The sequence below is a fragment of the Adiantum capillus-veneris genome, chromosome 14 (genome assembly GCF_014529385.1).
Source record: "Adiantum capillus-veneris isolate H3 chromosome 14, ASM1452938v2, whole genome shotgun sequence".
Taxonomy (NCBI): Eukaryota; Viridiplantae; Streptophyta; class Polypodiopsida; order Polypodiales; family Pteridaceae; genus Adiantum; species Adiantum capillus-veneris.
Window position 1 is genome coordinate 115,635,684 of NC_140944.1, and position 144,179 is coordinate 115,779,862.

General features: G+C 44.3%; 1 protein-coding gene and 1 pseudogene across 2 annotated transcripts; one reads left to right on the forward strand and one right to left on the reverse strand.

Annotated features, from left to right (window-relative positions):
- Positions 1-33,558: 33,558 nt before the first annotated feature.
- On the reverse strand, positions 33,559-34,292 carry LOC147442986 (uncharacterized; annotated as a pseudogene).
- Positions 34,293-47,375: 13,083 nt separating this feature from the next.
- LOC147442987 (OVARIAN TUMOR DOMAIN-containing deubiquitinating enzyme 12-like) lies at positions 47,376-116,291 on the forward strand. Of its 2 annotated transcripts, XM_086528946.1 has the most exons (11): positions 47,376-47,508; positions 47,678-48,050; positions 48,244-48,401; positions 48,496-48,569; positions 79,011-79,065; positions 114,777-114,851; positions 114,946-115,019; positions 115,108-115,156; positions 115,778-115,862; positions 115,943-115,999; positions 116,084-116,291. In XM_086528946.1, the coding sequence occupies exons 2-11, from the start codon at positions 47,777-47,779 to the stop codon at positions 116,158-116,160; spliced, it is 978 nt and encodes a 325-aa protein (XP_086385072.1). In that variant the 5' UTR covers positions 47,376-47,508; positions 47,678-47,776; the 3' UTR covers positions 116,161-116,291. The 2 variants fall into 2 exon arrangements, with proteins under 2 accessions (XP_086385072.1, XP_086385073.1); XM_086528947.1 differs by lacking the exon at positions 114,777-114,851.
- Positions 116,292-144,179: the final 27,888 nt, after the last annotated feature.

A 144,179-nucleotide genomic window follows, 5' to 3' on the forward strand; every position in this document is an offset into this window, starting at 1 on the left:
GATTCAACATGTGAATTGGGTTTAACATCTAATTGGAAGCTGGTTTCTGAAGCAGTTAACATGATTATAAAGCCGCATATGAGGGTGGATAAGTTGATTGTGGTTGATCCCATCATGGAGACAACAAATGAAGAAATTAAGGAAAAGTCAACCTCTGGGAAACAAAAATGAGAGGAGCATGTTCTTGACGAGCCGATCAAAGGTATACAAGAATTAAATCTAAATTTGAAAGCAATTAAGCTTGAAGGGGTATGCAAGGGTTCAAATTCAGATCCCAGGCAATGACCTCCACGCAAGGATTGGGATGACCAATTTTTTGTGGTGTGATAATAAAGATCATGAACGCAAGGACTGTGAAGATTTTGATGAAGCTTACAAGAAAAATGTGGTCTTTTGGAAAGACAGGAAGATTCATCTCAAAGCAACAGGTGAGCCGCTCTGCTTGAATTTTGGGAGGGGTGGTTTGAAGAAGTTTGTGGAGGAGATACAACATAATGTTGCTATGGTAGAAGCAACTACATATGGGTTGCAAGTATACAACATGTAGATGATAAAGATGCAAGAACTAAAGGTGATTTGTGGCCCTATGCTTTGGAGACTTCAGAAGCAGGCAAGGTGACTCATGGAAAATTATGTCACGTTGGGAATTGCATTAGGGAAACTACAGGATGGGCATATCCGGTAGATTCAATTTCAGTGTATGAATTTTTTTGTCAGGTCTCAAGCTAATGAAGCCATAGTAGAAGAGAAGTGCAAAAGAGATGAAGATATTGCAGGAACATCAAAAAGAGCAACAAGATCTAGCGATAAGCAAGATGAAGGGCCTGTTCCCAAACCTACTCCAGAAGTGATAATGGAAGAGGCATTGAAAGATAAGAAGTAGGGTAAGCCCAAGGGACCTTCCTATAAGCTGAAATCGAACATTGAGTTGGCTACAATCTAAAGAAGGTTTTTGAAGAGCGCATTCTCAATAGCAAAGTGGAGCTAATGTTGGGTGACATCTTGGGAATTGCCAAGCGTGAGTTTCATGAGGAGATTATTGACATTATCAAGAGGAAACATCAAATACCAAGCGAGCAGGAACGTGATGCAGTTAAAAGCCAAATGATCCATCACATTGAGTCAATTTTGGATGCTTATGAAGAGGCATTTGAAGATGAAAAGTCAAAGGCTGTGGTGGTTGCAAATCCAATCATATCTGAGGTAAGGCATGTTCACTTTAATGACGATGGAGATGAGGAATTTGTGCCCAAGAGTCACTTTTCTAGGACTCATTGGGCTAGAGCAACGTCAGAAACCATTGTGAAGCTTGGGAACATTGAAGAGCCAGTTTTAGCACTTGTGGACCATGGGTCAGAAATCAATCTTATGGCAAAGAGCTTGCACAAGAAAGGAAAATGGCCTATTGATGTTGATCATGGTTGGCAGATTTGAGCTGCCAATATGCTTCCAAGGGATCTTTATGGTGCATGTGCAAATGTTAAGCTAACAATTGGGGATGTTTGTGATGCACAAAACTTTTTTATACATGAGCATTTGTCCTATCCACTCATACTGGGACAACCCTACATTACGGCCGTACGCATGGAAACAAAGGTGTTAGATGATGGCTTAGCCGATGCAAGGATCCGAAACAAGGATAGTAAAAGGGTTGTTCAGTTTTTGACTGTGTGTGTAGAACATGCCAGAAACAAAGATAGCCTACGTGATCATCTATTGTCAAAGATATGCAAAGAGTTCAAAGAACAAAGGTTTTCACAGGATTTGTTTGGGGTGCCACTATAAGGCGGGACTATGGTGGTACGGAGATGGGAAAGCTCTCGCAAAGAGAGACTTTCTCTTCGGGGTTTGTGGGATTAACATCTGACGGTTCGGTGTCATACAGGAAGTTTAATGAGCTATCTAAATGGGAAAAAAAACATGTGCAAGGTATTCAAAGTGAATTGCAGGGATGCAATGTGCTTGAACCAGATGATGTGATTTCAGGAATCTTTGAAGAGGTCAAGTTACAAAGTGGAACTGACATAGTTGAAGTACATTCAATGGACATGTATGAAGAATTGGATTTATATGAAGCACTTACACATATAAAGGAGGATTTGGGTGAAGCAGTTGAAGTCCAGGGAGAGACAAAATATAAATATGTTGCAAAGAAGGTGAGGCCATTGGCTACACCTTTGCCAGAAGGAAGTGATGGAGTAATGGAGAAAGCTTCTCGCCAACCTATATTGAGGGATCCAAAAAACATTGGGCATAAGTTCACTGAAAAGACATTGAAGCAGCTGAAAATTGGAGAGGAGGATTTCCTTACTGAAGAGGAGATCAAATGCTTTCGAGAGATGCTTGGGAATCATGGTAAAGCCTTTGCTTTTGAGCTAGGTGAGATTTGTTGTGTAGACCCAAATGGTTTTTCTCCTATGGTTATATTATTGTTCCTCATATGCCATGGAGTTTACGCCCTATTTCGGTACCCAAATCTTACTTGCCAAAGCTCATTGATTTGTTAAATGAGAAGACAAGGATGGGTATTTTGGAACCATCATGCACACCATACTCTAATTGGTGGTTTACTGTTCCAAAGAAGAATGGTACCCTAAGGTTCATTCAGGATATGGAACCAGTCAACAAAGTAACAATCCGCAATGTGGGCACAAGTCCGATAGTGGACGAGTTTGTTGAAGCCTTTGCAGGAAGATCCATCTATTCTATGGGTGATCTTTACGTAGGATATGATAAGTTTTAGCTTGCTTTAGAGAGCAGGAATCTTACTACAATGCGTACACCTCTTGATTTAGTAAGGATGTGCACTCTACCACAGGGTGTTACTAACTCTGTAGCTCATATGATGAATGGTATGAATAAGGTGCTAAGGGATTTTATTCCTTATGTTACTATGTCTTTCATCAATGATTTGCCGATCAAGGGATGTGAAGAAGGGTTCAAAGATGAGGTAAAAGACCAGAGGGGGTGCTGACAGTTTGTTGCCCATCATATTGCTGACTGCGATGCCATTTTATCTAGGCTTGAAGAAGTTAACTTGACGCTTTCAGGGCCAAAATCAATTTTTGATGCTAAAGAGGGTTTAATTGTGGGGCATATGTGTGGCCCAGATGGAAGACGACCAAGTCCGGCTAAGGGTGAAGCTATACAGAAGATGAAAGAAACATGCACATCGGTCACAGAGGTTCAGAGATTTTTGGGTGCATGTGTAGTTTATCATATTTAGTTGCCGCACTTTGCTCATGTTGGAGAGGCTCTTTACCAATTGCTAAGGAAGGGTAAAAGGTTTGTATGGGAAGAAGCTCATACAATGGTCATCAAAAAATTGAAAGCAATGCTTCTTAAGGCTCCTACCTTGAGAAAGGTTGACTATAAGTGTGGAAGGCCAGTGATGCTCGATAGGTATTGGCTGGGCTATAGGTAAAAATGATGAGGATGGTCACAGGTATGTAGTCCGGTTTGGAGCAAAAGTGCTTAATGCTCGTCAAAGAGGTTACCCACAAGTTAAGAGAGAACTTTGGGGTGTTGTTGTTATAGAATTGACATTTTATTATTTATTGCAGCTGACACGTGGAAAAGACTAGACCAAGCTTGGCCTATGCGAATGGATTTGTATATCATGTACATTTTATTATTCAAGTGCTCTTTTATGAGCTTTGGACATTTATGACCGGCCGGCCAGTTTGTAACCAATTTGACCATTCAAGAAATCTATATAACAAATACGTGCAAGAGGGAAATGGTCACTCTTGCACGGGGGGAGATTGCACCCAGTGTCTGTGTACTTCTTCTCCTCTCTCCCCTCTTCTCTCTCGCCGTGCCGACGTAGCACTCCGCTCTAGGAGGTGCGCCTGCACGTGCTCTCTCGTTCTATCACGCTCTCTTTCTCTCTCTGCTCGTGTACAACGTGGATTAGGCGTCGTGTGATTCGAGGTATGTAGATTCAGTCGTTTATGTCTCGCGATGTGCTATTTTCGAGTATTTTGCAGGGCAGCCAGGCTTCCCGCTTGTAGCAGTGGTATCAGAGCTGTGGCAACGCTCCAATCAATCCGACATGGAGAAGATTACTTACCCAAAGATAAGTGTTTTATGCATCGCGATCATTTATAATTAGCATCTTTAATAGTGGTTAATTAACATGTAATTGTGGTTAAATGACCCTTAATTATGATTATGATAACTGAAAATCAGGAATGTTGTGATCGGCATGGACACAAGAAGCCCATTGTGCATGACGAGAAGGAGATATGCAGCATGTAGAATACACTCATGCACCAGTCAATCATAATCGTAGACCGCATGCCTCATGCATGAGACGCCAAATGTAACACACACACTACACGCAAAGGAGAGAATCAGATACATGCGAGAGAGGACGCGCTTCAACATGAGGGATAATGCGCATGGGAAGCTAAGTGACGATTTGGAATCTTAATTAACAAGTTTCTTGTTTAATTTTTGTCTAATTATGGTTAACTAGGTAGAGAATTGCTTAACCACCTTACATTATCATGTGCTTCTATGTATATATATATATAAAAGACTACTAAATTTGTACCTCCAATGGGATTCGAACCCATGTCCCCCTGTATGAGACAGGTGCACTACCAGCTGTGCTATGGAAGTCTTTGCATATATTCAAGTGAAACAGGAGCACGCACGCGATGACAATGTAGGCAAGAGAACAAACCCTATGACCATAGTACCAATAATCACAGAGACAAACCCACGCTTGAGGAAAACTTTAGGTGGCCGCCTGAGTTCGCTTTTGGAGGTGCGTAGAGGAGGGATTGTTCAAGGCACACCCATCAGACTGTGAGCATACCATCTAAGAGGGGACCTACTTAGGGCATAAGGACCACTTAAGGTGAATGAATAGCTTCAAGCTCATGGCGTGCTACAGGACATGTAGCACAATCGTAAGAAGAAGGGGACGCTGCACTGCACGTGAATAGAGCTTGCAATTCAAACCCAGAAAGCGTGAAGGAGATCCATACTATTGAGGGGGTGGGTATGGCTACCCTCGCATACCCTACAGCTAATCAACACAGACAGCAAATTGCTCATGCATTCAGCCCTGCGAGCCGCCAACCAACCTCAGTTGCAGCTTATACTACTGCATGGGCACTCTATTTCTCTTTCTCTCTCGTCATCACTGCCATAGGGTTCTCCTTCTCTCTCTTGCATGGGGTGGTCGATCCGCATGTAGCAGCCTATCCATTGGTTACCACGCACTACTCTGAGGTGCTAATCTATTTCCTTCTCTCTCTCTCTCAGTGCTAGCACCCCAGCACGCCACAGACCTTAGGCGTCTCAGGTCCGGATCATGAGCTCGGGACTGCAGCCGTAGTACTCTCTCTCTCTCTCACACACACACACAATCACTTTTGCATGGCGTCGGCCAACCTCAACCAAACAGATAGTCTCTCCCTCTCGTTCACCTACCACTAAGCTAGATGCACGCATTCTCCGCTCTACCACTGCTTTGCAACGGCCCAACTGGTGCCAACCAATTTCTCTTTATCTCTCAGGTGCCCACTAATTAGTACCTCTCTCTCCTTCTTGCATGGCGGCACCAGCTCGTAACCATACACCGTTCTCTCTCTTTGTCAACTGTTGGCACAGCTGTGTGCCTTGCCATGCACACCACCAGCCCGGCTACACCGCATGCGATTCTCTCTCTCTCTCTCTCTCTCTCTCTCTCTCTCTCTCTCTCTCTCTCTCTCTCTCAAAAGCATGCAACTCGCTCGCTCAATCTCTCTCTCTCAGTTGCCGCCAGCCTTTGGGCCTGCATGGCATCAACCACCGAGCAATCAATGGTGGCTGTAGTCCTGAGGACCTCGTAGTGCCCACAACCTCTATCTCCAGCTCACTTCGACTTCGCACACCCGCCTTCACTTCTACCACACCCCACTCCCAGTACTGAACGCTAACCATTGCCCACCACTTTTGTGTTATGCATGGTGCCAAACAATGGACCCAGCCTCTGAGGATAGGCAGCTCTCCTCTTTGAAGGGGATCGGGGAGCACCACAGACGGAGAGTGAGAGAGAGAGAAGGAGACACACGACACACAGATATGGGTGGGGAGACTCCAAGAGTGAGCAGCCCCCTATACACTTATGCTATGTATAAGGTATACAAGTCAGTGGGCGCCCAGACTCTGGGCGATCGGGCAAGGTACAAACGCCTATAGCCCAACAACCTCCCACTTAAAGGCGACTATGCCTTTAAGCAAGAGAATCTAGTCTAAAGACTACAAAAGGCGAGAGAAAACCACTCTCAACCGATGCCCACTGGCTGGCTATAATCGTGTGCATCCGGCTGTCCTGCTCCCGTGTAAGTCCATACACCACCAGACGTACCGCACACGTACTGCAAGTATGTACGCAATACCTGCATATCTTCCTCATGCACTATGCCATCATCAGTCAACAGACGACTGATAACCCCAATTGCAAATGCTCCCACTGCAGCTGTGATATCTGGTCTCAAGATCAGCATCTCATACATGAGACCACCGAATGCCGATGCAATGCTAGCGGGCCCTGCTAGCTCTACGGAGCATGCATCAACATATATATCCCTGGCAATAGGCATCTCTGACTGACAAGGCATGTCAGCCACATGCATCTCCTAACTGTCCGCAAAAGACGCATCAACCTATCGTGCAACCTCAGAGCAAACCAGCTGCTCTAGGTGCCTGCTGGAAGACATATCCTGCACAACTATATCCCCATGCTCACTGTCGAGCATAGAAAGGAATGACTGCATAATCGCTGACATCTCAGCCTCCTCTGCAATCATCCACTGTAAACATGACCACTCAATCTGCTGTGACTCACTAGAGCTCTCATGCTCTAACTCCGTATGCATAGACTCTTGCACAACGTCCTCCTATCGTGACTCACTAGAGCAAGACCGCTCTACCTGTCTATCCTGCATAGAAGTATCTTGCACAACCGACTCTCTGCTTTGCTCAGTCACTAGCAAAGCATGCATGTCCGACTCTATCACCTCTCTGTGTGACTGCTCAAGTCGTGCCCCAACTGTGTGCACAACGAGCTCACTACTCTGCACTCCATGCAAAGCATCCTGCAACCCACAAGCAAAAGAGACTCGCCTGCTCTCTAGCTCTCTACCTGGCTGCATGATCACAGAGACAACACCGTCTCTCCCGTGATCCACATGCAATGGGTAACCTGTACCACTCCTGGCACCTCCCGCAATCACTAGCGAATCCAAACGCATCACAAAATCTCGCTCTCGTAGCGAAATCTGACATCCACAATCTCTAAGCTGACCAATCTAGATCAAACTCACTGTCAAATCTGGTACATAGCGCACATGTCGTAACAAGTAAGATGCACCACTCGGTAATGACAATCTCACATCTCCTGCACCTGCTATCGCATGCACCGATCCATCGGTCAAACGTACACTGCGAAGCATCCCGCTAGAATAGCTACAAAATTATTCACGATGCGGCGTGACATGAAACATAGCATCTGCGTCTAGCAACCACTGCGAAGGGAGTGCACTATCCACATGTATAGCATCTCGTGCATAGCTCGAGGTAAAAGTGATATCCCCGTCACTAGTATACTCCGACACTACATCTGCCTCAACTGTCAAAGCAACTGAGTCCATGGCATCACTACATACATCTCTGAGACTACCATGTCTCCTACGATGTTGCATACGACGAAAACAGCGCCGTCTAACGTGTCCAGAATGACCACAATACCAACATATCACCTGTCGGCGTACTCGTGAATGTACATGTCTCACACGAGTCCTTGATGACTCAGATCTATCATACATATCATGTAATCTGCGCCAAAGTGCTCTCGAAGTAGTCTCATACATAACAAGAGCATATACAGATTCCGCAAGGTGCAAAGAGAGTGTAGATAGTGCCATCTCCTCTAGCTCCTACCACTGATCGTCAGACATGTTTGAAGGTCTACCTACATCACCACTCAATGGTCGATGCAACCCTCGTTGTGTCAATGCATCAAGCATACACTCTCTCCATGCCGCAAAGTCTGACCCATCAAACACCCGCATCTGTGAGAGATCACAATCTGATCGATCACCTGTCTCTACCATGAGCACAAGTAGCAAGCTAGAAGCAAAACCACCTCACCAACAACACCTGGAAACTGTCTACAAATATGGCCAGAAACACAATGTAAAACATGTGAGACACACTCCAAAATAGAGCTCCCGCAATGTCAATACAAGCCTCGCATGCTCTAGTATCACACTGCAATCTGTGAGCTAATCACCAAGCCCACACTGTGCGGTATCGATGCATACATACGCACAAATCTCCCACCTGCAGAGAACACCGCACACAAATGCTGAGTGCAACCCGCAATCTCTACCTAGATCGCATAAATGATACACATAAAACTCCTGGGAAAATTTCGCCAGAGTTTCGACGCACAATGGCTATCAACACAAAATAACCATTGTCCTGCAAGCTCAATACAATGAGCAATCAATGCGCATCAAACTACACTCAACATACATGCATAAGCTCTGCAAAACTATGGCAAATAATGCTCGAGATCACAAGACTCTCCCACCTGAGAGCAAACCATTGTCTCAAGCAAAGAAACATACACAACTCCTCACTCTTGCGAGAGTGGATACAAAAACACAAAACTGTGTCCAAACTGACAAAACCTGTCAAAGTGAGAGTAAACACTCGATCACAAACTATGGCGAGAATCTGGGAAAAATCCGACAGAATTTCCCCTGAAAACTGAGCAAAAAACTCAAGTACAATCTCTACCATAAACCATAACACTACTCAATGCCAATGAGTAGAAATGCTAAAATGGCTCCACATTTTCACATACAATGGCAATCCGCACTCAACGTACATCAACGGAGTGACCGCGCATAAGCAAGCGCCAAAAGATTTGCAATCCGGAAACTTGATCAATGCGAAAACAATGCTCTCAAGAGAGCTCACTGGCACTTGAAAGTGCTCGCCAAAATGCATGTATAATGGGCATCAACCGTGCGCCATAACCATATGCAAACCATTCGCAAAGACCATGAATCCAAGCACAAAATCACTGCCAAAGTATCCTGTGAAAACCAGTGAAAGAAGCTCCACCTGTGTGCTCCAAAAAACTACGTCTCTCAAGAGACCGCTTCGGTGGTGTGTAAACGCCTCCGTACTTCGTTGCCCAAGTCTACCAAAAAACCCTCAAACCACAAGCTTAACACAAGCTGCAATTGCATCTTCAGCTCAGTATTTATGCACTCAACTTCAAGCATCTCCCGTGCTTTAAAAAGTGCATCAAACTCCTACACAATGCGACAATAGAAAATCTGAAATTTCTGTATACAGTTAGTCTGAGCTGAATATCAGCAAAACGGTGAGGAATTTGCAAAAAGTTTCTTCTGCAAAGTTGTAGACCACGTCAAAACAGATGGGTGCACCGGACAGAATTCTCAGATCTACATTCTACAATGAGAAAAACGAATCTGAAAACTGTGCTGCTGCGCACACAGTTTTAGGGCAGCACCTTCACTTACACACAATCTTCCACACTCCTTTCAGAGCTTCCACAAGAGCATACATCACTCTCAACTGAGCTCACAATCTCCCATTGCATTCTCACAGCAAGTCTTCTGTTTTCTTAATCTCTCTACCGTCGAGAGAGAGCGAGCTATCGCCTCGAATCTCTCAAAGCCGTCGTGCTCTCCGCGGTCACCATAGCTCTGATACCAATTGAAGGGGATCGGGGAGCACCACAGACGGAGAGTGAGAGAGTGCGAAGGAGACACACAACACACAGATATGGGTGGGGAGACTCCAAGAGTGAGCAGCCCCCTCTACACTTATGCTATGTATAAGGTATACAAGTCACTGGGCGCCCAGACTCTGTGCGACCGGGCAAGGCATAGACGCCTATACCCCAACACTCTTGCGGCCTCTGTAGCCAGTCCTTTGAATGTCATCCTCCTAAGCTGCTGACCACCTCGTCCTCCTGATCAAGCTCCCTCGCTCACTTGCAGTTGCCCTCCTTTGCAGCGCTGCGTCCTCCAATTTCTCTTGCGCTCGTGAGCCCTTCATGGAACACTATGTTGGAATTAGGGTTGCAAAGAAACACACACAGCTTGGAGAAGACGAAGGAAGCTCAAGGCACACGATAGAGAGTATGTTATTTAGTGTGCAATGGAAAGATAGATAGCCCTAGAGTGATGGGCGTATATACAATGCACGGGGGAAAAAACCTCCTAAAGAGGGAAATTAGGGTTGCAGAGAAACACACACAGCTTGGAGAAGACGAAGGAAGCTCAAGGCACACGATAGAGAGTATGTTACTTAGTGTGCAATGGAAAGATAGATAGCCCTAGAGTGATGGGCGTATATACAATGCACGGGAAAGAGGGAAAAAATGCCCCGGCGGTCCTAGTGTGTTCACACACATCACTACCACATGTATATGGTAACAAATCCCCCCTGGAGTGATGCGGTGAACGAGAGCTGGCACATGAGTAAAGGGAAGTGCCATGCCCTGAGGACAAGATCAGTCCACAAAGGGGAGTAAGCCCAAAGCTTTGCGGAAAGCTTCAAGCTTCTCACGAGACAATGCCTTTGTGAAAAGATCTGCAAGGTTGTCCTGTGTTGGCACATAAGCCAAGCTGATCTCTCCTGCTGAGAGCCTCTCCCTGACATAGTGGTAATGCACCTCAATGTGCTTTGTGCGAGCATGAAAAACTAGGTTCCTCGCAACTGCCAATGCGCTCTGACTGTCAGTGTAGATAGTGTTGGCAGTGTCCTGTCCAACACCCAAGTCAGCCATAAGGCGTCTGAGCCATACACACTCAACCGTACCTGTGAAGACTGCCTTGTACTCAGCCTCACAACTCGAAGTGGCCACAGTAGGTTGCTTCTTGCTCAACCATGATATACATGAACTGCCAAGCATGAAACAAAAACCACTTGTGGACACTCGCGTGTCAAAACAACCAGCCCAATCTGACTCCGAAAAAAGCATGTAAGTCTGGCGGCAATGATCCCCCCTTGGGATGAAACAAGCCAAGATGTAAAGTGCCACTAAGGTAGAGGAAAATCCTCTTGAGAGCCTGCCAATGCTTAGACCCTGGGCTATGCATAAATCTGCTGACCTGCGAGACTGCAAACTGAATATCTGGCCTCGTGTTGCATACATAAATGAGGCAGCCAACAGCAGTTTGGTAAAGAGTGACATCAGCAGGATCGCCAGCATCATGTAGACTCAACTTCAAACCTGTTTCCATGGGAGTGGCAATAGGTTTGCAATCCTCAAGTCCAAACTTACATAGCAATGTCTCTATGTAACTTTTCTGACACAAGGCAATACCACCATCACACTGCTTAAACTGTATACCCAAGTAATGATGCAACAGCCCCAAATCTTTCATCTTGAAAGTAGCATTCAAATCAGCCTTAAATTCAGCAATATGTCTCTCATTTGGTCCAGTGATCAGCAAATCATCAACATAAAGAACCACAATGAGAAATACATCATCCTCACGCTTTACATACAATGTGCTTTCTGTTGGACTGTTACGAAAGCCTCGTTTAACCAAATGAGTGTCAGCTTTCTCATACCAACCACGAGGAGACTGCTTCAACCCATACAAAGCCTTCTTACATTTGCACACTTTGTCCTCTTGTCCTTTTATGACAAAACCGCGAGGCTGCGTTACATAAACTTCCTCAAATATGTCACCATTCAAGAAAGCAGTAACAATGTCTGATTGATGTACATCCCAACCAAAATGAGCTGCCAATGCACATAGAAAACGCACAGTAGTCATACGACAAGTGGGAGCAAAAGTCTCTTCATAATCTATGCCTTTTTGTTGTGCATAACCCTTTGCAACAAGTCGAGCCTTATGGCGATCGATCTCACCATCCGGCTTGCGTTTCAACTTGTAAACCCACTTGGTACCAATGGCCTTTTTGCCAGGAGGCAAATCACATAAAGTCCATGTGTCATTCTCTATAAGTGCATCATATTCTGATTTCATGGCAGCAATCCAATTTTCTGAATTCTGTGCTTCATCAAAAGACAGAGGCTCCTCAACATCATGTAAACTAGACACAGCCAAGGCATAACAATCTGATGCATAAGATGCATGGCGAGAGCCTGAACGAGTACGACCAGATAAAGGTGCATCCAATTTACTGTCACGCAAAGTGTGCACCAGCCATTTTGGCATACCTCTAGCCTGCTCATTTTCAGCCCTTTCCTCATCAAGTACATCATGTACATCTGCATCAGTAGTAGGCTGTTCTAAAACATTTTCAGAAACCCCCATAGGCTGTACATTTGCCTCATTGGAACTTACATTCGTATTTCCACCACTGAAAAGAGGCAACAAAGTGTCATAAATGTCCTGTGAGCTTACATTACTGTCTCTAGTACATGACAGCAAGGGTTGAACAGAGTCTTCCACAAACACTACATCCCGTGAAACCAGAATACGTTTTGTTTGCGGATGATACAACCTGTAACCTTTGCTTTTAGCAGTATAACCAACAAAAATACATTTGACAGCCTTATCATCCAATTTTCTGCGCTGCACTTGTGGCACCAAAGCATATGCCAAACAGCCAAAAACACGCATGTGCTCAATAGAAGGTTTTCTATCATGCCATGCTTCATATGGAGTAATAGACTGCAAAGCTTTCGTAGGACACCTGTTAAGTACATAAGTGGCACACATGATGGCCTCAAGCCAAAAAGAATGCGGCAAAGCTTGACTTTTGACCATACATCGTGCCATTTCCGTTAGTGACCTGTTTTTCCTCTTAGCAACACCATTTTGCTAAGGTGTATACGGCACTGTACATTGGTGTTTTATCCCACGACTAGCCAGAAATGCATTAAATTCATGAGACATATACTCCCCCCCTCGATCGGAACGGAGGGTGCCCATAGTACATTTTGAGACATTTTCAGCCATAGCCAAAAATTGTTTGAAGCACATAAAAACTTCGGACTTCGCTTTAAGCGGAAATACCCATCCATGCCTGGAGTAATCATCAATGAAAGTCACGAAGTACAGGTAATTGCCCAAGGACGGATTTTGCATGGGCCCACAAACATCACTATGCACAAGCTGCAACCTCCATGTGGCCCTAACTGAACCATCCTTTGGAAACTTAGAACGCTGCATTTTACCCAGAATACAGCCTTCACAAACATGTTTGACAGGTGCTTCAAGAGGCGGCAAAGAAGCAACCATATCAGATTTCTGCAAACGCAGCAAACTGGCAAAATTCAGATGACCAAAACGTGCATGCCAAAGTTTTGCATCTGAAATAGCCCTTGAATCTGCAACAGCATTTGCAAAATTTTGTCCACACTTGTCATACAAAGTGAGCTTATAGAGCCCACGGCACAAAAGCCCAGATGCAACAATTTCATCACCAAAACTGAGATCATGAACTGTACATCTGTCATCCACAAATTTGACTACAAGTCCAAGTCTAGCAAGTGCGGATACAGACAAGAGATTCTTCTTGATCCCAGGTACATAAAGTGCATCAACAAGTGTGAAGGAACTTTCATTAGCAGCAGCGAGCACAATCTTTCCAACTCCCTGAACTGGATAAGAGGCGTTGTTGGCACAAGTGACTGAATTCCCATGAGGGACAGACTCGAGAGAGGTAAACAATTCACGATGTGAGGTAATGTGCTTTGTAGCACCACTGTCGAAATACCACACATGTGAATCTGCAGCAACTGACAAGCATGCATCATGGACAGCAGGATTGTAAGTGCACTCTGCGCTAAAAGCCCATTCTGCATCAACATCAGCATCACAATCTCCTTTCACAGAAGACTCAACAATGGCTGCATTTGTAGTGGAACCAGCATTTGCAGTGGAACCACCCTCTTTCTTCTTAGCCTCTTTGGCCTTCAACTTAGGACACGACTTGATCAAGTGATCATTGGCTTTACAATAATGGCAACGCATCTTCTTTTTGCCCTTATCACCAGAATTGCCAGACGAAGTGCTGCCAATAGAAGCATTAGGAACAGAATTTTTGCCACTCGCAGCAGAACCATAAGAAGTGGCTGCATTACTGTTACCACCCTTTCTTTGAGAAGCAATAAAAGCCTGTTCAACTGCACGCTGCCTAGTCCTGTTTTTTCTAGAAAGTGACTCTTGCAACAGCAATGTGCATAATGCATCAAACTTGACAACTTCAGGATTTCCTTGGGTCATCAGTCTCCAAGTACTAGCAAAAGTCTGGTAGGAATCTGGTAAGGCATCAAGAACAGTCTGCACAAGGGAACTGTCAGAAATGACTTCACCTGCAGAAATGAGTTGCTCATTGATATCCTTGACACTAGCAAGGAAAGTGTCCATATCATCTTCCTCATGCATAATCTTCGACTCTAGCTCTTTACGCAGCAAAGCAATTTTAGCCTCATTGCGGCTTGCATAAAGACCTGCTAGAATATCCCAAGCCTGTTTTGCAGATTTTGCTGAACGGATGTGAGGAATAATGGTGCGCTTCACAGACAACGCAATCAATGCATGAGCCTGCGCATCCTTAACATCCCAACGAGCTTGTTCTGCCGTAGGCAAAACAACTCTAACAGCTGCAATCCTTGCAGCAAGACGTGCAACATCCTCAATATCGCCTACATCTTCAGAACCAGGACGTACATCAATGCCCTGCAGAATGTTCCAGACACCTTTTGACACAAGAACATGTTGCATCATATAAGCCCACATAGGGTAGTTGTCCCCATCCAACCTGTCCTCAGCAACAAACATCTTGAACACATCTGTCTTGTTGTTGTCAGCCATGGTAAATGCTGCACCTGATGTGAAAACTGCCCGAAAATAGGAGAAATGGAGCGGGAACAACTTGTGCTATATAGCACAAACCGTAGAAGACTATAAGGCACCTGTTATGCAGAAAACGGCACTGATAGAAAATCTGCACAAAATGACGAAATAGCTTGTGCAGTACTGCCCGTAGTGGAAACGGAGGCCGAAATGAGCCCAAATCAAAATTCTGAGCATACCAAGCTCTTCGAGCTTACCCAAAATATTTGTCGACCTGTGAACGCTCGCCAAAGCTCACTGAAATCGGAGAAAGTGAGCAGGCGTGTGCTGGAGCAGTTGGCGACGAAGCCCTGGAGGACGTGACCTGCTCTGATACCAATTGTTGGAATTAGGGTTGCAGAGAAACACACACAGCTTGGAGAAGATGAAGGAAGCTCAAGGCACACGATAGAGAGTATGTTACTTAGTGTGCAATGGAAAGATAGATAGCCCTAGAGTGATGGGCGTATATACAATGCACGGGGGAAAAAACCTCCTAAAGAGGGAAAAAATGCCCCGGCGGTCCTAGTGTGTTCACACACATCACTACCACATGTATATGGTAACACACTACAACACCACACGAACCCCAACAATTCAAGCAGGTGAGCTGAGAAGGATGCAAGCTAGTAAAGTTGAGAAGAGATGCAAGCGTTACCTCGGTTACGCGCCTCTGCCTTCACACGTAACGTAGAGCTTCGCCCACATGTGGAGCCTGACAGTGAAGCCTGACAGACTTTGCAATCGTCTTTAGGTTTTTGTGAAGCCATATTTAAAACTGCAGCATTCACAACTGAATATACGGTTTAAGAACCAGGGAAACTCTGGAAAAATCACACAGCCCAACAAAAGGTGATGTGTAGAATGAAGATGAGAAGAAGAAGGTCAAGGCTGAGAGAAGCCAGCTGGTTGTGCATAAATTTTTTACCTGGTAGCAGATGGTATAATCATTAGATTTTTGGACTACTCGAATTTTGCACTTCAAGGAAAAAAACGAAGTCACCTGATTCAGAATGTTTAACACTTTGCATAATTGGAAGCTCAAGTTGTAGGAGGTAGAGGAAGCAATTACTGTTCAAAGATCAAACCTCACTCATGGGGCAAAGCTACACGTGATATTAAGGTTCACTTCAGCTTATTATCGCTTAATTGAATTGTTGAAGTTGCAACATGAACTCTTTCAAAGTGCAAGACGAAAGGGACCTGCTGGTCAATGATGACATCATGTGTGAGGTTTTCCAAGAATGTGACGATGTTCTATCAGTTCAAACACCTGATGTTCCATTGGCAGTGGTCAAGCTAGACTGCATACACAATCAACCAATGGTTACCAACCCATTACACTACGTAGCCCGCCATGCAGCCTCCAAATACCACCAAACTTTGGGGCTCCACGCAGCAAATTGACTGCTTCTTCCAACCACCAGACCCTTTGGAGCAGTTACCGCGCCCGCTATCTTTTTCTCACCTGGAAGCATGGACACATGCAGACCCTACAGGCGCTGCATCTTCCTCGATTCTCGACCGCCAATAACCATCCACAACCGAAACCTTCTCCACTTGCTCTGCGCAGAGTGCAGGGAACCCCTGGAGCACCGCCTTTTGCCCGGCCGCCTATGGCATCGCGATGTCGTCCAGTAACTTAATTTTGCGACATATAAATCGCAATACTTGGCTGCATTGAATTTGAGTATAATGGAACTGATTGGTTGATAAAATAGCCATGATGATTTTCGCGTCGCTGCATGATCAGAACAGCAACCGGATGGTACATGGAAGGTTGAAGGACGTTGTGTGCAACCCACGTTAAGCAAAAAAAAAACGAAAAACAAAACAAAACAAAAACAAAAACAAAAACAAAACAAAACAAAACAAAACACACACACACACACACACACACACAAGAGCGATGGTGAAATTATGACAGAGCTGGCGTCGCAGCAATGGGTGCACAATGCACTCAAATATTAAAAGCTGCCTAGTTTATTATAATGACTTTCTTGCATGCATTGTGCGTTGTGCATGAGACTAGTTCAAGGAGTTTTTAGCGAGGTGCATGCCGTCGACGGGTCACGGCTTGGAAACTTGACAGAAGGGACATACGGGAGGATAGGCTACAAGAACTGCAAAAGAAACAAATTATAGGATTTTCATTTCAGTCTTTCATTGTACTTCATTTTATTTTATTTGTACCTAGGCATTGGAATAGATACACAAGGATGGTATCAGTTTGTTCTCATACGTAATTTACATTTTTAAGACGGTTAATATAACATTTCATTTCCTTTTCTCTCTCTTTTCCCCCCTCAACCAAACTGCGCACCATACCTTTATATTTGATTACCCCAACCTCGCAAGTTGATGGCCTCTTATCCCCCACACACAATCACTCGTCAATTTCGATGATATACGTATACACACTCACACCAATACACACACACACACACACACACACATACTGTAAGACTTATTCTATATGGTCTTTCATAACTTGTAGTTATTGCTCGTGGCTACGTAATCTGCGATTTGTGTGTCTATATTTAACGTGGCGATAAGTGCTGCTAGGTCTCTTGGTACTATAGTGTTTGTTGTACCCATTCAAAGATGACCATCGAAAGTAGTTCCTATGAAATTTTTCACGAGAAATTCTCTTTGGGTCAGAGTATTCATAGCAATGTTTGTCAATCGAGTTTTAAGGGCTTACCAAAAACAATTCCACACCTAAAGCTCTTTTGTTTTTAGGTCAAAATTCAAAGATTTTCAGGTATTCACACTAAAGCTTGTCAAACTTTGCTGATTTACTTGAAGGAAACAATGGAATCTAGCCACTGCTTTGCTATTTTAGCTAGTTTCAATAACACGGGTGAAATTTTACTAGCTTCTAATTTTCTTGTGACAACAATGGTTTAAAAGTCACATATACAATCCACCTCACCGATATGTGACACCCATCTGCGCGACTTGAACTTTATGGCATCTGTACTTTATTTTGTTCTAACTTGCATAACATTACTCAAATGATGAATTTTGCTGTTGACCTTTGTTTTCAAAACATTGTTTAGCATTTGACCATTTGGATACTAGTCCATTCTTCACACCACCCCCAGGTACGTAACTTACCATTGTTTTCCAGGTATTTTAATTCTCCTTAATGAATCCAATCCTATATGTATCTATGGCTATCATATTTCTTCAGATATCATCAATTATGCAACATATATTGTCTGCCTATACTGCATGACATCCCTCATCATACTCTGACAATAATAATCACTTTCTCTACTTGCTTGGAAGTTCATTTTGTTTGTGCATATATTTATGGACACAAAGATAAGCAGTTTGTAATCGAGATAATACCATTGGACAATTTGAACGGGAATAGATCTTTTACTTCTTTGCATTTTCTTATGGCATATGAAATTAAGAATCCCTACAGTTCTTGCTTGTGCTTGCACTGCATGTAAATTCTATTGAGAGGATTTGGCATTAAGCTATGCAACTACTCATATGAATGGCGGTGTTTTGAGTTAGTGAACAAAAATTTGTAAGTACTCTGCTACTCAACTATACTCCAATGTGGTGTGACACAGGTAGAAATTGTTTTATCTTTTTTTATGTCTAGCCTAGTCCATTGGTCACCAACACACAGATTCGCCAATTTAGGCAGTGTGTAAATACTCATCTTGGTGCAGATCCGCCGATTTAGGCAGCACATTGATAAACTTCAGATTTATTATTTTTACACAATATCCAATGCAGATCCGCCGATTTAGGCAGCATTAGTGCAGATTTTCCGATTTAGGCAACACACTTTATTGGTGTAGACTCGCCGGATGAGGCAACACCAATCACAAAATCATGCTGCAGTGGCTGGCCACCACTGTAACTAGTATGATTTTGTTACCCGGGTACATAATGAAAGTAATTTGGATTTGGACTTATATTGTGGAATTGGAATTGGATTGGGATTTGGTATCTGGTGATTATTACGACAATGTTTATGTGATGAGACTTGACATTATGAGGTTGATGATGAGTGTGACCAATGATATCCTGATTCATCAGGGTATGACATATACCGGTTATTCTAGTGGTATGGGACACTAGAATAGGTAGTATGTGGATGACAGCAGGCATAAGCAATATTGTCTAATTTAATGTATTTTTTTATTTTTATTATTTGATACAGATTTCTGATCATTGTTTTTGACAAGTATTGTTTGCAGATTTTTATCTTCGCAACTGAGGACAGTTGCTTTCCAACGGAGAGGTATGTTATAGAATTGACGTTTTATTATTTATTGCAGCTCACAGGTGGAAAAGACTAGACCAAGCTTGGCCTATGCGAATGGATTTGTATATCATGTACATTTTATTATTCAAGTGCTCTTTTATGAGCTTTGGCCATTTATGACCGGCCGGCCAGTTTGTAACCAATTTGACCATTCAAGAAATCTATATAACAAATACGTGCAAGAGGGAAATGGTCACTCTTGCACGGGGGGAGATTGCACCCAGTGTCTGTGTACTTCTTCTCCTCTCTCCCCTCTTCTCTCTCGCCGTGCCGGCGTAGCACTCCGCTCTAGGAGGTGCGTCTGCACGTGCTCTTCCGTTCTATCACGCTCTCTTTCTCTCTCTGCTCGTGTACAACGTGGATTAGGCGTCGTGTGATTCGAGGTATGTAGATTCAGTCGTTTATGTCTTGCGATGTGCTATTTTCGAGTATTTTGCAGGGCAGCTAGGCTTCCCGCTTGTAGCAGTTGCTACTGCATTGAGGTTTGACAAAGAATATTTTATAGGTGCTTCAATTGTGGTAGAGACATATTGTTTACCATTGATAGGGATGATTGCAAACTGTACTACTCCGGACATTGCAATGTTGCAATGGATAGCCTTTATTAAGTCTCTTAACCCATAGTTTTGTCACATTGCAGGCAGAGATAACCCTGTAGCAGATATGTTGTCAAGGGCCAGATATGAAGATGAAGAGGAGATGCTCACCTCTAGTGATGATGTGTGCTTAAAGTTCTACACCTCTTCTTATTTACTTGCAAACTGTGATACTCATGCTCGTGTTTTTGAAGTCTTTTTTGAAGAGATGTATGTTGGAGAATGGCTTTTGATCGGTCCTTACCTACGCACTCTTACCAGGCAAGAGGGATGGAGTGATCAAGATTACAAGAGGATCAGAAAGAAGGCTTATGGCTCCTTTTTAAAGGATGGTCATCTGTGGAAGCAGCCAAAGCGTTCAAGAGGGGTACCGCAATGGGTTGTTTGTGATAAAGGAACTCAACAGAATGTGATTAAAGAGTTTCATGAAATCTTATGGGCCAGACACAGAGGGGTATGGGCAACTTTTGTCAAAATTAAGGACCGCTACTGGTGGAAGGGAATGTACAAAGATGTTGCTCAATTTGTGGAGACATGCTTAGTATGCCAGCAATATTCTAATGTATGACATCGAGATGGATTACATCCTACTTATCCACTAGCTATGCATTACAAGTGGGTAGTAGATTTGATTACAATGCCAGTGGGTGTTTGGCATATGAGGTATATTGTTCTTGCTAGAGAAGATTTCACTAATAAGTGCTGTATGCAAATTTTTGCTAGAAGATGTAATTTCGAGGTGTATGGCTGTGTTGGCAAAATCACTGCTGACAGAGGAGAGCTGGATGGAGATGAAGCTCGTGAGTTCTTTGCTCGTTTAAGCAACAAATTGGCTCTTACTACAGCATATAATCGAGAGGATAATGGGAAAAGTGAAAGAGGGCATCTGCCTATTGTTAATGCTTTAGCATGGTTTGTATGCATGCTATGCAGCTTGAGAAGTCTATAGGAATTTATAGCTTTCAAATCGGAGTCCGGAGGTGAAAGATATTAACGTTGGAAGTTAGTGACAACGACCAATGATGAGGTGCCAGATGACTTTTGGCAGATTTGGTAGCCTCAGTTAGTGGGCCCACAAAGTTCTGGACGGTAACTTCCAAAAGAAGTTGATGACTCAGTCATCAAATTCGTGGGCCATAGATGGTAGTGGCAAGAAGAATTTAAAAGGGTGCCTCTCGGGGCACATTGGGTGTGGGGAATGCCCAACACAGCTGCGGCAAGGAGCTCTGGGCTATTTTCATTGAGTGCGAAGGGAATACCTTCTGGTAAATGCAGTCATCTATACGTGTGTCTTAAAGGCATGTGGCATTATCTGAGATGTTGGACAACAAAATTCACGATGATATTGTCTGTCGAGGTCTGCTGTGAAAAGATGCCATGCTAGGTGATGCCTTGGTCGATGAGCATGCCAAGTGTGGTGCCGATTGTGTGGTTAGTTGGCCACAAAGAGCCATTGAGGGCATGGCCGCCCATTGGGGCCAATGGCCACCCGCCCAAATGGGATGGCCGCCCACTCAATTAAATAGAAGCTTAAGTGTGGAAAGGGGCAAAAATTAGGGAGGAGAGGATGGCAGAGAGCGCGAGCAGGAAAATGATGTACAGGGAGGGGAAGAAGCAGTCATAGGGGGAGTTGTGAAGCTCGTATGAGCATGACCATGAAGCAGGATTTCACCGGCTTGCCATGGTGCTCAGATTCGGAACTACTCCCGCGCAATATGACACTGGACAAATTCCAGACATGCCACATCTCTTCTTGCCTTCCCACCCAGCAACGACAGCGCCGTTGTTGCTTAGGGGAAAGAGGAGGGTTTAATTTTAAAAAGAGGGCATAAGGGTAGTAGAAGAGAAAAGATAAGGTAACAAAGGAGAGATAAGGAAAGGAGCGAAGGTGAAGGTGGAGCTCGGTAAGGCAACATGAGAAAGGAGCTCAAGGAGTCGTAGCTCTGCAAGTGAAGGGAAAGAAGAAGGGAGAAGGCTTTCTCTCTCTCTCTCTCTCTCTCTCTCTCTCTCTCTCTCTCTCTCTCTCTCTCTCTCTCTCTCTCTCTCTCTCTCTCTCTCTCTCTCTTGCTTCCTTGCTCGAAGAACTCGAGCTCCCGCCTTGTCACAAGGGCATATGAGAGAGAGAAAGAGCTAAGGGAATCTCTCTCTCTCTCTCTCTCTCTCTCTCTCTCTCTCTCTCTCTCTCTCTCTCTCTCTCTCTCTCTCTCTCTCTCTCTCTCTCTCTGTGGTAAGCAGAAGGATGCAAGCAAAAGGGAGAAGGCTTTGAATCTCTCTCTCTCTCTCTCTCTCTCTCTCTCTCTCTCTCTCTCTCTCTCTCTCTCTCTCTCTCTCTCTCTCTCTCTCTCTCTCTCTGCTTATTGGAGTTCTCAAGAACAGCATGAAGGAGGTGATAAGGACGATGAAGGTATAAAGCAAGGAGTGTGACGGCTTGGCCTTGCATTGAATAGATACCAACAGGGATGTGAAGTGGGAGATGCGAAGCATGACAAAAAGCTCAACATCGAGATATCTCTTACTCTCTACCAAGTGGACTTTGGGCAACGAAGTCTCGCCTTCTCCGCACTTGACCTAAGAAGAGGAGAACCGATTTCTAAGTGCTAATAATAGCCATTCTAAGCAAATAAGCTTCAAAGTGTAGCTAGGGAAGAATTTTACCTTCTTGGGTGGATTTTATGAGGATTGAGACCTCATCAACTCGAGAATTGTCAAGCAGTGCCGTTAACGACAACTTTTGTAATCAATTTTCAGTGTGCCAATTTTAAGTCATTTAAGTGTTATTCAATCTATTTTCTTGGTGTAGTGCATCTGGTCTGTTATTTTCCCACAGCGAGCAGCCCGCCAACTCACCTCACGAACCCATTATCCCTGACATCTTTGGTGAACCCGACATGAAACTGAGCCGGGTGGGAAAATTTTGCAGAGAAAGATGACTACACCATAAGAGGCGGCGATGCAGTAGATGATGCAACAATTTGTTGTCTACATGCAACAGCAACAGACTGCACAACATCAATTTAATTTCATGAGCGGATACAAAAAGCTCGACAAGCAGTAACATAAAAACTGCAGCAGTTCGAAGGTCGACATGTTTCACAATATTGCAAAGTTTATGAGCAATCCATGAAGGATAATGGGATTGATGATCATTAGGCTATTGAAGGTTGCCACTTGATTTTTGTGCCAGAGCTTAGGGTTCGAATTGGGGAGATACATACTATACAAGGACCAAACTAGCAGAATTTTAAAAAGGCATTACAAGAGGAGTATTTCCTTGAAGATTCTCAAAGGGTAACTAAGCAGAGTTTTATGAAGTGGATCCAGCAAAAAACCAAGGATTTATTTGCAAGAGAGCTGCTACAAGAATTTGAAAAGAAATTTGAGCAGCTATCTACTGGAGAGCAACGGTCATTAAAACCATAATGAGTAGAGTTATTTGTCCAAGTTGCTGACCACCGCTTCAAAAGAGCTTGGTGCAGCTACTTGAGGATTCAATAGGTGAATTGGGTTTAACATCTGATTGGAAGCTAGTTTCTGAAGCAGTTAACGTAATTGTAAAGTGGCAGATGAGGGTGGATAAGTTGATTGTGGTTGATCCCATGGAGTCAACAAATGAAGAAATTAAGGAAAAATCAACCTCTAGGAAACAAAATTAAAGGAGCATGTTATTGACGAGTTGATCAAAGGTATACAAGAATTAAATCAAAATTTGAAAGAAATTAAGCTTGAAGGGATAGGCAAGGATTCCACTTCAGAGCCCACGCAACGATTAGGATGACTGTTGCATGTGGTGTGATAGTAAAGATCATGAATGCAAGGATTGTGAAGATTTTGATGAAGCTTTTACAAGAAAAATGTGGTCTTTTGGAAAGACAAGAAGATTCATCTCAAAGCAACAGGTGAGCCGCTCCGCTTGAATTTTTGAAGGGGTGGTATGAAGAAGTTAGCGGAGGAGATACATCATAATGTTGCTATGGTAGAAGCAGCTACATATGGGTTGCAGGTAGACAATAATGCAGATGATGAAGGTGCAAGAACTAAAGGTGATTTGTGGCGTTATTATTTGAAGACTGCAGAAGCAGGCAAGGTGACTCATGGAAAATTATGTCAGGTTGGGAATTGCATTAGGGAAACTATAGGATGGGCATAGTCGGTAGATTCACTTTCACTATATGCATTTATTGCCATGTCTCAAGCTAATGAAGCCATAGTAGAAGAGAAGCGCAAAAGAGATGAAGATATTGCAGGAACGTCAAAAAGAGCAACAAGACCTAGCGGTAAGCAAGATGAAGGGCATGTTCCCAAACCTACTCCAGAAGTGATAATGGAAGAGGCATTGAAAGATAAGAAGCAGAGTAAGCCCAAGGGACCTTCCTATAAGCTGAAATCGGACATTGAGTTGGCTACAGGTCTAAAGAAGGTTTTTGAAGAGCGCATTCTCAATAACAAAGTGCAGCCACGTTCTGTGACATCTAGGGAGTTGCCAAGCGTGAGTTTCACGAGGAGATTACTCACATTACCAAGAGAAAACGTCAGATACCAAGTGAGCAGGAACCTGATGCGGTTAAAAGCCAAATGATCCATCACATTGAGTCAATTTTGGATGCTTATGAAGAGGCATTTGAAGATGAAAAGTCAAAGGTTGTGGTGGTTTCAAATCCTTTAGTGCTCTTATGAAGGGGTTTCCCACTTTTATCGTTAAGGACAAAACCTTCTCCACAGGGGAGGTAGATACAAGGGACACCCCAAGAGGAGCTAACAACAAATAGGCTATATAGAGGAGAAACGTATGTAAAGGACAATTGGGTGGTGATTCACCAATCTCTAGCTTCGTAGGTTAAGAAAAGGGCTCAAGGGAGCCTCTCCACAAAGACCTTACAATGGAGATTCCTAGTTACAAATCACATGATAACTTCAAAAATTGAGAGAATAATGAGAATTGATCCAAGTCCACATTTTGAGAGATTTCTCTATGTTTATTTGTGCTAATGTGACCATAGAATGGAACTCATTTTCCGCCATTGCTGTTTTAATTGGAAGGGCTCTAAGAGTAGATAAAGGTTGTCTTTGAAGCATGCTAATAATGTAATTATGCAAGGTTGAGGACACCAAAAACTGGGACTTCACTCACAAGGTGTACTTTGTGGTTGTGAGCGTGAATTACTTCATGAGAGAGTTAGGGAGGTCAACAACCCGTAAAATAAGTGCACAAGCTTTTGATGCAAGATTTGTCTTTGGCACGACAAAAATACATTTATAAGTTGGAGAAAAAGAGGTCCTAGTAGCGAGACACACCCCTGGCCAAACAAGTGATGATTTGTTGATGATGCTCGAGCTCATTGATCTGAGATGTCAACTTACCCATGTAGCTACTCGCAAGCTCGCTCCAAAAAGTACACTACATTGGGGTATAGACAAGCCTTTAAATGGAGCCCATCCTGGTATCGGCACCTTTACCCAATGCAATGTTGTCCGTGTAGCATGTAGGTATGCTTTGTATCTTTTAGAGGCTTTTAATTTTTTGAAAGCATACTATGGACTCAACAAACAAAACTTTCACATAACTCCTCGTTTTACGTAGGTCATTATGAATTTTCATGTAGATTTTCTACTCGCTCGATGCTCACTATATTACGCAAAATCTCCACTCATATGCTACTCAAGATCCCACCCTTTGTGCGATGGTTGCCAAAACTATAAGGGGAGGCCTTGAACTTGAGGGATTCAATGCTTATCTCTATTTCTCAGCTATCCACTAGGGTGACAACTACTGTTGCATTGAAGAAAAATTGGGCTTCCTCTCGACATCCCCTCCATAGCCCACACGACCCTATCATTGCTATCACACATCCTCCTCACCCTTTAGTTCAACATCTCCCCCCGTTTCCTTTTCCTTCCTTAACGGGATGACATCTTTGTTAGATACCCCTCAAAAAATGATTTCCAACACCTTGTGTTTTACAGATTTAACTTTGATTGACCAACCATGAACATTAGCGCTGCAAAAATGCATAAAGACTAATTGTGTTAAGTCTTTGAGATATGATGTGAATAAGGGGCATTTTTTATTCCATACTCAAAGGTATTCCTAATATAATACAAGGCATTCCTAATTGTGCAAAGTTATTTCTAATATATTGTAAGGTATTCATAATATCTTAAAGAAGGTGAAGAGTCACTAAGGTCTACTAAAGATAAGATCCATCATTTGTTTTTTGGTTTTTTTTTGTGGTTGGGTTTGGGTTTTTGGGGGGGGGGGGGGGGGGGGGATGATAGTTGTGGGGAGCCGGTATGAATGAATACTTACAATCACATGTCATTTGTTTGTATTTCAATATAAAATTTTATTGTTCATTATACACACATAATCACAAATGGCTTATATGTTATGGAGGGCCCCACTTAAACAACAAATTGAAAGGCTCACATTGACATTTTTAAAACAAAAAGAAGTGAAATAAATAAAGTGAACCATCGTCAGATTAAATATATATATATATATATATGTTTTCATAAGAAAAGGTAGGTCTTATAGACATAAGATCTAATAAATTCGAATTTTTTGATTCTCACATTTTATGAAAAATTTATATACAATAAAAACATTAAAAAAACTCATTGTCAAATTAAAACAAAAAAGTTTTTTAATGTTGTCATAGGAAAAGGTAGATCTAATAGACATAGGATATAATAAAATTTAAAAAATGGTCATTTTTACATTTTGTGAAAAATTATATGTAAGAAAAATAATAAAATTAAAAGATACATAAAAATTTAAACAAAAGAATATTTTAGCGCTTTTTTATAAGAAAAGATAGATTTAATAAAGCATAGAAAACAATAAAACAATTCACTGAGATGAAATTTTTTGAAGTCCTTATTAGATCAAATCTTCGTAGATCCCGCTTCAACTTAGCAATTCAAGCTCGACACGTCTCAAGTAAGCACCACACAGCGAGCGGCCTTGACCTCACGACCTCACCAAGCGAGAGAAAAATCTTCAAGCTGAGCCACTCCACTTGCGAGCTATTCATTGTGCACAACACAAGGCCAAAAAAAAAAAGAAAAAGGGGGCAATCTTCTTCTCCTAGCTCTGTGACGTAGCCTCTCTTGCCAACCCTCAAGTCATTCTCCCGTCTCCAATTGGGTAGTTGCCTATCTTTTTATATCTCCCTCTGACTTTGCTTGTTATTTCCTCCCTTTGACAAAGCGACGTCTCACTTAGATTTTTACTAAAAGAATCAACCCAAAATTATATCTACATATTCCTATCCTTCATTCTCTAAAGTCTTTTTCAAACATGTTCAAATAGTGAATGTAAGCTTAAGAAAATCTATACTATATATAATGCAGCTTAAAATTTTCAAAGAAATAGAGGGCCTCCATGTGTCACTCATTGGTTCATTTCATAAAAAACCTTACAAAACACATAATCTAAAATGCAAAAGATAGAGTAAGATTGTAAGAAATAAGAAACAACTTTCAGCTTTTGTCAAAACTAAAGTCAACCATTTTTTTAAGTTGTAAAAAGTATTTTAGTAATAGAAAGACTTTCTACTCTACTTAGATTAAATGTATTGGTTTAAATGCAGATACCAATAAAGAGATAAATTTAGTGAAGATTTCATTAATTTTTGAAGATATAGTTGGTTTTATCTTTTCAAAAGGTTTTTTCAAGACCAATATTGATATTTTATAATAAAAAATAAAGATTTATATATCTTTAGAGTTATTGAAAAAAAAAAGCTCGTGTGGTGTCGACTTGGAGATGTTTTGATTTGAGGAAATGCATGCAAACGAAAAAGTCCCTATCCATGTCATTGATCATGAGAGAGAGAGAGAGAGAGAGAGAGAGAGAGAGAGAGAGATTTATCAAGCTCATAAGGCTCCGTCTCACCAAGGACACCCTTCAAGCCCTTCAAATTTCCAAGAAATTATGGTTTCCTTGGAGTTACACTGTATTTTCAAGGGAAGCTAACGTTTTTCACCCATAGAGAATAAGTAAGATTCCCAACAAAAATCAACCCTCACATTGATACCCCAAATAGGGAGAGAGATTGCCCACTTGACAAACCTTTTACCAATTCTTGAATACTTTGTCCTTTTTATAAAAAAAGAGTAACTCTCTCTCTCTCTCTCTCTCTCTCTCTCTCTCTCTCTCACACACACACACACACACACACACACAAGCACACGCGCATGCGTCTTGAAAAAATATGAATTTAAAATGTTATAGGAGCATTGCAATGAGATCTCAAAGATCTATCCGATGGTCTCAAGTCCAAGATCTTAGAGAGAGAGAGAGAGAGAGACCAATCATAGCCATCTATACTTTTCTTTAAAGAGATTAAGAAAAAATAGTTTGCTCCTTTTTTTACACATTGACTTGGGGTTATCACTTCAACCACAACGCCAATTTGTCTACTATACTATGATGACAAGCAGTATGTGTATGCACACATGACCTCCATGCAAATTGCTATTCACCTAACATGTGTGTGTGTGTGTGTGTGTGTGTGTGTGTGTGTGTGTGTGAGTGAGAGAGAGAGAGAGAGGGAGGTTGGTGGGGGGACCCGCGGGGGGGTGGGGGGAACTAGGGGAGCATAAAATTTTTGAATGTCATAGTTACTATAGTAGAACAACATGTGTGTGTGTGTGTGTGTGTGTGTGTGTGTGTGTGTGTGTGTGTGTACATACACAGACACAACAAACAAAGTATATATGTACATATATATAATATGTATGTTTGTATGTGTGTGTGTGTATATTTTATATATTTATATATGTATATATGTGTGTTTGTATATACATACATATATATATATGTGTGTGTGTGTGTGTGTGTGTGTGTATACTCAAGTAGGGTATGATACTCATACTCTCAATTTTCAAGGAACCTAATGTGTACACAAAAAGAAGTTGTCCTACACTGCCTCAATGTCCAATCTCATATTTAACAGAGCAACAACTAAGCCAAAGGGTTGGTATGGTATAGATTGTGCGTAAGGAAATAGACTCAAACATGTAAATGGTTGAATACAATCTGCTCTCTCAAAGAGGAACATGCTTTTATAATTAGAGGATAGAGGGAAGTAGAGATCAATGACATGGATGATTTTAGGTCACAACCTCCATTTTACACCACGTTCTTCAGTTTAGCAGAATGGCCAAAACTCCTACAAAAATAAATAACCGAGCAACCTTATTTTGCTTTCATTTCTATCACATTTTAAGATGCAAATGATGTGAAAGTGTACATGAACAAATAGCACCTTATCATACTAAGCTACTTATGTATTGTTGTGATTAGGTGATGATGCAAACCATTACCATGCTTGTGAACATAGATACAGATGCAAGCGAAGCATCTAGAGAGCATCATAGATATAAGGGTCAATCACTATAAAAAAAGTTAGCTCATCTCTTTGAAGCTTGAAGATTTCCTAGCACATTGGAAACTATGAGCCCTTATCTTTTCATAACTCTACTCTTAGACATGAAAAGTTTTATAACTACACAATGTAGCAATTATGGGTCTTCATCTTTAAAAACTTGCTTACCCACTTTGTACTTCTCGACTTGGTAGCGTCTTTGTGAACCCTAGGTAGACCAAGAGAAATATTTTCTTCTTGCTATATAGGAGGTTATGATGTATATATCTACCATGTCTTGCTTATAAGAAAGACACAAGGATAAAAGAAAATAAGAGAGTGGAGTAGAGACATTGAATCAATTGTGTTCCTGTTGTTGAAACCAATTCTAGAACCCACTCCCTTTTTAAAAAAGCTTTACTATTACATTGATTTTAGTCGGCTTTCATCTCTCCACACCATGCTAACCTACCTAATATGTATAATCAACGTTGATAGCATTGCTAGACCAAGATACACCAAAAGAAGGACTCTCTCTCTCTCTCTCTCTCTACCACAATAGAAGTAGAGCACTCCTAAGTTTGATGAACAAGGGCTAGCATCTCATGAAAAACAATGTATATGAGAAGATCGCAAGCTTGGTATGAAAGAATGCTTTGCAACATCTTACATATATTTATGTTTATTAGAGGTTGTGTAATGCATCACTTTTGGAAATGCAATAGAATATACAAGTAGGAAGAGAGTATTGATAGTGTTTCATTTGGAAGAGAAGATAGCCCTACAAGAATAGAAGCGACGTTTCTTTGGCCGCAGCAACGTGCGGTCACATACTAGTATCATTTGAAAGGCAAAGAGTTTTAAAGCTCTTAGGGACACTTGTCTAGCAAAGAGATTTGAACTACCTTCACCCTTGGGGTGTTATGAGCCTTTAGAAGGCCAAGTTTTTGGCTTTCTAAAAGAAGCCTTAGAGGAGAGTTGGGTTTGGCATACTTTTAATGTTTTCAAGACTTACCTTAAATATTATTTCAGTTTTAAAATAGTAAATGGATCTTTTTATCTCACCTTATTTATTTATTTATATATCTTTTGCAGAGTTTTTTTTTTCAAATTTCATTTCACAGCCTCACTTGGCTTCACTATTCTTGCATTCTATAAAGTAATTCTAGTCACTATTTGAGAACGTCCCTTTTTTTAAATGAACGTCGGCTAAGTTTCCTCCTCATAAAGAAGCGAACCAAAAATACTAGCATAAATTTAAAATTTGCAAGATTTTGAACTATTCTCTCACATATTTCACTATTTTTCTTGCCTTTATCATGGTTTACAACCGGCTAGTCTCGATTTTCAACCGACTCAAGGCTAAGCTGAGGCAATCTTTTTTCAAACATTGAATCCAGTTTAACTCAACCCAATGACTTGATCACTTTCTTATTTTTTAGAAAGCCATCGTGGCCCTTTCACTTGTTTTTTCCACTCCCTACATAGTGCAAAGACACTCTGAGGACACTCTAAAGAAAAGAAAACACTCAAGGGAAAACAAAGGAGAAGAGAAACATAAAACTAATGTACACTCGATCGCCTCTCTTTATATGGACATAAAATGTAACATTTAATGGCCTAGTAACTTGTGTGTAGCGCAAAATAGCATGAACATAATGAGCATTTCATTAGAATATATTCCTAATGAGAATAACAAGAGTGCTTGGGTGGAGAGAGCAACAAAAAGTATAACACCCAGTTAGATAGCATGAACAATACTTCAAAAGAGAGAGAAATTAAGCTATTGACAACAGTTGAGGACCGGATTTACATGGAGCCGGTCCCCCCTCCAAAAGGCTTTGTATTATGGTTTCTCCCATCAAGAGAGACATTTTACAATACAATTCTTTGTGTTCAATACTAGCTAGTGCAATGAAGATGGAAACTTCAAGCACTAAGAAAAACACTTATTAAACACAACATCAATTCCCTCACGGTCTCAGACCCAAGACCTCACACACCTTCGAAGATGGTGAGAGCTAGCAGGGTATGAGAGTAGATTGAGAGGAAGAAGGAGTAGTCTTACGAGAAAGATGTACATCTCCTCACATAATCACTCATATTAGCATAGCTTAGCTTAGTGCTTAGCATGGTAGAGGAGATGAGCATGCATTGAAGCTTGGCTCTTGGTTGGATTTGCATCACAAAGCCAAGAGTTGTTGGTGTAGGCCTCCCTTCTCACAAGCTTGGAGTAGGTGATAAGCTTTCCATTAAAGCTTGAGAAGGAGAGAGAGAGAGAGAGAGAGAGAGAGAGAGAGTCTTCTTGCTTCACACACGAGTTTGTGTGAGTGTGTGTGGATAATGCCTTGAGAAAATCAGCCCCCTCTCTCTTGGTCGACCCCTCTTGCTATTTGCTCATGCTACCACCTCATTGGACCTCTCCAGGCTTAGCCAATAGGATTTCAAGAGCATAAGTGATAGCCTTCTGACATGTGTCTCCCTTTCCCCTTTTGTGAGAGCTTTAGGTATTTAATTAATGCAACTAAACTCTCATTGGACCCCTTTGTCTTCTGGCCAATAGGAATCACGCAAGCCATTGGGCTGTTGAATGTTCATTGGACCCCTCGGGAGACTGTCCAATAGTCTTCTAGAGAGCTTAATTCTTATTGGTTCTTTTATTAAGTGTTTTTAAATTAATTAAACTAGATTTACTATAGCCTAATTCTCATTGGTCCACCTCCATGGCCATCCAATAGGATTTGAGTACACCTTGTGGGCATCTGGGCTAGGGAGCTGACATGTGTCCCTCTTTCCCCTTGTGTAAAGGAAGCTTCTGAGTGTGTGTGTGTGTGTTTCTCTCTCATCCCCTACTTCCAGGGCTCGCCCCCTCCTATGTAGGACTTGTGAAGACTTTTTGGGACACACACAAAGCATCCAATTTCCCTAGTGTTTCACCTTTGGACACAACCTTTGAATTTGGAACCTTAGCATTTTGGAAGTCTTAATGGGCTGAACCTTAGAGTCTTTTAAGCCCATTGTTGCACATTGCTCTTTTGCAGATGCCCCCCCCTTTAGACCTCTATTTTCCCTCCTTTGGATCGCTATTGTGGCTAGTCTGCAAGCTTAACCAATATTCTAGCTTTTTCTCCCCTGGTACTTCCCCATATTAAATGATCAGTTTAACATGAGAAAATCAATTAGGAGAATAAGATATTAGTTATTATGACATAAAAAGTATTTTGACTTTCCACTTTCATGTGTCTTTTCATTGATTTGACTCATCCATAGGCACATACCCATAGGCACATCCTGGGAGAGGTGAAAAGAAATTCATTTCTTTCAAGATTCCTTAGCATCTTAAGAAGGTTGCAAGAAAGTATGGCACAACCATGAGAACATGGAAACGGGGACATCACGATCTTCATAAATTTTGCCATTCATAGACATGCACATCACACAATTTCCACAAAGGCCGCAATGATCAAAAGGCAAGTAACGAGCAGAAGGTATTCATGGTTGGAGGAACGTGCTCACATTCACATACATTGCACAATGTCTGAAAAGTAATTGAAATACTAATATTATTTAATCGGGTGACAATTGCATTCATGCTATTGAGTTGCCCCTTAAGCAACACGACCTCGTTGCACAAACATTGAATTTGCTCTTGTAGCTGGGAGATTTGGACATCTATTACATTGATTTCATATTCGATAATCATGGTTTTAAAACTATCTACAAAGTTAATAATAAAAGTTCAGAGGGTTGTTACGTCCTTAAGAGTGTCTCTACGCAGCTGGCGCCACATCTGAATGAGTATGTCATGAAGTCTGTCCAGAGTTGCATCCTCCTCCAATGCCTAGGCTTCTAGAGGCTACCTCTCTTCACTTTCTCGGGGACTGGACTCCTCCATTGAATCTGCAAAACATCATAGATGTTATCATAGGAGTAGGCGAGGACGCTATATGTCAAGGAGTTCATAACATATTATATACATCGTTCTAACTAGCAACATTGGTGACCCCTCTCCTAGTAAGAAGAGGAATGAAGTTTGCACCTAGGGCTGCACCGTCTTCATCATCACTATCCAATACGACAATGGCTTCTTTGCCCTTTGAGCTTGAAGGATTGCCGATCGACCAAGCTCTTACAAGCATCTACTGGGGGGGCGAATGCATGCGTATTTGCAGATGCGATGCAAAGACGAGTGAGTTGCTGAGGAGATGGCCGGTTAATGTTCTCACCGTGAACAAGTTGGTGACAACAAAGTCAGTTAGCACTGAAAGGGTGAATTGTAGCACAAGTAACGAGAGAAAGGAATGAATATACTTTGTGGGTTTCCTGTCACCTTCTGAGGAACCAATCGATTCGAGGTTGTGCATATGTGTAGGCCTCGTCAAGGACAAGATATTGATGGCATCTTGGTATGTAGTAAAGGAAGGAAAAATCATGCTCTACCACAACGTTTTGATCTTCTTGAGCGGAACCCCACGCCCTTGAAAAGGTGTTATCCATGAGGAGGACGAGTAGTCCTTGCCAGACTTCAACATATGGTGCAATGTCGATAAGAAGTTGTTGCCAATTGGGTACTGCAAGTGGAACTTTGAGTACTTAAGTGCACGGTCAAAAATATTTGCATGTGTCAACCAAACCTTGTTCTTCAACTCATCGGCCCTGTATTGTGGGTACAATTCAATTCCCTTGTTGATATCGTCCACTGTCACGCTGTGGGAGAAGTTCTCATAATGTGGTTGATCCATGTCCTTCATGCAGTACCCCAACATGCCATGAAAGGTATGCATGTTCTTTTGCTTAAGGGCACGACATAGAATGTTTGCTCCGATAGACTTTCAACACCCCACCCTAGGTATTGTTTTATTTTCTTGTTCAATACAACAATGGACGTCGCCATGATTCGAATGACCATCTGGAAGTGGAGGCGGAAGACAATGCCACCATGCTCGATCGAGCACATGCCAACGACCGCTTCCTCCTCCACAAAGACTTTCAACCTTGAAAACAAAGCAATGTCCACATCGCTGCGGCTTGTAGATATTGTTACCCTCAGCTCGAGCATTTTTTTGGGCTTGTTGTCTTCTGTACGAGCGATTCTCTCATGTTTGAAGATCCTTGGCCTACCTCGGCCTCTCCTTGAACTAGAGGGAGCGAGATGCTTCATCCTCTCCATTACAGAAGAACCCTAAAAACGCTAGGCAGCTGACAAGCACAATACGGACATGCATAAACAATATCACTTTGTTTGCGGCAACCCTTTCGAACAAACACACGCAAGCAACAAAAGGCACATGCATTTACCTGCTCACATGAATGCGATGCGAGAAAGAAAAGGGGCGGTCTCTGTTACCTCCCATCTTTGAATCAGAATTGATTCCCTCCGCTGCCCTTATTCTCCATCTGCTACGACAAATGCCTCCGCTGCTGCTTCAAACAAGTAGTGTAAGTCACTTAGCGGTTGAACGTGCAGTGCAAGATGGCGTTTTTACATGAGTAATGCATTCAACAATCGAAAGCAGGCTCTATCGTTCAGCAATCGAGAGCAGGCTCTATAATGGGCTGCCTGTTGAAAGGGCGCTGCCTCAAAGACTGTGTTGCACAATACAACCCAATCATGCAGAGCAGCTTGTGTTGCACAATCTAGCCCTTATCATGCGCAGGCGTTCATGCATACATAGCCTTTAATAAAAAATTCGCCTACGCCCATTCCATGCAAACTCCAACATGAGCACACCATCGGATGGCTTTTCCAAAAAAGACTCCACTCAACCCTCTTCTTTCACCCTTCGACGTTCATCTCTTTCGGCTTTTGAACACTAATCAACATGTTTTCCCATGCCAATAGAAATTATCGTTTCCCTGCTTTGTGGATAATCTCTTTGAAATTGGCCGTTGGGCGGTCTTTTTCAAAGATGCACCTGTTCTCAGACTTCCAAACTTGTCGGAGATATTGCAGACTCTCTCTCTCTCTCTCTCTCTCTCTCTCTCTCTCTCTCTTCTGAGGCAGCGCTAGTGAGGGCTTTCTTCATCTCTCTCTAGAAGCCTAAGAGAGGCAACATGAGCGAGGATTCTCTCTCTCTCTCTCTCTCTCTCTCTCTCTCTCTCTCTCTCTCTCTCTCTCTCTCTCTCTCTCTCTCTCTCTCTCTCTCTCTCTCCCCCCGCCCTTTGCACCTTTCTCCAATAGCGCCTGAATAGCAATCTCCTGGTGAAAATTTCTCAAGAATGTCAGTGTCTTGCCGGCCTTCAAGGTAAAAGAATAGATGATTGCACTCTAAACAAAGGTATTCCCCATGCACCCATGAAGCCCCATAAACAAGAGCAGTTCCTGCCTCTTTTCTCCACCCTTGCAACCCGCCCTCTTTCCCCCCCTCCTGTATCAAGGTCCCTCCCCTCCCTCACAACGGTCAAGAATAGCCCTTGTTCTTCTCTGTCACCCCCACCATTTGAACCCCCCATGCCGACCTCCAATGCTCCCACCAACGAGAGAGAGAGAGAGAGAGAGAGAGAGAGAGAGAGAGAGAGAGAGAGAGAGAGAGAGAGAGAGAGAGAGAGTATTCCTTAGGTTCAAATCTAAACCCCGGTGGGGATAGCCCCCCATAGCACTTTCCACTTGAAGATTTTCATACACGGGGGCCATTGAGGGTTCCATATGTTGTTTGCTCTATCGATGCCCATCTCGATACTGGCCACTGTTCCTTCCATTACTTATTGAGTGGGGCAAACCAATTTGTTTTGAGCAGAAGCTTGCAGTAAGCAGATTGCCTTTGTTCGTGTTTGTTGAAGTTTTTGTGCTTAGGCCAGTGCCAAGCTTTCGAATCATATTTAACCTCACAAAATGGTAAAAGCATATTGCTAAGACCTTCGACTACTCTATTGATTAGTAGTCATTGAGTTTTGTTGAGATTATACTAGGCAGCCAACTAATCTACTTCTTTCCACCTTGTGCTGCCTTCGTCCCATAATGGAGTCAAGTGTATGAGTCCTTTGTCATTGACTTTTCTAGAAACTTCTCCCTAGAGCGGATTTAATAAGTTACGTCCCACTTTTGAGAGCCAAGGCGACTAATATGTTACGAATTTTTCAAAGTATCTTGCTGCCTCACCCCATTCAAGTTCCTCTGATGCTTTGGTGTATTTATGTATCAACTTTATTGATTTATTTTTTTGACAACTTCTCTCCATAACGGACTTAATACGTTACTTCCAACTTTTGAGAGCCGAGGGGGTTAATGTGTGAGAGAGTTTTTGAACCATACGGTTGTCCCATCCATTCGAGTTTTTGTGATACTTTTGTACCCATGGCTTTTAAAAAGGAATGCATTCATTGCACAAGCAACTATAATTTTCATAAACCAATGGTACATTCAATGGTATACATAATGGCTTAAAGATAAATATATTTACTAGTTTTAGATAGTGCAAGGACACTAAAAAGAAGAAAATGCTAAAGAGAAATTAAACAAAGAAAAACACAAATGTAGTAATGTACACTGCATCATCTCTATCTATATTATAATATAAGGGGGAGGGATTTCGGCTTTCTTCCCTTGCACGTGGCAACAACAGCATGAACCGGTTGGTTGGGAGTCGTGGTTGGGAGTAGAGAGAGAGAGAGAGAGAGAGAGACTCTTAATGCCTATTGAAGACATCCAATCATTAGGTGAGGTCCAATCAGCCCGTTGACTTTAGTTCACGCGAGCTCGCTTCAAATCGTGAGTCCTTTGTGTGTGTGTGTGTGTGTGTGTGTGTGTGTGTGTGAGTGAGAGAGAGAGAGAGAGAGAGAGAGAGAGAGAGAGAGAGAGAGAGCTCTTCTGAGAGTTACCGCACGATTCCCTTCTGCAAGTCGTGAGTGAGAGTTTGAGAGAGACAAAAACTTTTGGAAGTTGAACTGCATCTCCACCTCCAAAGAGTTGGGAGGGCCTGCGAATTGTGTGTGTGTGTGAGAGAGAGAAAGGGGGCGAGGTAAACAACCTACATGATCTCCGTAGTGACAAAAACAACCTGCATCGTCTCTGTAGTTCCCCGGGTCGACGTCCTCACACTTGACAGGTACCTACGTTTTTTTGATGTTCTTTTTTACGTTTTTGGAGATCCCGCTGCATCGTGTTGTAGCACTGTAGGGCGGGTGTGCATGCTCCATTTAATGAGACGTAGGTAGATGTTGTCACCCTCTACCCTCTATAGTCGACTGTTCGTGCAACAGTGCTGAGCTACCAAGCTTATGCCAGCTTTCACCCGTCGATGCTCCCTGACTCCCGGCATGCACGGATGTTGCAACTCCATCTCAGTGCATACGTTACCTTGGACCAGGCTCTCGCGCCTCTTTGGTCGTGCGATAGTGCTGAGCTACCAAGCCTAACATGCACGGATGTTGCAATAGGCTATTGACATGCATGAATGTTGCAACGCCATGCACCCCTGACCTTGATACCCTCCAACAAGATGGCATCGACCTTGCTCCCTGCACGTTGCCTCTATCTCGCGCTGTAGTCATAGCATGACTTCATACGTTTTCGCCATCGTCATTTTTTTTATTTTACAATTTTCATTATTATGTACATTAAACCGCCCATTGCTCAATTTTTTAATGTTTAAATAAACCTTGGACTTAGTCATGAAAAGTTTGAAGAACTCTATTTTCTTTAAATTATCAAAGACCCAACTGGTGCTCAGAAGATGGCGCTTTATAAAGTTTCAAAAAATGACTTCAATATTTATCCAAAATTATCGATAGTTGGCAACATGGAGTTAGCTATTAGCTATTAGCGTTTTGCATACTAGCATACTTGGTGACTTTTAGATTTTATTATGGAGAATCTTCTCGGATTCTCACATCAATCATCTCAAACCAACTATTAAAAGTTAAAAGGGAAGCATGTTTCGAACTATGGCAGCCTGAGCAGGAGTACAAAGCCGTACGAGATAACCATCAAACCAAGCAGGCGTAGGTGATACAAAGTGCCCAATCTTTATATGAAAAAATAAACCATCGGCCAATCTGCTCTCAGGTCGTCGCTTTCCTCAGCCTGCTCGTGCGTCCCCTCCTTCACTCCAGCAGCGACGACACCGATGCGTGGTGGCGATGCCCAACACTTGATGGCCACGGCCCACCCTTGCACGCTCAGCCACCAACTGATCGTGACCTTTTGCCTTTCCTCTTTAGAAAACAGTGAGTATCCCCTCAAGATTCCCGCTATTTCGACATTTTTCAAAATCAAGGGCACATACTGGAAAAGGTTGATTTCGGTCGAGCAGTTTACCTTTTTTGGGTATTTAGGTAAAGACATAAGCTAGGTTTTTTAAATAGCCGCCCAATGCTCGATTTTCTCTTTGCACACTACACTAAACCTAGGTTTTTTCCGAACACTACCGTTCACTCTCTAGGTCAATGCGCATGCAAGTGCGAGGAGAGAGGCGCATGCAAGGCAGAGGCAGAGAGAGAGAGAGAGAGAGAGAGAGAGAGAGAGAGAGAGAGAGAGAGAGAGAGAGAGAGAGAGAGAGAGAATACTTCTCTTGATTTACTTTATGAAATTTGCGAGAGAAGCAAGGGGTTTGAGGGTAAGAGGGGCCATGCCGCCGTCGAAGGCGGCGCCGTTTTACTAGTAATAAAAGAGGGAGGGATTCTGGCCTCCCCCCCTTGCACGTGGCAAAAGCAACATGAACCGGCTGTTAGGAACCGGTGGTGTATGCAGAGAGCTTAAGGTGGTTTGAAGCTTGGGAAAACCATGGCTATACACAGTAGAGAGAGAGAGAGAGAGAGAGAGAGAGAGAAGAGAGAGAGACTCACACTCAATAGACCATAGTGTACATACAATATATTTACAGCATATGTTATATTATGCATATACAAAAGGAAGTGTTTATGTACAAAAAGTCTCACAGCCAGTATCCGGCAGCTCATATCTCCAGGTGCCTTTTCAAAAGACTACACACATATATGTCATATGTGTCACATCAAAAATAAACTAGGTGTCGAAGGAGTTCCCATGCCCACCTTTCAATCCTCCCCTTGGGCATGTAATACATACTGAAGACCCAATTATCCACACAGGATGACATGATCTATCCACACAGGATGAAAAATACCTCCCCTTGAACTAGAGAGAGTAGAAACGGATCTTCAAAGTACATCTGTAACGAAAGAAATTTCTCCTTCATCCTCAGTTTCTTCTTCTTGGACTATATGTGCTGCTCCTCTCATTGCTTTTTTGCCTTTGTTGTTATTGTTGACGCTGTTATCTTGAACTTTTGAATAGCACCTAGAAGTAGGGTGCCCCTTCTTTCCACAAGTGCTACAAAATTTATTGATATAGCAGTCTTTAGCTATATGACCCATTTTACCACAGTCATAGCATTTTCGGACGTTGGAATATGACATGAAATCTATGGATAATCGATTCACCTTCTCTTGCTATAAAAGCCCCATTGGTCGGTGTGGGTGGATTTTTCTGCTTCCTTTCTTCTGCATGAAGTGAGCTTACCACATCTTGAAGTGCTGGAGTTGGCTCCTTTTCTTCAAGAATTGTGACTATATGGTCATAGTTGGAAGGCAGTGCACTAAGAAGGACTGCAACTTTGTCGTCTTCTTCTACTTCGCATTGGATGTAGGTCAGTTGTGTAATCATGCTTTTAAGCCTATTGACCAAACTGGCTATGTCTTCCCCCTCGAGCATAGTGAGTTTGTAAAGTTGCCGTTTCAAGCTAACTTTACTTCGTTTTGCTTTAGCTCCAAAATTCTCTTCTAGAACTCGCCAGGCTTCGTATGCATGTGTGCACTCATCTATAAAATGTACATAATTGTCATGGAGTGCAGTAATTATAATGCCAAGTGCCTGCTCATCTTTTTCTTGATTAAGTGCAGTAGAAGCCTTGGTTTGTGTGCCTTCATGATCATTGAGAGATGTTTTTACTACGGCCCATAATGTTTTCTTCATTAAGTATCCTCTTAGCTTAGTTTGCCAGGTATGGAAACCCTCCCCGTTAAATTTTATGATTCCTTTCTCTTCCATGATGCACGTGCTTGTGAGAAAAACAATGCCTAGGACTTGGTCTTACCGATAGAGAGACTCTCTCTATGGCAGTGTCTTGTCCATTTTCACAAAAATAGTGCAGGTGCAAGCTTAGTAAAATTGATTGTGAAGTTACTCTTCATGAATGAGAATCATGAAGCACCTCTTCACACGAAAGCAATGCCGCTTAAAATTTGTCTTAGCTTCGAGAGAGCGTCTATCTCGGGAGAAGCCTCTATGGAGGAGGAAAAACACCTTTTTCTCTTTGGTTCTCAGCTTCAGTGAGGGTGGGGAAGTGATTCTAGATAGAAGTTGCTTGAGAGACTTCAACAAGTGGCCACCTCTCGGTAGAATCTCTTGAAATAGTGCTTGAAGGAAGACCTTTTTAGCGTGGGATCATGTGCCCTTCCTTGGAAACTTATAGAAACACCTTAATGTTTTGGTGTGGGAAGTGCCGATGCAGTAGAGTAGAAGTGCAGTGGGAACAAGGTTTTATTTTAACACATAATAAGCATAATATATGAAGGCTACAAAGCAAACCAAAAAGAAAATAAAGTCTGCGAAATTTTCCTGTCGATTATCGAAGGCAAGCAGAAGCCGTCCATTGCCAATTTCCAGCTTTGTCACGCTCTGAGGGTGCTATGCAGGTCGCCTCATTCTCGGACTCACATCCCTGATGCCCGATTCGGATAGGAGACGCCAGGAGAGCCATGCCGCATGTGTGTGTGTGTCTTTCGCCAGCGCTGGTTCTGCAGCTCTCTACACACAAAATGTGTGTGTGTGTGTGTGTGTTATATGCGCACCAATCTCTTGCCCTGCTACCCAATTGCGGCCTCTAAGCTCCTTCTCAACTCTCTGCCAGATGGTCTTTTGCCGCCTCTGAATCCTCCTTGGTCCGGACTTGCTCAATGCACACTCCACTGCCCGGCTTCCGCTCTTCAAATTACTGCCGATTTTTAGCTCGTGCTGCTACCCAATTCCAATTGTGTGTGATGTGATGCTTTGTTTCCCGATTTCTCCTTTGGATTTCCCTGCTCTTCTGCATGCTATGTGTGCTCCCCCGCCTTGGAATGGCGTTGCCCGACTCTGGCCTTGCTCAAGGAAATTGCCCTTCGATTGGATTGGGCTCGTGGTTCTCTGGACCACTTCTCTGCTTCTATTTTTTATTTGCTCTTGCTTGACGAGCTGCTCGGTTTCTCCTACAGCTTCAAACTCAAAAGCTTCAAAGGTTTGGTTCAAGGTAGGGATACACACTTGGGATGGAAGCCGGAAGCCGACTAAGCTTTGATACCAGTTGTTAGGAACCGGTGGGGTATGCAGAGAGCTTAAGGTGGTTTGAAGCTTGGGAAAACCATGGCTATACACAGTAGAGAGAGAGAGAGAGAGAGAGAGAGAGAGAGAGAGAGAGAGAGAGAGAAAAAAAAAAGAGAGAGAGACTCACACTCAATAGACCATAGTGTACATACAATATATTTACAGCATATGTTATATTATGCATATACAAAAGGAAGTGTTTATGTACAAAAAGTCTCACAGCCAGTATCCGGCAGCTCATATCTCCAGGTGCCTTTTCAAAAGACTACACACATATATGTCATATGTGTCACATCAAAAATAAACTAGGTGTCAAAGGAGTTCCCATGCCCACCTTTCACCGGCTTGTCGAGAGCCCACACACACACACACACACACACACACACACACACACACACACACACACACACACACACACACACACAGAGAGAGAGATCTTCTTAGAGTTACCGCATGATTCCCTTCTGCAAGTCGTGAGTGAGTGTTTGAGAGAGACAAAAACTCTTGGAAGTTGAACTGTGTCTCCATCTCCAAAGAGCTGGGAGGGCTTGCGAATTGTGTGTGTGTGTGTGTGTGTGAGAGAGAGAGAGAGAGAGAGAGAGAGAGAGAGAGAGAGGGCGAGGTAAACAGCCTGCAAGATCTCCGTAGCGACAAAAACAGCCTGCATCGTCTCTGTAGTTCCCCGTGTCGACATCCTCACACTTGACAGGTACCTACGTTTTTTTGATGTTTTTTTTAACGTTTTTGGAGATCCTGCTGCATCATGTTGTAGCACTGCAGGGCAGGTGTGCATGCTCCATTTGATGAGACGTAGGTAGATGTTGTCACCCTCTATAGCCGATTGTTCGTGCAACAGTGCTGAGCTACCAAGCTTATGCCAGCTTTCACCCCGTCGATGCTCCCTGACTCCTGGCATGCACGGATGTTGCAACTCCATCTCAATGCATACATTACCTTGGACCAGGCTCTCGTGCCCCTTGGTCGTGCGACAATGCTGAGCTACCAAGCCTGGCATGCACGGATGTTGCAACAGGCTATTGGCATGCATGAATGTTGCAACGCCATGCACCCCTGACCTCGGTACCCTCTAGCAAGATGGCATCTGCCCTGCTCCCTGCACGTTGCCTCTGTCTCGCGCTACAATCATAGCATCACTTCATAGGTTTCCGTCGTCGTCATTTTTTTAATTTTTTAATTTTCATTATTATGTACACTAAACCGCCCACTGCTCAATCTTTTAATGTTTAACTAAACCTTGGACTTAGTCATGAAAAGTTTCAAGAACTCTGTTTTTTTTAATTATCAAAGACCCAACTAGTGCTCAGAAGATGGCACTTTATAAAGTTTCAAAAAATGACTTCAATATTAATATTTATCCAAATTATCGATAGTTGGCAACATGGAGTTAGCTATTAGCTAATTTGGAAAAGGTTGATTTTGGTCGAGCAGTTTACCTTTTTTGAGAGAGAGAGAGAGAGAGAGAGAGAGAGAGAGAGAGAGTACTTCTCTTGATTTGTTTTATTGAATTTGTGAGAGAAGCAAGGGTTTGAGGGTAAGAGGGGCCATGCCGCCACCGAAGGAGACGTCGTTTTACTAATTTATATAAACACAAAAAGTCTTTTCACTTTCCACTTGCGGGGGTCTTTACATTTCCTAAACCCACCTTTTACTTTTCTCTTTTGAAAAACCCCTCCACCCACACACACACACACACACACAAAAACCACCACGAATGACTAAATCACATGGCGTGGTTATTTCTTGTAGCAGAGTTGGTTTTTGCCACAAAGTGGTGGTGTGCAGATAGTGCCAAACAAGATTAGAAAGAGCAAAGAAAAGACTTTAGCATGAAAAAAAGCATTCACCAAAATGGAGAAAGGTAAAATTCCCTAAATTTATCAAAGGAGAAAGTAAAAATGGGTAAGCAAAACAAAGGCTCCGAAAAAGGTCGTCGTATGCAAAGGGCCACTTTTTCAATGAAAGCATGCAATGAGTAGGTGTCCCCAATTTTGAATGATTATGAATGTTCTCACGGACCTTTTGCTATTTGAATGTATCTACTTTTTATGCTATCCAGTATTCACTTCACAATCACCGCTTTTGTTAGGAGATGGTCTATAGGGATAGGATAAGTGTCCAATCAAGACAGGATATCCTTGGTCGAGAGGCATAGAAAAATTGTCCTAGCCTAGAATATCCTTGCCCCTTTGCATTGGAATCTATACAACCAACAACCCACCCCCCCACCCCTGCCCCGGCGATGTAAAGTATCAAGGCAAGCTTCGAGCTTGCGTAAATCTCCTTTGACTCCTCTATGCACTGAGTACCCAACTCACCCTCCTTGCGAGAGATGCCTCTTTCTCATTAAAAAATATTTGCTTCTCGTACCCATCCCCAGCTAGGCCTTGGCGTTGGTGCCACATGTGTTGTTGTGCCATGGTCTACGTATTTCCTCTACTAGCCACCCCACCACAATCATCAAGAGATCAGGGTGATGATGGAGCCACCCTACCAAAAGGACGTAGCAACTGATGAAGACTAAGAAGAAAGTGCCATTGCAATACAGGGGGAGCCTAGAAGCTCCATCACTAATCGAAGGGGCTCTGACAGTCGCACACCATCTCCCACCCATATGGAGCAAATTTTGGTAGTCATTAGCTGAACACACAAATCAGCTTTCAAGGTAGAGCCTTGCACCTTCAAAAGTATCCCAACAATGCCACCAAGAAGAGGAGACCTGCCATAGATTCCCTTCGTATCACCGTGCCAATCAAGACACCACAAATGAGCAGATTGTATGTTGAGGATCCGAAACCAGGGAAGAATAGGGGTGCCACCACGGGTCCTTTGCCGCCACGAGGTGCCCCAATCCCTCCTACTCCACAAGCTTAAAAGATGAACATGAGCAACCAAGGCGAGCACCACCAGGCCCAAAAACCTTCGATGTCGAAGGCACAACCCGCAGTCGACCCAGTAGGGCCCCCCACCCTTGAGGCACCCTACCGAAGAGTGGTAGATTCGCCATCATCCACATCTCTCGAGTGCTGTGTGCACTCCAGTCCCCTGGATGACATGCACGGAGTCCTCTTGACTTATGCAACATCGTTAGAGCTGGTGATAGACGGAGCAGGGTTAGGGTTCGACATACATGCTCCATCTATTCTTCCTGTTTTAATGAAATCTTATTTGAGTTTAGTACTCAAAATAACATTGGATTTACGTAACCCCACCTACTAAATTTTGAATTTGGAGGAATTGGTGTAAGAACCTAGAAACATAGTCATTACCTCAACAAGCTTGCACATGGAGGTTTAGAAAGGATTTTGTGGAGTTTTTATATTTCTTTGAGAGGAAATGGAAGTAGATGGATTCTAGTATTCAGTGGGGTTAGAGACAAGAAGCTATTCCCAAATGTAGACAAAGTTGGTCACATATGGTTCAATGTTAGAAAAAAACCGGGGTACAATGTATTTTAACCGGCTAAAATCATAAAATCCCAGTTAGATTTAGAGCTTGCCTTGAAGAAAAACGACAAATTTACACAATTTTTAGTGTAAACACTGGCAAAAGCTTCAAATTTTGACCTAAAAACAGGTAGAATTTCAAGTTTGCCCTTATTTTCTTCGGTTAGGAAAAATGTATTTTTCTAGCCCTGACATGGTTCGAAGAGGCTTCCTCAATATTTTTATGGTATAAGCCATAGTATTTAGCATCTTAGGGCTTTTTGTTACCCATTCACATCTAGGACTAGCCAAAGTAACAAAGTCTTTAATCTTTTTACTCAACTATGGGCATCGTTGTCCATACCAAAGAATTGTCAAACATAGCAACCTCCTTGAAAGTATGATTCTACTACCAAAGAAGCTAGGCTAACCGTAATTGTAGTCGCTTGATGCCTAAGCTTTTACAAACAAGATGTGTAATGGCAAGGGCAATTACATGATATCAAATGGCACATGGAGGGGGTGAGGGATGAGCACCAAGCATGCAAGGCACATGCCACACGACACAAGTAGTAGACGAGGAGTTGCATGAACCTATATAATTCTTTTTAGGAACCTGGTTCATTATTCCGCTCACTTGTCTCTCATGGTAGTGTTTCTATATGAGATGTTCATGACACATACATTTTTTTAATAATTTATTTCCAACCTCCACTATTAGGTCTCCTCAATCTTGAAAAAATAGGAATTCTTTCAAAACATCTTAAGTGCGTAGGAGAAGGGCGAGTTTAGGAAATAAAAAGACAGATGAAGGTGGAAAGTCAAAAGGCATACTAAGGTGGACACCGAAACTTAAAAAACTTTTTGTGCCATATAAAGAGGTAGTCCATTTTACTTTGATATATTTGTGTTTTTCTTCTTCTTCATTTTTCCTTTATCGTTTTCTTCTCTTTAAAGTGTCCTCTCTCTCTCTCTCTCTCTCTCTCTCTCTTAATGTTGTATCCGTCCTCTTCACATTTAGTCGATATTGTTGTAAATCTACGTGCTTCATCATTGCACCCGTTTTGCTGCATGCTATAGACTAGCACATTGTTTTTGTTGTTGTCGAGGGAATTTTTGAATTAGGAATACCTTTTAAATTTTTTGAAGCCATTAGGAATATGCCAAAAAAGAAGAAGAAGAAGAACCTCTGCACCTACACAAAATAGCTTATGAGTCATTCAATTCCATTGGCTTTATATAGAATTGTGCATAGCTTTTTTCTTTGCTCGTGAGGATACACACATACACACAAAAAATACGCAATCTCTTCCTTTGAGTGACTTAGAGGCGTGCGCGCATAGAGTCTCTCTCTCTCTCTTACTTTTTCCACTCAGGCTAAGACTAGTTTGTTTCCATTTTTGGAAGTGCTAAAGAAAAACCCGGTGAAGAGAGTAAACTTTGACATGGTGAGGACCTGCAAGTGGGTCCATGCAATCCAATGAGTATTGTTTTTATGAGTAGGTTTGCTTGCTACATAGATATGTATTTTAAGATGTCATAATCCATCCATTTGTTTTTGTATGTGGAAAGAGTTGCCTTGGAAAGAGGCCTGCTTATTTAGATATTGCACGTTTCCATTCTCCATTATCCAATTTTAGGTTCCACCATTCTTTTGATGATATATAATAGGAACACGTTGATGTCCAAGAATGCCTAAATTATCCTTGATCTTGCCATAAACATTCTATACCTTATATGCCATGAGGAATTTATGAGGGAGACATGGAGTGACAACTCACCTTCCATGCACACTTCTCAAGAGCAGTTAAAACTGGATGCTTGCGTTGAGCACCACGTCTCACACCTAAGCTTGTGTATCCAAGAGCAGTTAAAACTAAATGCTTGCGTTGAACACCACGTCTCACACCTAAGCTTGTGTATCTTGTGGTCTGCTAAACTTGGATTGCTGACGTGTCAATGTTTTGCTATTGATAAGTAGAAAGCCTTGGAGGGTTCAAGGATGCTGCACATTTTGTGGTATGAGCCCTAGTTTCGTGCACTCAATGCCTTCATCCCCGTCTTGAGGCACAAAGATGGACGATTGGGGACCCTCAATGTGCCACAAAATGGGAAGCATGATTGGCCATATATTTTTACATCATGTCCTTTTCTTTCTCTGTATTTCTCAACTCTTATTTTGCTCTTTGCCTCCCTACTTTAGAAGTGTGGTAGTTTGAGTTCAAATCCACTCGTCCGCGACCAGTGGAGCGGTGCCACCACTATTGCGCAAGCCACTTTTGAGTCGGTTTTGTTAGGGTGACTCATACCTCGCCAAATATAGATACACCTCTAGGTATGACACTCTCGACCAAATGGAGTCGGAGATCCCAATTTCTTTCGTGTCACATGGGTGTGTGAACCTTCCGTACTTCATTATTCGAAACGTTTGTATCGTTAAGGAAGCCAAAAATATTACACAGAGACACGTCATCGGCAATTCCGTAGAAGGCAAAAGCAATCTCCGGGGCGTCGTCTCTCCTCTCTCTCTCTCTCTCTCTCTCACACACACACACACACACACACACACACACACCCACGCCAAGCAGGCGTCATTGCGTGCTGCGCCTCTTTCAGCTTATCAGGTGCGCGTACGCTCACTCTGTTTTCCCGAATTTGCGTTTGTGTGTGTGTGTGTGTGTGTGTGTGTGTGTGTGTTTTCGCCACTCAGAGAGAGAGAGAGAGAGAGAGAGAGAGAGAGCTCGTCTGTGAGATTTTCTTATTGTCCCTTTCTTGGTCTGGAATCAACCACAGATTTTTTGGTACCAAGCACACAAATTTTCTGGTGAAGAAGCTTTTGAATTAAAGACTAGCAGAAAGAATCACGCTGTGAATTCTTTTGTGAGAAGAGCGATGGTAACTGATGACCCACTTTTAGTACGATGGGGCCTTCACGACTTGCTTGAGGGTTACTCCGGGTATTCTAGTGCAGGAGTGGGCAGAACAAGTGTTCAGACAAATGACCATGCGCGTACAGAGTTCGTACAGCCTGGAGAATCTTACACCGTCCGGGGCTACAGTTCTGTTGAAAATGATGAGCTGATTGCACATGCCTTACAAGAGGAGCTAGCAGCTGAGGGCTCTGAGAAAGCACAAGACTGGTGCGAGTGGGCTGGACCCTTCGCAGGTTTTACACATATTTCTAGCTGAATATCAACATCATAGGAATTTTTTTGGTTCCTCTAGCTCCAAATGGGTAGTGTCGAGCATTACTTGTTACTGTAGGATGGACACATTCTGTGCAGTATGTTTTGTTCTAGTCTTGTACAGTCAAGGGAATTTGTTTTTTTGAACAAGGAACTGCTGGATTTTTGTATCAGATACCTGGTCAGCTCAGAATGATTATGACTCAACATCAGCTTGTGAATATGATTCTGGACAAGAGAGTGAAGATGATGGGGTACCTGAATTTTCAGAGGATTTTGCTACTTATGATGGTGAAGTCGGAAGGAGATTGACTCATATGGACTCTGTTCCTGTAAGCCATTGGTTATACCTTCAACATGCTTGACGCAACCTTTGCTGTGCTAAAGTTATTGAATTGATAAGTTATTTTTGTTGTTGTAATACAGCATGTACCAAGAATCAATGGAGAAATTCCAACCATTGATGACGCGTCTGCGGCTCACCAACGCTTATTTGACAGGTACAAGTTTGAGAAGGCATTAAAGTTTCTTTAGAGGATAGAGAAAATGATGTTTTGCAACAAGTTGTTTTCGTGTTAGTAGAAAGCCTTTGAGAGCTGTAACGAGTGTAAGCTTAGCAACAGGTTAGCCATGGTGTCCCAATCACTTTGGCAAAATGGATTATATATGCTGGCCAGTTGCTAGCCCACTTGTCTTACTTTGAGAGGGCATTGAAGTTTCTTGAGGGGATGGACTTTCATAGAGAAGATGATGTTTTGCAACAGGTTGCTTTCTTGTTAGAAGAAAGCCTTTGAGAGCTGTAAGGACTGTAAACTTAGGGACAAGGTCAACCATGGTGTCCCCAAATCACTCCTATTGTTTTTGAGAGGTAGGTTTATTGGTCGTCTATTGTAGAGGAGAGGCATACTTGCACCTGCGCTATTCTTGTCAGGCTTCTCCCATCCACTTTCCAATGCCACTTCTGATAGGGTCCACAGAAAGCATATAGATCACCCCAAAGTTGATAAGCCGTAGCTGTAATAGAGAGTAATTGAAAGCAATAGATGGAAACATACCATGTGTTTGTGCGCGTGTCTAGGGGATAGAGAGAGAGAGAGAGAGAGAGAGAGAGAGAGAGAGAGAGAGAGAGAGAGAGAGAGAGAGAGAGAGAGAGAGAGAGAGAGAGAGAGAGAGAGAGAGAGAGAGAACCACTAAACTTTGCAACTCAAAAGCACAAATGAGAGCAACACTTGAAAACCCCATAAAAATGGGCAAAAATGGGAAACCCCAACTCGAGTCCAAAAACGACTAGTCAGAACTGCCGAGAAGGTCTGATCATGCGATCTACATGCAATGTAGCGGGTGGCTAGCTTGGGAAGATCACCAGCCATGCAAGAATGCCGAAATCCATGAAGGAGCGGGGATGAAACTTTAACAGCCCCCTCCGCTGAAATAACACATAGAAGGTGAAGGTGATATGAGAAAGTCCTTTGAGGAACAACCTTTGTGAAGATGTATGTTGCAAATTCCACTATAGGACAATACTTTGATGAAAGACCTCTTTCCAAAACCCTCTCCCAAACATAGTGGTACTCAACTTCTATATGCTTGGTTCGAGCATGAAACACTAGGCTCTTTGTAGTAGCAATGCAGTTCTAGTCGTTACACAAAGAAGTGTGGCAGTAATTTGTGGAAATCCCAACTCCTTATGTAATCTCTGAAGCCATATGCCTTAGGAAACAAGCTGCTATGTTCTGCGCTTCTATTGATGAAAGCGGAAGTCTAGGTTGCTGCTTGAAATAGGTCCCGAGCCAAGTGTGAAACTACGAGTGTTGTAGAGTGTTGAGAATTTGGGTTACCAGCCCAATTTGAGTCACACAACTATTGCAATGTGCAACCTTTGGAGCGACCGTAGAATATGCCATACTTGAAGGTGCTAGAGATGTACCGCAAAGTATGAAGAGCACACTGATGATGTCGCTGGCGAGGCTTGGTAGAAAAGGAAAATGTCACAGAAATGACAGTGTGTAGTTAATACTTTTGAGACTATTCAATTAAAATAGTGTAAGAAGCTTCATGGAACAATACTTAGCTTCATGGGTGCCCTTGGCTATGTATGTGGGGCTATTATCCAGATGCTTGCTGCTCTCGAGTATGCCCGTAGTGTAAGGTGTAGCGGGAATGAATGTTGTTCTTTCTCAAGATGAGTGATCCATATTTTCTCAAGGTTCCTTTTAGTTTTTATGGAAGGGAGAGCCTTCCGTTCTTAATGGAGAGTGCTATGATCACGAACAAAGTGAGTGGACACTATGCGTGCAAGTGTATGAGACAGAGATAGAGAGAAGAGAGATACGACACCAGAGACGACGTAAAACCCTCCTCCGAAGGCCCCACTCTCATTGGCGAGAGTGGTCTACGATTGATTGCACAAACGGGTACAATGATGATGCATAAAACTGATGCAGATCTAGGCTATGTCGATGGTGGTGACAGGAATGGCAAGACCGACAACGGGGCTGAAACTGGAAGCTTCTGACTGCTGTCCAAAAACGCTAACTGCTGAAATCTGCTGCGATGGAAAACACTGATTTCGAGGCTGATCTTGTGTTGCTGAAAAACGCAGGTTTGGGGCTGAAAAAATGCTGAGTTTTGCTGCGTTTTTGGATGCTGAATTTGCTTGACAAAAACGTTGAGGGCTGCTGTTTTTAGGGCTGAAAACGCTGGCTTATCTGCTGCGGGTCAAGGCTGAAAACGTCAGGGCAATGGAGATGCTAGCGATGATGCAAAACGCTAGGGCTGATGGGTGATGGGGTCGCCAAGGGGATCTTGGAGAGTCTGCTGGGAGAGGGGGGAACGTGTCGCCAATGGCCTGCTGTTCTCCTTGCTCATATGCTGTTTAGGGCTAACCTTGGTTTGCTTATATATTTTCTTACCCAAGTTGCCCTACCTACTTTTGTTGGAAAGTCACTTAAATTAATAAGTGAAAAATGTCAAAAATAGGTAAAATAGGCTAAATGCACTGGAAAAATCCCCTAACTGATTCTAATGGATTCTGATGGGAATACTGATGATCATGCTGTGTGCAACCAAAAATAGGTAAAATAGGCTAAATGCATTGGAAAAATCCCCTAACTGATTCTAATGGATTCTGATGGGAATACTGATGATCATGCTGTGTGCAACTAGAGGATATGCATCTATACTAAGTGACTGGGCATGCACGGTCTACGAATAGACTCACAAAAGTGCCAGATCACTTCTACTCTAGACCGACTGGACGTGATAGAAACCCTGTTATGGTGTAGTTTGTCCACGGACACATAGGGCTGGATGTGTCACGTGACACGCAGACACATGAGCCTTGGGAAAGTGCTGTGTTTTCTTGAGGCCAAAAGCCTGGGACGTTGACTGTAAGGTGTAGCGGAAGTGATTGTTGAACTTTGCTCAAGATGAGTGCTCCGAACTGTGCTCAAGGGTTCCTTTTACTTACAAAAGGGAGAGCCTTCCGTTCCTTTAGTGAGAGAGTGCAAGTGATCACAAACAAAGTGGATAAACACTGTGAATGAAGGTACTGAGAGTGAGAGATAGAGAGAGAAGAATACGACTCCAGAATGTTGTCAAACCCTCCTCTGAAGGCCCCACTCTCTATGGCGAGAGCGGTCTACTATTGATTGCACAAATCTCTACAATGTTGTGGACTTGCCGACGATGTCGACGACGATGAGGACGAAGATGAGATGGGCTGAAATCTGAAAACGCTAAGGGCTGAAATCTGCAAATCTTGTATCTGCTGAATTCTGACTCTATGTCGATGGCGACGATGCGACGACGACACGCTGAAAACGTAGATTCTGAAATTTCTGCGTTTTCCGGGCTGAATTTGCAAACGCTGGCTGATCAGATCGTGCGGCGAGAATCTGCTGCGGGAAGGTGAGATCTTCGAGGTTTGGGACTTCTGTTGCGGTGTCTTGATGCTAAAAATTGAAAACGCTAATGCTTCTGGGTGTTTTTTCGCGAAGGATCTGCAAAACGTTGAGTGGTCCTGCTGATCCAAAACGCTAGGGCTGATTCTGTGCTGATGCATGTCTTGCTGTCGTCGGGGCTGATCTGCAATGCAAAAACGCCAGGGGATGGATTGATGCAAAAACGCTAGGCTGTCTGTAGGCTGAAAACGCTAGGTTTATCGCCGTGGAAGGTCTTGCTGAGAAGGTGCCTATTGGATGTCTGGTCCTGCTGCCTCTTCTACCAAAAAGTGCTAGCGCTAGGGTTTCTTATATATTCACTTGCAAAGTTTGCCCTACCTAGTTTCCAACAAAAGTCACTTAAAAATAAGAAATGAAAATTGGCTAAAATAGGGAAAATAGGTCTATGCACTGTAAAAATGCTCCTAATGGGTTTGATGGTAATCTGATGGTCATGCTGTGTGCAACCAGAGGATATGCATCTACTCTAAGTGCCTGGACATGCACGGTGCGAACACTCACAAAAGTGTCAGAACACTTCCTTATCTAACTGAACTGAACCCATGTCATGAAGTAGCTTGTCCACGTACACATAGGGTTAGATGTGCACGCGATTCCCCTCCTTTTCAAAGTGAGGTACTGGTAACAAATTGTATGGCGTCGAGGAAGATCGCCAACAGCGTCTGGAATCTTGGGAAGGACTCTTCGCCGGCCCACTCTAATGCGAGGGTCATGCGATACTTGAACTTCATAAAGGTCTGCAAAGCTTGCTTCTTTGGGCCGCGCCAAAAGCGACACAAAGTTATCTGTGGCTCCTTCAATGCTTCAACTTCGTCTATAGTCATGCGTTTACCTTCTTCAAGTATATCTCTGAGGATGAAAATTCCTGAAACCACTTTCAACACAAAAACATGAACATACCCATTCCATGTAAAGTGACTGGAAAAATACTATTCCTTCGAAAAAACTATGCATGCAATTCAGATGAACAAAGTGACGGAGTGTCAAACTGTTCATCAAACACACGCAAACAATGGAGTCGAATCTTGACTTTCTGATCTAAATCAAGCAACTGTGGCAAAAGACAATGGAAATGCCAATGCTTGATGTTCAATCCTTCTTGTGCTCTTTTTGATACCGTGTCATGCCAAGGAAGAGACATGGAATGTGAATTGCTTGGCTACAAACATTTCATCTTTTCATGAGTAATCCGTATACATCCGTGCTCATTCATGAGTGAATTGTGTTCATCGTGCAATATAGCATGCCTGTGAAAAGGGATCACATAAGGACAGTGACTAAAATACAGGAAAGCATCACGAATGAAACACTCAAACAATGCGTATTGACGAATCATTTGTACACATAATACGTCCTGTGGAGGTTCTTGGGACCTCGGCTCGAGAGCCGAGACTGGTTCTTCGTGATTGATGGAATCTGCAATGAGGTTAGCTTCACTAGACAAAGTATCAACTCAACCATCATCCTTTTGAACAATCACATCTTTATCCTGCAAATCATCATGCTCGTGAGTAATCACATCTATATCATGCAAATCATCATGCTCGTGAATAATCACATCTTGATCATGCAAATCATCATGCTTATCATTATCAATCAAATCATGTGTGTCGTGCTTTGGAGAAGAAAAGACTGAGAGAGTCTCCTTCTCCTGATTCTTTTCAATCTTCGCCTGCACATTAGAAATGAGAGATGAAGAATGAACAACTTGCTCTCCACGAATGACAATGGGAGAGTCACTTTTGGCATTGAAAGTGAACGTATTTTTCGCCCAATCAATGAGAGGGTTATGCTCACAAAACCATCGAATGGAGTATTGCTTGAAAATTGCTGCATTTACTCATGGCCCGGACTTGGATGGTTATGTACGAGAGAAGTATTAAAAAGTATGAGCAGTGGTTACTCTCAACACCTCCAAGCGACGCAGGCTGTGGTTCGGGGAGCGTTTGGTTGTAAAAGGCCTCTATATCTCATGGCCGGACCTATTTAGGTTATTTGCGGGAGGAGTGATGAGGGAGTCGTTGACAAGCTCATGGAACAAACCGGGATGGTTATTTGCGGCGCGGGGGGGGTATATTCATCGGCGATTGTATGTTTCTATGTCTTGTAACATGCATATGTGAGCATTTGTGTTGCATTGTGATGTGCCAACCATTGAATATTCCTAATTGGGTGAGATTGCGTGGGTATGTAATTATTGGTGCATCGAGACACCCGTTATTGATCAACGCGGTCTGGGTGTGATGGCTAATTTTACTGCGTCGGAATATCAAGAGCTCCGATCTGGAATGGGAAAACTGATTGTGCCTTGGAATATCCCTCAAAGATTTTTGAGCTAACTTGAGTTGTTTTGCAGATATAGAGTAATTGCGAGGTCAATGTCAGATATTGCTAACGTGTCAAGCCATTGAAGAACGGAGCCAACCTGCAGATCGTGGCAAAGGGGCATAAACCCTAAGAAGCAGCAGCAGCAACAAAAGTTTTACCAACTTATGGGACCCTGTCCGATGGGGCCCTAGTGACACAAGACATTTGAATAAAGCAGGACCAATATACACATTGAAATTCTTGCGTGAAGGATGATGATGTGTAGCTGTATGGACGCCCCACAATTTGCACCGATAGTGCCATGTGGCAGCCTGTACGGACTTCTGCGAATTGCGTTGCAGCTTGCTGACGTGACAGACATACAGCTTTCCGTGATTAGCGTGACAGCTTTTAAGCGCCAGTTTTTGGACTAGATGCTTTTAGAGTTTGTAGCTTTTTATGTACATTGCTTTTCAAGCCAAGAGCCTTTAAATATGTGGCAAGGGCTCATTATCTAGCATGCTTCGTGTAACGTACACATCAACCCTATGTGCATGTGGACAAGCTGTAACTCCTATTTCTAGGGTTTAGGTCAGCCTAGGAAGTGTTCTGGCACCTTTGTGAGCCTGTACGCAAGACATGCATGTCCAGGCACTTGTAGCTGCATACCCTCTAATTGCACAACCCATTAGCACTAGCAGCATAAGCATTTTCACCTCACAGAAGCTTTTTTCCCAAACTGCGCGTGAACTACCTCTTGCAAGCATTTTAATTTCAGTTCCCAAATCGTGGGCATCAAGGAGGCTGCTCGACCCAGTCCTTGGCACCTATATAAGGAGGCCTTGGGCGCTATAAAAAGGCAGAAGACAGAAAAGGGAGCAACAGTACCCTCAGCACCCGCCATACCCGTAGTGCTCAGCAGCTTCTGGCGTTATTATCAGCAAGGACCAGCGTTTTGCTCAGCATTTCCAGCAGCAGCAGCGTTTTTGCTTCATCATTGGCTCCCTGCATTAGGACCTCAGCTGACAGCCATAGTCCTATCGCAGTCACCCTTTCCGACTCGGCCATATCAGCATTTCCAGTTTTCAGCCATCGTCGTCACCGACGAGAGCAAATCAGCCCTTAGCCTCGCCGCACTTGCAGTATCCTATTAACATCAGTAGCGTTTTCAGATTTCAGCCCATTAGCCTCGACATCGTCATCGGCCTCGTCATCGTCGTCATCACTGTCATCACCATCGTCATCATCATTGTCGTCGACATCGTCGTCATCAAGCATTACAGCATTTAGAACCATTGTACCAGACTTTGTCCAATCTAAACTAATACCTCTCTACTAGAGAGGGGGCCCTTGGAGGGGGGTTTGGGACCCCATCTGGTGTCATATCTTCTATCTCTCTATCACTCACATCACTTTCTTTCTCAGTTTTCCACTCTCTTGTTTTGGTAATTGCACAATCTCTCATTGAGTCAAGGCTCGCCCTTCCCTTCGGTAAAAGGAATTTTGAGCACACTGATCACTCATCCTGAGCTTACACCATCATTTACTTCCGTTGCACATTACATTGGTATCAGAGCTCTTTGGCAGTGTCCGATATCATCACTCAAGGAAAGAAGCACAAAGAACCACATACTTTTTTTTGCTTGTTGTGATCGCATGTAACCCAAGACTCCTTGTGCGTGTCGATCCCTAATCTGTGTTTTTGAAGAGTGGCAGGTAACCCAAAAAAGAAGGGCTTGTCCAGACTCCCCTCGTTCCTCTTTTCCACTCATGGAGAGCGGACCTTGCACTTAGCGGCAGGATAGTTGACGTGAGGTGGGAAAAAAGAAACCTTGGTGTGAGCGCAAGGCCGCCAATGGGTGCATTTGCAGGAAGAAGTTGAGCTTGGGTAAGAGAAAAGCCTTCTTAAACGTAGATTGCAAGCCGTACCAAGTACCCAGAACCCAAGTACCCCAAGTACCCATGTACTCAGTGCATGGTCATCACCAGAAGCGGAATGGATACTTTGTCACAAGACGGGCACCACGTGCCAATTGAAAAGAACAGACTGAACATACTTTTAGCTCTTCGATAACAACTGAACTGAGAGAGAGAGAGAGAGACGACACGCGACACGGAGTGGCGGAATTCCACCCCAGAGAGTATTGGCCCCAAACCTTGGCGCCCCTTTTTGTATTTCTTTATATTGCATCATCAAAGCACAAGGCGCTACTCCATCCTCTGCACCTTAGTCCAGAAGCATGCCGGCTCATTTCAGAGAATGAGCCCATGGCCTCATATTTAAAGGCCCTAGGCCCCAAAAGCAGTTTACATGAAAAGCCTTCAAACTTAAAAGCTTATGGTCCAAAAGCAATGCCAAAAAGCCGCCAGCATAAATCATGAAATTCCGCACAACTGCCACGCCCACAATCAATGCAAAACGTGGAATCCGTACAATTTGCCACGTCATCATGTCAATGCAATTTTTGGGTTTTCCGTACAGCTGCCACGCCAACAATCAATGCAAAACGTGGAATCCGTACAATTTGCCACGTCATCATGTCAATGCAATTTTTGGGTTTTCCGTACAGCTGCCACGTCATTAGCTGCTACGTAGTCTTTCAGTGTGTGTGTGGATCTTGCTTTATTTTAATCCGTTATGTCACTTCGGCCCCATTGGACGGTGTAACGAACTGCTGACGTGTCAAAGCCCTAAAGAATGGAGCCAATTTGCAGATGTTGGCCGAGGGGCCTAAACCCTAAGAAGAACAAGTAACTGAAGAAGAAGTCCTAGCAACTTATGGGGACCCCGTCCGATGGGGCCCCAAGTGACATAAAGGATTAAAATAACGCAGCACCCGCATACACGCAAAAACTGATGACATGGCAGATTTTCAAAAATTGCGATGGCATGATGATGTGGCAGGCTATACGGATTTATGCGTTTTGCGTTGGCTGATGACGTGGCAGCTATACGGATCTCCGTGATTTGCGCGGGCAGCTTTTTGGCATTGCTTTTGCACCAGATGCTTTTGAGTTAAAAGGCTTTTCATGAAAAATTGCTTTTCAGGCCAAGGGCCTTTAAATATGAGGTTAGGGCTCATTCTTTGGCATGCTTCCTGGAGAAGGTCCAGAGTCTAGAGTACCGGCTTGTACTGTGTTGATGCAATATAAAGAAATACCTAAAGGGGCGCCAAGGTTTGGGGCCAATACTCTCTGGGGTGAAATTCCGCCACTCCGTGTCGCGTGTCGTCTCTCTCTTTCAGTTCAGTTGTTATTGAAGTGCTAAAAGTTTGTTCACTCTGTTCTTTTCTATTGGCACGTGCCTGTGGTATCAGAGCATTAGGCGTGTGCTTTTCTGAAAGCATACCGGTCCTATAAAAGAGCAGATAGAGCTATTGGAATTTTTATTTGAGGTATCTTTGCTGTCACGTGACACATCGAACCCTATGTGTCCGTGGACAAGCTACAGTATGATCAGGGTTCAGTCAGTCCAGTCAGTCTAGATTAGAAGTGATCTAGCACTTTTGTGAGTCTATTCGTAGACCGTGCATGCCCAATCACTTAGTGTAGATGCATATCCTTTGGTTGCACACAGCATGATCATCAGTATTCCCACCAAAATCCATCAGATTCCATCACGGGAATTTTCCAGTGCATTTAGCCTACTTTACCTATTTTTGACATTTTTCACTTATTATTTTTAAGTGACTTTTGTTGGAAAGTAGGTAGGGCAATTTTGCTAAGTTTGTATATAAGCAAACTAGAGCTAGCGCTATTTGGCAGAATAGGCAATAGGAGCCAAGCTCAGCAGGCAACTTCTGAGCAAGACAAAGCCTTGGTGGTTCCCTCCAAGCAAAGATCCCCATCTCTAGCGTTTTCCATCCACAAGCATTCCCAGCGTTTTTGGAAAGCATCGCAGCCTGGCGCTTTGCATCATCACACCATCGCCAGAAAATCCCAGCACATAGCGTTTTTGCATCAGCATCCTCGCCAGCAGAAAACCTCAGCCTAGCGTTTTTTGGAACTTCAGCCTCTAGCGTTTCTGGTCCCAATTTCAGCCCCTTTGCAGATTCAACATGCAGCGTTTTTCATCAGTAAAGACCATCAAGATTCAGCCCTAAAGGAAGTAGCATATTTAGCCCGAAAGACCATTAGTTTTCAGCCCTTAGAAACCTCAGTTTTCAGCCCTAAACCTGCAGATTTCAGCGACAAAGACCCATAGAACACAGCCCCCAAATCAGTGTTTTTGGACTAGCAACAGATTTTAGCTCATAGCGTTTTTGGACAGCAATAGAAAGATTGCAGATTTCAACCTTAGGTCGACTTCGTCATCCTCGTCGTCATCGTCGACATAGCCTAGACTTGCATCAGTCTCATGCATTCCATTTGTACCAGATTGTGCAATCATAAGTAGACCACTCTCGCCGACGAGAGTGGGGCCTTCGGAGGAGGGTTTTACAACGTCTCTAGTGTCGTATCTCTCTTCTCTCTCTATCTCTCAGTCTCATACACTTGCAAGCACAGTGTTCATTCACTTTGTTTGTGATCATAGCACTCTCTCATTAAGAACGGAAGGCTCTGCCTTCCATAAGAACAAAAAGGAACCTTGAGCACAGTTCGGAGCACTCATCTTGAGCAAAGCGCAAACATTCATTCCGCTGCACCTTACAGTGATATCGGAGCTTTGGCAGTGTTCTGTATCACTCAAGGAAAGAACCACAAGAATCACAAGAATTTTGTTTTGCTTGTTGTGGTCGCACGAACCCAAATTCGCTTGGGCGTGTCGATTCCTAATCGTGTTTTTGAAGAGTGACAGGAATCCCAGGAAAGAAGAGCTTGTCCAGCCTCCCCTTGTGTCTCTTTTCACTCATTGAGAGCGGACCGTGCACTTAGCGGCCAGCCAATCGATGTGAGGTGGGAAAAAGCAACCTTGGTGTGAGCGCAAGGCTGCCAAGGGGTGCGCCCGCGGAAAGGAGTAGAACTCGGGTGAAGAGAAGATCCTTCTCAAACATGGTTTGCAAGCGAAAGAAAACCTCAAGAACCTCAAGACCCTCAAGAACCCAAGTTCCTCGTGAACTTAAGAACCCAAGAACACGCAAGAACCCAAGTTCCTCGTGAACTTAAGAACCCAAGACCACACGAACCCACAAGAACCCACGACTTCAGAATGGTCATCACTCGAAGCGGAATGGATACTTCGCTTGGAGGTGATGAGCATGAGAGAGGCGAAGAAGAATTTTCCCCACTAGGAGGTTTTTCTGACCTGACCCTTCCCCTTTCCCATCTACATCAAGGATTGCACTAACTCCTATGGAGGCTTTGGAGCTGATGTTTATGGACAGGAACTTAGAACGCGAGAGCAAGAAGTGCAGAAAGAATAGCAAAAATGAATCGCAGACACGCAAAAATAAAAGCAGAAATGGATCACAGGCACGTAGAAGACAAAGCAGAAAGAGAAGCAGAAAGAAAGGCGAGACAAGAACAACGTGAACGACACATGCAAGAGTTCTTGCAACTCTTTTCTCAAGTGCCGGCACAGATGCAAGAGATTTAGGAGACGGAGACTCTCTCAGTCTCTTCTTCTCCCAAGCATGACACACAGGACTTGCATGATTATGAGAAGCATGATGATTTGAATGACAATGACAAGCATGATGAATTGAATGACAATGGTTTGCATGATGATTTGATTGATTATGATAAGCATGATGATTTGAATGATGATGATAAGCATGATGATTTGAATGATATTGATAAGCATGATGATTTGGATGCCAATGACAAGCATGATGATTTGCATGGTCAAGATGTGATTTCTCACAAGCATGATGATTTGCATGATCATGATGTGATTTTTCACAAGGATGATGCGTTAGTTGATGCTTTTTCTAGCGAAGCTAACCTCGTTGCAGATTCGGTCAATCATGAAGGATCGATCTTGGCTCTCGAGCCGAGGTCCAAAGCACCCCTTCAGGAAGAACCGATCTTGGCTCTCGAGCCTAGGTCCAAAGAAACCTCACAGCAAGTGTTATGTGTTCGCATGATTCATACGCACGCATTGTTCGAGTGTTTCATTTGTGATCGTTTCCTGTATTTTAATCAGCGTCTTTATGTGATCCCTTTTCCTAGGCATGACATATTGTACGTTGAGCACGTTTCACTCACGAATGAGCACGAATGTATGCAGATTGTTCATGAAAAGCTAAAAACTATGCATTCAAGGAAGTCACATTCCATGTCTCTTCCTTGGCACGACACAGTTGTAGAAAGAGCACATGAAAGTATGAGCACCAAGCATGGGCATTTCCGTTGTGAATTGCCACAGTTGATTGATTTAGATCAGCAAGACAAGATTCGATCTCATTGTTTGCGTGTGTGTGGTGAACGGTTTGGTACTCCGTCGAATTGTTCATCTACATTGCATGCACAATCTTTGAGGAAGACAAGATTTTTTCCACTCACTTTACATGGAATGGGTATGTTCATGTTTTTGTGTTGGAAGTGGTTTCAGGAATTTTCAGCCATGGAGATTCTTGAAGAAGGAAGAAGCATGACTATAGACGAAGTGGAAGCATTGAAGATGACTTTGTGTTGCTTTTGGCGCGGCCCAAAAAAGCAAGCGTTGCAGACATTTTATGAAGTTTAAGTACCACACGACCCACATATCAGAGTGGGCCGGCGAAGAGTCCCTTCCAGGATTCCGGATGCTATTGGCGATCTCCCTCGATGCCATACAGTTCGGTACCAGTACCTCACTTTGAAAAGGAGGGGGATGTCATGTGACACATTGATTTATGTATCGGTGGACAAGCTACAACATGATCAGGGTTCAGTCAGTCTAGCCAGTCTAGATTAGAAGTGATCTGGCACTTTTGTGAGTCTATTCGTAGACCTTGCATGCCCAGTCACTTAGTGTAGATGCATATCCTCTGGTTGCACACAACATAATCATCAGTATTCCTACCAGAATCCATCAAATTCCATTAGGGGAATTTTCCAGTGCATTTAGCCTATTTTACCTATTTTGGACATTTTTTACTTATTATTTTTAAGTGACTTTTGTTGGAAAGTAGGCAGGGCAATTTTTCTAAGTTTGTATATAAGCAAACTAGAGCTAGCACTATTTGGCAGAAGAGGCAACAGGAGCCAAGCTCAGCAGACAACTTCTTAGCAAGACCAAGCCTTGGTGGTTCCCTCCAAGCAAAGATCCCCATCTCTAGCATTTTCCATCCACAAGCATTCCCAGCGTTTTTGGAAAGCGTCGCAGCCTCGTGTTTTGCATCATCACACCATCGCGAGAAAATCCCAACAGATAGCGTTTTTGCATCAGCATCCTCGCCAGCAAAAAACCTCAGCCTAGCGTTTTTTGGAACTTCAGCCTCTAGCGTTTTTGGTCCCAATTTCAGCCCCTTTGCAGATTCAGCATGCAGCGTTTTTCATCAATAAAGACCATCAAGATTCAACCTAAAGGAAGTAGCAGATTCAGCCCGAAAGACCATCAGTTTTCAGCCCTCAGAAACCTCAGTGTTCAGCCCTAAACCTGCAAATTTTCAGCGACAAAGATCCATAGAAAACAGCCCCCAAATCAGTGTTTTTGGACCCGCAACAGATTTCAACCCATAGCGTTTTTGGATAGCAGTAGAAAGATTGTAGATTTCAACCCTTAGGTCGACTTCGTCATCCCCGTCATCATCGTCGACATAGCCTAAACTTGCATCAGTCTCATGCATTCCATTTGTACCAGATTGTGCAATCATAAGTAGACCATTCTCGTCGGCGAGAGTAGGGCCTTCGGAGGAGGGTTTTACAACGTCTCTGGTGTTGTATCTCTCTTCTCTCTCTATCTCTCAGTCTCATACACTTGCACGCACAATGTCCATTCACTTTGTTTGTGATCATAGCACTCTCTCATTAAGAACGGAAGGCTCTACCTTCCATAAGAACAAAAAGGAACCTTGAGCACAATTCGGAGCACTCATCTTGAGCAAAGCACAAACATTCATTCCGCTGCACCTTACATTCGCCCTCCAACCCGGACTCATTAGTCACTCCCACCCCTACTTCATCGGGCATCGGGCGCGCCCTTGTCTTCACCGCTGATGTCTTACAGGGTATAAGCCAATTAAGATCACTTGCAAGAGAAGGATCCAGATTTGTTTCAAGTCATTGTTTTTCTCAGAAGGAGTGCCATGCACATGTTGATGTCTACAGCTACAAGCAGCATACTCCAAGTACTTGCAAGCTTTCAAGATTTTTTTTTTTTGTTTTGCCTGAAGTTATATGGTTTTTGACATCTTCCTTCGGAGTGCAACTTCTGGCAGAGTGGGGTATCCTGAAATGCTTGCCATGGAAACCCTAGCAGATTATAACTTGAAATTTCTCGACATCTCTCTGTAGATGTCTCTTCACGAGCAGATGACCTTGGAGGTTCAGTATGATTGCTATCTTGGGACTATCATCGCTGTCAAAGAAACATTGTTTGTCCAAGAGCTGATGGACCATGTTGTGCTCGGCTACGACCTTATGGAATGAACCTAACCCTAATTTTTGGTGTAGGTTCTAGGATGGAAAGTCGGTCGACTTTTTGAGCTCGACTGTTGTGGAGATTGCTTTTTAAGTTTAAAATCTGTCTGAGAACTTGTTTGGTGATCCTATTTGAAATTTGTTTAAAATGGATGCTATCTGTTTTGAACCTGTTTTGGTGTCGATTGGAATTGTTCGACTGTGGTTTGATACTGGTTTCAAGAATTGGTGATTTTACTCCCGGGTGGAGAAATGACAGATACTGTTTTGGTATTGTATGAACCTCGGAACGACGCAGGCCGATGCCTGGGGAGCGTTTCGTTGTATTTTTTAAAACCTCCGATGACACAGACCGTTGCCTGGGGAGCGTTTGGTTGTATGCTTGTAAAATAATTGTTGTTGTGACTCCTAGCCCAGACCTAGATGGTTTTGCGGGAGGAGTATTAAGAAGTCTGAGCAATGGTTACTCTCAGTGGGCGTTTGGTTGTAAAAGGCTTCTATATCTCCCGACCCGGACCTTTTTAGGTTATGTGGGAGGAGTGATGAGGGAGTCGTTTAATATCTCTTGGCCCGGACCTTATTAGGTTATGCCGGAGGAGTGTTCATCGACAACTTTATGTTTCTATGTCTTGTAACATGCATATGTGAGCATTTGTGTTGCATTGTGATGTGCCAACTACTGAGTATTCTTGATTGGATGAGATTGCTTGGGATGTAATTTTAGTGCATCAAGACACTTTTGGAAGTTTAGTACGGTCTGGCTGTGATGGCTAATTTTACTACGCCGGAATATCAAGAGTTCCGATCTGGACAAAAGGAGAAGCTAACTCCTTGATCAAAAGAGCTGAAAGGAGAAGCTAACTCCTTGATCAAAAGAGTAGAAAGGAGAAGCTAACTCCTTAATAAAAAGAGCAAATTGATTGTCCCTCGGAATGTTCCTCCGAATTTTTTGAGCTAACTTGAGTTGTTTTGCAGATATGTTGTAATCGCGGATGATTACTCTCTTTCAAGAAGGGGAGATGTAACAAACTGCTGACGTGTCAAAGCCCCAAAGAATGGAGCCAATTTGCAGATGCTGGCCGAGGGGCCTAAACCCTAAGAAGAAGAAGTAACTGAAGAAGAAGTCCTACCAACTTATGGGGACCCCGTCCGATGGGGCCCCAAGTGACATAAAGGATTAAAATAAAGCAGGACCCGCATACACACAAAAACCGATGACGTGGCAGATTTTTGAAAATTGCGTTGGCATGATGACGTGGTAGCTTGTATGGATTTCCGCGTTTTGCGCTTGTTGATGATGTGGCAGTTGTACGGATTTCCGTGATTTACGCTGGCAGCTTTTTGGCATTGCTTTTGCACCAGATGCTTTTGAGTTAAAAGGCTTTTCATGAAAAACTGCTTTTCAGGCCAAGGGCCTTTAAATATGAGGTTAGGGCTCATTTTCTGGCATGCTTCCTGGAGAAGGTGCAAAGTCTAGAGTACCGGCTCGTACTGTGTTGATGCAATATAAAGAAATACCGAAAGGGGCGCCAAGGTTTGGGGCTAATACTCTCTGGGGTGGAATTTCGCCACTCCGTTTTGCGTGTCGTCTCTCTTTCAGTTCAGTTGTTATTGAAGTGCTAAAAGTCTGTTCAATCTGTTCTTTTCTATTGGCATGTGGTGCCCGCCTTGTGACAGACGGGGTCCTCATAAGTTGGTCTGTTACTTGTTCTTCTTAGGGTTTAGGCCCCTCGGCCGTGATCTGAGGGTTTGCTCTGTTCTTCACTGACTTGATGTAACCGGCCTGTTAACTTCAAAAAGGGCGGTAGACTTTACTTCAAACCTTGATTTAGCTTTCACCCATTATTAGTCGTCTATTCTACCTGTGCTATAATGACACAAGAGAGGGGAATGGGATACAGATGCTAGAATGCATCTGTATGCGAGTCAGACACTAGATTGGCCCCTAAATAGGCGCCCCTTTCAGTATTTCTTTATTCTTCAACAGAGGGAATAAAAGTTGTGGTTCCCTACAAGCTGCCCCGCACAATCTGGGCTGAATTTCTTCTGTTCTTGCTCGATTTCGGCAGCATAACTGTACTAGGACCCTTCACAGTCAGTATCCCCACGCATTAGATGACTTTCCCGACGCATACGGACACTTTGCAAAACCTGGCGAGAATCTGCAGCACGCTGAATTCTCTGTTTTCTGCCATGAAAATGCGCCAGATCACCTGTACAGCGGTCCCCTTGCATCCCCGAACCTCTTGGGGGTATTAGGGTCCATTTAGGGCCAAAACCCTAAACCTGCAAAAATACACAGCAGGCTGTAATTCCCTGTTTTGGGTTCCGTTTCGCGTGCCGGTCGCATCTGTAGCAAGACCTCGAGCTCCCGCACGTGTAGGGCTACTTGCCCTTTGAATCGGACGAGATTTCGTACGTGAAACCTCTCCGAATCACCTGTACCTGCGGAGGATTAGCCGCTAGCTAATCCAGTACCTGTGCAAGAGGCTCTTGCCTCGGCAATCGCGCATGAACCCACACAATTGTACATTGGTCAATTGAAAAGCCCACTAGAGGGGCATAACATACTGCCATAGGGGTGAGAGAGAGCAGTGAGAGGTGTGCAGGTCATGACATCCTGCACTTCACTGTACTTAGAGGGTAAGCCAACACTCCATTGAAGCTCTCCCACTTGTGACAGCACTCAAAAACGAGCTCACAGCTGAAAAATCACGTTTTTGCCTTCTCTTTAAGTAGTAAACTGGCCTCAGAGTGCCAAGTGTCACTCATTTGTGCATTTTCCCGCTTTAGACCCTCGGGTCTAAAAATATCTCACCTGCAGCCTGTGTTGACTTGGCCACAGAGTAACAAAACGATCCCCATGTCAAACTGCACGTAATGACGCGAAGACATTTTGCCGTCCAAAAATAGCAGTCCCTAAAATTTAGGAGTTTCTGCCATTACATTCTTCTAGGTCATCTGACCCTCTTTGTACACTACAGCCACACCCAGAACTGAAATGTAGCCTATGTAGCAAAGGATTCCGCTTTGGTTGGCCAATGACCCCACTTTTGCTAACCATAGTCCTTGTCCGACCTTAGTGCTCTTTAGCCCTCAGGCTTGGACTCTCTCTGAACAGTTCCACACTGGCTATGCAATGCAGGGCAGTTAGATTTCCAGAGGGGTGTTTCCAAAAGATAAAACAAACGAAATTCCCCAAAGAAAGAGAAAATAAACAAAAATGGAATTGACACTGGCTGATGACACTTGACACGTGAGCAGTTTGTGACACTTTGTGTGGAAGTGATGAGAGTGGAATTGGAGACACAGGTGTCTCTACACCAGGAGGATTGTTCCCCGATCCTCCCCCATCCCCGTCTACGCCACGGATTCCACCAAGCCCGATGGACCCTTAAGTCGATGATGGAGATGATGCTACAACAAGAGGCTCAACATGTCGCCATGGATAGAGATCGTGAAGAAAGAAGGGTAGCTATGGAGCTTGAGCGTGAGCAAGCACGCGAAGCTCAATGCATAGTGGTTGAAGAAAGAAGGGTAGCTATGGAGCTCAAGCGTGAGCAAGCACGCAAGGCTCAACGCATAACGGCCGAAGAAAGCGAGCGGCTATGGAGCTGGAGCGTGAGCAAGCATACGAGGTTCAACGCATAGCGGCCGAAGAAAAGCGAGCGGCTATGGAGTTAGAGCGAGAGGCGCAGAGGGACCAACGCATGCAGGAGTTGGTCCTACAGGGTACTCTCCTCGAATTCTGAGCCACTTACGGAGCCCGCGAGTCATCACGTAGCACAGGTAGAGACGATGACTCCAACAATCCAGTCATTGAGAATTTGACGTTTAGTAAGTATGATTGTAAGATGGATGCTTCTGTGATTCATTTTTGGTTTCAATGCTTACTTTGCGACTAACAAGAAAACCAACAGCAATAAAGTTTTGACTGCTGCCATGTATCTAGCGGGTGATGCCATTAATTGTTATCAGGCTTGGCAGGAGTCATATGCCACCGCAGTACATAGATCGGTTAAAAGAAGATTGGGGTGGTCTTAAGCAAAATGGCACCCCTGTAATGTCTTTTTCTAACTGTATTTTGCAGATTGGCATTTAATTGTGCAAATCGGATGCAAAATGAAAAAAGGCTTTCTTTTTTGTGTTAGATGAGTACATCAAGTTTGATGTGCAAGTCTTCAACCCTACGGACTACAATGACACTATCAGAATCGCTCTAGCACAAGAGATGAAGCACAACAAGTCGAAGGAGAACAAGTCAAGTACCCCTCAAGACCAACAGAATGGTAAGACCAATGGTAAGCATACCGTAATTCTTTTTCTTCTCAATCTTCTTCTACACCTAGAGCACAAAACTCTCACAATGATAGTAAAGGAAAGGCTAAAACTAAGGACACCCCTAAGTTCCGGGCATGTTTCATCCAAGAATTGTAATTTGTCTCTCCTTGTAGAAAAGGAATAGAGAGGACCTTGCTCTGACACCATTGTCATAGAAACGGAAGCGTGTATTTAATTACTTTTGAGATTAGCGTAAGAATCTTCATGGAACAATACTTAGAAACTAAACCACATGGGCTGGTCCCTCCCCTTGAGGAGATTTCTGGAACGCTCCCCCAATAGGTAGCGCTTCTGTTCTTGTAGAGAAGCATCTGGAAAATTTTACCAGATGGCGCTCATGAGAGAGAGAGAGAGCTCGCAAGAAGTTTAGCGCTGGTAAAGAGTTTTGGTAAATGGTCTTCTAGATATTGGAGACCTATTTGTGCTTGTTGTCCGCAGATCATCCTGAAATTGACGGACAGACCGACGCACAAAGCAAACTATGGAAGATATGCTTGCTTATAAGAGTATAAAGCATTTAGCTACTGGCTATAGCCCGTTTATGCTTATGTACAATTATGAACCGAAACCACCAATCGCCACCGGATTCATGGGGGTCAATATGCGATCAACAGCCTTGCGCGATATGTAGGAAATGCTAGAGATTGCAAAAGAGAGCATCAAGACGACACAACATTGTGCCACTTTTTATGCTAATCAACTTAGACAACCCCATAAACTCCAGGAGGGCATGTGGGTGTACGGGTACCAAAGGATTCTGAAACGATCTGAACTGGTCCATGCTCGAAATTATCCTCTTGCTATTGTGGTTCTTTCAGATCACAAAGAAGATAAGTAGGGTTTCTTTCAAGTTGGACGTGCCTCAAGGCATTGCTATTCATCTCGTGCTCCAAGTGAGCCGTCTAAAGGAATGGCTGGGGAACTTGGAAGGATGACTTAGTGATTCCTCCCGAGGAAGTCGTGGACTTGGAAGATACTACCTGTTACATTCCACTTGGACCCGAATCGATTCTGGATCAAAGGCAAGTCTCTCAAGACTTCATACCCCGAATGTTTGATCAAGTGGAAGCACCGTCTTGAGTCTCAACCTACTTGCGAGTCAGTCAGATTGTTGAAGGATCGTCTTCCCGGTTTTATAATTGAGGATTTTGTTGAGGACAGCAATTAAAAAAAAGGGGGGAAGTGTTACATCCCCAGACAGCAGGATGGGCTCCTGTAGTATAACCTGGCCCTTTGGTTATGAAGTCCTATAAATAGGACTTGAGTCTCATATGTGAGACATCTTGTGTGATCACCACACTTGGACTCTTAGCCCTTGGCAACTCTACCCGCACACGTGTACTGGTGTGGGCTTGGTGGCATGGGAGGTCCTCCAAACGTTCGTAGATAGGGGATGCAGTCTGGCTTATGGCAATGGAGGGAATATTGTTGGAGTTTTGGAGGTTATCTCTTGGGTTTCTTGTCTAGATCTAGGGGGGTAGGGCTATTTTGTGGCTGTGCCTGGCCTTGTGAGGCTCTTTTATTGTCTAGAAGTCATTTTCAGATTCTGCAGTATATCCACTGCTATGCTACTTATTGGATTATTAGAGGGGGTGCTTTTTTTCTGTGACTTCCATTTCCCACATTTTATGGGTCGTGGGGGATTTGTATGGGATTTTATATTAGGGAAGGGGGGCACCCCATCTGGTCAGTTTGTGGTAGCACTTTATTCATTTCTTGTTGAGAGATTGCTCCACAGGGCTTGTTTATCTTTTATCGGATAGATCTTTGAGTTTTCTTTGGGATTGGTCCTTCAACATTAAAATCTTGTGTGTGTGTGTGTGTGCGCGCCTCTGACGCGCGCACTCCAGCAGTCAGCAGTTCAGCAACATTTCAACAGAAGGCCTGCAGCGCGCGCAGTTGGGGTTTCGGGCAGCAGGAGATCCACAGGACACCGCTGCCTGTGTGTCGGGCAGCAAGAGGCAGCACGCAGGTTACTAGTGGGCAGGGGCACAAATACCAGCAGCCCAACATCATAGGGGCGGGAGGGCACCATAGGCCGGCGTGGTCAGCCCCGTCGCAGTTGGGAGCAGGGCTCCAGCCAAGGATACAGCCCGTCTTCCAGCAGCACTTAGCTTGGTATCAAGCGGGCAGTGCCATCACACGCACTTCAGCAGGCAATACAGCCGAGGGGGTGTGGGCCAGTGGTGCATAGGTTGCAGCCCGGCCACTTAGCCTAAATCAAGCCCGAGCGACAGTGAATTGAAGGGGGCTTTAGCCCACCGGCCTACAACACAGTTATTTTATGCAAAGTTTTACGCGGGGTGCTTGAGGATGGACCAACCAATCGATGTCGGGGATGACAGTATTTATGAAACCCCGCCTAAATCAAAAGCGACATTTAGGCGGAGGTTTTGAGAGAGCACACTATCGCTAGGTTTTGTGAGAGCAGAGAAACTTTCTAGAGTCAAAGATGACTTATGTATGAGAAGGTACAAGTGATGATTAAGGCGGAGCTTAGCCTTTTGAGGGGTGACATTGAAAAAGAGATGTATGCAAATTTGGAAACTTGCAAAAACGCTATGTATGCTGATACGAGGAAAGAATGGACAAAGAGATGCTTAGTAAACATGACGAGATGTACGCATCACTGAAGGTCGAAATGCAGACGATTGTGAGGACATAAGTGAATGTAATGGAATATATGATGCAGAAAAGATTAGAGGATGCACTTGCTGCGTTTGAATCCTGGAAATAAAAAATGGAAGAACGCATGAAGGAAAAGGATGCATTGATCGAAGCACTTAAGGGAGACCTCGCAGCTTGCTAAAATCCCCCCACAAAGGAGGGAGAAAATCAACCCTCAATGATAAAGGAGCTCGAAAGCATTAAGGAGCAGGTGAAAACTCTACGAGAAGAGGAAGAGTAGAAGGCACGAACAACCTCTTCATAGGCGGAGCACCTATTCAAAACACAAGAGAAGGTTGACAAAGCTGAAAAGTGGATCGAGGATGCAAAGAAAGGTAAAGATAAGATGCCTGAAGCCACACCGTCATCCACTATCATCGGTATGACAATTGAGGAGGAGCAAAAGAGGAAGACCAGAGCCCTTCATGTGCATGTTACAGGTCTCAAAGACATTGGAAAAGTAGAAGAAGAAGTGCAAGAGCTCTTGACGCGCATGGGTATTTCTGAACCCACACACACAGGTGCTTGGAGAGTTGGCAAGAAGGGAAGTGATGAGAAAGGAAGGCCCAAGGAAAGAGCACTCATTATACGTTTCCCTACACTGGAAGCTAGGAAGGAATTCTTGAAGAAGAGACAAGCACTCAAGCAAACTGAGATATTTTTGGGTGATGACCTCACTCTAACACAGGTAGGGCACATGCAAGAGCTAATGCTGGAGATCAAGGCGACGAGGAAGAAAGGGAAAATTGCTTTCTATAGGGGAGGGAGAGTAGTGGTGTCGGAAAAACGCACCGCATGACAACGCGAACCTATGGGACCAACCTTAAAATGGCAGCATGGAATTGTAATGGATCGATGAAGCTAGGTGTAGGCGCATTTGAAGATAGCTTTAAGGGAAGAGACATTATTTTTTACTCGGAAACGCAGTGGACTCCTGGCGGCACATTACCTAGAGTGACGGGATACCATTGGGAGACTACTTGTAGGCAAGAAGTGAGATCAACGCAGAGTGTAACAAACTGCTGACGTGTCAAAGCCTAAAGAATGGAGCCAACTTACAGATGCCGGCCGAGGGGCCTAAACCCTAAGAAGCAGTAGAAGAAGTGTCACAGAGTGAGGACGTGGTAACCCTAATTGCTGAAACCCTAATTCTGGAAACCCTAACCCTAAAACCTGCAAACCCTAATTTCTGCCAGAAACCCTAACTGTTGAAACCCTAATTCTGGAAACCCTAACCCTAAACCTGCAAACCCTAATTTCTGCCAAAAACCCTAACTGCTGAAACCCTAATTCTGGAAACCCTAACCCTAAAACCTGCAACCCTAATTTCTGCCAAAAACCCTAACCCTAACCCTAAGGCAGCAGACAAATTCCGAAAATTGCGTTGACATGATGTCGTGGCAGGCTGTACGGATTTCCGTAAATTGCGTTGGCAGCTTTTGGCATTGCTTTTTGGACCAGAAGCTTTTGAGTTTGGAAGTTTTTCATGTAAACTGCTTTTTGGACCAGAAGCTTTTGAGTTTGAAAGCTTTTCATGTAAACTGCTTTTCAGGCCAAGGGCCTTTAAATATGAGGCTAGGGCTCATTCTCTGGCATGCTTCAGTACGAAGGTGCAGAGTTTGGAGTACCGGCTTGTACTGTGTTGATGCAATATAAAGAAATACCGAAAGGGGCGCCAAGGTTTGGGGCCAATACTCTCTGGAGTGGAATTCCGCCACTCCGTGTCGCGTGTCGTCTCTCTCTCCATTTCAGTTCAGTTGTTATTTGAAGTGCTTAAAGTTGTTCAGTTTGTTCTTTTCTATCGGCACGTGGTGCCCGCATTTGTGACACAGAGGACGGGGGTCAGGAGGTGTGGGAGTCCTATTCAGGGAGGTGCTACAACCCCTCATTCGTATTGTTCGGAGGGACGAGCAAGTGAGATATATGTGGGTCAGAGTGAGAGCGGAGACAGGGATGCACTCTACATTGCAATATGCTATTTTGCCACCAACATAGCTCATTATGCATATCTCAGGGGGGAGTCACCCTTCATGATATTGGATGAGGACATATGGGAGTTCTCTAGGGATGGAGATTTCATTCTTTTGGGAGACTTTAATGCCAGATTGGGCCAGTCTTAGACAGTTTTCACGATACCTCAGAGGAAATGTTGAGAGAATTGGATGTCAGTGATATGGTATTGGCTAGGTGTTTGCAGGATGAAGAGCACATTGGATATGGGGATATCTGATAGATTTGGGGAATGCACATGGACTGGCCCTTTTGAATGGCCTTCAGAGATTCCAGCGTCGAGTGGGTTCACTTGTTTTCCTCATAGACATGGGGTCAACATAGTGGATTATGTTTTGGCTGAGCCCAATTTCATACCCTCTATTCAGGACTTTATAGTCGGGCCCAAGCCTATTGGGGTAGCAGTAGATCATGCTCTCCTCACGTTTACTGTCGCATTCCAATTCAACACAACTCGACTAGCACACACACCTACGCATACCTGATACACTTTTACTTCAGAGACTGATTCTGTCTACATAGATGGTATCTACAGACGCTTATTGTCACAAATTGCTGACGTGTCAAGCCTCTGAAGAACGGAGCCACTGTGCAGATCACCGGCCAAGGGGCTTAAACCCTAAGAAGCAGAAGCAGTAGAAGAAGAAGACGTGGCAAACTGTACGGAACTCCGAATTTTGCGCTGGCTTGCTGACGTGGCAGACTGTATGGAATCACGCGTTTCACGTTGACTGCTGACGTGGCAGACTGTACGATTTCCGTGATTTGCGCTGACTGGTGCTGACGTGACACTGTACGGATTTTCGTAATTTGCGCTGGCAGCTTTGGGACAAAATGCTTTTGCACTAGAATCTTTTGAGTTTAAGGCTTTTCATGTAAACTGCTTTTGGGCCTAGGGCCTTTAAATATGAGGCCATGGGCTCATTCTTTGGCATGCTTCTAGACGAAGGTGTAGAGCGTGGAGTACCGTCTTGTACTCTGTTGATGCAATATAAAGAAATACCGAAAGGGGCGCCAAGTTTTGGGGCCAATACTCTCTGGGATAGAATTCCGCCACTGTGTGTCGTGTGTGGTCTCTTTCTCTCTCTCTCAGTTCAGTTGTTATTGAAGTGCTAAAAGTCTGTTCAATCTGTTCTTTTCTATTGGCACATGGTGCCCGTTTTGTGACAGTGATATCCGAGCATCAGGCGTGTGCTTTTCTGAAAGCATACCGGTCCGATAAAAGAGCAAACAGAGCAAACCAGAGACTAATGGAATTTTATCTGAAGTATCTTCGGGTCCTGACCCCGGACTTTTAGCCACTCCCACCCTTACTTTATCGCGTATCGTGCGCACTCCCGTCTTCACCGCTTTGTCTTACATTGCATAAGCCATAAAGAACCCAAGACATGGCGTTCATGGATTCAATAGAATATTTGCAGTTTCTTCTCGACGAGCTTCACGACATCCTTAGCAGAATCTTCCGATGCTGCAAAGTTTTTAACAATTTTGGAATTACATGTTACCCCCTCTAATGCCTCAAGTGGTACCTCCTCCTTCGGCACTAGAAAGTACGAGGGCTTCCAACCGGCAACCTTCCCAGCCATCTGTTCCGATCGGGGGAGTCTTCAGGAGTATGGCGCAGCCATCTGACCCCGATCCAATGCAGCTGCCTTTGCCACCGCCGTTGGCCCCACCTCCCCCACCACCACTGCCATCAGGCTACAATGGTTGGAGCCCATATGGATACCCTTATCATCCGTACCCGGGATATGCACCTAACCAACCCAAAGATTTCAAGGATGGTGGCACAACATTCAAATTTTTCACTTTTCTGGGGTGAAAGATCGGAAGAAAGCATTGCAATTCCTACAGCAATTCGACAACATCCATGCTTTGGGAAACTATATAGAAGAATCCAAGATTTCTCGATCATCGGGATTTCTTAAAGATAATGCTGTGCAATGGTGGAGTTCAATCGCGACACAACCGCATGCTCCAAGGACCTTGCAAGCTTTGAAGACGGTTTTTGCACGTAGTTACATGACTTCTATGTTTGAAGTCCGGATCTTGGCAGAGTGGGGCAACTTGAAATTGCTTGCCACCGAAACCATGGACGACTAAACCAAAGGTTTCTCAACGTGTACCTTCCGATCTCCTTCTTTAGGATCGTTCCCTTGGAGGCCCAATGCACCATTGGACTACCATCACGATTGCAGTTATTGTCTCTCCAAGCAAGTCTCCACCATGCAAGAGCTTATGGACCATGCCAGTCGGTTACAAACTGAAGAAGGGAAAGCTAGAGTTTACCACAAAAGAACCTTCGGCCACTAATTACAACTCTCGGCAACAACAAACAAATTCTCGAGAATCTCGAAAATCAACCGCAAAGGCCTTGTTTGACGCCTCAACAACGAGACACCTTACTACAAGAAGGCCGATGCTTTGGATGCTTTCAAACAGGGCATAACCATTCTAGTTGTCCCCATCGCACTGATAGACCAGCGGAGCCGACTCCCGCACCAACGGTCGACAGAACCCCAACGCCACCTCCAGCTAAGAGAGCTAGACCCGCTATTGGACTAGTCCCTGATATACACCTTGAGAGTACAAATGAATTGTGCCGAGCATATGGCAAAGTCAATGGCTTCAAAGCTCTTATTTTCTTTGACCCTGGAGCTACAGAGAACTTTATCCATCTAGAATTCTTGAAGCAGATGCACTTTGATTATGATGCAGAGGGTGGAGAAACTGAAGCTGAGCTAGCCACGGGGCAAACTCAAAAAGTGGTACCGCTTATTGGTTCTCTTCCAGTGACTATCCAAGATTATCATGGGAAAGCTGATTTCCACATTATGAAGTTGGGCAATTGCGACGTTCTCTTGGGCATGCCTTAGCACGACAAGAATGATGCGACTCTTCAGGTTCGGAACCGAACCATCACCGTGATGTAGAAGGACAAGCCAATTGTTCTCAAAGTTCGGTTGTCCGAACAAAACCTTGAATTAACTCTTTGTTTTTATAGCTAGATACTTTTGAACATTGTTTGAGAAAGTATTGTTTGAAAATTTGTTTGAAATGAGTGGTATCTGTTTTGAACTTGTCTTGGTGCCGATTTGAAATGTTTGACTTTGGTTTTAATACTGGTTTCAATGATTGGCGATTTTACTTCCTGGAGGAGTAGTGAGAAATGTTGTTTTGGTACTGTTTGAACCTCGGAGCAACGCAGATGGGATGTGTTGGGAGCGTTTGGTTGTATGCTTGAAAAAAAATAATTGTTGTTGTTACTCCCGGCCCGGACCTGGATGGTTATGCGGGAGGAGTATCAAGAAGTCTGAGTAGTGGCTAATCTCTGCACCTCCAAGAGACGCAGATTGCTATCTCCCAGCCCGGACCTTTTTAGGTTATGCGGAAGGAATGATGAGAGAGTCGTTGAATCTCTCCTGGCCCGGACCGTGTTAGGTTATGTGGGAGGAGTGTTCATTGGCGACTTTCTGTTTATATGTTTTGTAACATGCATATGTGAGCATTTGTGTTGCATTGTGATGTGCCAACCAGTGAATATTCCAAATTGGATGAAATTGCCTGGGTATGTAATTTTAGTGCATCAAGACACCCGTGGAAGATCAGTGCGGTTTGGGTGTGATGGCTAATTTTACTACGCCGGAATATCAAGAGTTCTGATCTGGACGAAAGGAGGAGCCAACTCCTTGATCAAAAGAGCCGAGAGGAGAAGCCAACTCCTTAACAAAAGAAAGAGCAAACTGTTTGTCCCTCGGAAGTTTTTGAGCTAACTTGAGTTGTTTTGCAGACATGTTGTGATCGTGGACGATTACTCTCTTTCAAGAAGGGGGGATGTCACAAACTACTGACGTGTCAAGCCATTGAAGAACGGAGCCACTGTGCAGATCACCAGCCGAGGGGCCTAAACCCTAAGAAGCAGAAGCAATAGAAGAAGATGACTCGCCAAACTGTACGGAACTCCGGATTTTGCGTTGGCTTGCTGATGTGGCAGACTATACGGAATCCTAGGTTTCACGCTGATTGCTGACGTGGCAGGCTGTACGGATTTTCGTGATTTGCGTTGATCGGTGCTGGCGTGGCACTGTATGGATTTTCGTAATTTGTGCTGTCAGCTTTTGGATAAGATGCTTTTGCACCATATGCTTTTGAGCTTATGGCTTTTCATGTAAACTGCTTTTGGGCCTAGGGCCTTTAAATAGGGTTCATCCTCTGGTATGCTTCTGGACGAAGGTGCAAAGCGTGGAGTACCGGCTTGTACTGTGTTGATGCAATACAAAGAAATACCGAAGGGGGCACCAAGGTTTGGGGCCAATACTCTCTGGGGTGGAATTCCGCCACTCAGTGTCGCGTGTCGTCTCTCTCTCTCTCTCTCTCTCTCTCTCTCTCTCTCTCTCAGTTCAGTTGTTATTGAAGTGCTAAAAGTATGTTCATTCTGTTCTTTTCTATTGGCACGTGGGGCCCGTTTTGTGACACTTATGCACAGAGCATCCGGAGAGACCTTTAGGGGAGCTCGCTTATATATATATATTGACAGAGACACTATAGGATGTAGCATCAGAGGCATATCCACACACTGAGCCTGGGCAAAGACGAGGTTCTGGGAGCACACGCCAAAATAGTTGGTATGATGAGGAGTGCAGAGAGACCAGAGCCTGACTTCAGAAGGAGGTACTTCTAGGAGTCATTACTCACAGGCAATCACGGATTGCTTCTTGGCGTTTGGTACGATGGAAGAAGAGGGCGTTTCTAGCTCAGCTAGAGTAGGATTTATATCAGTTGTTTTTGAGCCAGGATTCCAGCGAGACATGGCGATTCTTCCATGAGCACTCCCCCCACCAGTCATCACTTCTACGGAGGTATGGGGCTAGTAGCATCATCTCTCTACATAGTCTCGGGGCAGCCACCTCTTCCAGATCCGCCAGAGCCATGCCCACACACGTGCCGAGATGGTAAAGAAAGCCATTGACAGGATGAAGACTAGGAGAGCATATGCTCACAATGGCTTGGTAGCAGAGCATTTGACAGGTTTGCTTGCGGAGCTGCTAGCAGTGATGTTCAACCGTGCCATGTGCGAGGGCCTACGTGATACTTGGAGTTTTTCCACTATTGTACCTATCTTCAAGTCAGGGGACCCTATGGAGCCTGGGAACTAACGCACTATCATGATTGGACACACATTGGCACGGTTGTACGCATCTATCCTTGAGCAGCAATTGAGTACATGGGCAAAGAGAGAGAGGGTGTACGAGCTGTAGGACATGCAGGTTTAAGGAGAGATTTTTCTACTCTTGATCATATTCTGACACTCAGAGCCATCATTGAGGAGGGGAGATCATGTGGGGGACTACTCTATTGTTGCTTTGTGGATTTCGGCAAAGCCTTCGATACAATGCCCATAGCTAGATTGATGCGCAGACTGCAGGAGATGGGGTAACCCAAAGAGTTGATTTCGGGGATCATGGCTCTATACAAGTCAGTAGTGGGGCATGTACGCACTCCAGCGGGGATTTTTGATTGGGTTCACTCCACTATTGGGGGTGAAACAGGGCTGCCCGCTATTTCCTACACTATTTGGCATGTATGTGGATGAGGCTGTTGACTACATTGAGAGGGATGGTGATAGAGGAGCACAGTTGGCAAGGACATGGATCCTACTATTGTTATATGCTGATGATATTGTGTTGATTTCCGACTCCGCGGAGGGGATGCAGCGTCATTTAGATGCTTTGTACACATTTGCTCACGATAGTGGATTGTCTGTTAACCTTGGGAAAACAAAGGTTATGGTGTTTAACACCACACCATAGTGGGTCAGGAGGTCAGCACCCACTTTTACATATGGCTAGGAGATGGAGTATACAGATGCATACACCTATCTTGGGGTAGTCTTCAATGGACCGGCGCTTTCATTGAGAGCAGCAGAGACTAGATTGACGATAGCTTATGTAGCCTTGGGAGGATTGGAGAAGATGTGTTCGCAGGTTCAGTTTCAGGAACCTTGAACAAAGCTGTGGCTTTTTGACACTCTCTTGGCTTCAGCTATGCCCTATGGGGTTTAGATTTGGGGACCTCAGTGGACCACCATGGACGGAGATGTATGGAGAGACCTCTAGTCTCTATGATCTCTCGAATGATTCGGGCTAAAGGACTCAGTGCCACATGAGATTATTCGAGCTGAGCTAGCTGGCCCCCCTCTCATAGTTGTGGCCCTTGCTAGATCAGTTTCCTTCAACACAACATGCTGGTATGGGCAGATGACATCATGGTTTCAGTCATATGGCTTCAGCATGGATAGACTGCTTCCATTCCAATACTCCTTAGATGCACCCTCCCTTTCTCTCACACGGACAGAGATCATTGGACTTATACGTCAGGATTTGATTCAACTAGGTACCAGAGTTGGGCACGAAGATGGCTTTCTATAGAGAGCATCTTCTCCAACTAACAGAGGATGGATATGTGATCAGACCGGCTTATATGGACACTCATTTATCCTATGGGATACGATGTGCTATTGGTCAGATGCGCACATCATCGCATTAGCTAGAGATTGAGACTCGGAGATTTTGGAGAGGACCAGCAGAAGCCAGGATATGCCAGTTGTGTCATATAGAGCCAGAGACAGTTACATTTGTCATTGTCTGGTATACTATGAGATACGAGGCCGCTTTTACCGTCTACTTAGAGAGGGCTTTGGACTGTTGGCTAGAGTCATGAGATATCTGAATCAGAGATGCCTTGGGCTATGTTCGCTAGAGCTGCCCTGACACAGGGAGAGTCTCTTGAGGAGACCAGGCAGTGGGAGACATTCACAGACAGGGTTGTTCTTGTCCGACGGACGGAACGAGGCATCCGGTGGCGTCCCCCGCGCCCATGTCTCCTCTTACATGTGATGAGCATTCTCCCTTGCATCTATGGTCCAAGTCTTGGTCATCGATTGTACTAAAAAACTATCTTTGCTTTCGTCGACTTCAAGTGCAATTAAGCTTCCTTTTCTATCATCTTTTTCATCCCCTAATAAAGTGGCAATTAAGGGAAAAAATATCTATGCATGCAGCTTTATTTTTATTTTAGATTGTAGACTACAAGAGATATATTCATGTAGACAAAGACATTGACATATTTTTCGGTTGGTGACATTATCAGGTTAAAGCAATATGGGTTGAGCGAGCTGAAGGTGGATGGAGATGGCAATTGCCAGGTCAATAAGTTATTGTTATTTGATTGTCGCTTTCAAAGCGTCTTTATGTACTTGTTTCATATGTTGTAGAGGTAAGGATGTACACATGTGTTCAAATGTAAGTATAATACATTCTCTTGTCTACTTGAGTTTTTCATGCATCTTCAGTTTTTTTTCAATAATCTGGGTGCGAAAAAGATCCTTCTGTGCATTATCATAAAACCATCCCTGAGAGATTTTTGCGCTCACTGTTGCTGCCCGCTCCCTCCCCCTCGTCATCGCTGCCCCCCACCCCAGCCCTCCGTAACCTCCCGCGCGCAAGCCCCTGGCTGGCCCCGCTGCACTCAATCCAGCCTGCTGCCCCTCCCCGTCGCCTGCACACTCACATAACCCCCCCCCCCCCCCCCCCCCCCCCCCCCGGCCCTGCGCCCTGTCCTCCCTCCGCTGCTCGCTCAGCCTGCCTGCCCAGTCACCCCCACCCCCGCCGTTGCCCTGTCCGTCCGCCATCCTTTCACCTGCCTACCCGCAGTTTTTTTTTTTTTGGCCCTTTGTCTCGCCTTTCCTGCTTGTCGAGCCTCGCCAATTACCTTGGCGTGTTTGATCCATCAGGAGCTTCTCCCTTCGTCTTCATTTTTTCGCCTCTTCTCCGCAACAACAGACACAAATGGAGGCTCAAGCTCCGCCACAGAGGGACTCGCCTGAAGCCCCCTCGCCTGACCCCGCTGAGCCCACCATTTGACTTGTTCTTTCGCTGACAGAGCAAGCGAGCCTTGCCGCAGAGGTAGAGCGTTTGCAGGCGACTTCGGTCATCTGCAAGGTTCTCAGCACCCGACCTAGCAGAGGAGAGCTGCGAGACCTTCTCCAGGCCCACCTTCTCGCAGAGCTGGGCAAGATCTTGGATGTCCAGATTCTCGGATGGGGGTACTACCAGATCGAGTTCGAGACTTCCGAGATGGCCTCCAAGGTCATAGCTATGAGTCCATTGGCCATCCGAGCATCACGCGCCCACTTTCGACAATGGCGACATGGTTTTGACCCGACTTCGGATGTGCTAGTAGAGGAGGCAGACATCCCCATCTCAGTCTGCTTTCCGGGTTTACGGAGGGAGTACCTTCCACTTCTCTCCAAGATTGGCTCCGCCATCGGGACTGTCCTGGAGACACCTCGTACGACAACATCAGTAGCTGCTAAGGCGGCTGGCATCCCTTCAGTTCGAGTTTTGGTCAGAGATACCCACACGCTCCCGAAGGTCATTCTTCTGCCTCGGGTGAGTGGGGGTTGGTTTAGACAGAGTGTGGAGTACTCGGGTCTCCCGAACCAGTGCTTCATTTGCAGACAGATGGGCCACCTAGCGAAGGCCTGTCCACGGAGGAGGCCACGACCTGCACCTCAGCCTCAGCCCCAGCCTGCCAAGGCTGGGCCGCAGCCACAGCCAGCGGCACAGCGCACAGATTCAGAGCCACCCTCCGAGCTTGGGGCTCCAGCGGAAGAGGGGTGGCAGCAGGCCCGCGGCCGTCGACGCCAGGGCCATAGTGACAGCCTGGCACTCAGAGTGGCCTTCAGGTGCCTACTCAGCAGCAGCGGGTTCCCACGGGGAACCGCTTTGGTCCTCTTGAGCAGGAGGAGCCCCCTACCCCAGCCTCCACCTCTGCTTCACCCTCGCCAGCCGCCCCACCTTCAGAGTTCCCCTCCTCCTCCTCATCTCCCCCCCCCCGCACTCTGCTCCCGTCCACTCCCCACCTCGCCCCCCTGTCTCTGTCGCCCCACCCCGCTTCTCTTCTCCTCCGCCCCCCCCAGCTCCTTCTCCCCCTCCTCCTGCTTCAGTACCACAGTCGACTCAGGAGACTGGTCCCTCGCCGGCGGCTAGGAGATCTCTTGGCAGCCCCTTTGCCACGAGTCGCCTAGCGAGAGAGGGTCAGCCCTTCTTGCGGCCCCCTCTGCAAATTCAGACATCTTCCCTTGTAGCTATCCCTCGGGGTCTGTCGAGCATTGACCTCCGACGCCGCTGGGATTTCTTCGATTACGGGTTCACTCGTTTTCTCGGCGATTCCGCAGCAGACCACGAGGCAGCCTGCTTCAGGGTCCATGCTTTGGCCTTGGACTCAACAGTTGGTTTCTCCTTCCCCCTCTGTGGTAGGACCGAGATAGAATGGTCCCTCGACTCAGTGGTGGGATGGTTGCATACACAGGTTCTTGAGTTCTCTCACCACATGGGAGAACTTGGAGTTACAGATTTGCTGCAGACTTTGTTGCCACTGGCCAAGTTTGCGGTGACACCCCCAGACTCAGCAGGATGTAGGCACAATGTGGTGTACTTTTTTGCTGATACGCAGTGTTTGCCTTGCTATGTATACATTTCATGAGGACTCCTGGACAGAGGAGGTTGCTTTACGCACGGCTCGCTCTGCTTGGGCTTGGGCCAGGCACTCACTGCAGTCTCGCCTATCTAGAGGACGCTCGGATGCGGATTACTCCCCATCCAAGCCAGCCTCGAAGATAGCCCGTCTTGCTGCTACAGCAGCATCTGTTCTCTCTCGCTCTCCATGAGGATCGTCTCGTGGAACGTGCAGGGACTAGGTGGGCCCCAATTTCAGCGACAGCGGGGCCGATTGCGTCAGGAGCTTCAGCGTTGCCCTGTGGGAGGAGAGATTGATCTCCTTATGCTTCAGGAGCACCATTTGTCTGAGAGCCGCATTCGGCGATGTGGTCAGATTTTGCGTGGACGTTATGATACCTTTTGGTCAGCTGCTTTTGGACCTAGAGGCATCCAGGGAGGGGTATGCATGACTATTGCGGACTCATTGCAGCAGGCCATTGTGGGCAGAGGGATTATTGTGCCAGGCAGGGCTCAGTGGATTACTATGCAGGTTCAGGGTGGCCTTGTGGGCTTCCTGAACATCTATGCGCCCAATGTGGCAAGTGCTCGTGCAGAGTTTTGGTCACAGATTGTTGAGTCTTTACCACAGGTTGACCATTGGTGTGTAGGAGGGGACTTCAACATGTTGGAGGACCCTTCTGACAGGATCGGAGGCAGCCATGCTACTGTGCATGGAGTCGAGTTAGCAGCTTGGGAGAGGTTTTGTGTGACTTTGAGGATCTCGGATACATGGCAGCAGTCTGGCTTTGTGAGGCCTCCAGAGAGTCTTGCCTTCTCTAGATCGGACTGCAGAGTGGGAGGAGTGAATCTATCGCGGATAGATCGCTTCTACACTAGTGACCACTTCAGTGACCTGGGGGGATCAGTGGGCATCCTGGCAGGGACATCCTTCTCGAACCATGCACCAGTGATCCTCACAGTGGCAGACAGGCAGAGGAGTGGGAGCACGATGCTTCGCATCCCAGAGCGGGTCTTGTTGGACTCAGCACTCAGAGAGAGGGTAGAGGCTCTTTGGACAGAGGGCATGGACAGCCAGGCTCTACCTGCAGACAGAGTGGCCTTAGGCCTAGCTCAGCTTAGCCACTTTTTTCTCCAGGAGTCTCTGGCTCGACGGGCTACAGCGAGAGAGGAGGAGTAGCGTCTCAGACAGGGTATTGCTTCACTACAGAGGATGCAGGAGCACCATCCAGACAGTCCATGGTTGGAGGAGCAGTTACAGCAGGCTCGACAGGAGCTTTCTTGCACAGAGGAGAGGCGTCATGAGTTTGCTGTAGCAGGGCTACAGTGTCACTTCACAGGACAGGGAGTTGGACAACTAGCTACAGTTGGTCTAGTTCACACTGGACGGACCCTTTGGGCCGGGAGTGACACGTGGCAGGGTACCTACGGTGGTCTAGTGGACATCGTGGCCAGGTCACCACCACCACTCAGTTTGGAGAAAGACTTAGTTGGCTGGACATTTATGGGCCGTTGGTGGCTCTTATGGTTGTACATATGAGTAGTCGTTTTGGGCCAGTTCTATTTATCTTGTACGTAGTCGTCTAGAGGGAGTCTTACATAGAGCATCGCTTCACCATCCCTGCACATCTGAGCCTCGACACCCCCATTTGTACCTGTGAGTCCTGGGCTGGAGCTGAGTGTGCTGCCATGCCAGAGTCTGTACATGGTTCTTTGAGCTAGTTGAGTCCACCTGTTCTGGTTCACTGTTGTGTCTCTGTTGTTATCCATTATTTCTGTGTTTCATTCTGTTTGAGAGAGTTTCCATTTGTTTGAGTGAGATTGTCACGCACATTGCACTGAGGGACCCACACTGTAGAGAGCACGACACATTATCCGCGCTACAGGTGCTCTCATTTTGGCGATCACGGTGGGACCTCAACTGAAGTCTCACTCTGTTGAGTATCTGGTTTCTTCCCTTCGCCTGTGCAGCCTGTTGGTCTGGTCCAGTTTCACCCTTGATAGCTTAATCTAGCTGGTCTAGTCTCTCGCCTTGTTGGTCTGGTCTTCTCTCGCCCTGGTCCCCCAGTCCTCGTCCTGGTCTAGTCCTTCTCGTCCCTGGTCTAGTCCTTCCTCGTCCTGGACCAGGCCAGGTGGTCTAGTCACTCGCCCTGGTCTAGTAGAGTCTAGATCAACGTACAGCCAAGTGAAGGTTGTCTTGCCCAAGTGAAGTTCTTCTTGCCCAAAGCTTGGTGGGGTTGGCGGTTACTGCATGACACATACAAGGAGGTCATTGGAGCGTCAAAGTGCACTACTGAGTCCTCTGAAGTACTACCACAGACGGCGTCAACCCTTGGTGCCCAATAGAAGCATAGTAACCCCATCACCCATACCTACTCATACGGCTACCTCCATTCCTTCGACCGGTTCTACATCCTCCAGGTCACCTTCTCCGATAAGGCTCTCCCCCATTTTGTTACAGCAAGCTAGTGAGCAACAGACTCAGGAGCAGGAGCAAGAGGCCATGGAGGAGCTCACAAGTGTTCTGGCAAAGGTGAACATCAAGTTCCCTACCTTTAAAGGTCTTTCCACAGATGATGCAGACGACCATGCTCGGAGGTTTGTCTCTCTTTGCAGAGGTCGTGGGCTCAACAGAGAAGACGCATACCTGGTGCTTTTTCCGTCCACCTTGGATGGTCTTGCAGATAAATGGTACAGTCAGTTTGCTGAAAACCACTTTACTACTTGGACCATGTTAAGACAGGAGTTCTGTGAAGCTTTCCGACCAGGGGATTATCAAGAGAAGATTCTAGATGAGTTGGCTAACCTGTTGCTCTAGCCCAAGGAGACATTTGCAGAGCTCATGACCAGAACAAAGTCCCTGGTCGCTAAGCTGCCTCAGCAACCAGGGGAATTCATGGTGAAGAAGTGGGTAGAGAAGGCTCTGCCTAAGACTTCTCAACAAAAGCTCAGAGAAAGTCTCCGTCCTGAAGCCAGTCTGGAGGACTTTGTTGCTACTGCTACTAGAATAGAGGGAGCAAGAAGGAAGTTCACTGACTCTTCTCAGTTAGATGCTGCCCCTGTACTCGTGGACAGTCCATCAGACCCCTTGACTTCTTTACGAAGGGAACTGGAAGCCCTAAAGTTACAGCGGGCCCTTCAAGAAGAGAGATCCTTCTCTCTCAAACAAGAGAAGCCTCCACATCAAGAGGCTTATGATAAACTTAAAAGAAAGTTAGAAGAGCTCAGGTCTCAGCAGGAGACTAAGGCTATGGTATGGTGTAGTTCATGCCGCTCTCCAACACACCCTCCACAGGACTGTCCCCTTCGCTCTTATTGTCACTTCTACGAAAAATCGGGTCATGAAGATAAGGATTGCTACTATATAAAGGGATTGCACAAAATAAAGCAAAGTCTTGGTCCTACTCTCCAACAGGGGTTAGCACCAGCATCCAACATGGTTTCCCACTACGGCCATCCCAACTACATGCCACCTTTGCTCAATATCCCTGCTGTCCAAGGTATGTCAAGTACTTTCCTGACTCAAAGTTTTTATAATGCTAATGCCACCTCAACCCCTCAGAGCCTCTACACTTCAGCCTCCAACTCCATGCAGCAACCATCTCGTCCCCCGTTTCATCCTTCAAATCGGCCCATACTCTGCTACAGATGCGGAGAATATGGGCATTATCAGAGCAAGTGTCCTTTACCTGAGGGGTCCCCTCCTTGTCGTCATTGCCTTGATTTGAAGGATCACTACAGTAAGGATTGTCCCACACAAAGGGCATCCACGTCTTCAAGCTCGACTCAGAACCAACAAGAATTCACCTTCCCGAAGATAAACTTGATTACTGTGAACACCGTGCCTCAACCATCACCTGCTACTCATGTGGTTAAGCCACTGCAAGTGGAGGAGCCTGCTGGTGTCCTTACTCGGGCACAAAGAGCAGCTCTTGGTCTCAGTCTGCCCACAGGTCCACCTTGCCAGTCCCCACTTCCTCAAGCCGGTCTATTTGACCAAAAGGACGAGTCCTTCAAAATTGCTCAGAGCAAACCAACTTCCCTGTTATCTGACATTGATGGAGCCTTCTTGGAAGCAGTGGCTGACTTGGAACAGATTAAGGTCCCAAAGGGAACCCAGTTCGAAGGCGCCAAGCCCACGGCAGAAGCCATCTTGAAAAATACTTTTCAGCAAGTGTCACTATACGACATGCTAAGGCTCGACGCAACACTTAGAAGTGACACCCTGTCAGTCATTCAGTCTCTGTACCCGGGGGCTGGGCCTAGTGGCGGGTACCTCCCTGTACAGCCCTCAGAGTCTTATTTGATTTCCTATCCATCTGCTCCCCTCACCGATTATAAAATTCCTCGACTCACTGTATCTATTCTTGGGCACCAGCTATCCGGCGTCATCGTTGATGGTGGATCTGGAATCAATTTGATGCCTAAATTCACTAATGGCCTTAGGTCTAAAGCCTACCCGACCTGCTCCTTTCACTGTTACATTTGCCAATCAGAGAACAGTCTACCCAGTGGGCATAGTCGACAAGGTGCCTTTGAAGGTACAAGATTTCACTTTCAACTTGGATTTTGTGGTAGTTAATCTTCCCCAGGTAGAGGGAGGTTATCCCTTGCTGATTGGTAGGCCATGGTTGCGACATACGAAAGCACTTCACGACTGGGGAAATGACGCCATGTGGATACATACTCCTAGCTCTCCAATGCAACAAATTCGTCTCGAAGGAGGTATGGATCCGGTCGTTCAGCATAGCTCTCTGTCAGTCGAGTCCAACCCCGACTTGGAGCAGCCGGTCCCTCCTGATGGGTCCGATGAAGACTTACTGCAGTGGTTAGAAGCTACCTCTTCGATGCCATGCTATGTAGTCTCTCTTCAACCTTTGCCAACAGATTCACCCTCTCCCCCTGATCCTACACCTGAAGCTAAACCTGAAGCTACAGCTGAAGCCAGTAATCCCAGTTAGCCAAGTGAGTTAGAACCAAGTGGACCGGTCTTTGGTGCCCATCGTTCAGAGGGTCCCTTAATGGAAACCGTCGGCCTGGGTGAGCCTATAACCCACCATAGAAGGGGGAAAAAGTCTCCCTTGCAAGAGTTGGCCAACACCCCAACTCCTTCCTTAGCCTCTACTCCATCTGACTCTCCACCCATGCCAGAGCACTTTGAGGTATCTGAGGATTTACCATTTGCAGAGCTTCCATCAGGATGGTTGCAAGAAGAGTATGCGGATTTCAACATTGATCAGACGCCAGCTCATAATGTCCAGAAGCTAACAGAGGCGGCACGGACTTCTCTCCCTGACGCAGCCTCGCCCACTGCACAGCCTGACCGAGTCAGAGAGGTCAACCTAGGCGGCCTTGACAACCATCAGCCCATCTTGTTAGCCACTTGGTTATGGGATCACCCCGCTCTACTCGACCTGGTAATCTCTTTCGTGCGCTCTTTCAAGGATGTGTTTGCCTGGTCTTACCACGATTTGGAAGGAATCCCAGCAGAGCTAGGAGTCCACACAATTCCTCTGGTTGAGGGCGCTAAGCCGGTCAGAGGACGGGCTTACAAACTGAATCCCAAGTATGCAGAAGCAGTCAAAATCGAGTTGGAAAAAATGCAAGAAGCAGGTATTATTGTATCAGTAGAGCACTCAGAATGGTTGTCCCCTATGGTTATTGCCCCAAAGAAGCAGTCCAACAAAATTCGAGTTTGCGTCGACTACTGGGCTCTGAATAAAGTCACAATCCCGGATGGATTTCCGACACCTTTCACTGAGAGAGTCCTCGAAAAATGCCGCTGGCCATGTACTGTATAGTTTTATGGACGGGTTCAGCGGCTACAATCAGTTAGGAATACATCTTGACGACCAAATCAAAACATCTTTTGTGACTCCCTGGGGTATTTTCATCTACACTAGAATGTCTTTTGGGCTTAAAAATGCACCGCCTTCTTTCGATCGCATAGTATATCTCATCTTTTGTCCTCTGCTTACTGATCACCTTCCCATATTCATGGACGACTTTTCCACCTTCTCGGGTGCTCAATGTTCGATCCCAGTAGAAAATCTAAAGGAGCATCTTGCTCAGCTCTCTGCAGTCTTCCTCAGGTGCAGAGAGGCACGTTTGAAGCTCAATCCGAACAAGTGTCATTTTTTGGTCACAGAGGGCACACTGTTGGGCCATGTGGTGTTTACTCAAGGTTTAGCACCTGACCCAGAGAAGATAGTGGCCATCTTGAAGTTACCTCCTTCCATAAATCCCAAAGGTGTTCAGAGCTTTGTGGGCCACACCGGCTATCATCGCAGGTTTATACGTATGTATGCACAGGTGGCTCAACCATCGAGCTGGCTCACCAGTGCTGCTGTTCCCTTCCAGTGGTCAACACCTGAGGCCGAAGCATTTGCATATCTCAGAAAACGCCTCACTGAAGCGCCTATTCTAGTTGCCCCGGATTGGGCCCTACCTTTTCATGTGCATACAGATGCCAGTTTGCTGGCTGTGGGTGCTGTGCTAACTCAGCCTAGCAAAGAGTTCAACTTGGATCGCCCTGTACATTATGCGAGTCGCCTGCTCATCAAAGCAGAGCGCAACTATAGAACCACAGAGAGGGAAGGTTTGGCTATAGTGTATGCTCTACAAAAATTTCGTCACTATTTGCTAGGGGTCCACTTCACAATTATTACTGATCACCATGCCTTGCGCTATCTGCTTAATAAGCCACAGGGCGCAGGTCAAGTATGGCGATGGCTCCTCCTATTCCAAGAGTTTGATTTTGAAGTGGTACTCCGTCCTGGTAAGCATCATGTAATGGCTGACCACCTCTCTCGCATTCACACGGGTGAAGAAGCTACTGGGATTACGGATGACTTTCCAGATAGCAGTCTTTTTAAAATCGATACAACACCGGAATGGTACGGCGAGGTCTTACATTTTCTATCTACTGGGCTGTACCCAAAGAAGGCATCTCCACTACAGAAGAGGAGATTGCTGTTGAAGTCCACGCCTTTCACTCTGATTGGGGGCCAGCTCTACAAATCGGGACCAGATGGTGTTCTGAAGCGTTGTGTCTCGCCTCATGAGGTGGAGCATATTCTGGAGGATGCCCACAATGGTCCCACTGGTGGCCATTACCCTGGTCACATCACTGCCCAGAAGATTCTACAGAGTGGTCTATGGTGGCCCTACGTTTTTAAGGATGCAATAGCATATTCTAAGGTTTGTGATGTGTGCCAGCGCTGTGGGCCGAAGCCAAGTAAGCAATCCAACCGTCCTCTGCAGGTTTCGATGGCGTGGCTACCTTTTGAGAGATGGGGCTTGGACTTTGTGGGTCCAATATATCCCCCGGCTCAACCAGGTAATCGCAAATATGTGCTAGTGGCTACAGACTATGCAACAAAGTGGTTAGAGGTACCGGCGACGGTTGATTGCATTGGCAATACAGTAACCAAATTTTTATATGAACATATTTTATGCAGATTTGGATGTCCCTTAGAGATCACTAGTGATAGGGGCAGTCATTTTGTCAATGACATGATCTCAATTTGCTGGCCAATTACAAGATTTTTCATCGCAAGTCGTGCTCTTATTACCCTAGAGCCAATGGGCAGGCCGAGAGCACCAATAAGGTTCTGATCGCCCTCCTGCGGAAAGCATGTCATCTCCATCCAGCATCGTGGGCTCAGGCTGTGCACGGCACTCTTTGGGCATACCGCACATCTTTCAAAGCAACAACGAATCAAACGCCTTTTCAACTCGCTTTCGGTTTGGAAGCCATAGCTCCATTTGAGTTCAACTCCGGATCCCCTAGGGTGGGCAGTTTGTGTGCAAGTTGGGACATGGAATCTGCTTCTATATCCCGTCTCACCTTATTGGATGAAAGCCGCCGTTTAGCTTCACATGCTCTGCAAGCGGAGCAACTTCGTCGCAAAGCGTGGCATGATCGCCACCTCAGAAAGCCGAAAATAACGCAAGGCACACTAGTGCTACTCTATCAGGCAAAATATTTGAAAAAAGCAAAGAAGCTGGTTCCAGCCTGGCAAGGGCCCTTCATAGTACAGGAGATTTTGCCACAGGGGGCTGTCCAGTTAGTCACTTTGGAAGGCGTTCCTTTGCCAATGGTAAATGGCTCCAGAATCAAGTGCTATTACTCTGAGTAAAGGGTCTGCAACTATTTCGCCATCTGTAGGTTCTATGTCCCATCTCTCTCCTCCCCACTATCTTTCCATCAGAACGGGTGTTCTGCTACTGTCTCAGTTCTGCTCTCCTCCCCACTAGCTTTCCACCAGAATGGATGTTCTGTTACTGTCTGAGTTTCTGTCTCAGTTGCTGCTATGTCTGTAATGGTCCGCCTTTCCTCTAAGATATCTTTTCTCCAATAAGTCCTGGTAATTGGGTATTATCGGGAACTTCTACAGTCCAGTCACTCCTCCTCTAATCAGTCACTCCTCTAATTGTTTCTATCCTCAGTGTTATTTGCAGTTAAGTATTAAGGTCCTTCCAGTTAAGCTTTCAATCAAGCTTCTAGTGGAGTGGTTTTGTTCAGTTTGAAAAAGTGGAATCTGCTTAGATGGCGATTGAGACAGTGAACAATATGTAATCAAGGACTTGATGAGACTCCCAATGCAATAATGTCTATGTGAAGAATATGGAAGAGTTTATGTCAAAGAACTTTTGATTCCAATAGCAGCAGAAAACCTTTGGTGCCATTAAAATTTCAGCTTTGCTTCAGGAAGGGGCCATTAGAGTTCTATCCTTTTGTCCTTTTGTGCTCCAAAGCTTGCTACGTAAACATTATTGCAAACCTTAATCTACTAATACCCTTATTTATCTGGAGTCAAAAATTGTCCTCTCTTTGTATCTGCTCGAACTTTGTACCTGCTCAAAAATTGTCATCTCTTTGTATCTGCTCTCACTTTGTACCTACTCACGCTCACTGCGCCCTTAACCTACCCTACTCTCCCAACCCCTCGCCCCTACCTACCCTCCCTTGCTGCTCGCCCCTACCCTATCCCAACCCCCTCGCCCCTACCTACCCTACTCTCCCAACCCCCTCGCCCCTACCTACCCTCCCTTGCCCCTCGCCCCTACCCTCTCACACCCCCTCGCCCCTACCCTCTCCCAACCCCCTCGCCCCTACCTACACTCACACTCCCCTCGCCCCTACCTACCCTCTCACATACACTCGCCCATATCCACTCTCATCCCCTCGCCCCTATCCACCCAAAGCCCTCGCCCCTATCCACACTCAATCCCTCTCCCCTACCCACTCCCTCTTCCCTCGCCCCTATCCAATCTCTACCCTCGCCCCTACCCTCCTTGCAACCCTCGCCCCTACCCAACCCTCGTCCCTACCCTCCTCCTTGCAACCCTCGCCCCTACCCTCCTTGCAACCCTCGCCCCTACCCAACCCAACCCCCGCCTTACTTCCCTCGCCCTTACCCTACCCAAATCCCCTCGCCCAAACTAAAGCATCGTCAGCTTTGGGATTGCTTTGGATCGCTTTGTCTGATCATCAGCTTTGCTTTTTCCATCGCTTGAGAAAGTACATGCCATCGCTTTTTGAAAGTACAAGCTTCTCGCTTCTTGCTTAATCAAGCTTTTCTAGGTGCAGCTTTTGGAAAACAGTATACTCCAACAACAGCGCTACATCTCTCATCTCTGCATCTGGGCGTTCCAGAGTTCACCCTGCACACTGCACATTGACCAAGCCAAGGAGCTAGCTTTACGATGGCTGGTACAAGCAAACAAGTAAGGAAGAAGAAAGCTCTCTCTCCAGAGAGGCCAACTGAGACATCCCAAAGTTCTGCAGAAGAAGAGGATGTGGATACCTCCAGCCATGGCCTCACCGATGTTTCTTCCACTGATCACAGTGATGAAAATTACAAGGCGTCCGATTCAAGCTCTGCTTCCGACTCAGAATCTTCTAGCAAAGAGGAAGAGGAAGAGTATGATGAAGAAGAAGAAGTTGTAAAGAACCAAAAGAAGAGGAAAGCAATCATGCAGGTATTGAGTCATCAAATTCCGGTCTCCTTCTTCCAAGACCCAAACCAAGTTCACACTGAACTTCCATCTGCAGCAGCCTCATCCGTTGCTTCGAGAAGTCTTATCAAAAGACCAGCTACACAAGCTAGGTCTGTCAGCATTAGCAGACACCGATCTGCCTTCTGATATTCCCATGGATATGGTGCATGCACTCCTCAAGTTTTTTCCCAAAGTCAGAGGACACCCACTGATTGCTACATGAATAGGTAACGCTTTGGGAATGACAACCTTTCCTGCAGTAAAACCGGCTACGCGCATCTATTCACAACTTTCGAAAGATGCGACAATCGAGGCATGCAAAGAGCTACTTAGTACGAGTCATGCTGACTATGCAAGGAATAAAAAGCTCTGGGCCATTTTCAAGTATTACTTTTTGGTCAGAGATCCTAAAGTCAGCCAGGGCAAAGGCAAGGCCAGATGTGACGTGCCTACTATATTCTCATTGCGAAGGCCTATACTGCCTCATCCACACCATCCCGTGTGGCTTTCATCAAATTTTATTTACCTCTTTACAGTCGCGAGCAAAAAGATTTAGAGCTCAGGTGCAATCTGTGCAATCTAGCTTTCAATGCTTCGCAGCTCCGATGTTGGCCCGGGTCATTAATATACCTGTTAGTCCTATGGATGTGGATGCGACGATGCGGCGTAAAAGCTCTAAGGGAAAAGGGAAAGATATTGAACAGACAATGGATCTATCTGAAAAGCCAAAGAAAAAGAGAGCAAAGGTAGTGAAGGACACAGTAGAATCTTTAGTATCCCTACCAGTTTCGGAAAGCCAACAGCTTCGAGTAAAGCAACCAGTTCGACGTTCCTCACATACGGTCGCTACTGATTCGATGGTAAGTTCAGGTGGTGCAGATCACACTATGCATGTCACAGCTGTGGCTTCTACAGTGTGTGTTCCTCTCTCTACTGCTGCTATTTTTACCCCTACCATAGTGACTAGCTCCCACGTCCCAGTGGCAGTTGCTTCTTCTCCTATGCCTAGTCCTGCGGCAACCACTCCCACCATCTCTACTTCGACAGAGAGTCATGCACCTAGTCCACCACCAGCAGTGCCACTTGTCGCACCAGTCCCACCAGCTGTACCACTTGCCAGCTCTCTTCACCCTGACACTGTTACAGGACCTTCCACAGGGTCGGACTCTACATCATTATTTCGACTATCGGAGGATATATTGCAGGAGTCTAGGCAAGCCATTGCCACCATTGAGCTGGGAGTAGAGCGTTTAGCAGCCACACACCAGCGTCATGTAGCTACTTACGCAGCTATGGAGGGAGCTCTGAAGGTTGCTGAGAGTGCCATCGCGGATAGGGATGCCACTATTTTCGCACTCCAGCAGGCCCTGAAGTTAAAGTCTCAAGTGATTAGTGACCTTCAGAATCAACTACAAGGATTTAGAGAATTGCTGTTACAGGAAAATAGGGCAACGCAGCCTATGATGATGGGTATGGGATATGGGTGGACTGGAGCAGGTACACCAGTGTAGCATGCAGCAACGGGTCCTTCTCAGCAGTTTATGGGACTTTACTCACAGACTCCAGTTCCCGTTCAGTACTACAATCAACAACAACAACAGTATCCTCCTCCTCAGGGGTTTCAGTCTTCACCATTGCCTCAGATGCAAAATATGACTTGTTGTGATGGAGTTGCTGGAGCACATCGCCATGGCTGTGTTACTTAACGTCCTCAGTACACTACAGGACAGGTGCTACCATCTGCTCAGCAGCAGGTGGTTGGTCATTTCTCAGGAAACACACTTACTGACAGGAGAGCTCGCATACAGCAAGGCCCTACAATCGATTTGATGGCTCCACCTCCAGAGGCTGATACTTCGGATGCAGCAGTGGCCACCACTCTATCTCTTGGATGACAGATTTAGGAACTCATTATTGTACATACTAGTAGTTTTCTTTCACAGTTTCAGTCTTCCTCTCACCGAGACGGTGAGCGGTCTTGTGGCGGGCAACCTGTAGCAGGGCTACAGTGTCACTTCACAGGACAGGCAGTTGGACAGTTAGCTACAGTTGGTCTAGTTCACACTGGACGGACCCTGTGGGCTAGGAGTGACACGTGGCAGGGTACCTACGGTGGTCTAGTGGACATCGTGGCCAGGTCACCACCACCACTCAGTTTGGAGATAGACTTAGCTGGCTGGACATTTATGGGCCGTTGGTGGCTCTTATGGTTGTACATATGAGTAGTCGTTTTGGGCCAGTTCTATTTATTTGTACGTAGTCGTCTAGAGGGAGTCTTACACAGAGCACCGCTTCACCATCCCTGCACATCTGAGCCTCGACACCCCCATTTGTACCTGTGAGTCCTGGGATGGAGCTGAGTGTGCTGCCATGCCAGAGTCTGTACATGGTTCTTTGAGCTAGTCGAGTCCACATGTTCTGGTTTACTGTTGTGTCTCTGTTGTTATCCATTATTTCTGTGTTTCATTCTGTTTGAGAGAGTTTCCATTTGTTTGAGAGAGTTTCCATTTGTTTGAGTGAGATTGTCACGCACATTGCACTGAGGGGCACCCACACTGTAGAGAGTACGACACATTATCCGCGCTACATTTGCCTTTCACCGACAGGCATCTCAGTGGACTCAGGTGGGTGACAGAGTTACAGGTGTTTTTTTTGAGACAGTGGGACCTCGGCACTCGCATGCCAAGGTCAATCAGTTGAGGAGACCCGATGGGTCAGTTGTTTGTGAGCCCGAGCATATGCGTGTAGTTGCTACTGACTTTTACCGTGAGTTACTGTCGGCTGAGCCCCAGCCAGAGCGACAGGATGCATGCAGGGAGCAGGTTTGGGCACAGATGCCTTGTCTTGTGACTGAGGAGATGCGCCAGAGGCTAGAGATGCCTCTTCAGCTTGAGGAGCTACACACGGCTCTTAGGGCCCTCCCTCGTGGTAGCTGTCCTGGTGAGGATGGGCTGACTCCCAGCTTCTTCTTGGAGTACTGGGACCTGCTTGGCCCAGATCTTTGTAGTGCCTTTCAGTACATTCTGCACACAGGAGTGATGCCGGATAGCATGAGTGAGGGCCTGATTTACCTTATTCCAAAGGAGGGTGGCTCCTTGGATGAGATTCGACAGTGGCGCCCCATCACCATCCTCAACTCAGCCTACAAAATTCTTGCCAAGGCTCTGAGTTTGAGGATTCAGCCACTTTTGGAGAGCCTTATACATGGGACTCAGACAGGTTTTGTCAAGGAACGCAGTATCCTTGACAACATCTTCACTTCCTGGGAGGCTTCTGCCCTGGCACGGCTCCGTGGGGAGGACCTTGTGATTCTTCTTCTCGATTTTGAGAAGGCATACGACAGAGTCGACTGGGACTTTTTAGAGGGCACGCTCCGCAGGATAGGCTTCTCAGATGCTTGGATCAGAGGGGTGTCAGCTTTGTACAGACAGGCTCACAGTCAGGTGCTTTTTGTGGGGGAGCAGGAGAGAGAGCCCACTTGCTATCCTATGCAATGAGAGTGAAGGAGAAGAGGAGAGTGGCGCAGAAGAAGCACACGCAGAGAAGAACGTGAGAGAGAGAGAGAGAGAGAGAGAGAGAGAGAACGCTCGTCGGAATCTGGGAGAAGTCACGATTTTTTTATTTGGGCTTGACCTTTGAGTATATGAGTAAGTGACTAGGGGGCCATTCACACTTGGGCCCCCTCACTTATAAGTCTTTTAACTTATAAGTTAATAAGTACAAGGCACTTAGGCCTTTATTCCCTAACAACCTCCCACCTAAAGGCAATGTACCTTGGGAGATCAAAGAATCAACTAACTATAATACATCAGCTGGTCATGCACTTACTCCTCCAACACCCATCATCTGACGGCAATATGCAAACCGCTCTGCTGGAAGACTCTTGGTCAAAAGATCTGCAGGATTGTCATCTGTGTGCACCTTGACAAGTGTAATGCTCTTGTCATCAAGCACACTCCTGATAAAATGATACTTCACCTCTATGTGCTTTGTCTTGGCATGAAAAACAGGATTCCTTGCAAGCATAATAGCACTCTGACTATCACAGTGTAGCACAGGAACCGGTGACTTAATGCCAAGCTCTTCTACCAAACGCATGAGCCACAAAGCTTCTTTGCATGCCTCAGTGGCAGCCACATACTCAGCCTCAGTGGTAGACAAAGCAACACATTTTTGCAGTCTAGAAATCCAAGAAACTGCACCTCCTGTGAATGTAAACACATATCCAGAGATAGACTTCCTGCAATCTGGATGTCCAACAAAATCTGCATCTGTAAAGCCATGCACAGATGTCTCACTCTTCCCAAGACAAATGCACAAGTCTTTAGTGCCTTTCAAGTATCTCAAGATACACTTCACTGCTTCCCAATGCTTTTTGCCGGGATTGCTCATGTACCTGCTTACCACTCCCACCGCAAATGCAATGTCCGGACGTGTAGCAACCATAGCATACATCAAACTGCCAACGGCTGATGCATAAGGAATCTTGGCCATTTCAGCCCGCATATCATCTGTGTTTGGGCAGTCATGTGCAGTTAGTTTTACATATGGAGGCAGCGGAGTACCAAGTGCCTTTCCCCCATCCATATGAAAACGATGTAGCACCTTATTAACATAATCTCGTTGAGATAGATACAGACGCCTGTTGGGTCTATCTCGAGAGATACGCATGCCCAAAATATGATTAGCATCACCAAGATCCTTCATGTCAAAGCGATTCTTTAAGCTTTGCTGTAATGCATCCAACTCCGTGACATTGTTACCCGCAATAAGCATGTCATCAACATACAAAATCAGCAATAGAAGAGATCCATCACTTGCCGTTTTGATATACAAACAGTGATCAGAATTACTTCTTTTGTATCCTTGAGACCTCATGAATGTATCAAACTTGTGATACCATGCACGGGGAGATTGTTTCAAACCATACAAGCTCTTCAAGAGTCTACATACTTTCTTCTCTTGCCCCTTTGACACAAAACCTTCTGGCTGCATCATATAGATCATCTCAAGCAAATCGCCATGCAAAAACGCTGTTTTGACATCCATTTGCTTTAACTCCATATCTTCAGAAGCAACCAGGCCTAAAACAAGACGTAATGTGGCAAACTTTACAACAGGAGAAAAAATCTCATCAAAATCCACACCATGCTTTTGCTTGTACCCTTTAGCAACCAAACGTGCCTTGTACTTAGAAGAAGCATCAGATGTGACCTTGGTCTTGTAAACCCATTTACATGGCAGAGCCTTATGCCCTTTAGGCAAATCAACCAAGTCCCATGTATGGTTTTTCTCCAAAGACTGCATTTCTGAAACCATTGCTTTGAACCATTTCTTACTGTCTTCCCGTTGCATAGCCTCTTTATAGCAAGACGGCTCACCACAATCAGTAAGCATGACATAGTCCAAAGACGGTTCATATCTATCGGGGGGCCTTGTCACCCGAGTAGACCTACGCACCCAATGATCCATAACAGGTGGATTTTCAGCCTGTAAACCATCAAAAACAGCAGGCTGTTCAGCCGGTTGCATCGCAACAACGGGCGGTCTAGGAGCATCAACCTGTTCCCCTACCTGTGGTGCATCAATGGCAACTTGTTGGGGCTGATTTTCAGCAGCTAATGGCTGATTTTCAGCACCATTTTCAGCATGTAAAGGCTGCTGAACATTGGGCCTTCTTGGCTGTCCATATGTAACATCTTCACGAAAAACAACCCGGCGCACTTCCTCGACCTTTGTGGGCTGTTTGTGCATGCAATTCTCATTGAAGATGACATCATTGCTGCGTATGATTTTCCGTAATGCGGGATCCCATAATCTATACCCCATTTCACCATCCTCACCATATCCTAGGAAAATGCATTTATGAGACTTTGGTTCTAGTTTGGTGCGCAGTTCACTCCGGATGTGAACATAGGCCTCACAACCAAACACTCTTAAATGTGCATATGAGGGTGGCTTGCCAGACCACACCTCCTCAGGCACCTTTCCACCCAAAGCCTTGCTAGGTGAGCGATTAATCAAGTGAATAGCTGTTTGCACAGCTTCTGCCCAAAAACCATGAGGTAATGCAGCATGTGACAGCATACTCCGAACTTTCTCTTGGATAGTCCGGTTCAACCTCTCTGCAACTCCATTCTGAGAGGGATTAAAAGGAGCCGTGAGCTCTCTTTTAATACCTTTAGTAGCACAAAAGTCAATAAATGCTTTTGATACATACTCCCCCCCATTGTCTGAGCGCAAAGACCTAAGCTTCTTGTTTGTTTGATTCTCAACAAACGCAAGAAACTTCTTGAAAGTATCCAAAACATCGCTTTTAGCACGTATTGGATAAACCCACACCTTACGTGTAGCATCATCGATAAACGAGACAAAATATTTCTTTCCCCCTAAGGACAACTGTGACATTTCACATACATCGGAATGCACTAAGTCTAACCTGTCAGACTTCAAAGAAAGAGACCTTTTGTGCGGTGTTTGACTGTGCTTACCATAAATACAGTGCTCACAATGAGAAAATCAGCATACCTCAAACACGGCAAATAACCACAACGAGACAGAGTTTCCATTCCTCTTTTACTCGTGTCCCAACCGGCCATGCCACAAAGAAACACTTGGCTGCTCGGTTACGGCGACAACATGGTCACGCACACTAGATACATGCAAGGGATACAAAGTGTCCGATTTACAACCCTTGGCTACAATCCGGGCCCCTTTACAAATTTTCCACTTGCTATCACCAAAAGTGGTGTGATAGCTTGCATCATCTAGCTGCCCTGTACTAATCAAACTCTTCTTGAGTTGTGGCACATGGCGCACTTTGTGCAAAACAAAAGTCATACCATCAGCAAAGGAAAACTGGACACTGTCAATACCTGCAATGTCACATGCATAGTTGTCTCCCAAATAAACAGTGCCCTGCACCTCACCTGAGTACTGTGTAAACCAATCCCTATGAGGTGTTACATGAAAGGAGGCACCTGAATCAAGAATCCAAGTATGCATGTCCACATCAGAACCCATAGCAAGGGTATGTGCATCCACAGAAGAGGCATTGAGTACATCAGTGCTGCTGTCACTGTCACAACTACTAGCAACATTGATTTCCTCAATCAACACAGTGCTCTTCTTGGTATTTCCCTTGTCCTTTGCATCAGTTTCAACACCCTTGTTCTTCTCTTTCTTCCACTCATAGCATTCCCGTTTATAATGCCCTTTCTTTCCACAATGATGACACACAACATCTTTCCTACGAGATTTGCTACGTGCCCTGTCCTTACTGTCAGATTTCTCCCTCTGTTGAGACCTGCCTCTCAAGTGCAATGCATTAGAAGACCCACCTGTGGTGTTCTTCCTGTTCATCTCTTCCATCAAGAGAGAACTCTCTACATCTGCATACTTAAGTGATGCACTTGAGTTACTAAGAGCTGTCCGGAATACATCCCAACTCTCGGGCAATGTGCATAGCAGAAAAGTAGCTTTGAACTCCTCATCAATCGTGAATTTCAGCTCTGTCAGTTGGCTGAAAATAGAATTGAATTCATTGAGGTGCACTGACATGTGCGTACCCTCCTTCATGCGGAGATCCATAAGCTTCTTAAGCCAATACACTTTACTGGCAGCACTCTGCTGTGCATACAACTCGTCTAAACGCTTCCACATGCCCCATGCTGTCTGCTCATTCTCTACATTAAAGAGTAAATTGTCAGACACCGAAAGCATGATCGTGGAGCGAGCCAACTCGTCCACTTCTTCTCATTCTTCAACCTCCATATCAACCGGTTTCACACCCTGTAACTTAATAGGTTTCGCCTGTTTCTTCTGCAACATCACATTATAACATTGCTTCTTCCATATAGCAAAGTTATGGGCCCCTTCAAGCTTGCGAATGTGCAACAAATTGCCACTTTCACTGCTAGAAGCCATTCTGAGTGATTGCAAACACTGAAACCCTGTTTTGCCGACCTAAATACGCCCAAATGTGTGCAATCGGGCAAAAAACAGCTTGCTGTTACAGAAAAACAGCGAGCAAATTTCACGCGAAATCACCCCAAAACAGCGTACATTCACTGCCAAACCTTTACCAAAGGTTTCCACAAGGTGTATACATCATTTGCTTGCTGAAATTCCCTGTTTTAGGGTAAAAATCAGATCTGTAAACACCTGTTTTGCTGAATTTTCAGAACCTCGTTGGTGGAAACACCTGTAAGATTGACCTGTGAGACTTGCCCTAATGAAATTGCATCAAATTGACCCCGAAATTGGTCAATTTCAGCAGAAATAGGCTGCTGTTCGCCAGTTTTTGAAACCCTAATTTTGGGGAAACTGTCACCGGAGGTCGATTCTACACGGTGAGAGGATCCCTTCGCGACAGAGTTGATCGAAAACGGTTGAATATCCTTCCCGCAGCGAGCAAGAACAGAATTCTGATTTGTGTTGCGAAAATGGCTCTCTTGGAAACCCTAAAGCTCTGATACCATGTGTGGGGGAGCAGGAGAGAGAGCCCACTTGCTATCCTATGCAATGAGAGTGAAGGAGAAGAGGAGAGTGGCGCAGAAGAAGCACACGCAGAGAAGAACGTGAGAGAGAGAGAGAGAACGCTCGTCGGAATCTGGGAGAAGTCACGATTTTTTTATTTGGGCTTGACCTTTGAGTATATGAGTAAGTGACTAGGGGGCCATTCACACTTGGGCCCCCTCACTTATAAGTCTTTTAACTTATAAGTTAATAAGTACAAGGCACTTAGGCCTTTATTCCCTAACACTTTTGGCAGGAGGTAGAGGTGAGCGCTTCATGCTCACACGATCGGTCAGACAGGGTTGTCCTCTTGCCCCCTTTCTCTTTCTGTTCTATGCGGAGTCGATGAGCAGATTTTTGGTGTCACAGTAGGTTGGTCTGAGGGGCTTAGCACTCCCTATACGGGGAGATGAGCTTTTGGACGCTGAGTTTGCCGACGACTCAGCCTTGTACTTAGAGGGCCAGGAGGCCAATCTACACAGATGTGAGCAGGCTTTGGAGACCTTCTGCTGTGCATCGGGCGCATTGATCAACTGGAGAAAGACAGTGGCTTTCTCGGTTGGCAGTGCTCCTGTGCCAGATTGGATGCCAGGAGAGGGTTTCAGGTGGATTCCTCCAGGGACCGCAGTTCGGTACTTGGGTTGTCAGGTTGGTCTGGACTTGTCCCTCGAGCAGCAGATTGATCCTCTTCTCCTGTCCATCAGGAGAAAGCTGTTACATTGGAGCTCAGTACGACTTTCGCTGGCTGGTAGAGTAGTAGTTGCCAACCAGGTGTTGTTGGCGACTATGTGGTACATCACTTCTTGCTGGATCTTCTCGAGTTCTTGTATCAGCCAGGTAGAGAGGCTGATCAGGAACTTCCTTTGGTCCGGTCGCGACACGTAGATTGCCCGAGCCAAGGTGGCTTGGTCGGTCATCACACTTCCTTGTTCTCAGGGAGGGCTTGGGATCATTGATCTTGCATAGCAGAGCAGAGCCCTTCTTGGGAAGTTTGTCGTCAGAGGACTTCTTCCAGGCGAGGAGCCCTGGAAGGAGTTCTTGCTGCAGAGGCTTGGTGCCAGGGTGCCTCAGTCAGGAGGCCCTTGGCAACCTTCGACCAGATGGATCTTTACAGAGTTGCGCCGAGTTGGTTTGAGCAGGAGACTGGAGGACCGATTCGCTGTGAGTTTGCTTCGATCTTGGGAGCTCTTAGGGCGTGGCCTAGAGCAGAGATAGCCGACGTGCACGGAGGAGCGCCTACGGCAGCCCCTCGTCTGGAACCCCATGGTTAGCACTCAGAGAGGCCACTTGGTTGAGAGTCGGCCTCATGTTTCTTGGGGTCCCATGGCAGCAGGTCCATCGCGCTCTCTAGGTGACTGGCTAGAGTTCACATGTTTGTCAGAGGAGGTGCGAGCTGTTCAGATACAGGGCATGAGAGGGGTGCAGAGCATGTGTCAGGACATCTTAGAGTCAGTTCCAGCTGAGTGGCTCATGCCTCTCGAGCGAGTAGCACCCCGGTGGATGGGAGCCTTCACACGACTGGAGGTTCTCATTTCAGTCAGGGCTTGCTCAGAGACTGTCCCAGCCCTGTTCTTCGAGCTTCAGGGTGGGGGACGATTACAGTGAGTTGCAGTAGAGGCCCCGCAGGTAGCAGAGTGTTGTTTCCAGAGGATCCGAGTTGTGGGCATCTGTGGGAGGACTTGCGTCATAGACCCTGACCCAGCAACTCGAGACTGGACATTGGAGGCTATGGGCTTGGGAGTGTTGTCCACTGGCACGAGTACAGTGGGATCCTGGTGAGTGGCTATGGAGGGACCCCTTCTCTTCTGTAGACCGCCCAGGAGTCCCCTTCTTTCAGTACACTGTTCGGCTTGGACGTCATATACTTGCTGCACAGAGAGGCCCGCCCCGTTGCAACACGTCATTGGCAGGAGGAGGGCCTCACAGTCGAGTTCTTGGCAGCTTTTTGGCAAAGGCTGTGGGACTCCAGACAGCCGAGGCGCGTCACTTTGTTTCAGTGGCTGGTTGCACACAGAGCCACAGCAGTAGGGAGCTGTCTTGTGCATAGTGGTCTCTCGACCACATGTGCAGCCCGTGACCAGTTGGTGGAGAGTCAGCGTCACTGTCTTTGGGACTGTCCCTCGGCCCAGCAGGTGTGGCTACGAGTTCTTCGGTTGATGCTTGCCCTCTCCACGGCTCGACAGTACACTTGGGGGGTAGCGGCTTGGTCCACCCTCACGGGCCCGGCACTTCAGTTTGAGCTATCTTTTACCAGCAGGATGATAGTGATGCGGGGGGGCGACCTACACTCCAGCCTGCTACAGAGCTTACTCCACAGGAGTGGTGCAGTGAGAGAGAGGAGTGTTGGGAGCTCATCAGCGGCCTAGCTCTCTGGTTCATCTGGCGGGCCCGCTGTTTCCGCATCTTTGAGGCTCGCCCTGTGCCACCAGCAGAGACTGTTCGTGACTTTTGGCTAGAGCTGATCCATACTCTCAGAGGACAGCTTGAGGGACTACAGGGCAGCTCCGACCGCATGCGGGAGCGCCGCGAGGCTTTCCTTCGACTCTGGCGCCCTGGGCCTTTCTACACTATAGTCCAGGGGGTGCTCAGATGACACTATTGTCCACCTGTGTGGCTCTTCCCTCCTCCCATCTCTTGATTTAGCCTCATTGTATATATGCTGTTTTTTCATTGGGAGAGTCTCCTCATTATGCTTGTTGTAGCCCTCTCTCGCAGAGGTGGATGTAGCCCTATGGGCTGTTTTCATTAACTAATAGAAGGATCTTTTTCTCGGAAAAAAAAATAAATCCTTCTGTTAGTATTAAACCTATCTATGCTACACAATTTTGCCAAAAGAGAACCTATAGGCTGTAGTACATGCTCCAATTGGGTTGTGCAAGACATCCATTTACATACATTGAGTTGGCCTACTTGTCATAAGGGTGAGCTATCAGTTTTGAGTGACGTGGCAGAAGCCCACTGTACGGAATTTTTGTTTGTGGAGCATGTGTCAGATCCCTAGAGAATGGTTGGACTCTCGAGCTCAAAGCCTTTGCAAGAATCCTGTAGGCTGAGTTGGGAATTATAATAAGTCGCCAGTGACAAATGTCATCCAACACCCTATCTTCTTTGGGGATAAGATATATCAAACGCTTTTGTTAAGCTCTAAGGTATCACACGCTGAAAACCCCGTTGAAGTCCAAGGCACTAAGCCTGCATAAAGAAGGCTGGAGTGAGGCATGCTTCTGAGGACAACTGTGGTGCAATGTCTCGAGGACGTGGCGATTGCTAACTCGAGTTATTGGTTTCTTTCCGATGATTTTTGTTTAATTTGGGGACCCTCTTTTTGAAGTTGCAAATGGTCGGACATTGTATGGCGAGTGTGAAACAATAGTTTCACCCGCAGATGGGAAGTTGGTCGGCACTGGAATTCCAGTAGTAAAAGGGTGTCTAGGCTCAGTTCAAAGTCGTTTAGGTCTTCTCGCCAGGAAATTAACTAAATCAAGGCACAGTGCCATGGTAGGTCACCCAGAGAAAATTACTTGAGAAGTAGTAGAAGGGTGTCTAGGCTCAGTTCAAAGTCATTTAGGTCTTCTCGCCAGGAAATTAACTCAATCGAGGCACAGTGCCATGGTAGGTCACCCAAAGAAAATTACCTGAGAACTGGGCTAACATTGCATTTTTGGACGTGGTCCCAGTGGTGAAAGATGGTCAGATGACTAGTGAGAGTCCAATGGAAGCATTTCCCAAAATTTAGGGAACTGCTATTTTGGGCCACAAAATCTGTGTGCAAGCTTTCCCTCTCATGTACAATGTAGTGCAAGAAGTGATGTCTTGCACACTCTACACTGCTCTCTCTCTCCCCTACGTGCAATAAAGTGATGCCCCACAAGAGGGCTCTTCATTTGACCTATGTACAATTGTGTGGTCTTATGCTTTTGTGCCGAGGCAAGAGCCTCTTTGAGCAAGAACATGAGTAGCTAACTGCTATTCCAAAAGCAAGCACCGGTGAGGGTGATAACCTCACCTTATAAGTGCATTTTCAGCGTTGGTATTGCGCTGTTTTTGACTGTTTTGCAGCCATATGGATGCCAGAAGCATTGGGAATAGTGCCCCACTATTAGAGGACAGTTCTGGGACTTTTTAGAGCTGAAAATAGGGTAAAAGCCAGTAAATACAGCGAGCTGTAGTTTCTGTTTTTGGGCTGAAAACAAAGGGTTTTTGTCTTTGGAAGCGAGTTCTAGCAGGGGGATTCGTTTAGGGCGAGTTTTGGTGTTGTTATGTTGCCGAAATTTTACCAAAACAGATGCGATCTAGTTGGATACAGGTGAAGATCCCCAAGACTCTAGTTTTGTAACTTTACTCTCTAAAGGAATAAAGAAATACCGAAAGGGGTGAGAGTTTTTGGGGCCTACAGGTTGTCGGCGTCTGCTCCGAGCATTCTAGCTTCCGAGCTGTGTGTGCTTTGAAGTGTTAATTCCCGTTACAAGTTCCTTCTGCAAGGTTTCTCTGTGTGTTAAAGCTTAAAGTAAAGTTTCGGGTGAAAGACAAAGTCTATAACCCTACGGGCCGGTTTCATGGTTCCGTCGTTGGGATAGAATCACTTTTTTCTCAGGAGGTGAGCCTCGGTTGGTTTGGTGAAGTCAGAGTACAGGAACGCGGGATTACACTATGGCCAACAAAGGGAAGGGTGTTATGGAAGAGGGTTCCCATCTACAGGACAAACAGGAAGTTCCGCATGCTCCTACATAACCTTTTCAACGTTCGCCTTGCCAAAAAGTCGTCAAATTAGGGTGATTTTCTGCTGCGTTTTTAGGGTTTGCAAGTATGAATGAAGATGAGATAGGGAGAGGTCTCACGGTGGTATCTTGGCCACTAGATCTCCTGCGGGAGTGATGTGGGTCTGCCAAGTGGCACATTGCTCGCCGATTCTCTGAGGCTATTGCTTGGATTCTTTGACGCATTGGTAAATCATCTTGAAATTTGAGCTTACTTGGTCGTGGGTAGTACGCTACAGTGTTGTGGATTATGCTTGTTTGCAGAGGCAAGAGCCTTTTGCACACGTAAAAGTTAAGGGACAGGTTGCAAGGTGCTATTTGGTGAATATTATTGTTGAATCTCTTTTGAGAGTTTGCAATAAAAACTCAAGTAGTGGCTGAATCCTCTAACTCAAAGCCTTTGCTAAGATTTTGTAGGCTGAGTTGAGAATAGTGATGAGCCGCCACTACCGAATCTCATCCAAGGAGCCTCCCTCCTTGGAAATAAGGTAAATCAGACCCTCACTCATGTTGTTAGGCATCTCAATAGTGTGCAAGATGTGCTGGTAGGCGCTACATAGATCCGAACCAAGCAACTCCTAGTACTCCAAGAAAAAGTTGGAAGGCAAACCATCCTCCCTTGGGCAGCTACCTCGGGGAGTGCCCTGAGTGCCTCATGGAGCTCCCTGGCTAGAGAGGCATCTCTAGTCTATGAGGCATCTCCTCAGTAACTAGGCAAGGCATCTGTGCCCAAACCTGCTCTCCGCATGCACCCTGGCGCTCTGACTGTGCTCAGCTGAAAGCAACTCACGGTAAAAGTCAGTAGCAATGACACGCATATCCTAAGGCTCTGAAGCAACTGACCCATCAGGTCTCCTCAACTGGCTAACACTGGTGCGCGCATGGCGAGGCCTCACAGTCTCAAAGAACTCCTCAGTAACTCTGTCGTCCACGTGGGTCCACTGAGATGCCTGCCGATAAAAGGAAAACACGTGACACGGCTCCTCAATGGTGGTCAGCTCTTGTCGAGCCTGTTGCATTTGCTCCTCTAACCAAGGACTGTCTGGGTGGTTCTCTTGCATCTGCTGCAAGGAAGAAATGCCTCGTCTGAGCGGCTTCTCCTCCTCCTTGGCGGTAGCGAGTTGCATACTTTTGAAGGAAGAAGCAACTAAGCTCAGCAAGTCTAGTGGTGACTCTGCTAGCAAGGGTACCCAACTCTCTGTCCAAAGTGCCACCACGCGCTCTCTGAGCTCTGTATCTAGCAAAATCCTCTCGGGAATGTGCAACATCGCACTCCTTTCCTTGTGAGCCGGTATTTGTTCTGGAACGAGAATCTCCTCGGTCTCTTCCACTTCATGTTGCTCCTTAGGCTCCTTGTCCACTGGCACCTCACCTTTGAAAGGTTTCAACAAATTGAGGCTCCCTGTCCACTGGCACCTCACCTTTGAAAGGTTTCAACAGACTCGCATGCAATGCATTGTGAATCTTCGAAGTATTTGGCAACTTCAATATGAAGGATACATCATTGATCTTCTCTTGAATCTGGAAAAGGCCACTCCCACTCCTCTGTTTCTGTTTGTCTGTCTGTCATAGTAAGTACTCACTGGCACGTGATCTGAGAAAGAAGTCCTTGCCAGAATGCAAATAGATCCTCCCATGTCATAGATGCGGTCAATCGTGTAGAAGCGATCTATCCGAGATAGATTCGCTTCTCCTACTGTGCGGTTAGAGCATGAGAAAGGTAAGATGTGTGGGCACCGCACAAAGCTTGCATGTTGCCAAACATTTGAAATCCTCAAGGTCATACATAAAGGCTCCCAAGCTGCCAATTTAGCCTTGTGCACAGTAGCATGGCTGCCTCCAATCCTATATGAGGGGTCCTCCAACATGTTGAAGTCTCCCCCGACACACCACTGCTCTGCATGCGGCAAAGACTCTACAATATGTGACGAGAACTCAGCTCGTGCACTCCCCGTATTGGGCGCGTAGATGTTCAGGAAGCCCATGAAGCAACCATGAACGTGCATAGTAATCCACTGGGCCTTGGCACAATAATACCTTTGCCACAATGGCTTGCTGCCACGAGTCTGCAATAGTCATACATACCCCTCCTTGAATGGCTCCATGCCCAAAAGCAGTTGACCAAAATGTCTCATAGCGGCCAAGCAGAATCTTTCCACATTGCCGAATGCGGCTCTTACAAAGGTGGTGCTCCTGAAGCATAAGAATATCAATCATACCACCCACAAGGCATCTCTGAAGCCCTTGACGCAAGCGACCCCTAACGTTGAAACTGGGGTCCACCTTATCCTTGCACATTTCCTCATGGGATCAGTGAGTAAAGAGTGATGCTGCAACATCAACCAACCTCGCTATCTTCGAGGCCGCCTTGGATGATGGGGAGTAATCCACAGCCGAGATAGTTGTGACTGTAGAGGCTGTCCAACCTAGGCCTAGGAAGAGCGTGTAGTCCATCGGGCTACATCCTTTGTCCAGGAGTCCTCATGTACATATACATAGCCGGGTGTACTCTACGTGTTAGCAAATAAAGTGTACCACAATGTGCCTACATCCGGCTGTATCCGGTGGTGTCACAGAAAACTTGGCCAATGGCCAGAGAGTCTGTATCAAATCTGTCACCCCCAAGTCCCCCGTGTGATGAGAGAACTCTAGACATCACTGAATCCAAGATCCACTCAGTCTGATCCTTGCCACACAGTGGGAAGGAGAAACCAATCGGTGTGTCTAGGGCTTCTGTCCCTCTAGCTGCTAGAAACAATTCGTGGACTCTGAAACAAGCCGCCTCAAGGTCGGGAGAGGAATCGTTGAGGAATTGTGTGAAGTTGTAAGCGAAGAAGTCCCACTCGCGACGGATGTCGAAACTAGTCAATCCTCGAGGGACTGGTGCAAAAGGTGACGTATGCACCAACAGGGGTGTCGGAGAAATGGCTGCTCTTTCCGCGCCAGGCGGCTCGTGGCAAAAGCACTGCCAAGAGACCTAGCTATCGATGGTCCTGCCCCCTGGGCCGGTTGTGAGGTAGGAGAGGGAGTAGACGACGGAGCAGGGGGGCTAGTGGGTGGGATGGGAGGGTTGGTAACGGGTGGGGGAGGTGGTGGTGATGGAGGTGGGGGCGGGGGTGTGTGTGTGGGGGTTAGGGGCAGTAGGCAGAGCGGGAAGAGGAGGGGCTGTGAGTGGCTAAGCTGAGGTGGAAGGGGTATCCGTCGGCTTATCCCGTTGTAAAGGGTCGAAACGGTTCCCTGTGGGAATCCACTGCTGTTGGCCTGGCGTAGGTCGACGACCAGGGGCACCGAACGGGGGTGGTGGTCCTTGGTGACATCGACCACGAACTTGCTACCAGCCCTCCTCTGCCTGGGCAGGAGTCTTGGAGGAAGAACCTGTTTGAGCTCCCTGCGTCTTTGCCTGCTGGGCTTGGCCAACCTTAGGAGGCTGGGTCTGTGTCGCGGGTCAGGGCCTCCTCCGTGGATAAGCCTTCGTAAGATGGCCCATTTGTCGACAATTGAAGCACTGATTTGGTAGGCCCGAATACTCCACATTCTGACGGAGCTAACCACCATTCACTCGAGGTAGTAAAACGACCTTCGGGAGGGTGTGGGTGTCTCGAACCAGAATGCGTATTGTAGGAATGCATGATGCCTTGGCAGCGACAGAAGCTGCCGTGCGAGGTGTCTCCAAGACTGTCCCAATCTCGGAGCCTATCCTGGAAAGTAGCGGGAGGTAGTCTCTCCTCAGGCTAGGGAGGCAGACTAAGATGGGTAGGTCTGCCTCCTCGACAAGAGCATCGGTAGCTGGATTGAAGCCATGGCACCACCATCGAAAATGAGCTTGGCGGATCGGATGGCCAAGAGGTTCATTGCAATGACCTTGGACGCCATCTTGGAAGTCTCAAACTCAATCTGATAATAGCCGCGTTTGAGAAGCTGACGTCGATGATCTTTCCCACCTTTGCTAAAAGGCGGGCCTGAAGGAGATCACGCACCTCCCCTCTTTGAGGTCGGGGTCAATGATCTTGCAGATAACAGTGGTGGCCTGAGGCGCGCCACCTCTTCCTTGAAGCTCGCTCGCTTTGCCGGCGAAGGAGCAAGTCGGATGGTGGGTTCCGCGGGGTTGGGTGAGGGGGCTTCAGTCGAGTCCCTCTGTGGCGGAGCAGAATCCCCCATCTGTGTCTGTTGCTGTGATGGCGAGCGAAGGTGGATCGAGGGCATCGATGAGAGCGAGGTGAAGCCAGGCGAATTGGTGCCGTTGGGAAACATCATCGAAGACGAGCACTTGTTATCAATCCAGAGAACAGGGGGGTGTTGGGGGGGGGGGGGGGGGGGGGGGGGTGAGGGCAGTGCGAGGAGGGAGTGGGTGGGAAGGCTGCGGGTAGCGCGAGGTGGTCGGGATGGGCCTGGCGGGCAGCTCAAGGCAGCGCCAGGGGGAGAGAAGGGGCGGGCTGGCAGGTCTAGGGCAGCGCAAGGGGAAGCAGGGATATGGGCAGCGATGGCGGGCGAGAGAAAGCAGCAGCATTGAGCGTTATCCCCTTTTTGGTATTTCTTTTTTATTGATGCTGCACAAAGTACAATGTCCGAGGGTCCTCTCTTTGCAGGCGCTCCCAAGTTGATTTGCCAGGAGAAGAGGCCGTTTTACATGTGGCCTATGGCCCAAAAGCAACCCAGTGAAAAGCTAGGGCATCCAAAAGCTACAAACCCAAAAGCTGATGCGCCCCTAGGGTACCTTTGTAAAACGTGGGCTGGCTGTACTGCCACGCTAGCAGCTTCTGCAATTTCTGGCCAGTCCGTACGATGCGCCACATCATCAGCCTCCACACAATTTGGTCTTTGCTTTATTTTTAACGGGGTTAGGGCCCCTCGAGGCTTGACCACACTTTGTAAGTTAGAAGGGTTAGGTTATTAATCCTAACCCCTTATGGCCTCTCGGCCATCTTCTGCAAGTTAGTGACATACATCCTCTGTAAAGAGGCTAACCAAGCGGTCAATGATGCTCTGAATCTTTGAAAGCGGGGAGTGTGTAAAGAATCTACTGAACTTGAGATCTCACAAGCTGCAATGGCACAACAGTTTCTGTGCCGCTGGGTGTTAACTCTCTCTCTTCCATTTCTATTGCACTTGATGTCGTAGGTCATTATTGAGTCTTTACACGTTGTCAGGAGTTTTTTGGAGCAAGGGATTGCGCATATGTACATACCCATGCATGGTGCATCAAATAAAGTATTGCCCATTTTCCAGAGCCAGGTGGTTACGTGGGGCCCACATGTGTACAGGTAGGACACCATGTACATAGTGCATCGATTTTCATCGTTACCAGTACCAGTGAGTTTTTTCTACAATAATGAGGAGTTGTTAGCGCGTAAAACTTCTCGAGGAAGCTATCGGCGGGCCGACGACATGAGGTAAGCAGGTGCGTCAGATGGCATCTAGTGGCGTTAGGAGGGTGAATGGGGTCAATATTTACACGTGGAGAAGTACGGGCACAACGTGGATGTTTTCTTGTGATAATTGTGCAGAAAGATCATCATGAGGACCACTTTTTGGGGCCACTTCACGTGGTGGCGGGACGCATTATTGAAAAAAGCTGAGTGCCAGGTGTGCGAATGATGCAAAAAGGTGACAACTATGCACTGCGAGGTCAGTTTTTGGCCTGTTCGGGGTCCGTTTGAGGTCATCTTAAAGGCCAAGGGTCCCCAACTAAAAAAGCTAAGTGTGGGAACTGAAAAAAAGAGAGAGAAGACCAGAAAAAACGTGGAGAAGAGAGGAGGAACAGCCGCAGGTGTGTTTTTGGGGTTTTTGGAGCCTGTTTTGGCCGTAAACTGCTCATCCGAGGTCGGATTTGAGCACTTTGACATTGTAGACTGGGGTTTTGGGCCGTTCCGGACGCGATGGCGCTGTCCATTTTGCCAAATTCCTCACTCTTTTCTTGCTGTTTTTCTGTGTAAGTTTCTCCTATGAGCGAAGTTTCTGCTCTAGTTTGTGATTGTATCTGGTATCTTTTACCCATATTGTGTGAGCTGTTTGCCCCATTGGTGTTGGCCCAAGCTCATTTGTATCTAAACATCAGAAATTCTCCTCTTTTGAGCTGAGTTTTTTGGGTGTGTGTGTGTGTGTGTGTGTGTGTCTGTGTGGAGTGGGCAAGTGGATAGTCTCTCTACTCTCACTCCAGAGGTGTGTTCCCTGTCTCGGCCAGGTGTGTTGTGTAAGCCGAGTGGTGCCCCATAGTGTGTGTGTGTATCTTCCCAAGAGTGTGTGTCGGGTCGTTATAGAGGCGCTGTGTGTGTTTTCATCCCGCTCACATTCTTTTGGCGCCCCCACGGAGGATCTTCTTCGAGTACCTTCTGCTTCGAGCTTCGAGCTTCGAGCTTCGAGCTTCGAGCTTCGAGCTTCGGGATTACAGGTTGCAGATTACAAATTACAGGTTACAGGTTACAGGTTACAGGGACAGGTACAGGTACAGGTGATTCACACAGGTACAGGTAGCTGGAGTACAGTGATATACTAGCAGTGATGTCACTTGCAGTTGTTGTGGGTATACATCACTTGGCGCCTATTTGAGCGCATTGTCTGCTGGATTGTACGTTACTTGTGGAAACTGCCATTGTACGCATTTGTGGAGCCATACTTGGTTGTATTTGGCAGTCCCAGCCATTTCTGAGACTTGGTCTGGAAGATAGTCATTTCTGAGACTTGACTATATGCGATTTGCATTAGCCTTCGTGTGAGGATCGATAGTGTGAGGTTTTTATTGAGCTGGGGGATTCTCAAATGTGGAGATCCTTTCGGTGATACAGGTAGCTGGAGCACCCTTTTTGTGACCTCGCCATAGGCTATGTACTAGTGAGTCCTATTTGATGCTCAGGTTCTATTGTTGACAGTTTATGCATACATAGACAGTCTATATTTTGGGTTCCTACTGCTCTACTTCTGAGGAAACTCTGTCGAAATTTTCCCAAGTTATGATGGCTGGTTTTTTGGTATTTTGAGCCATTTATGCTGTTATGCTGCTGAAATTTTGGCAAAATCAGAGGTTGAGTCAGGTGTGCCTTCTTGGGAGCTTCATGGTTGGCTTTAATGGATGATCAAAATGGACCTCAATTCACTCCATTTCATTTAACTCAAAGAATCCAGATAAATGTTCATGTGTCCAGGAAGATTTTTTTCCAGCAGCGCATAGTCTTTATGTTTGGGCCAAGAAGATTAAGAGAGATCCTGGAATGTCCTTTGCCTGTTGTCATTCCAATGATCAACTATGAAAACTTATTTGATGTGCATGTGTTTGTCCTTATCTAAATTTGAGCTCCATTGAGGTTTCTGGGGATTGAGTCAGTCAAAAGTTGTGGGTTCTTGTACGTGTGTTTAAAGGGGTTCTCAAAGCATAGTAGCTTGGGTAGCCATGGCTTTCTCTTATCCGGAATTTCATGGAAGAAGTGGTGAAGATGCGGAAGACTTTCTGGAGCAAGTCGAGGTGGCATGCATAAGCAACAATATGTGTGATGAGGAGAAGATTTTGAGGCTATTTGGATTGCTTTTGAAAGATGAGGCCCGTGTTTGGTTCATGGATTTGGAAGCTAAAGAAGCAGTGGCTTCTTCTTATGGTTTGAGTCTTGACAAGTTTATAGAAGCTTTTTTAGAGCGTTTCCAAGTTTTTGAAGATGCAAATGCAGTATGGAATGAGCTCAATGCTCTTAAGCAAGGTTCTTGTCAAGGTGTTGATGCCTATGTACAAGGTTTTACAGATTTATGGACTCTTTTGGTGTGTTGCTCTTAAGGATGAGACCCCCCCTTATTCATTGAAGAAAAGTTTTTTTGTTGATGGTTTGTCACCTTGGTTGCGGTTCGAGGTTGAGTTGAAGAGGCCCGAGTCTTTTGAAGATGCGGTATGCATTGCAAAGCACAAGGAATGGAAGTTTAAGCGTCTTGAGGAACATGGTATCAGTACAGGTATGAATGTGCAAGATGGATTTGACATGGAAGATGAAGTTAAGCCTAAGCAGGTGAAAAGTAGCCTATCCTATGATGTTTCTCGTTTCTTCCCAAGGTCTATTGTGAAGCGTAAAGAGGTCTTGCAGGTTGACAGGTTTATGGAAGAGCCTAAAGAGGTGAGTAATGCTTTGGATACAGGATTGAAAAGTCTTGAAGAGGATGCATTGGCTACTTGTGTACCTTGTGATTCTGGGTGTGAGTGTGAGGTTGAGGTTATTGATGATGAGCACGTATCTTTGGATACTAGTTCCTTGGAAATTAGGGAAGAGGGCAAGGTTGAGAGCCATTTTGTGGATTTGTTGGATGTGGAGCCTGTTTTGAAGCCATATTTTGATGTATGTGCAGTGATTGAACCAATTTGTGAGCATGATTGTGATTTAGAGCAGGGATCTGTATTCTTGGAGACTGATGAACCCATGCTAGAAGCTATGGATAGTGGTGCTAGCCATGATTATGATGTGGATGAAGTTATGTGTGATGATGAGTATGCTTATGATGATGCGAAGGGGTTTGGCATATATGAGTCCAATCTCAGCTATGTGGATGCCTATGCTAGGGATATGTGTGCTGCGGGGATACTTTTGTGCTTTGGATATCAACAACTTTACCTTCACACAATGCTTTTAGCTACTTGGGTGCATGATTTGCAAGTTGTTGTTATGGCTGGTGAAGCCAAGATGCCAGGTGATGAGTCACTTGAGTTGTCTCTATCGGTTGGGTTGAATGTGGCATGCAATATTTATGCTTTTGGAACCTTAGACAGGGCGGATGTGTTAGTTGAATATGCCTATGGTGCATTTTGGTTGATTGTTGACAAATGTAGGTGTGGTGTTATGATGCTTCTTGTGAATCAGGCGATATGCCTTTGGCCTTTTGATCCAGGTGGAATGAGCATCTACTAGTGCTGCTGCTGAGCATGAATGCTCTAGCAGGCTAGGGGGTGGGCAAATTATGTCAGGAGTTTTTTGGAGCAAGGGATTGCGCATATGTACATACCCATGCATGGTGCATCAAATAAAGTATTGCCCATTTTCCAGAGCCAGGTGGTTACGTGGGGCCCACATGTGTACAGGTAGGACACCATGTACATAGTGCATCGATTTTCATCGTTACCAGTACAAGTGAGTTTTTTCTACAATAATGAGGAGTTGTTAGCGCGTAAAACTTCTCGAGGAAGCTATCGGCGGGCCGACGACATGAGGTAAGCAGGTGCGTCAGATGGCATCTAGTGGCGTTAGGAGGGTGAATGGGGTCAATATTTACACGTGGAGAAGTACGGGCACAACGTGGATGTTTTCTTGTGATAATTGTACAGAAAGGTCATCATGAGGACCACTTTTTGGGGCCACTTCACGTCGTGGCGGGACGCATTATTGAAAAAAGCTGAGTGCCAGGTGTGCGAATGATGCAAAAAGGTGACAACTATGCACTGCGAGGTCAGTTTTTGGCTTGTTCGGGGTCCGTTTGAGGTCATCTAAAAGGCCAAGGGTCCCCAACTAAAAAAGCTAAGTGTGGGAACTGAAAAAAAGAGAGAGAAGACCAGAAAAAACGTGGAGAAGAGAGGAGGAACAGCCGCAGGTGTGTTTTTGGGGTTTTTGGAGTCTGTTTTGGCCGTAAACTGCTCATCCGAGGTCGGATTTGAGCACTTTGACATTGTAGACTGGGGTTTTGGGCCGTTCCGGACGCGATGGCGCTGTCCATTTTGCCAAATTCCTCACTCTTTTCCTGCTGTTTTTCTGTGTAAGTTTCTCCTATGAGCGAAGTTTCTGCTCTAGTTTGTGATTGTATCTGGTATCTTTTACCCATATTGTGTGAGCTGTTTGCCCCATTGGTGTTGGCCCAAGCTCATTTGTATCTAAACATCAGAAATTCTCCTCTTTTGAGCTGAGTTTTTTGGGTGTGTGTGTGTGTGTGTGTGTGTGTCTGTGTGGAGTGGGCAAGTGGATAGTCTCTCTACTCTCACTCCAGAGGTGTGTTCCCTGTCTCGGCCAGGTGTGTTGTGTAAGCCGAGTGGTGCCCCATAGTGTGTGTGTGTGTATCTTCCCAAGAGTGTGTGTCGGGTCGTTATAGAGGCGCTGTGTGTGTTTTCATCCCGCTCAGAACGTGACTAATGCAAATCGTTGTAATTTCCATGTTGTGTACAGTTTCGTGCCTTCTCTGACCAGCTATATCGTACACCCACGCATCATAAGTCTGTGAGAGATGATGTTGTAACTCAGGTTTTTTTTCTCCCATATGTGTTGCTTCATGGTTGTTCTTTGCTACTTGCTTATCTGACAGTGACAGTTTTCAATAATATATCTGATATTGCAGCTCACCTCTCACCCAGAATTCTATGAAGGATATGTACCAATGAAGTATAGTGACTATGTCAAGAAAATGGCAAGGTATTTGTCGTGCGTTTTCGTTACTAAGTCCGCTATTATATTGGCATGGCCAACTAAACTCTCTGCAATTTACCGTCAATAATGCAAGGTCTGGAGAGTGGGGAGATCATGTTACACTGCAAGCAGCTGCAGACTTTGTATGACTAATTCTTTACCTCCCATGTTTTTCTTTACATTTTGTAATGACAGGAGATTAATGCACTGAAGTAGATTTAAGTAAGTAAACAAATTTGACTGACCATCTAAGGGCAAAATGCTTTCACGAACTCCATTCCTCTGACTGCAGTATATAAGCAAAGAACAAATTTCACCTTTTATTTTGGCTGTATAGGTGGATTCAGCTCACAACTAGTTTTTTCACCTTCTCATAGGAATGCCTTTCGGATATGTTCTGCATTCCTCTTGAATCGATAATTGAATTCTAGCTTGCCTTTGAATCCGTGGTAGGAAATTCACCACCAACCCCCTCAAATATTCTTTAAGGGACAATTGCTCTTCGGAAAACTGGTGGGAGGGAGCTCTGTGTTGAAAGTATAGTGAATTTCTGTCAAATCTTTTTAAATAAAAGGGAAATGAATGCCTATGGTAGGATGGTACGTGTATGCATGCGTCCACTTCCAATACCACTGTTTTCTGTCTGGTGTGGGCGTTTGTACTTGGTACAAAAGCTTCCATGGAGTACATGTTGAAGCTCATCTGTGCAGCTGATTGTGAATGCACCTATGCAAGTGTCTGAGTACGGTACATTTTCCTTTCAGTATGGCGTGAGGATATGCCTTTTGACATCATTCAAGGACACATCCTTCGTTCAGATACTACCAAGGCAATCAAAATCTAAAAGAGGTTCGTTGCCTAGATTGTGTATCCAAAAGTGATGCTCCATTTGTTAGAAGCATCATGTTGTAAAATCGATTGCTTTGCAGTTATCCATCTGAGTTTTTGGGCTGAGGTTCACTACAATTCTGTATATCCTGCGGGAGGTGATACAACTTTGCTTGCTCTCATATTTGCATCCAGCTCATGTTTGTCATCTCGCTAATGTGGCATTTTGTTCCTGATTGCAGATATCCCACGGTACTCTGGACATAAAAAGAAAGGCAAACATTGGAGGCAGTATTTCAAAGACAAGTTAAAAATTTGAAGTCGCACAATATTTTACATAGTTGTTTTGATGAAAATAAGGGTGTGTACTAGGAGGACTCCACAGAAATTTTATGTATCTGATTGCCCAATATAATGAAATTAAGCATTATTACGTGTGCTTTACCTTAACACTTCAAACAGTTGCATCTGTGCTTTTTGCCGTTTGTGTCAAAGAAAAGAAATGACTGTCTTTCGTGACACCGTTTTTGTGGGCTAATGATTGTGACTCACTCTGCCTTTCATCCTAAGAATCATCATCACGTAATACCGTCGCAACTCCATCTTCATTTTCGAGTCTGCAATGGTGGTTTTGAAGACTTGCCGAAGTGGACTTTTCGGTCGGCTGTAATTGTGTAGTTGGTCACATCTAGTAGGCAGCTGTGTATTCTTGATTTGATGGGGACTCCTTACAAGTAGTTGGGGAGGGTGTAAGGTACTGACTTTTTATGCTCTCATGATCTCTACATGGAGTCTGCATCTTGAGCCGAGTGGAGGTAAAACTTGAATAGATGGTCGAGAATTTGGTACTGACTTTTTACTCCCTTGTGATCTCAACATGGAGTCTACATCCTAAGCCAAGTGGAGGTGAAGTTGAATAAATTTTGAGCAAGGTGAGCAAAATAGCTACTCTCGAGGATGTATAGCAATGTAGGTCAATGAGGATCTGGAGTGGAGAAGGCGAGAGAGACTAGAGGGCTCAGAAGCTCGATTCATTGGTAGGTAGAATCATTTTTATGTAAGACATGACGATATAAATAGTGTTGCCTTTTGATACATTTTCACTCTCAAAGTAACAATCTCCATGGTAACTGTTGGTTCCTCCCAAAGCTTTAATAAAACCAAACAAAACACTTGGGAGGTTATATTTGGAAAACAAAGTAATATGGTAAGTGTTTTCGACTTATTCGTTCTTTTAACAGTTTAATTTCAATGGGGTGTACATAAATTTCTACATATGAATGTGATTATCAAGCCAAATTGCTCTCCTACCAACTACCAAGGTTAAGAAGTCTATCAAAACTTTTCATTACTAAAACAAACAAATTGAAAATAAGCTTAGGAAGTCACTATGATAAATTGAGGCGTTGGACGACTTCTGCGTAGGGGTTTGAAGGTAAAAAAGTTGCAAGAAGTTGCAAGCACAAGAGACATGGCAGGTTCGATAATAGAGCATGGTTGTTCAAAGCTTTAACTTAACGGTAATATATCTTCCTATTGCTTCATGCAGGTGAGGGCTCAAAAAAACAAACTAAATTGAACTTTAAAGCAATATGGGACATTAATGTTTGCAACGGAGCGTTTATGGTGCTTCCTCTCCAACCTTCGCTTTGCAACACCTTCCCTAAACTAAGCTATGGATTAGCTCTTGAAGCTTGGAATATTACTTCTTTAGTAGACTGGCAAATGATCTAATATTGGCAATATAATTTTTTGATTAGGCTCATTTTTACTCTTTTAACTTGGTAAATTAGTTACCATTACTTGAAAAAGAGGTCCTACTTTGTGGGGGCTCCTTATTGGTTGGGCGTATATTTTTGCAAGACGACCTTTTTGGACACTACCTCTCACTTGGGAGTTTTCTTATGGAATTTTCCTTGCACTTGCCTTGGCCATTCTCAAAACCTCCTTGAGGTGATGTCTTCTTGCCAATGGATTTGTTTGAAGAGGAATTGATTCCTTTTTGGATTTGCCTTGTTGATGAGGTGCTTGCTTGAGTGTGAACTCCCCCTACTAAAACTCTCTCCCATTGAGGGGGTGCCTCATTTTGAGGTGGAAACCTTTACTTGCAGGGGCAAGTACCCAACCAACATTCTTTGTGGGACCTCTCTCAAACTTAACTCCGTTTTGGAGTTGTTCATTGCTATGGATCTTACCCTTGTAATTCTCGACCCTAGCCACCCTCGACACTAAAGCCCACGGGCTATTAAATGAAGTGAAGCGGTGGAATCAACGGTGGCCAGTTGCGTGCGTGAATCTCGAGGGTGTTGAGGGTTGAAAAAAATGTGGCACTCGGTGTCCCTTGTGGGATTTCAATCCTGGAGGGCAGCGTCCGAGGCATGTGGCCTATCCAACCCTCCCATGCGCGTGCAGTGACCATGGAAACCAATGGATTATACGTAAACTTGGATAGGGGCATAAGTAAACCAGAACAAAAAAGTAAACTCGGACACATTAGGCCAAATCGGACGGCCGAGCTTACCTCGCATCGCGTGCTTCTAGGTCACCGTCGTAAATCCCATGAAGACCCCGTGGGATTTAGTAACGAGGCCACTTGGCATGCCTTGGAAAAATGAGGAGGCATTAACTGTCCTCCTACCTAGGGTCTCGCAAAGTCATTTCCTCTTCCCCGTTGCATCGCGGGAGTCATCGATCGGGAGATTGCTCTCTTTTCTTCATTCTACATGTTGGTGCCATCAGGCAGCCCTTTCAGATGCCGACGGGCGTTTCCCCCCTTCAATAAGTTATGGATATGTACTAGAGTGATTAATGCTTCATATGGCATCCTCTCTCTTGAAATGTAGAATGGTTAGCATGATCATGGTACACTTTGCTACAATAAATTAGTGAGTTGATTTTCCTCATGGTTGTTATCTTGAGGCTTAAGGTGAGGGTTTTCTATTGTCTTTTTTTTGAAATTTGCTTTTGCAAGAAAGAGCGTGTGGAGAGTGTGAGATAGGAGGATTTGCGGTTTGGTCCTATTTTCAAAAGAGGAGTGGTGTGGTCCTATTTTCAAAAGAGGAGTGGTGTTTATTGTGCCTTGTGACATGTAGAAGCTTCTTCTTTATTTTCAAAAAAGCAGTATGTATTGGTTTTCATTATGGATTTAAATCAGTTATTTGATTAAGCTATAGTTTTTTTTTGTATTTTTAAATATTTTATGGTGACCTTGCCCTAGCAATTCTTGGATACTTGATAATCTCGAATTTTTGGATAATGGGTATTGGGCAGGCAAATGCTTTCCATTTGGCTATATACTTTTGGCTTTGGTTTATTCCACCATTGTTGTGCATGATCTTGATCTCGACATGGATCATTTGTCCTTGATATTTATGTATTCTTGAGGTGATTGCCTCTTGGTTGTAGTGATTTGATTTGGCAAATAGTTTTTTATGAGTAAGTTTTGAAGCATTAGCTAAACCACATCTTTTGGTTACCCTCATGGTTTACCGTTATCTGATGTGGCCTTGTCTACTTGGTTTCTCTTTATAGAATGATGACTTAACTTACTGTAACTCTAGACAAATCTTGTGTAGATGACACTAAAAGTGATACCTATCTGGAAACTATAGCCTGATCTGAAAAAAAGCTTTGGTTGATAACTAGACACCCTTGCATTGACTTGATTAAGAAGATAATGTCAATTTTTGAATAAGAATATAAATCTAGAGCTTTTTTTTAGTTCTCGTTTTTGATATCACTCTTCCTATAAAGAATTTGGCCTTATATGATATAAAGATGAATTGGATTACGCCCATCACTCTGGGCCTAACTTATCTTTCTATTTATGCACTAAACAATACATTCTCTGTTGAGTTCCTTGAGCTTCTTCATCATCTCCAAGCTGTGTGTGCATCCCTACAACCCTAATTCCATCAATTGGTATAAGAGCAGGTTGCATCTTCCCACGCATAGTCGCCAACATTATTAGCAACCCCTTGCTCACTTTCTTTGAATTGGGTGAGCTTTGGTGAGAGTTAGCCGGTCGAGTAATAGTTTGGATAAGCTCTTAGAGCTTGGAATGCTCAAAATTTTGATTCACGTTCATTTTGGTATCCATTTTTACTATAGGGAACATCACGCAAGATTTTTTTTCCTTTTGTGCATAATTGCTCTTGGTGCAATTTTCTATATAACAGGTCCTTTACAGTACTCTTCGGATAGTTAAAGGTTGGATGTCCTATTCTAGTGTATTGGACATATAAAGGTCCTTGAAGTCTTGCATTTCACACCATTACAAGCTTTGTTTGATGTATTTTGTTTGTCACTACACAATATGAGAGCTATAATCCTTGACTAGATGAAAGCACTTCTTTTATATTTAGTCGAATGTGTTAGGGGGCTACAATCCTTGATTCGGTTAAAGTAGTCCTCAAGGTGTATTCTATTGAAGATTTCATAGATATTGTACATGTTTGTTATACTAGTTGTGTGAACGTTATTACATTGGTTGATTCATGATGCTGTCTTTTCTTACCATTGATGCATCGAACCACATATAGATTTTTTGGTCAAATTTGTATATAAACACAATATTTATTTTCTTTTTTCGCAATTTAGAGATGGTAAGAGAGTTTAGTGTAAATTTTGTATTCAAAGTTTTGTTTTATGTATCATGTATGATAGAAAGTGCATCATGTATTGTGAAAGATTGTTAATGCAAATGATTGAAATCATACATAGTTTTGTTTGTGTATTGAAAATAATTAAAATCATTACCATGCCCAAGTTGATTATTCGCAATACACAAACAAAAATTTGTACAATATTAACGATTTTTTTGATAAACATTGTTCTCTCAAATATCTCCTCTTTTTTAAATCTTTAGTTCATAATCATTGTTTATTAGCCAAAATAAGACCATATCAGACCAGAGATGGCAAAATGCTTAAATTCATTGAGGGAGTAGACTAAATTCAAAATTGGCATTATCGATTGGGGACATGATTCAAAAAAATAGCTGTCCTAGAGGAAAAATAATTTAAAACAAACATTGATAGTTTTTATGTGTCTACATCGGATAAAAATCACGAGTGAGATCAATGAGTAGCCATTGAGCAGGGCTAAAATCCGTTTTAATTGCTCTTTCAAAAGAATTAAAATTTTAGAAGCATTCCTTTTGGACTCATGATCCCTTAGTTTTCATCCATGTGTCCACTTTTTGTTGTGTGGGTCTAAGAGTGTTATGGTCTGGATGACAAAACACTTCATCTTTGAAAAAACACTCTTTTGGTTGCATTCCAAGAATATATCATCATCTTGCACATAAAACCGAGAGCATATATTGTGATGGCCTGTGTGTATGTATCATTACAGTGTGGATCATAAAGTTTTAGCGCAATCCATGGTTGTTTTGATATTTTTTGTTATCCTACACTCAAAACTGTTGTCGAGAATTGACTTGCATTATATACATAGTTATTCACAACTTGCTTGCTCGCCCCCAATCGATAATGCCGATGTAAGGTAGATTCATTCATGTGTAATCTAACATTACATTGTACGGATATAAATCACAATGCACAATACCAATAGCTGAATGAAAGGCTTCGATACCGTCCACCAATGCATGCAAAACTGTTGGCATGTTTTGGATCACCATTCTAAGGTGTACATGTTCTATCTTTGATGATTCAAAATTTATTGGAGATAGTTTCTTCTAACCATGTTGGAGTCTATACATGTAGCGTCAAAACACGCCTTGCGAAAAAGGCACTTGACACATAGAATCTCCAAGAGAGCTTCCATTGTAGTATGGAATTTTTTTAATCCATGGGGCCTCTATGGTGAAACCAATGCATCTAACAATTGGATGCAACATTTGCATACCTTGATCTATTTGGAAAGTGGTGGGGGATTCCAATTAGATGTGCACACTTAGCATTCAACGCTATGTGCATGATTGTTCTCATGCCATTGGCATCTGAATTTCCATTGATGGCTCCTTACACATCTTGCACCATCTTTGCTCACTTGTGCAAAGTGGATTGATCTTGAACTTTTACTTTCTTCATCTTTACCTTTTGTTTCTCCCACTACTTGTCCCACAACTCCGCCTTAGTCATATTGCATGTAGGAGGAATGTTTTCTTTCAAGTCTCTGTAATAGATCTTCATGCTACCAATCATTGTTCTAATTTTGTGATGTGGATCACATTCCTTGAATAGCTGATGGCACCAATAACTCATGGTGGGATTCTTCACGTAGCATGCACTCCGTATTCTCCCACATAGTGCTAATAAAATCCTTAATAAATATTTCACTTTCATTGATCTATTGGATTTTGGCATCTGCACACATTGAGATTGCTTGTATGTGCTCTTTGCAAATTGTCCGCATGATGTATTTTTCTATTCACGTGTCATCTCTACACACATATTTAGCATGGTACATTTGGGTTCTAATCAAATAGATTTCACACATGTTACACGATCAAACCATTAGTAAATTCATGACGACAAGATATATATTTAAAATTGGTTATTAATATACATTTCACGTGTCACACAATCAAAGACATTGGCCAAACCATAATGATAAGGCTTATCAAATACGTTGGTTCAATTTGCCCAACCATATATATTAAAGACATGTCACAATTGAAAAAACTGTGCTAAACCATAAGAAGGAGGTGTTATCAAAGACATTGGGCTAATTATATTCAACAATGTTTAAGTGGGTTTCGACTCTTTAGAGATGTTGGAAATAGGGTTGCAAGGAAACTATGCTAAACCATAAGAAGGAGATGTTATCAAAGACATGCAAACTTGAAAAAACTGTGCTAAATCTTAAGAAGGAGATGTTATCAAAGACATCGATTCAAAATATGATTGTTAATCATATTCAACAATGTTCACATGGTTTTGGACTCTTTAGAGATGTTGGAAATAGGGTTTCAAGAAAACACACACAACTTGGAGAAGATGAAGAAGCTCAAGGCTCACAACAAAGAGTAGTATTTCTTAGTGGAAAGATAAGTTAGCACTAGAATGATGGGCGTATATACAATTCACATGGGAAAAAATCTCCTAGCGAGATAAAAAGTGGCCCAACAGTCCTAAGTGGGTTCACACACAACACTACCATACATGTATGGTAACAAATTCCCCCTCTGAGTGATGCGGTGAATGAGTGCTATCACATAGAGTTTAGGGAAGTGTCATGCCCCGAGGACATGATCAGTCCACAAAGGAGAGTGAGCCCAAATCTTTGCGGAAAGCTTCAAACTTCTCACGACAATGCCTTTGTGAAACGATGTGCAAGGTTGTCCTATGTCAGCACATAAGCCAAGCTAATTTCTCTTGTTGATAGTCTCTCTCTGACATAGTGGCAATGCACCTCAATGTGTTTTGTGTGAGCATGAAAAACTAGGTTCCTCACAACTGCCAATGCATTCTAATTGCTAGTGTAGATGATGTTGGCAATATCTTGTCCAACACCCAAATCAACCATAAGCCGTTTAAGCCATACACACTCAACCGTAGCAGTGAAGAGTACCTTGTACTCAACCTCACAACTGCAAGTGTCCCACCATGATATGCATGAATTGCTGAGCATGAAGCAAAAGCCACTCGTGGATAATTGTGTGTCATAATAACCAGCCCAGTCTGAGTCTGAAAAAGCATGTAAATCTGGTGGCAATGATCTCCCTTTGGGATACAACAACCCAAGATGTAAAGTGACACTCAAGTAGAGAAAGATCCTCTTGACAACCTACCAATGCTTAGACCCTGGGATATGTATAGATCTGCTAACCTGTGAGACTGCAAACTAAATATCCGGCCTCGTATTTCATACATAAATAAGGCATCCAACAACAGTTTGATAAAGAGTGACATCCCCACGATCACCAACATCATGAAGACTCAAGTTTAAACTTGTTTCCACAAGAGTAGCAATAGGTTTGCAGTCCTCAAGTCCAAACTTACATAGCAAAGTTTCTATGTAGCTTGTTTGGCACATGGCAATAATACCATCACATAGCTTAAACTGCATGCCTAAGTAATAATGTAACAAAACCCAAGTATTTCATCTTGAAAGTAGCATTCAAATCAGCCTTAAATTCAACAATATGTGTCTCATTTGGTCCAATGATCAACAAATCATCCACATAGAGAACAACAATGAGAAATACATCACCCTTTACATAAAAGTGCTTTTTGTTGAACTATTTCGAAAGCCTCATTTAACCAAATGAGTGTCAGCTTTCTCATACCAAGCACGAGTTGACTGCTTCAATCCATACAAAGATTTCTTACATTTGCACTCTTTATCGTTCTTTTCATTTTATGACAAAATCATGAGGCTGCCTTACATAAACTTCCTCAAATATATCACCATTCAAGAAAGTAGTAACAATGTCTGATTGATGTACATCCCATCCAAAATGAGATGCCAATGCACATAGAAAATGCACAGTAGTCATATGACAAGTGGAAGCAAAAGTCTCTTCATAATATATGCCCTTCTGTTGTGCATAGCCTTTTGCAACAAGTAGAGCCTTATATCGATCAATCTCACCATCCGGCTTACGTTTCAACTTGTAAACCCACTTCTTACCAAGGGCTTATTTTTCAGGAGGCAAATCACATAAAGTCCATGTGTCATTTTGTATAAATGCATCATATTCTAATTGCATGGCAGCCATCCAATTTTGAGAATTTTGTGCTTCATCAAAAGACAGAGGCTCCTTTACATCACATAAGCTAGAAACAACCAAAGCATAACAATCTGATGCATAAGATGCATGACAAGAACTTGAATGATTACAACTAGACAAAGGTGCATCCAATTTACTTTCACGCAAAGTATGCACCATCCATTTTGGCATACCTGTAGCCTTTTCATTCTAAGCCCTTTCCATATCAAGTACATCATACACATGTGCATTACTAATAGGCTGATCTGTAGCATTTTTTGAAACTTCCATAGGCTGTACATTTGCCTCATTTGGAACTTACATTCAAATTTCCACCACTAAAAAGAGGAAAAAAATTGTCATAAATGTCCTATGAGCTTACATTACTGTCTGTAGTACATGACAACGAAGGCTGAACAGAATCTTCCATAAATACCATAAACTTTGAACAACTAAAAATTTGATGGTAAGAACTCAAAAGCTGATCTAATTAATAAATAAGTGCAAAAAGGGTATAACCAAACCACATAGAGTGAATCTGGAAAGTTTCATGCTGATTGGTGCAGTAACATGGATCGTGATTCATGTCTCCTTATGACTTTTTGAGTAGAAACTGATTCCATTGGGTCTAGTGTGGTTCTAAATCATTGAATATACACTTTTGGATAAAAATTGACACTAAAAACTCATTCGAATCAAGAAGTTGAGCAAAAAACCTTGGAAATTGGCCAAAACTTGGGGCTCTAACTTTTCGAGACTCAAATTCAAAAATAAGTGAAAATCTGATGGCATACAACTGACCAAATTTCATGTTCAAATGTGGTTAAACATGGATCGCGATCCATGTTCCCCATGGCCATCTGGGACTGAGTTTTGACCAATGGGTAGCTGATATCATTTGGAACAACTTTCCCAAAAGGCACCATATAAAAAAATTGAAAAAAGTTGGTCCTAAGTGCCCAACATAGAAACTAGTCAACAACTGCAAGGCATACATAAAAACTTGCTTTTGATCGACCAAAAATTGTCCAAATCCAAAAATAAGTGGTAGAGTAGCCCACTAACATTGCAAGTAATCAACATGCCAAATTTGGTGTCCAGATATGATGGAACATGGATTGCGATCCATGTCCCCCATCAAAATTTTTGGCTGAGATATGAGCAGTAGATAGCTGAGACATAGACAAAACACTCTTCCCAAAGAAGCATTGTCAAAAAAGTTCAAAAAGTGGGTCAAAAAGGCCAAAAACACTTCAAAGTGAAAAACTGTCAAAACAGACCTAGAGATTGACTTTTGATTGACATAATCAAGTCCAAACCATACAAAACCCATATAGTAGGGAACAGGGAACCAAGGGCAAGTTGTGTATCAAGTGCCAACACCTTTTGACACAAGGATACATGGATCATGATCCATGTTCCGTTGTCACAAATTGAAGCCTAATTTGCACCATAGCTAGAGTAGGTCACCAAGAGTTTAATGGTCTTCTCAAAACAAAATTTGGATTATAAACCAAGCCAAAAGCTCAAAACTTTCAAGCATTCTGACAAGTGGGGGAATTGGCCTAATTTTCAATCCAAAGGTAATTTTTTTGATGCCATAGCATCTACTAATCATGCTGATCATGATGGTACCAGGAAAAGTCAATTTGGCCTCAAAACATGGATCGCGATCCATGTCCCCATGGTGACAGCTTGACTCGAAAGTTTCCAGATCACTAGTGCATACACAAGGAAACATATCCCCAAGTCTATTTTTGGAAAAAAAAGAGCAAATTTGGGTCAAAAGACAGTAAAATAGGTGACAAACTAAAACCCGCTATGCAAACCTAGTAATGGGCATTTGACCTAGCATAACAAGTCCAAATTCAAAACAATGTGAGATTTAGCTTGTGGACATAGTAAGTAACAAGATGCCAAGAGATCAAGTCGAGATGTGGTTGAACATGAATCACGATCCATGTTCCCCAACCTCAAACTTTGATGAAAATTGGTACAGAGTCTGTATATAACCTTGTTTTTAGCTACAGTCAAAATTTGGAATCAAAATTTGACAGGGGGTTATGAATCACGATCTGTGTCCCTCTTCATAGTGGGGATATCTGACTTGATTAGCTTGTAGTTATACTTGAGTACGTTTTAAATCTCACCTTTGAGCTATAAATATACCTTTTGGAGACAAAAATACAAGCCAAAGTTTTTGTGTCCTAGTCCTGAAACTATTTTGAGTGCTATTTCAAGTGCAATACATCAAAATTTCTCTGACTTTTGATACACAGCTCCAAAATAAGTTAGGTATAGCCATAAAGAAAGCTTGTGGGTAATAGAACACATCTAGATTTTTTTTTTTTCAAGTTTCCGAATTGAAAACTTTTAGGATATCCCAAGACTAGTTTCCAGAGACCAAAGGATAACAAAGACCTAACTTCTGAGAGGCGTGACCAGGGGTAAAAAGGGATAAGTGTACTACGCCAAAATGGGCTTCTCAGAGACTGTCTTGAGAGTTTTGAGTGAGCCTTAACCATGAAAAATCATCCACCACCAGGGTTTCCACTCAGAGACATACAAACCGAAACAAACACTGCAATACCTTCAAGGGTGAGATTCGACAGAGACATAGAGGAGAGACATCCTCTGATCAACAAACCGAACTTGAGATGAATCAAAACCAACAAAGCCATGAGACTTCCGACTGCTCATGAAGGATTTTATAAGTTCACAAATGGAGATCCATATACCTTCTACAAGTGTGTAGAACCCTATGATGGAGAGTTGACATTCCATAAGAACCTCTATGCATTCACGTATACAGATGCTCATGGAGTGCAAGTATTGATGGTAGATAAGTATGGAGGAGAGTACAACTTGTCGATTTCATTGACCTAGAAAGATATACATACAAGGATACTCCAATCTCTACTTATTTCTAGCCAACAACGATGTTAGAGCATGATTCAGAGAGGATTCCACTAGGATTTTCTCCACGCGACGAGATGGAAGAGCAAAAGCCAACTTTGCAAGAGACCATAAATTGATTAGATGGGTGACTGAACCCAAAAAAATTGAGACTATTTCAAGTGGCCCAATGTGTTAAAACAAAGTACAATGGGTCAGGGGATCTATATGCTCATGTCTCACTCTTCAAAAAAGTTTTGAGAGCTGAACAAATTGCGGATTTTAATACACAATATGAGGGATCTAAGTTGACATTGGAAGGAACAACCTTGACTTGGTTCCAACCACTGAATAGAGATGATTTTATGAACATAGCACAACTCTTGCAAGAATTCACAGAGGAGTTCTTGAAAAGGGGAATCAAGCACAACAAGGTGTCACACATCTACGCTTTCAAATAGAAAAAGAACGAGAGAGTGAAGGAAGATTTGAATCACTTCAAATAATACACAGAGAGATGTCCTTCATGAGAGCTACCACAAGATGAGAGATTATCAGTTCTCTTTATTGAGGGCTTGAAGAATGAGATTCTAATAAAGGACCTCATTTAAAAGGATGTATGACATTCAAGCAAGTCACTAGAGAATATCTATATCTAGTTGGCAATTGCAGGGCTTAACAGAGAGGTGATGAACGAAGAAAAAAATGCAACTAGTAGTGCCTCTTTTTCAAAGAGTAAATCCACAACAAAGCGATATGTTCACTCCTTGAGAACCAAGTAGTTGAGGAGTTGATTAGAAGAATAAACCAAGGCCATAGTCAGAACACCAATGTACGATAGCCTCAATTGAGGAGATGTGACACTTGTGGAGGGGACCGTCTCACCCCATGGTGTAACCCTTAGCCTAAACTACAAGACATGCTAGGGAAACAACCTTCTATTTTGAATGATGGTAGACTAGTAGTCAGCTACTACCATTGAGCATGAGGTTGTCTAAACAAGGGTCAACAAATATAAATCTTTGGGTTCTGTGACGGTTGTGGAAGAGACCATCTTTTCCAGCACTGTGCTAGGAATCCAGAAAAAAAGGGGAAAGCAACATTGCACGTTGTAGGAGTGATGCCTTCTTCAAGAAAATCTGAGATAGAACCAACGATTTGTGTACATGTGATGACTCGAGCACAAGCTCAAGAAGCTGCAAAAAATACACGTGTTCGAGATGAACCCACATTGCCTGTTCAAACAAAAATTGAGAACATATCAATGAGAAATGGAAGAAAATTGTGGAAAGCAAAACGAAACAAAATGAAAGCAAAAAGGCTAAAAGAGAACCGCCTTAAAAACTGAGCTGCAAGAAACCAAAGAGCAGCTCACACAAGAAAAGGAAAACATGGAACGGAGAGAAATCATCCAAAATTTCATTAGGAGGATCAATATTAGTAGAAAAGGTAAACGAGAATTTAGATGCTATGTTGCAAACCTACGAGGGTAAAAGCATGTATTGGTGGTACCACTTTTTGCACCGTTTGGTGGTACCCTTTAAAAAAAGCGGGGCCGGTGATTTTTTTGCAAAAAAACTCAAAAATTGTCGGACTTTATACTTCTAGATTCTACATGAAAAAATCTATCCATTGATATATAACATGTTAGTTTATTTTACATGTAACACATGAAGATGGGACTTGTAAAGTGCTACCAAAGGAGTGTCCAAGACACCCCTTTTTGGTACCACCAATACATGCTTTGGTTCACGAGGCAAGACTAAAGAACAACCAAACTTTGGGTCAAAGATTGCTGACCTATCCGCACCTTGAATTCAAAACCAAATGAATGGAGATATGCAAGAAGCTCATAGATACTACCTAAGCTCTAATATAGCCAAAAACCTTGAAAACTCTAGAGAAAGTAGAACCTGAGCCTGAAAAGGTAAAAACAAGCGTGCTCAAGGAAAATAATGTAGGCAAACAATTCAATATCTTTGGGTTCTGTGACGGATATGAATGGGATCACCTACTCAAACATTGCGCTAAGAATTGAGACAACATGATCAAACCAATAATAGTGAAAAGAAAAATAACTTTGGATATGAGGGTTGTTGCAAACACAACAGATGAGACCAAATCTCACGAGACACTACCAATTCCTGAAGTGGATGAGCTATGGCCACAATCTTTATGGAAAACAATCAGAAACCATAAAGAATGCTAGTGCTACTTTACAATCAACACTTATCCCTGAGATCAACATGGATTAGGAGTTCTATCCTAGAGATATACAATCTCTATACGGGGATGCCACGTCTATCATATTTAAAGAGAGAAAACCAAACTCTCTACAGACTTTGCCATCTTTCATAGAAGAACACAAAACAAAATCTGACATTGAGTGGTACCTTTTCAATGGAAAGCCACACACAAAATGATGGATACCAAAAGCTTGCACGAATTGATGTCTTCTCCTCTCAGAGTTGCTAAAAATTAGATCGCACCTATGGGGCCAAATGGGCAAACACCTAAGAAAGATGGGGTTGAGAATCCCTTCACATGACACACTCACAAATGACAACATGGGTGAAACTTCACATGAGAGACCAAAAGCAAAGTCTGTACCACTGAAGAAGGTAGGTGACTATTGTAAAGGAGAAGAAGGGAACACCACCTTACCATGCCATACTTGCTAGTGGGTCTGGAATAGCTATTGCTATGAAGGGAATCTGGGAGAAATGGGAAAGACCAGCTCTCAAAAAAATGCGCATAAAGTTGCAACTAGCAGACAGATATGTAGAGAGTCCTTAGGGATGTTGGATTTTTTTTTTGTCTCCTCTTGTGGAATAGAGTATGAGTACACTTTATGCTGTAGTTGACTTTGAAAAGGCAACAACTTTGAGGTTATTTTGGGATGGCCATTCATGCATCAACTCAAAATGGTTCAAGATTGGGGCTATGACCATCTCTACTTATGTCATAAGGGTCACACAACATGGGTCAGTATAAAGGACCATAGTTATAGGGATATAAACCGAACCCCAATGGAAGAATTTTCTATGACTACAAATCAGGAACACAACTTCTTGCTTGGTTAGTGAAAGATGCGTATGTTTGGATGTGTAGAGCATCTGAATGTGGAAGCCTAAGAAAAAAGGATTGCATCCTAGAGAGATCAGTAGAAGATGAGGCTTACATGAAAGATCCATTTCTTGAAGATTTGTTTGAACCTATTGGATGGGAGAAAGTACTGGCTACTGTAGATGTGTGTGTAAACAAAATAACCCATACAAAGTTCTATGATGAGAATGGCTATGACATAACTCCCTATTTTATGATAAAGGTGTTCACTGTTGAAGGAAGCTGACAAAGTTTATGTGACACAAATAGCTAAGTCATGTAGCATGATACCAAAGTGCAATTGAAGGAAGCAGAGCCACCACGAGATTATGTCATCATCGATATACCTAAAGAATCAACAAACACTATTTCAAAGACATCGACTCCAAACAAAGAACGAATGAAAGAAGATGAAGAAAATGAGTCCAAGTTTGACATCAAATGTTCAACAAACTCAAGATCAAAGAGAAGCACAAGGATACGACAAAATTTCGAGTATCTCCAACAGTGATCAAATTCAACATATTGGAGAAACATGACTTAAAATCACATGCTCAATTGTGATAGATGTAGATGCAAAAAAGAATCTAATGTCTTATGGCACATGGATAATGATGGGAAAGCCACCAATCATCGAGCTCGAAGAAATAGTTTACACAAGTTCTAAAACGGCAATTCCTAGCTTCGAAGAGGCAGAAGTCGTACTCAAGTTGAGTACTAGGGAATACAAGGATACTTTCCACATAATCTCCTCCCATCTTATCAAAGAGAGTCCGGTCTTGACAAAAAGGTGGATAGACATCTTCTTTTGACAACAACCAAAAGCTTCATCAACAACACCAAAAGCACCGGGAGCACCTCAAGCCCATGCAAGCAAGAAACAACCAACTATCACGAAAAAAGGTAAAGCTAAGGAAAACATTGAAATAGATTGACCTTGCAAGACAAATTTACCTTCAATGCACCTCTATCAAACTTCCTGCATAGCCTCTACATCAAGAGCCACACCATCTACAATGCAATGGAAATCAAAGCAAAAATTCTATCAACCAAAGTTTCCAGCCCAAGAAAACCTCCAGAAAAAGCCGAAGAGAATCAACCAAGTGTTGATATCCAAAGAGCACATCAAAGTCAAAGATGCAGTTTGGATACATCAAACACAGGTTCAACTTCCACAACTAAACATCATCGGGTGGGTAACATTAAATGAGTCAATCATTACTCAAGGCTAATTTCAAGGGACCTTTAATGTTTGGCCAAAAAGCCTAAAGTAATAGCCTGGACCTACTCACCTCAAGAAAGAATTCCTACAAAGCGAAGGCCGAGCTATCAACGGAAGATAAACGGAAGACAAACACATCACGCAAGAAAAAAAACAACAAAAAAAGGTAGAAGACAAAACCTTCCAAGCAAGCAACGTGACAAGTATGGGTGCCGAAGTTAGAACTTGGCTAAGCTACCCAATACAAACAGGTGCAACAGTGGATGATTCCAATCAAACTACTAGAAGCACAAGGATTTTATGAAGGTAACACTCGAATATGGTTATCAAAAGTAGCAGCTCAACCAGGAACAAGGAAACTCAATCGTGTAGTAGCACACGAATCAACCCAAAATCAAGCAGGAGCCAACAAAAGCCAACCATAATGGAGGGTGCTACAAACTCCAGATGGATACCTTGTCTACAACTACAAAAGAAAGGCTTTTACAATGGAAATAATCTGATTTGGATACCAAAGCATAGTGTCCATGAAGTCATCAAGCAAAAGGAGAAAATGAAAAAGACAGTAAGACAAGGACCAAAGGCAAGGTGGGTTCCAAAATCGCAAGTGGAACTTCAATCACAAATAGTCCACACACATCTATAAACACTTCTCAAAGAGCAGGCTCCATCAGTCCCTACTACAATCATATGAAAAAGACGGTAAGACACAAGGACCAAAGACAAGGTGGGTTCCAAAATTGCAAGTGGAAACTCAATCACAAATAGTCAACACACATCTATAAACGCTTCTTAAAGAGCAAGCTCCATCAGTCCCTACTACAATCATATGACTTGTTTCACAATGCAGCATCGACATACGATAAGCAAGTCAAGAAAAGCCAAAGTATGCCAACCTACTAGACAAAATGGTGGCATCCATAGACCACAGCACAATGGAAGAGGCCCAAATCTCCAAGAACTTATGGATTTGGGTTTTTGGCCTTGAACAAGTACGTCCAAGTTTCCATTAAAAATACATGGCATAAAAGTCAGGGCGGGGCAGGCAAGCCACTAAATGAGCAAGACGATATTCCCAAAGCTTCAAGTAATATTCTCTGTGGTCTAAGCATCTTATCTGTTCTAGGTACTACTCAAGCTAGAATAGTTGAGCATATTTATGTTGTGTCGCTCATGCTGGTATAGGTGAGCATAAGAGTCAAAGTCTTTGTAAATATAAGTATGCTAAGTGAAGGAGGAAGTCTAAAAGACACTCACACACTGAGCACAGGGAGGTATGAGTGGAGAAGCTTCTACATCAAAAACCCTTCTTGGAAATAGGGAAGCTATTGCAGACCCTTTGCTGTCACATGTGCTACATTTATTCCTTGAAGCACCCATCAACTCCATCTCTTACATTGCTTGCTTTTGTTTGATAAATTTCTCATAGGCATATAGAGTGTCCCAAAATTGGCACTTGCATTAGGCACTCTCCCTTTTTTTTTCCCAAGCACTCACCTTGCATGACAGACACTTCAAGTCCAAAGCTCAACTCCAATAAGAACGTACACCTTTCTTTGGTCATCCATGTTTTAGAGCCTAATATAGAAACCCTCATCATTATATTTTTGTACATTTTTCTTCTACATCAGCAATAAGAAAATGGCTATCAAAATCAATCGACAATGACTTGGAGCTATAGCTGAAGATCCCAACATACTTATCAAGAGCAAATCTTACATTCAAGGACAACAACCAACCTTCATCAAACACGGGCAAAACGAATAATGGCATACAAAGACAACCAAGAAGCAATGACAACTTCAATACAAAAGGTCTCAAGAACAAGCATTAGGAGCTACACAATACTAAAGTTAGTGAAGTATTGCAGGATACAAAGAGTGAGCCATCATCAAGTCAATGATAAAGGGAGGCAAATCAAAAGCCATCTTCACAGCCAAAAGTGGCAACAAAGAGAAGAATGAGCACCATGATGTAAAATTTCCTTGACAATTGAAGTCCAATACATGCATCACTAAGAACACAACAAATATGAAGAACGCAAGGAAGGGGGAAGTATCATCAACGATAAAGCATCCAAGGCTAAAGACCAGCCTTGAAGACAAAGCGGACGACAACCCTAACAACAAGCTTGCACATGGTTGTGTCAAGGGATGACACAAGCTAGGAAGGGGGAAATGTTAGCGGATTGACCAGAAGGGCGTCCACCTGGCCGAACACATAGCCGAACACCACAGTTGTAGCTACTCCGCGTGTAAATCCTGATTTTAGAGTAGCAAGTTGATTCCCTGAGTTGTAATTCTGTCATGACATTTGTAAAGGCCCATGTGAGCCAGCCACTGGCCATTTAGAAAGCCCTAGGTATAAAAGTCAATAGCCTTAATGTGAAAGAAAGCTTATCTTTTGAAGAGGAAGAAGCTCTGCTGTACACTCAAGCGACTACGAAGCTCCAACTTGTAATCATTGCAAATAATGATTGGGTAATTTGTTTTCAATTTTAAAACTTACATCGTGTTCCTCTTTCCTTGCTCTTTCATTCAAGTGTAAGCATGGTCAGTTTTGTTGAGGTTCGCTGTTACCATATACATGTGGTAGTGATGTGTGTGAACACACTAGGACCGCCGGGGCATTTTTTCCCTCTTTAGGAGGTTTTTTCCCCCGTGCATTGTATATACGCCCATCACTCTAGGGCTATCTCTCTTTCCATTGCACACTAAGTAACACACTCTCTATTGTGTGCCTTGAGCTTCCTTCGTCTTCTCCAAGCTGTGTGTGTTTCTCTGCAACCCTAATTCCAACAATTGGTATCAGAGCAGGTCACGTCCTCCCGGGCTTAGTCGCCAGCTGCTCCAGCACACGCCTGCTCACTTTCTCCGATTTCAGTGAGCTTTGGCGAGCGTTCGCAGGTCGACAAATATTTTGGGGAAGCTCGAAGAGCTAGGTCTGCTCAGAATTTTGATTTGGGCTCATTTCGGCCTCCGTTTCCACTACGGGCAGTACTGCACAGGCTATTTCGTCATTTTGTGCAGATATTCTGTCAGTGCCGTTTTCTGCATAACAGGTGCCTTATAGTCTTCTACGGTTTGTGCTATATAGCACAAGTTGTTCCCGCTCCATTTCTCCTATTTTTGGGCAGTTTTCACATCAGGTGCAGCATTTACCATGGCTGACAACAACAACACAGATGTGTTCAAGATGTTTGCTGCTGAGGACAGGTTGGATGGGGACAACTACCCTATGTGGGCTTATATGATGCAACACGTTCTTGTGTCAAAAGGTGTCTGGAACATTGTGCAGGGCATTGATGTACGTCCTGGTTCTGAAGATGTAGGCGATATTGAGGATGTTGCAGGTCTTGCTGCAAGGATTGCAGCTGTTAGAGTTGTTTTGCCTACAGCAGAACAAGCTCGTTGGGATGTTAAGGATGCGCAGGCTCATGCATTGATTGCGTTGTCTGTGAAGCGCACCATTATTCCTCACATCCGTTCAGCAAAATCTGCAAAACAGGCTTGGGATATTCTAGCAGGTCTTTATGCAAGCCGCAATGAGGCTAAAATTGCTTTGCTGCGTAAAGAGCTAGAGTCGAAGATTATGCATGAGGAAGATGATATGGACACTTTCCTTGCTAGTGTCAAGGATATCAATGAGCAACTCATTTCTGCAGGTGAAGTCATTTCTGACAGTTCCCTTGTGCAGACTGTTCTTGATGCCTTACCAGATTCCTACCAGACTTTTGCTAGTACTTGGAGACTGATGACCCAAGGAAATCCTGAAGTTGTCAAGTTTGATGCATTATGCACATTGCTGTTGCAAGAGTCACTTTCTAGAAAAAACAGGACTAGGCAGCGTGCAGTTGAACAGGCTTTTATTGCTTCTCAAAGAAAGGGTGGTAACAGTAATGCAGCCACTTCTTATGGTTCTGCTGCGAGTGGCAAAAATTCTGTTCCTAATGCTTCTGCTGGCAGCACTTCATCTGGCAATTCTGGTGATAAGGGCAAAAAGAAGATGCGTTGCCATTATTGTAAAGCCAATGATCACTTGATCAAGTCGTGTCCTAAGTTGAAGGCCAAAGAGGCTAAGAAGAAAGAGGGTGGTTCCACTGCAAATGCTGGTTCCACTACAAATGCAGCCATTGTTGAGTCTTCTGTGAAAGGAGATTGTGATGCTGATGTTGATGCAGAATGGGCTTTTAGCGCAGAGTGCACTTACAATCCTGCTGTCCATGATGCATGCTTGTCAGTTGCTGCAGATTCACATGTGTGGTATTTCGACAGTGGTGCTACAAAGCACATTACCTCACATCGTGAATTGTTTACCTCTCTCGAGTCTGTCCCTCATGGGAATTCAGTCACTTGTGCCAACAACGCCTCTTATCCAGTTCAGGGAGTTGGAAAGATTGTGCTCACTGCTGCTAATGGCAGTTCCTTCACACTTGTTGATGCACTTTATGTACCTGGGATCAAGAAGAATCTATTGTCTGTATCCGCACTTGCTAGACTTGGACTTGTAGTCAAATTTGTGGATGACAGATGTACAGTTCATGATCTCAGTTTTGGTGATGAAATTGTTGCATCTGGGCTTTTGTGCCGTGGGCTGTATAAGCTCACTTTGTATGACAAGTGTGGACAAAATTTTGCAAATGCTGTTGCAGATTCAAGGGCTATTTCAGATGCAAAACTTTGGCATGCACGTTTTGGTCATCTGAATTTTGCCAGTTTGCTGCGTTTGCAGAAATCTGATATGGTTGCTTCTTTGCCGCCTCTTGAAGCACCTATCAAACATGTTTGTGAAGGCTGTATTCTGGGTAAAATGCAGCGTTCTAAGTTTCCAAAGGATGGTTCAGTTAGGGCCACATGCAGGTTGCAGCTTGTGCATAGTGACGTTTGTGGGCCCATGCAAACTCCGTCCTTGGGCAATTACCTGTACTTCGTGACTTTCATTGATGATTACTCCAGGCATGCATGGGTATTTCCGCTTAAAGCAAAGTCCGAAGTTTTTATGTGCTTCAAACAATTTTTGGCTATGGCTGAAAATGTCTCAAAATGTACTATGGGCACCCTCCGTTCCGATCGAGGGGGGGAGTATATGTCTCATGAATTTAATGCATTTCTGGCTAGTCGTGGGATAAAACACCAATGTACAGTGCCTTATACACCTCAGCAAAATGGTGTTGCTGAGAGGAAAAACAGGTCACTAACGGAAATGGCACGATGTATGGTCAAAAGTCAAGCTTTGCCGCATTCTTTTTGGCTTGAGGCCATCATGTGTGCCACTTATGTACTTAACAGGTGTCCTACGAAAGCTTTGCAGTCTATTACTCCATATGAAGCATGGCATGATAGAAAACCTTCTATTGAGCACATGCGTGTTTTTGGCTGTTTGGCATATGCTTTGGTGCCACAAGTGCAGCGCAGAAAATTGGATGATAAGGCTGTCAAATGTATTTTTGTTGGTTATAGTGCTGAAAGCAAAGGTTACAGGTTGTATCATCCGCAAACAAAACGTATTCTGGTTTCACGGGATGTAGTGTTTGTGGAAGATTCTGTTCAACCCTTGCTGTCATGTACTAGAGACAGTAATGTAAGCTCACAGGACATTTATGACACTTTGTTGCCTCTTTTCAGTGGTGGAAATACGAATGTAAGTTCCAATGAGGCAAATGTACAGCCTATGGGGGTTTCTGAAAATGTTTTAGAACAGCCTATTGCTGATGCAGATGTACATGATGTACTTGATGAGGAAAGGGCTGAAAATGAGCAGGCTAGAGGTATGCCAAAATGGCTGGTGCACACTTTGCGTGACAGTAAATTGGATGCACCTTTATCTAGCCGTACTCGTTCAGGCTCTCGCCATGCATCTTATGCATCAGATTGTTATGCTTTGGCTGTGTCTAGTTTACATGATGTTGAGGAGCCTCTGTCTTTTGATGAAGCACAGAATTCAGAAAATTGGATTGCTGCCATGAAATCAGAATATGATGCACTTATAGAGAATGACACATGGACTTTATGTGATTTGCCTCCTGGCAAAAAGGCCATTGGTACCAAGTGGGTTTACAAGTTGAAACGCAAGCCGGATGGTGAGATCGATCGCCATAAGGCTCGACTTGTTGCAAAGGGTTATGCACAACAAAAAGGCATAGATTATGAAGAGACTTTTGCTCCCACTTGTCGTATGACTACTGTGCGTTTTCTATGTGCATTGGCAGCTCATTTTGGTTGGGATGTACATCAATCAGACATTGTTACTGCTTTCTTGAATGGTGACATATTTGAGGAAGTTTATGTAACGCAGCCTCGCGGTTTTGTCATAAAAGGACAAGAGGACAAAGTGTGCAAATGTAAGAAGGCTTTGTATGGGTTGAAGCAATCTCCTGTGCTTGGTATGAGAAAGCTGACACTCATTTGGTTAAACGAGGCTTTCGTAACAGTCCAACAGAAAGCACATTGTATGTAAAGCGTGAGGATGATGTATTTCTCATTGTGGTTCTTTATGTTGATGATTTGCTGATCACTGGACCAAATGAGAGACATATTGCTGAATTTAAGGCTGATTTGAATGCTACTTTCAAGATGAAAGATTTGGGGCTGTTGCATCATTACTTGGGTATACAGTTTAAGCAGTGTGATGGTGGTATTGCCTTGTGTCAGAAAAGTTACATAGAGACATTGCTATGTAAGTTTGGACTTGAGGATTGCAAACCTATTGCCACTCCCATGGAAACAGGTTTGAAGTTGAGTCTACATGATGCTGGCGATCCTGCTGATGTCACTCTTTACCAAACTGCTGTTGGCTGCCTCATTTATGTATGCAACACGAGGCCAGATATTCAGTTTGCAGTCTCGCAGGTCAGCAGATTTATGCATAGCCCAGGGTCTAAGCATTGGCAGGCTGTCAAGAGGATTTTCCGCTACCTTAGTGGCACTTTACATCTTGGCTTGTTTTATCCCAAGGGGGGATCATTGCCGCCAGACTTACATGCTTTTTCGGACTCAGATTGGGCTGGTTGTTTTGACACGCGAGTGTCCACAAGTGGTTTTTGTTTCATGCTTGGCAGTTCATGTATATCATGGTTGAGCAAGAAGCAACCTACTGTGGCCACTTCGAGTTGTGAGGCTGAGTACAGGGCAGTCTTCACAGCTACGGTTGAGTGTGTATGGCTCAGACGCCTTATGGCTGACTTGGGTGTTGGACATGACACTGCCAACACTATCTACACTGACAGTCAGAGCGCATTGGCAGTTGCGAGGAACCCAGTTTTTCATGCTCGCACAAAGCACATTGAGGTGCATTACCACTATGTCAGGGAGAGGCTCTCAGCAGGAGAGATCAGCTTGGCTTATGTGCCAACACAGGACAACCTTGCAGATCTTTTCACAAAGGCATTGTCTCGTGAGAAGCTTGAAGCTTTCCGCAAAGCTTTGGGCTTACTCCCCTTTGTGGACTGATCCTGTCCTCAGGGCATGGCACTTCCCTTTACTCATGTGCCAGCTCTCGTTCACCGCATCACTCCAGGGGGGATTTGTTACCATATACATGTGGTAGTGATGTGTGTGAACACACTAGGACCGCCGGGGCATTTTTTCCCTCTTTAGGAGGTTTTTTCCCCCGTGCATTGTATATACGCCCATCACTCTAGGGCTATCTCTCTTTCCATTGCACACTAAGTAACACACTCTCTATTGTGTGCCTTGAGCTTCCTTCGTCTTCTCCAAGCTGTGTGTGTTTCTCTGCAACCCTAATTCCAACATTCGCGACTACATGTTTGTGAGCCTAATCTTCAGATTTGAGTGCTTAAATCACTCTTTTTTGACATTTTGACCATAGGAGAAATCACCATCAAATTTTTGGATAGTTCTATTGCAATTTTGGAGACTTTTTCATGATGGATTGTGATTTTGCTACCTTGTTGGAATGCAACCAGGCTTGGTAGGATAGTGCCCCTAGGTGTCTTAGACCTCCTCCTAAAGGTCCGTTGCATTTCAACTTCGTTTGAGTGCCGAAATGGCGTGTTGACCTAGAGTGATGAGAAAGGACATAGGCAAATTTTTGATCATTGAGTGGTGGTTTTCTTGTTAAGTTGTTGGGTTTGCTTGTTAGGTTCACTTCTTGAGGACTGACAACCTCAAAGAGTCTCCATGCCCCATCCGAGTCACTTCGTATTGACATTATGTTAGTGCTAGATAGCTATGCTATAGACATCCATTGCGACGACCCGCTAACATTGGCATCGTTGCTGGGGAATGATCCTTAGATGGTGAGTGACCTAGTGTGTATTTAGAGCGTTCTTTTTCAAGATTTGTCTTTCCATTCCATTTACACCTTAGCAGTGAAGCAACTAGACACGTGGTTTAGTGCTTGGTAGAGTTTAGAAGTTGAGGACTTGCTAGAGCTATTCTTGAGAGGTAAAAAGGGTTGTGAGTGAGATAGCCAAAAGCATTTCATTCTTTGATTTTCTCTATTCTTTTAGAGTGCTATATTCGACTTTATTTTGTATCGTTTTCTTTTCTTTTCTTCCTAGTTTCATTTTATTACTTAAGAGTAGGGTAAGTAGAAACTACCACCATCAAATTTGGGCTAAAAGATCAGAGGAAAAAAGGGCGAAAACCTTATTTTGGTAGCCAAGACTAAAAACTCTGAAAAACTAAAAATTTGATGGCCAGATCTCAAAAGCTTATCTAAATTCATTGCAAAAAGGGCATAACCAAACCACAGAGAGTGAATCTAGAAAATTTCATGCTGTTTGGTGTAGGAACATGGATCACGATCCATGTTCCTTTGTGACTTTCTGAACAGAAACAGATACCATAGGTCTAGTGACAACATATACAACTCAAAGTTTGCAATCCACTTGTCAGGATTCTCTTCGCCCATGAAAATTGACCCATAGATTTGCATCACCATGTCCACCAACACAAAAAACTATGCGTTCTCGTCAAACTAGGAGCAATCAGTGTGCTCCTTTGTGGGGGCACCAAAAGATGGAGAGAGGGAATGGGGAACACACCCAACACACACAAAAATTCCTCTCTGTAGCTTAAGGTATTCACAACACCCCTATCCTCTCGAAAACACCTTCAAAAGACACAACACTCACTAGCAGACCACCACCTGCACACCTCTCAATGCACAAATGCTTAGCAAGACTGCCATTCAACTCACACACATTGCCAATGCTCGTTCCATCACTTTTGACACAGGCCACAAATCACTTTCGCTCTCTTTGCACCACAAAGCGGTCCATGGGCACACACATCTGCTGGCACCAACACACACACAAAGAGCAAGAGAAAGGGAGAGGAGAAAGGGGAAGGGAAAATGACACTAGAAACAAGGGAAAATGGCTTGATATTGCTTAACATAGTGCTCTTACAACAATCACAACGCCACACCGGTGAGCTCCGACAAAAAAAGCGCTTAAGGCTTCTCTCTTGGCTTTTCCAATCTCTCACAGTCCCAAAAAGTTGAGAAAAATCCCTTCAAAAAGATTAAAAGGTTTGTTTTACAATTGGGGCCAACTTCTATCTAGCATATCTTGGCCACCGTGTCTCTATTTGATGAGCTATCAGTTCTTGTTGACTCCACATGCCCCATACTACCTTTTAGATTTGTGGCAAGGCCAAAAGTGCCAAATGGCATGTCTACCAATGTAGTCAAGTTGCCCCATAACTGGTCCCTGACAAACTTTCCATTGGCCATAACTTTCCCATCCGCCCTCCTATTGACAATCCGGAAAGACCGGCATGCTCCCCAACTTAAGCATTTTGTATTTATCCATTGACTTTTTCCCTGGCCATCCATTTTCCACTTGTCTTGTCCGTCGGTGTAATAGGACTAATTTTTCAAGCTCTTAAAGTCGAAAAGAATGTTGTAGGGCATATCTTTCGTTTAGCACGATTGGAAAGATTATTGAATAGTCTATTGAATAGAGCTTATATGAATGCGTTTGAGATATTAAGAGAGGGCATATATCCTTTTTTTAAATAATACACTAAAGACGTATTTGATAAAGATTAATGAATAACAAAAAGTTTGTCTATGAACAGTAAAATTGAGATTTTTATTAATATCAGTGTTTTATATTCATGTGTTTTAGCTTAAAATGCATGGGTAGACTTAAAATAAGTTGAAAAAGTAGTGAAGACCCAAAAATAAAGGTTTTATGAGTTGCGACCTAAAAGTTGCGTTTTCAGCCAACACAAGACGTTTTTCACAATTCTGTCCGCGTAACCTTGTAGATCAGACCTACTCTCGTCGTTTTGAGTACCAAGATTGCTTTGTTCTGAGTTCGTTTGTAAAAGTTATGATTAAAACAAACAGAAGGCAGCAGCAATGTAGTATACACAGGGACAGACAGACATACGACATCATACAGCTCTCCCTGTTATCAACCAAGAAGTGGATTTGTTTCTTCATGGTAGGCTATTGCAATTGAGATTATGAAGGTACATAATTATGTTTTTTCACTTTGATTATCATGTTGAATTGGTTGCACGAGTGTGTTCTTTGGCTATTTTGTAGGTGATGCAGAAATCAATGTGTGAAAAAGAATCTGTGCAAAGTGGCATGATAAAAATCTAACCTTTACGGATTACTGAGCGATCACGTTCTTATCTTATTCTCGCAAGTATACTTGGTGCCAAAATCGAGTTGACCGAACGCCTAAAAAGCGGCTATTATGAGAAGTCGCAGGCTTTTCGAGGAAAAGAAGGATAAAAGCACGATGGGTGGCGCGTTTGGGGATCATTCACAGATCTCCTCTTCTGCGAGTGCGAGTGCGATTGCGAGTGTGAGTGTGACGCTGCATGCAAGCGGACTGAAGCTCAGGGGTGGTCGTGAGGTTCAGGCTCCGACAACGGAGTGCGTCCATATTCAATTGCTCCTCTGTTGTATCAAAACTCTGCAAAAATTCATCAATACAAAGATCTCTTTCTCTATCTTTTACTGTTGATCTCTATTATTCTGTTCCTGTGACAATTGGTATCAAAGCAAGTGGTTGATTCTTGACATGGAAGGATACGAGAGGAAGATGAAGGAGCAAGAAGACCTAATTCGACGACTACGAGAAGATCTGGAACTAGCTAATCAGGAGCGTGCTGAGGCTCTGCGGGGCAAAGCAGCACGAAAGCCTGATATCTATGTGGACCTTGATGGCAGCATGAAGGCGAAAACCATGCTATTCCACAAGGAAACAATAATCATCGTGGCGGCGTTGGGGCACCTAGCGGTGGTGATAGTGGTGATGGTGGGAACAATGGTGGTGGACGTAGAGGTCGTCAACACGAAAAAGAAACGATGACGATATGGGAGAAGCGACAACCAAATCATTCTTAACGAAGGCTAAGCTTAAAGAGTTTGATGGCATAAGAAAGATATGCGAAGATTTAGAAGAGTGGATTGAAGAACTCAAAGATTTGGATTATACTTTCAATATCGAGAACACGACCACCGGACTTTCGAACGCTCGAGCAAGGTGACCAATAAGACAATACGTACCAAGATGGCTCAATTGGAGACTTTTGGCGATGCGTACGATAAAGATAATTCATCTACCCCTTCTTTGTGATGTTTTATGTCTTTGATACGTCCTTTGAAAGCTTCTGTGATCGAATTTATGCGTAAAAGTTGAGATTTAAATTTGAATTTCTTAATTGATTTGGATAGTATTCATTGCTTCTTATCATCGAAATTGATTGAGAAATTAAACTTGAAATTAAATCGAGAAGTTAAAAAACTTGTGGACTTAACCAGTGATAATAATAGTTTCACGAAAGAGTTAGTAAAAAATTTGTTTTTCTTCTTTGAAGAGTCGGAAGCATAAACTGATTTCTATATCATAAACATTGATATGCATGATGTTAGCATTGGTATCAATTAGATGATTGAAAATCATGTTTTGATTGATTGTTAAGAAAGAAAAATATATCTTTAATCATTTGATGATGATAAGTCACACTCTTCGTGGAAAGAAAGAGATTGTAAATTTAGTTTTGGCCATGGAATTGATAAGGTGACTTAGATAAGAGTATGAGACGTTTCTTGTGTTTCCTATTGAGATTAAAGAAGAATCTGGGGATAAACAGAAAGAGACAAATCCAGAGTTTATAGAGGATCTCTTACATGAATTTAAGGATGTGTTTTTGGACGATCTTCCTGGTATGCCTCCGCCTAGAGCGGTAGACCATGCCATAGATCTATATCCAAGAGCAACACCTTATCAAGGGCTCCATACAGGTTCAATATTGATGAGCTTAAAGAGCTCAAGATACAACTTGATTATCTATTGAAAAAAGGGTTTCATTAAAGCTAGTGTATCTCCTTGGGGTAGTCCTGTGTTATTTCAAAAAGAAAAAGGATGGTACATATAGGTTATGCATTGACTATAGGGGATTAAACAAACAGACCATTAAGAACAAATATCCTCTTCCTCACATAGATG

Excerpts from the sequence above, each read along its gene's own strand:
- LOC147442987 (XM_086528946.1), top strand. The coding sequence starts at position 47,777 with ATGGTAACTGATGACCCACTTTTAGTACGATGGGGCCTTCACGACTTG. Across the intron at positions 115,157-115,777 it reads TGCAAGCAGCTGCAGACTTT|TATGGCGTGAGGATATGCCT; the intron begins GTATGACTAATT and ends TTTTCCTTTCAG. Across the intron at positions 115,863-115,942 it reads GCAATCAAAATCTAAAAGAG|TTATCCATCTGAGTTTTTGG; the intron begins GTTCGTTGCCTA and ends ATTGCTTTGCAG.